This window comes from Hyaloscypha bicolor, assembly GCF_002865645.1.
Source record: "Hyaloscypha bicolor E unplaced genomic scaffold K444scaffold_182, whole genome shotgun sequence".
In the NCBI taxonomy this organism is placed as follows: Eukaryota; Fungi; Ascomycota; class Leotiomycetes; order Helotiales; family Hyaloscyphaceae; genus Hyaloscypha; species Hyaloscypha bicolor.
The window spans coordinates 3,105,186-3,246,024 of record NW_020194684.1 but is presented as its reverse complement, the minus strand read 5'-3'; the positions used below and the strand labels follow the sequence as shown (position 1 = coordinate 3,246,024).

General features: G+C 28.0%; 13 protein-coding genes across 13 annotated transcripts; 7 read left to right on the top strand and 6 right to left on the bottom strand.

Annotated features, from left to right (window-relative positions):
- Nucleotides 1-8,415: 8,415 nt before the first annotated feature.
- On the top strand, nt 8,416-9,788 carry K444DRAFT_233202 (uncharacterized protein). Its single transcript, XM_024871245.1, has one exon. It carries the CDS (start codon nt 8,673-8,675, stop codon nt 9,339-9,341), a length of 669 nt encoding a protein of 222 aa, XP_024728391.1. The 5' UTR covers nt 8,416-8,672; the 3' UTR covers nt 9,342-9,788.
- Nucleotides 9,540-11,723, bottom strand: K444DRAFT_233191 (FAD/NAD(P)-binding domain-containing protein). The gene is made up of 7 exons (XM_024871244.1): nt 11,514-11,723; nt 11,434-11,464; nt 10,917-11,389; nt 10,792-10,872; nt 9,960-10,743; nt 9,826-9,909; nt 9,540-9,780 (listed from the first exon to the last, which is right to left on the bottom strand). Exons 1-7 carry the CDS (start codon nt 11,629-11,631, stop codon nt 9,738-9,740), a joined length of 1,614 nt encoding a protein of 537 aa, XP_024728390.1. The 5' UTR covers nt 11,632-11,723; the 3' UTR covers nt 9,540-9,737.
- Nucleotides 11,724-19,919: 8,196 nt separating this feature from the next.
- On the top strand, nt 19,920-20,189 carry K444DRAFT_544705 (uncharacterized protein; the record flags this gene model as incomplete). The annotated part of the gene is made up of 1 exon (XM_024876076.1): nt 19,920-20,189. A coding segment is annotated over one exon (270 nt), but the record flags the coding sequence as incomplete, so codon positions are not given.
- A 21,012-nt stretch (nt 20,190-41,201) lies between these two features.
- On the top strand, nt 41,202-41,450 carry K444DRAFT_544092 (uncharacterized protein; the record flags this gene model as incomplete). Its single annotated transcript, XM_024876025.1, has 2 exons — nt 41,202-41,300; nt 41,346-41,450. Coding segments are annotated over 2 exons (204 nt in total), but the record flags the coding sequence as incomplete, so codon positions are not given.
- A 5,719-nt stretch (nt 41,451-47,169) lies between these two features.
- K444DRAFT_620586 (uncharacterized protein) lies at nt 47,170-49,540 on the top strand. Its single transcript, XM_024881739.1, has one exon. It carries the CDS (start codon nt 47,455-47,457, stop codon nt 49,372-49,374), a length of 1,920 nt encoding a protein of 639 aa, XP_024728387.1. The 5' UTR covers nt 47,170-47,454; the 3' UTR covers nt 49,375-49,540.
- Nucleotides 49,541-49,859: 319 nt separating this feature from the next.
- Nucleotides 49,860-51,029, bottom strand: K444DRAFT_543963 (uncharacterized protein; the record flags this gene model as incomplete). The annotated part of the gene is made up of 2 exons (XM_024876009.1): nt 49,860-50,812; nt 50,858-51,029. The coding sequence occupies 2 exons, from the start codon at nt 51,027-51,029 to the stop codon at nt 49,860-49,862; spliced, it is 1,125 nt and encodes a 374-aa protein (XP_024728386.1).
- A 1,960-nt stretch (nt 51,030-52,989) lies between these two features.
- K444DRAFT_486377 (uncharacterized protein) lies at nt 52,990-53,358 on the bottom strand (the record flags this gene model as incomplete). Its single annotated transcript, XM_024873119.1, has 1 exon — nt 52,990-53,358. A coding segment is annotated over one exon (369 nt), but the record flags the coding sequence as incomplete, so codon positions are not given.
- Nucleotides 53,359-53,489: 131 nt separating this feature from the next.
- K444DRAFT_544517 (uncharacterized protein) lies at nt 53,490-53,711 on the top strand (the record flags this gene model as incomplete). Its single annotated transcript, XM_024876056.1, has 1 exon — nt 53,490-53,711. A coding segment is annotated over one exon (222 nt), but the record flags the coding sequence as incomplete, so codon positions are not given.
- A 16,001-nt stretch (nt 53,712-69,712) lies between these two features.
- K444DRAFT_620585 (uncharacterized protein) lies at nt 69,713-71,724 on the bottom strand. The gene is made up of 3 exons (XM_024881738.1): nt 71,142-71,724; nt 70,953-71,091; nt 69,713-70,872 (listed from the first exon to the last, which is right to left on the bottom strand). Exons 1-3 carry the CDS (start codon nt 71,287-71,289, stop codon nt 69,783-69,785), a joined length of 1,377 nt encoding a protein of 458 aa, XP_024728383.1. The 5' UTR covers nt 71,290-71,724; the 3' UTR covers nt 69,713-69,782.
- Nucleotides 71,725-76,148: 4,424 nt separating this feature from the next.
- Nucleotides 76,149-76,828, top strand: K444DRAFT_233109 (uncharacterized protein). The gene has a single exon (XM_024871243.1). It carries the CDS (start codon nt 76,260-76,262, stop codon nt 76,650-76,652), a length of 393 nt encoding a protein of 130 aa, XP_024728382.1. The 5' UTR covers nt 76,149-76,259; the 3' UTR covers nt 76,653-76,828.
- An 889-nt stretch (nt 76,829-77,717) lies between these two features.
- K444DRAFT_669270 (uncharacterized protein) lies at nt 77,718-78,720 on the bottom strand (the record flags this gene model as incomplete). The annotated part of the gene is made up of 3 exons (XM_024887505.1): nt 77,718-77,945; nt 78,248-78,523; nt 78,668-78,720. The coding sequence occupies 3 exons, from the start codon at nt 78,718-78,720 to the stop codon at nt 77,807-77,809; spliced, it is 468 nt and encodes a 155-aa protein (XP_024728381.1). The 3' UTR covers nt 77,718-77,806.
- Nucleotides 78,721-79,127: 407 nt separating this feature from the next.
- K444DRAFT_233101 (uncharacterized protein) lies at nt 79,128-79,969 on the top strand. Its single transcript, XM_024871242.1, has one exon. It carries the CDS (start codon nt 79,411-79,413, stop codon nt 79,855-79,857), a length of 447 nt encoding a protein of 148 aa, XP_024728380.1. The 5' UTR covers nt 79,128-79,410; the 3' UTR covers nt 79,858-79,969.
- A 2,517-nt stretch (nt 79,970-82,486) lies between these two features.
- Nucleotides 82,487-83,358, bottom strand: K444DRAFT_636765 (uncharacterized protein; the record flags this gene model as incomplete). The annotated part of the gene is made up of 2 exons (XM_024884043.1): nt 82,487-83,079; nt 83,124-83,358. 2 exons carry the CDS (start codon nt 83,356-83,358, stop codon nt 82,487-82,489), a joined length of 828 nt encoding a protein of 275 aa, XP_024728379.1.
- Between the last annotated feature and the right edge of the window lie 57,481 nt (nt 83,359-140,839).

The following is a 140,839-nucleotide window of genomic DNA, read 5'->3' as shown; positions in this document are numbered from 1 at the left end:
ATTTTTTTATAAAAAGCTATTTTTTAAGATTTTTTTTTTAAAGAATTCTTTATATATTATAATAAATTACTTTTTTTTAAAAAAAATAGAAAAGAAAAATATTTTAAGAAAATATATATAAGTCTTTATTATTATTTAAAGTATTTTAATTTTTATTTACTAAACTATTTTCTAAAAAGCTATTTAAAAGCTCTTTTTATTAAAAAATCTTTTTAAAAATAGCTTATTATAATATATAAAAAGTTTTCTAAAAAAGAAAAAAAAACTTTTAAATATCTTTTTAAAAAATAGTTTCTAGTAATAATAATAATAATAATAATAATTTTACTTTAATATATTATTTAGTTTTAGTTTATTTTTAATATAATTATATATTTAATTTTAAGTAATTTTAATAATTTAATAACTTAGTTTTCTAATATTTTATTAGTAATAAACTACTTTATAGCTAGTATAATTCGGGAAATCTAAAAAGACTATTAGCTATATATACTATTATTATATAATTAGTAAAATAAATCAAGATATTAAATTTTTTTTATATTATTTATAGTAAATTCTTTAATTTAAATATTATAATATAATTAGAAAATTCTCTAATTTAAGTATTATAATTAATTAATTAAATTAATAAATAATAATTTTATAATATTAAAGCTTTATATATATTATTTTAAAAAAGAGAATTATCTAAATAAAATAAGTAATTATAAAATAGCTTTAGCCTTTAGTTTAATTTAATAATAATAATTTAATAAAATTAAAATTTTACTTTTATTTATTTAAATAAATTAATAAATTTTTTATTATTATAATATAATTTATAATTATTTTAAAATACTTCTTATAATAAAGCTTAAATAAATAAAGTATACTAATTATATTATTTCTAATTAAGTCCTAAAAGTAATTAGTTAGAATAAAATTTTAAATAATAAAGAAATAAAATACTCGAGTATTTAAATATTAAAATATTAAAAAACTCAAATTATTTAAAATTAAACTAAGGCCTATAACTATTATAACTATTATAAAACCGGGTTTCTGGGTTTGGAAAGCAGATAGAATAGCTCTTAATTCGAAGATTCTAAACTAAGGAAAGAAGCTTATAAATATAGGAGCTTTAGTATTCTAAATACTAGCTAGCTATATATATTTATTAATTTACTAGTAATATATAATATTATTATATAGTTATAAAATACTATTTATATAAGTTAGTAAAGTTATTATTCAGAAATAAGAATTATAGTATTATAGTATTAATATATAATCCCTAAATCTATTAAGCCTAAAGGAATCTAGTTTACTAGTCGAGTTATTAATAGGATATAAGGCCATATAACCATATCTCGTATTTCATATCCTATTACTCATATTCTATTACTTATATCCTATATCTCGTATCTCGTAACTCTATATATAATTCCTAAAGAAATAGCTATATTAATATTAGAAACTTTCTAAAAACGCGAAAAATAATATTTTTCTCTAATTTTAATAAATTCCCTAATTCGGCCTAGTACCAGATTTCCCAAATACTTTATATATTTATATTGCTTCTAAGGTTTTAGTTATATACTAAAGGCTATAGCCTTTTATATATAACTTCCCCTTTTATAATATTTTCTTATCTTATATATTTATTTCCTGTTTTATCTATACTTAATCTATTCTTTTATATCTAATTATATAATATTTATATTAATTAGATACTTGAGGGTATTTATTAGCTTTAATTTTGTTATGGAATTAGTAGGATTTAATTTTCTTTTAATTTATTTGACTTCTATAATTTCTTATTATTTATATATCTAGTAAAGATATATTATATTAATTATTAGATGCTTTTCTCGAGTAGTTCCTAATTTAATAAAGCATTTATATAATAACTTCGAATTCGTATAGATTACTAGTAATAGTTCTATTTCTAGTATTTTATTAATTATAGATTTAACTAAAGTACTTATATTAAAACTATAAGCCATATTATAAAGTTCTAAAGCTAGAATACTTTTAGTAATTCTCTTATATTTAGTAAAGAACTAGTAAATAATATTAGTATATCTAGTTCTATTTACTAAAACTAGAATATATCTAATTTAAGAGAAAAGATCTCTATTATTTATAAATAAAGTATTCGTAAAAATAATTAAATATAAGAACTTTTTTACTAGCTTTATAAATCTTAGTTTTCTAGTAGTATTCTCAATTTACTATTAAATGCACTTATTAAATACTTTTATATTAGTTTCCGAGGATTTAATAGCTTAAATAGTAATTAATAAGTTATATAAAGCTTCTAGTTAATAGACTAATATAATATATACTTCTCTAGTATATTAGGTAATATATTAGTCCTTAATAAAGAAATCTTAACAAATAGTACTTTTACTACTTATAATAATAGTATTTTTTATAAAATAATTCGGAGGTTTTTATATTAGTATTCTTATATAAGAGTAATTCTAGTAATATTTATATAAATAATACCTTTATTAAACTTGAAATTATAGTCAGAAATAAGGCATTTATATTCTTTAGCTAAGAACTTAGCCTTATAAAGCTTTAGTTACTCTGCTTTTATAAAATTATTAGTTCTAATAAATAGGATATTATTAGTTTAAAGGCTAATAATTCTAAAGAATTACTTATTATAAAAGAGATAAGAATTATAAGTTAATTATTCTATAGAAAGCTTATTAATATAATAGGAATAATAAGTTTTAAACTAGTAATTCCTAGCTTCTAGTATATTATATAGTAGTTTTATAATTTTTAGAACCGAATTATTATTTAGATTTAGCTCTCTAGTAAGTTTATAAGATAAATTAATATAAAAATTATAATTAAATATAAGCTTATAAGATATTATATAAATATAAGCTTATAAGATATTATATAAATATAGCTTTATAGTATTTATTATTATAATAGTAATACTAAGAATAATTCTCTAGCTAATATATTAAATAATAGGTAATTATATTAATACTATATATTTCTTACTATTATTATAAGCTTAGATAACTAGTCTTGACTTTTTAAATTCTCTTTCTATATTAAATAAACCGGGAATTAAAAATATATACTTCCTTTAATACCTGAGATCTGAAAATAATCTTAAATATATTCTTTTTTAAAAGGCTAATAACTTTAATTTAATAGAAGTTCTTATATAAATTATTATTTTTATAGAAATACTATAATATCCGGATTCTTATAAAGGTATTCTTTACTATACTTTAGTGAAATAGCAGGAATAATAAGAGAAATTATATTTATATTATTTTTAGCCTTATTATAAAGTTCGGGAATAGATTTAGGTTCGGGGCTATTAGTAATAACCTTAATATTCCCTATATAAAAGAACTTTATAGAAGTTAAATAAAAGGTAATATTACTATATAATAGAGCTAGTATATAGTTCTTCCTATTAATAGCTACTAGCTTATATGGCCTATTCTAATTACTAGATTAACTAGTATTTCCTTTATATTATATAAGAATATTCGAATTTAAAAGAAATTTATAGATATTAGTAATACTAGAACTATTTCTGGTATTTAGGGCATTTGTAATCTGGTATCTAGCTTAAAGCTTCTAAATTTCTACTATTACCTTTTTAAGTACTACTAATTACTATAATATAATTAGTAATAGGGTATTATATTTAGTTATTTAAAGTAAAGTATTATAAACTAAGAAAGTTAGGATAATACTATTAGGTCTAATAGAATTATTAATGGCCTTAAAGGCTATTTAAAATATAATATTCTTATTAATTCTATTAATTTTAGCTATAATAATAAGATAAGTATATTAAATCGGGCTATAATAGTATTTTATAATTCTAATAGAATTATAAGCTTTTATAGAAACGATTTTAATCTTAGTTCTTATAGTATTTATAAGCTAAGTAAACTTCTTACTAGTAAACTACTTTCTAGTATCTATTATAATCTAATTAGAAAAGCCTAAATAGATATTAATCTAATACTACTTTAGAGTATTTTAAGTATATAATATACTAATATTTTAAAGCTATTAGCCGGCTTAATATTAAATGCCTTTATTAATAATATAAAGTATAGGCTTACCGGAAATATAGAAAATATTAATAATAATAAAGTAATTAAAGCTAATATTATTTCTTAGATTAAACTTAAATTATTTTAGTAATTATTCGAATTTCTAATATTACTTATAGTACTTTATAAGACATTTAAGGGCTTCTATATTAATATTATAGCCTGTTTATTCTAGTATATTTCGGAGCTTATTAATAGATAAATAACTAAAATAATAATATAAATATTATAATTCGATTTTTATAAGAAAGCAGGAATTATAAATAAAGAATTCAGAAATAAAGCTTTATAAAGTAATATTCTAAAATAAGAAAAAGTATTTAAAATATTATATTATAGATATAAAGCATTTATTAGAAGTAATAAAATAATTAGTAAGATTATTAAAATAGATTTCTAGCTTATTTATATTAGCTAAGCTAAGTAGAAATAAAGTATTTATAAGTATAATATAGAATTATATTTATCTAATTAGTATTCTTACTATTATAGATCTAATACTAAACTAGATATTAACTTAATCTTTAGTAATTTCATTAAGTTAGATATTACTATTAGTCTACTATAAAGCTTGGAATTAGTTAGAACTAGTAATTAAAAATCTAGAGGCTCCGGTATTAATTATAACTTTATAAAAGTAATAAGTATTATATCTTAATATATTATTAATTATAAATATCTAGGTATTTTCTATTTATTTAATAGGCTCTAAGATATGGTTTTTGCCTATTATTTAGTATATAAGAGAAAGAGATATAAGGTTATTTATAAGGGTATTAGTTATAGAAATAGTAAAAACAAGGGCTATAAAAATAGCTAGAAAGCTTTTAATAAAAATAAAATAGGAATTAAAGTAATATTTCTTTCCTTTATTTATTTTTACTAATAAGGCTTTAAAAGTATTACTTACTAGTTTATTCTTATTGCTTTTATTATTCTTTTTTTTTTAAATTTAGTAATATATTATATATAAGTATTACTAAAGTATTTATTAAAGTTACGGGTATTTCGGGATCTAAATTAGTAAATATTTCTATTCTTAAATCGAGCCTTTTTAGTCTTTTATTTCTCTAGTATATATTTCTATAAATAGTATTCGGGTTTCTTATATATAAAATATAACTTCGGGATATAATTATTATAATTATAGGGCTTAGAATAATTATTACGAGTTCTGAAATTATAGCTGGATTTATATTAATAATTTCTAGACAGGTAATAATTTAGAGGGTTTTAGGAATAATATTATTAATTAATAAAGAAAATCTCGGTATTAATTTATTATTTCTTCTTATAAGTAATAATAAATAATTAAAGCTTATTAATAAGTTAGCCGAGATTAAGAAAAGAATCCGAGACTATATATTAGTATACTAGTATACCTTAATAAGAAGTAATAATCTTATTATATAGAAATTTAGTATTTTATAAAACAAGTACTAGTTTATATTATAATTTATATAAGTTATTAATTAGTAACTAGACAAGCTTAAATATTTTTTTTTAGGGTATTAAACTATTATAATTACTATTATAATAGTATTTTATTTATCTAAGTTTTAATATTAGAAACTAGGGCCTTTAAAAAAGCTATAAATATTTATATAGACCTCTTTATATATATATTAAGAGAGCTAGTTATTATAAAAGTAATCTTATACTAGTTCCTTTAATATAATAGAAAAAGCTCTTACTAATACCTCTTATAAAAGCTTTATATATTAGTAGATATTAAGGAAAATAGCGAGTTTTTAATTAAAACTACTATTAGTTCTATTATATTTCTATATCTTAATATATATCTTTATTACTTCTTTAATTAGCTTTATAATAAAAGGGCTAGCTAAAGGGCTATTTAGAGATAATAGAGGTAATAAAAGTAATAGAAATCCGTTACTATTAGCTTTCTATAATCCGGTATTAGTAGAAGTAATTATAGGTAATAAAGAGATCTAAATAATAATTAGTTTAGTTTATTAATTTCTTATAATACTATTATTAAGAAATATATATAATAAGATAATAGGGCCCGTATTAAGGTCTAGTCTAATAGCAATAATATTAGTTATAGTTTAAATATATTACTTTTTTTCCTAAATAGTATTAACTAAGAACTATATAATAGCAAGTTTCTTATTATTTTATTTAATATAAATACTACTATATTATAAAGTAGCTTGTAATTTATATAGTATATATTAATCTAGATAATTAAGTACTTTAAAGTCGAAATTACTAAAATCTTCCTTAAATAATTTCCAGAGATTATTATTAGTTAACTTCTTTACCTTATACTAGAATAGTCTAGTATTAAGGTAATCCAGAACTTCCTTATTACTATAGGTAATTAGATTAATACCGCTTTTTTACTTCTTTACTTATATATATCTATTTTATAATTCTGCTATACTAAATTTCTAGGGCCAAGCCCTTCTTGATATATATATAATTTATAGTAAGAAAGGTTTAAAGATAAGGTAGTTTATAGTAAGTTCGTAGAAAGGGTTTAGTAATAAAGGTATCCGGATACCTGGTTTAGATACCAGATGCCTGGTTCAGATACCTAGTTGAGATACCAGATGCCTGGTTATTAAGATACCAGATGCCTAGTTCAGATACTAGGTTAAGATACCAGATACCTGGTTATTAAGATACCAGATGCCTGGTTTAGATACCAGATGCCAGATACCTGGTTAAGATACCAGATGCCTCAGATATCTAGGGGTATTAAAGATATTAAAGTAAATATTTCGCCCTTAAATATTTCGTCCGTAATAAGAAATTTAGGAAGTGAAATATTATGATTCCAGAAGGATCTAAAGCTTAAAGAACTCGATTTAATAGTAAAATTGAAGTAGTAGTTAAAGAGCTTTAAGGGCATATATAGAGTATATATTCCGGAGAGAGAATCCTATAGATACGGGTATTATATAAGTAGAAAAAAATAGTTTCCAAGAAAGTAGTCTTGGGACTAAAAGAAGTTAGTTTTAAAGAATAATAGATAGTTAAATAAATAGATAGTCAAATAGCTAATTACTTATTAATTAGTAAGAACTAGAGTCTTTTTCCTTAGGCTACCGGATACTTTATAGAGTTAACGAGTAATTTCCTCCTTTAATAAAGTAGTTATTAGTTCTTAGTAAGAGCTAGCTATTTTCTTCCTTAGGCTATTAGATACTTTATAGAGTTAATAGGTAATTTCCCTCTTTAATATAAACTAGTTTAATTTTACTATAGGCTACTAGATACTTCTTTAGCTTAAAAGATTCTATTCTCTAATCTATATATATAAACTAATTAGTATTAGTTTACTAGTATTATATAGTACTATTATATAATTATAAAATACTATTTATATAAATTAGTAAAGTTATTATTTAGAAGTAAGAATTATAGTATTATAGTATTAATATATAATTCCTAAATCTGCTAAGCCTAAAAAAGTGTTACGTGGCACCAGTCACGTGGTGCCACTGCACGTGACTTAGCGTGTAGCTAGTGCTTTTAGCCCGGCACACAGCCTTTAGCTCAATTCAAGCTCTTTACTACTACTGCAATATTACCTTATTATAACAAAAAGTCTAGTTTACTAGTCGAGTTACTAATAGGATACAAGGCTATATAACTATATCTCGTATCTTATATTCTATTACCTATATCCTATTACCTATATCCCGTATTTCGTATCCCGTAACTATATATATAACTCCCAAAGAAATAGCTATATTAATAATATTATTATAGTTATATAATACTAAATTTACTAGTAAAATAATAGAATATAATAATAACTAATATATAAAAAGTTTTTTTTAATAAAAAAAGCCAAGAAAATAGCTTTTTATAAAATAGTTTATTTAATAATAATTAGAATACCTTAAATAATTTTAGGGCCAAAAGACTTATAATATATATATATATATATTACTAAATTTATATTATTATTTTCTTATATTTTTATTTATTAAAAAGCAGTTTATTATAATATATAAAAAGATTTTTTTTAAAAAAAAAAGAGAAAATAGCTTCTAAAAAGCAATTTATTATAATATATAAAGAGCTTTCTATAAATAGTAGATATAAGTCTAAGTATAAATTAAATGCAATTCTATCCCTAATTTTAAGTAATATATAATTTGTGATTTTAGTGGTTTGGTGGTTTGGTGCTCGAGTATTTTGGTTTTTTGGTTTTTTGGTTTTTGGCCTTTTACCGCCTAAAATCCTGCCCTAATTGGTACCTGTTCTACGATTGGCTCCTACCACTCAACCGCTGCGCTCCAGGGCCATGCCTATCGATAAGGCGAGCTGTAACCGCTGGCCCCTGGGCTATGCTTACGAAAGTACCAATGAGGGTGGCCCGATAGTGCTCATGAGACTGTCCAAAGGTCTCAATGTAACTGAGCTTGCATACGCATTATCAAGTTAATCCATGCTAGTGTTCTCTACATGATCAAAACGATGTTCCCCAGACCAAGTCTTCCCGCACTCACGCTAGATCTAATCACATATACACCTCCTGCTTCCAATAATGTTCTCACTCTGACACCCTGATACCATCCAAAAGGAAAACACCTCTTTATCATGACTACTACCTCCGGCACCCTCAATACCTTTGGCGACGCCCTCAATAACATGGGTTTCTGGGGCGCATCTAACATAAACCCAAACAACATGCAAAACAACTGCGTCTCCGTCTCAGTAGCACACATGGAGTACTACAGCACCGTCGAAGACTTCTGGCGCGACATCTATAACGCCCCACTACCAGACCAGCCTCTCAATCTCTGGCAGATAGAAGACATGATCCGCCGCACGCAATACCAGTTCCGCTGGGTCGAGTTCAAATCCAGGACGATCGACAGCCAGCACGTGACAGCGTACGACCTCCTCCGCTTCAATTTCCCCGCACGAGGTGATGGCGGCAGTACGGGGCCCCGCGGCCGACCGCTTGCGCTTTACAAACGCAGAGATGGGAGCGGACATTGTGTTACTGCAGCGTACGAGTTACCGGAAGCTGTCGGTGCTCCGGGACATCCCCGCGTGGTAGAGGGCGAGCCGACAGAGTTTACGTTTCAGGATTGGCAGCATGGTGAGGGTGTGGATTGTGCTTGGGATGTCATGGCGGCGGATAGTATTATAATTGGGTACCAGGCTGAGTTTCTGGGATCAGTACAGGAGTATAATAGTGCTATTGATGGCCGTATTGCGAGGATGCAAGCTGGTCGTGGTACCGGGTCATATGACTATTAGGGCTTGCAAAGAGGGTTGGAATATTCTAGAGCGTACGAGGTACCAATGAGAGTAGCTACTCTATTTCTTGCATTACAGATCATCTGTTTCCGAATAGAGTTTCAGAGGTTCAGTTCGCCTTAGGCATGTGCTGATTTGACTCGTTTTATTATCTCTGCGAAGGGGTGAATTCTGTAAAGGAAATATAGATGTTGGGGATGATGACATGGGGAAAAGCGATGGATAAAAGGATGGTTGGGATGAAATGTGTCGGGAGGACTCTTGGCAGAATGGTTTGTGATTGTGCTACAAGGATTCAGTTGAGTCAAGTACTGAGAAGAATCGTTCAATTAGACACATAGAGCAAACCACCAAGGTCTTATCATTTTGTATAAACTTCATGCTTCAACTCCCGCTCTAAAACCTTGAGATGTCCCGTCCAAAAATCCAGTTGATCGACCTGCATCATTAGTCACCATCTCTTCTTGACTTGAGGAGCACTCACCAATAAATTGGAATCAACAATTTGTTCCTCCAGCTAACTGTTTGCGTGAGGTAGGCTCCTCTCCAAATCAACCACGCCATTCTCCTGTTTTCTGTCAGCCTTCCTAACGTACTCCCGAGAATATTTTGACGTACCCCTTGACCTCCGTTCCACCTTCCGCCTGCATGATAGCCTTCATATTCCCCAGATAGGTCATCACACCCAGATTCTTGAAGTTAAATCCCTCACCCTGGCCTTGAATATCCCCCTTGTTGAGTTTCTTACCAAGCCACTTGGCTTCCTGGTTGGCTACCTGAGCCGTTGCTGGTAGTTGTGCTTTCTCCAAGACTGCGACGTCGCCCAAGGCGAACACGTCCTGCATTGTTGCTTCTGGTGAACTCGAGTCGAGGGGAGCGGTGAGTTGAGAACCGTTTCGTGGGACAAGCTTTACGCGGAAATGGTCATCTACCATCAGGCCTCCGGATTTGGGGTGGCGTTTGAGAGACCATTTCTGTGCTGAGGGGTCTTCGAGTTGATTCGAGAGGTGAGCTGAGGCTGTAGGGTACGTATGAACGTCATCAAGAGCATTTTGGATGAAGGGATTCATCATCAGGCCGGTTGACCAGACACACATCCCCACTCCTACTTCTCCATCTTCCTTGGTCTTTAAAGTAAAGCACCCGCCGTCAGTGTTTGGATTTGAGGAGTCAGGGAGCCCTGGACGTAACTCTTCTATGTGGTGTTCGGTCTTGATTTGGATGCCATCACGGCGGAAAAGGTTGAGTGCGTATTCGGCGAGCGAACTGTCGAACATGGGCAGGATCTTGGGAGCTACGTCGTAGATTGTTATTTTTATATGGGGAATTAGGGTGGGGTAGAGCTTTCGGAGGTCCTCATGACAGAGGTCAAACAGCTCGGCGGCGAATTCAACGCCGGTGGCTGGAAGGGTTAGTGATGGTGATGAGAGGAACGAGGAACGAGACTTACGGCCTCCTCCAACGACGGCGAAGTTCAAGAGCTGGTCTCGCAGCTTGTCTGAAGTTGTGGGTAAAGCAGCGGTTTCGAAGCCTACACAAGTCAACAATCGCCTCCAGTTTGAAGAGAGGTCCCACATTCGAGAATCCGCTTCCGAATCTTCCTCGCATCAACGACATCCTTCAGAAAGAAAGCATTTTCCTTGACGCCAGGAGTTCCAAATGTCTGACTATAGCATCCTACAGCGATGACAAGCTTGTCATACGTCAAACCAAACACTTGACCTTTCTTCTTGGACCGTTGAGATTGATCTGCTTCGGCGAGGCTCGCAGCATGAAATGCTTTCCCGGAAAGCTGCAGCGGCCTCCTCACAGTAGCGTCTTCAATAAGGACCCTCTTTTCGTTGAAATTAACGTCGTCCGCCCAGCCCTGGAAGAACTCTACACCGGCAGAACGAGCTCTAACAGACTCAAGAGTCGTCCGGAACTCGAGGGTGCCAACGGCTGTTGACGCAAGCAAGGGAGTGAAGACGAAGTACGTTCTGGGAGAGACCACAACGGGTTGAAACTTCTTCTTGTCTAGTTGCCGTGATAGAACAAAACCAGCCCAGCTGAATCAGTCAGAAGAGTGCAAGAATGTGTGGGAAGAGCTGACCCTGAGCCTAGAATAACTACACGCTCTCGATCTGAAACCGTTAGTACATAGAAAAGCCGAGAGCAAGATGATAAACTCGCCTCCTTTCATAACATCCAACTCCTTCGTTGAGACACCCCTCCCAAGGAGGCCCCTCCCGACCAGGCTTCTCGGGAAAGCACGTGTATTCCTTACAGATGAAAATGTCATGGATTTCATGTCTGGGAACAAAAGAGGATACAAGAGCCACTCGAGTCTTTTCTAAAAGCTGAAAAATCGTGACTCTTCAAAATTAAGTGTCTTGTTCACGAAGGGCTGGGCATCCGACTTTCTCCGGCATGCGGGGATGAGGTCATAGCTCTTCGAATCAACAATCTGCTGTGGCGAGAAAAGGGAGAGAATTTTATGTGATTGGGGGATGAAAAGAGATTTGAAGCACATGCGAAGGAGATGATAGTTGAGCGTGATTTTCATTTGCATGTGCGGAGAGGGGGTGTGAGGAGGAATTCGGATGGATTTGGCTTTGAGCCAAGAGTTCAGAAATACGCCCTCCGCTCCCTCCCCACCCCGGCGCCCGCCCGTGGCGCAAACGGGTGACCGGGGATGAGCGGCCTGGCGGGATGCGGGAAAGTGGCGTGTAACCGAGATCCAAGGTCAACGCACGCACCAAGCCAACGCACGCTTCTCCTAAAATTACACCACCAACTTCAAAAATCGATAAAATGGTCAACGAACAAGATATAGAGAAAGCGCTTAATGTATTAGATAGGCAATTAATCCCTAATTATGCTGAGATCAGTAAATTTTTTGGAATTGAACAGATAATGCTTATATAAAGGCATAAAGGTATTTTTACTTGAAAGTAAAAGCCTGTCTTTATATACTATAAACTTTTTACTAATATATAAAAAGAGGCTTTAGTTAATTAAATTAATAAGCTTATAATTCGGAACCTTTCTTCTATTACTTATATTATTAAAAACTTTATAAATAAGAATTAGATAGCTAGTTTTATCTAATAATATTTATTCTAGTTTAAAAGTTTTTATTTATATAATATTAATAATCTATAAATAAAATCGGAATATAGGTTTTATATTTAATTCTTCTTTAATTTAGTAGTATTTATTTTAGTATTATTTTTATTTCTTATAAATTTTTTAAATAAAATAACTAATATTTATATTCTTTTATTTAATTAATTATAGTAATTAATAATATATTAAATAATTAGATTAGATTAGATTAATAGCTATTAATCTAATCTAATTACGAAATATATTTATTAATTATATTCTATTTATATATTAATTAAATTAATTATAATTAATATATATATAATCTTATACGTGACCGTACTAGCCTAATCTGGTAATACTCCTACCTGCTCTAGCTCTAGTATTATACTAATTAGAGGCAGTAATACTTAGTAAATAATTTGAAGCTAAATTAAAAAAGAGAAAATATAAGAAAATAACTAGTTTATTATTATTAAAAGCTAGTATATAGCTACTATTATATAAGCCCTAGCTTAGTTTAATTAGGGCAACCTAATAGGTGCCTTAGTTATTTAATACTTATTAAGTAAATAGTAATTTACTATAATTATATAATAGATTAATTAGATTAATTATAATTAATCTAATTATATTAATTAATATAATTAATTCTTTAATATACTAATAATTGAGAATTATAATATTATAATAGAAAATATATATAATTAAAATAAAAAGAGTTTTTTAATTAGAATTATTTATATTTTAAAATATATAATAATAATAAAGCTATATAATAATAGAAAAAGTAAAATAAAGTAAAATAAAATAGCTTATAAGAATTTATTAGCTTATTTATTACTATTTATATAAATAATATAAAGAAATCTCTGGAAATCTTTAAGATTTCTAATTAGAGAATTTAAAAAAAAGTATTTTTTTTTTATATTATTAATAAATAAATAATTCTCTAATATTATTAAATTAGCTTATTTTATTCAGGTTTTTAATTCTATTACTTATATAAAAGCAAGATATAAAAAAAGACTTTTAATTATAAATTAATATAAAGTTTATTAAAATATATAATTAATTTAAGTTTTTATTTCTAATTTTACTTTTATATTTTATATATTATTTTTAGTTTTTTAATATTAGTTATTTCTTTCTATTAGCTATATATTATATTATTAAGATTAATAAGATTATTATTAGTTTACTAGTAATATATAGTACTATTATATATTTATAGAATACTATTTATATAAGGTTAATAAAGTTATTATTATCTAAAAATAAGAATTATAATATTATAATATTAATATATATTTCCTAAATCTGCTAAGCCTAAAGAAATCTAGTCTACTAGTCAAGTTACTAATAAAATACGAGGTTATATAACTATATCTCGTATCTTATATTCTATTACTTATATTCTATTACCTATATTCTATTACCTATATCTCATATCCCGTATCCCGTAACTATATATATAATTCCCAAAGAAATAACTATATTAATACTAGAAACCCTCTAAAAAATACGAAAAATAGTTCTTTTTTCTAATTATATACAAATTCCCTAATCCGGCCTAGTACTAGATTTCTAAACGCTTTATATATCTATATTACTTTTAAGGTTTTAATTATATACTAAAGGCTATAGTCTTTTATATATAACTTCTCTTCTTATAATATTCTTTTATCTCATATATCTATTTTCTGCCCTATTTATACTTAATTTATTTCTTTATATCTAATTATATAGTATTTATATTAATTAGGTACTTAAGGGTATTTATTAGCTTTAATTTTATTATAGAATTAGTAGAATTCGATTCTCTCTTAATCTATTTAATTTTTATAATCTCTCGTTATTTATATATATAGTAAAAATATATTATATTAATTATTAGATGCTTTTCTCGAGTAATTCCTAATTTAATAAGGCATTTATATAAAGACTTCGAATTCATATAAACTACTAGTAATAATTCTATTTCTAGTATTCTATTAATTATAGATTTAACTAAAGCGACTATATTAAAGCTATAAGTTATATTATAAAGTTCTAAAGCTAGAATACTTCTAGTAATTCTCTTATACTTAGTAAAGAACTAGTAAATAATATTAGTATATCTAGTTTTATTTATTAGAACTAGAATATATCTGATTTAAAAAAAGAGATCTCTATTATTTATAAATAAAGCATTTATAAAAATAATTAAATATAATAATTTTTTTACTAGCTTTATAAATCTTAGTTCTTTAGTAATATTTTTAACTTGCTATTAAATATACTTATTAAGTATCTTTATATTAGTTTCTAAGGGTTTAATAGCTTAAATAATAATTAATAAGTTATATAAAGCTTCTAATTAATAAACTAATATAATATATCTTTCTCTAGTATATTAGTTCTTAATAAAAAGATTTTAATAAATAGTACCCCTATTACTTATAATAGTAATATTTTTTATAGAAACGATTTAGAGGTTTTTATACTAGTATTCCTATATAAAGGTAATTCTAGTAGTATTTATATAAATAATACCTTTATTAAACTTGAAATTATAATTAATAATAAGGTATTTATACTTTTTAGTCAAGAACTTAGCCTCTTAAAGCTTTAGTTACTTTACTTTTATAAAATTATTAGTTCTAATAAATAGGGTATTATTAGTTTAAAGGCTAATAATTTCAAAGAATTACTTGCTATAAAAAAGACAAGAATTATAAGTTAACTATTCTATAGAAAGCTCATTAATATAATAGGAATAATAAGTTTTAAACTAGTAGTTTCTAGCTTCTAGTATATTATATAATGGTTTTATAACCTTTATAACCAAATTATTATTTAGATTTAGCTTTCTAATAAACTTATAAGATAAGTTAATATAAAAATTATAATTAAGTAAGGCTATTAATTAGATATAAGCTTATAAGATATTATATAAATATAATTTTATAATATCTATTATTATAGTAATAATACTAAGAATAATTCTCTAATTAATATATTAAATAGTAAGTAATTATATTAATATTATATATTTCTTACTATTATTATAAGCCTAGATAACTAGTCTCGATTTTTAAACTTTCTTTCTATATCCTTATTTTTAAACTTATTAATAAACCGAGAATTAAAAATATATATCTTTTATAGTACTTGAAATCTAGAAGTAATCTTAAATATATTCTTTTCTAGAAAGCTAGTAACTTTAATTTAATAGAAGTTCTTATATAAGTCATTATCCTATAGAAATACCATAATATCCGGGTTCTTATAAGAGTATTCTCTATTATACTTTAGTAAAATAGCAGGAATAATAAAAGAAATTATATTTATATTACTTTTAGCCTTATTATAGAATTCGGAAATAAATTCAAGTTCGGGGCTATTAGTAATAACCTTAATATCTCTTATATAAAAAGGCTTTATAAAAGTTAAACGAAATATAATATTATTATATAATAAAGCTAGTATATAGCTCTCTCTATTAATAGCTACTAGCTTATATGGCCTATCCTAATTACTAGATTAACTAGTATTTCCTTTATATTATATAAGAATATTCGAATTTAAGAGAAGTTTATAAATATTAGTAATACTAGAACTATTTCGGGTATTTAGGGTATTTATAATCTGGTATCTAGCTTAAAGCTTCTAAATTTCAACTATTACTTTCTTAAGTATTACTAATTACTATAATATAGTTAGTAATAAGGTATTATATTCGATTATTTAAGATAAAATACTATAAATTAAAAGAGTTAGAATAATACTATTAGGTCTAGCAGAATTATTAATGGCCTTAAAAGCTATTTAAAGTATAGTATTCTTATTAATTTTATTAATTTCGGCTATAATAATAAGATAAATATATTAAATTAGGCTATAATAGTATTCTATAATTCTAATAGAATTATAAGCTTTTATAGGAATAATTTTAATATTAGTTCCTATAGTATTTATAAGCTAAGTAAATTCTTTACTAATAAACTACTTTCTAATATTTATTATAATCTAATTAGGAGAGCCTAAATAAGTATTAATCTAATATTACTTTAAGATATTTCAAGTATATAATATACTAATATTTTAAAGCTATTAGCCGGCTTAATATTAAGTGCCTTTATTAATAATATAAAATATAGGCTTACCGGAAATATAGAAAATAATAATAATAAAGTAATTAAAGCTAATATTATCTTTTAGGTTAAACTTAAATTATTCTAGTAATTATCTGAATTTCTAATATTACTTATAGTATTTTATAAAATACTTAAGGGCTTTTATATTAATATTATAGCCTGCTTATTCTAGTATATTCCGGAGCTTACTAATAAATAAATAACTAAAATAGTAATATAGATATTATAATTCGATCTCTATAAGAAAGCAGGAGTTATAAATAAAGAATTCAGAAATAAAGCTTTATAAAATAGTATTTTAAAGTAAGAAAAAGCATCTAAAACATTATATTATAAATATAAAGTATCTAGTAAAAATAATAAAATAATTAGTAAGATTATTAAAATAAATCTCTAGCTTATCTATATTAGCTAAGTTAAGTAAAAATAGAGTTTTTATAAATATAATATAGAATTATACTTATCTAATTAGTATTCTTACTATTATAGATCTAATAAAAAATATAAATCTAATACTAAACTAGATATTAACTTAATCTTTAGTAGTTTTATTAAGTTAGATACTATTATTAGTTTGCTATAAAGCTTGGAATTAGTTAGAACTAGTAATTAAGAATCTAGAGGCTCTAGTATTAATTATAATTCTATAAAAGTAATAAATATTATATTTTAATATATTATTAATTATAAATATCTGGGTGTCTTTTATTTATTTAATAGGCTCTAAGATATAATTTTCGCCTATTATTTAGTATATAAAAAAAAGAGATATAAGGTTATTTATAAGAGTATTAGTTATAGAAATAATAAGAGCAGAAGTAGTAGAAATAGTTAGAAAGCTTTTAATAGAAATAAAATAGAAATCTGAGTAATATTTCTTTTCTTTATTTATTTCCGCTAGTAAAGCTTTAAAAGCATTATTTTCTAGTTTATTTTTACTATTCTTATTATTCTTTTCCCTTTTAATTTCGGTAATATACTATATATAAATATTACTAAAGTATTTATTAAAGTTATAAGAGTTTCGGGATCTAAATTAATAAACGTTTCTATTTTTAAATTATACTTTCTTAGCTTCTTATTTCTCTAGTATATATTTCTATAAGTAGTATTCGGGTCTCTTATATATAAAATACGATTTTGGAATATAATTATTATAATTCCGGGACTCAGAATAATTATTACGGGTTCCGAAATTATAGCTAGGTCTGTATTAATAGTTTCTAAACAAATAATAGCTTAAAGGATTTTAAAAATAGTATTATTAATTAGTAAAAAGAATCTCGGTATTAATCTATTATTTCTTCTTATAAATAGTAATAAATAATTAGAGCTTATTAATAAATTAGCCAAGATTAGAAGAAAGATCTGAGACTATATATTAGTATACTAGTATACCTTAATAAGAGATAATAATCTTATTATATAGGAATTTGATATTTTATAAGGCAAATACTAGTTTATATTACAATTTATATAGGTTATTAATTAGTAGCTAGATGAGTTCAAATATTGTCTTTTTAGGGTATTAAGCTATTATAGTTATTATTATAGTAGTATTTCACTTGTTTAAATATTAATATTAGAAACCAGGGCCCTTAAAGAAGCTATAAATATTTATATAGGCCTCTTTATATATATATTAAGAGAGCTAGTTATTATAAAAGTAATCTTATACTAGTTTCTTTAATATAGTAAAGAAAGCTCTTACTAATACCTTTTATAAAAGCTTTATATATTAGTAAATATTAAAAAAAATAGCGAGTTTTTAGTTAAAACTACTATTAGTTCTATTATACTTTTATATTTCGGTATATATCTTTATTACTTCTCTAATTAGCTTTATAATAAAAGGGCTAGCTAAAGAGCTATTTAGAGGTAATAGAAGTAATAAAAGATTATTAGTTTTGGCTCTTTATAGTCGGGTACTAGTAAGAGTAGTTATAGGTAATAAAGAAATAATAGATAATAAAGAAATATAAGTAATAATTAGTTTAGTATATTAATTTCTTATAATACTATTATTTAGAAATATATATAATAAGGTAATAGGGCCTGTTTTAAGATTTTATTTAGTAATAATAATATTATTAGTAGTCCAGATATATTATTTCTCTCTCTAAATAGTATTAACTAAAAACTATATAATAGTAAAGTAATTATAATTATATTTAATATAAATACTATTATATTATAAAATAGCTCGTAATTAATATAATATATATTAATCTAATTAATTAAATATCTCGAGATTAAAATTACTAAAATCCTCTTTAAATAATTCCCAGAGGTCCTTATTAGTTAACTTTTCTATCTTATACTAGAATAATCTAGTATTAAGGTAATCCAGGATTTCTTTATAGTTAGAACTAGCCAGGTTAATACTATCTTTCTATTTCTTTATTTACTTATATTTATCTCAAAGGTTTACTATCCCGAACCCTTAGGGCTAACCCCTTTCCGGTATATATATATAGTTTATAGTAAGAGAGGTTTAAGGGTAAGGTAGTTTATAGTAGGTTTATAGAAAGGGTTTAGTAATAAAGATATCCAGATACCTGGTTCAGATTAGGGTAGGGAATAGTGTGACCTTAGTCCAGTGCCACCGCAGTAGTGCGGTATAATATAGCCATAGTCTAGTTTAGTACAGATATACTATACTGCGGTATAACCGTAGTTTAAGGGGCAGTCTCGCTTAAAATTACCCAAGGATGTCAAGTGACTTATAGTAAATAGAAAATAGCCAAACCTTAACGTAATTAAATAATTCTTTTATTATTAGAAAGGATTAATCTGGGGCTTTAAAATGCATTAAAGAAATTAATTTTAGGTATAGTAGTTATGGAAATATATCTAAATGCTTAATCGGAAATTCTTGAAGCTATTTACCGAGTTCTTGCTCCGGTACCGGGAGAGAATTTTTCTCTAACTCAAGCCTCTCTTGAATTTCTCTTAATTAAAATGCTTTCTATTAATTAACCACTATATAACCATGCCTCCAAAGGCCTAATTAATACTTCCTTTTGGGAAAACCACTTAGTCAAGCTCTTTTAATAAGAGAAATTCCTCTGTAATTAACCTAGAAGCTTCCGAAATTAATAGTCAAGCCTCTATAAATTCGACTCTAGCCCCTCCCGAAACCTCGAATATCCCTTCCGAAACCTTCGAACCCCTCCAAAAGCCTCCGAATAAGAAGACTCTACGTACCTCCTGGATATTTAAGTAGATAAGAGGTATAGATAATATATAATACGTATTCTATAATATAGCTAGTAAGGAGAAGTAGTATTATCGATTTTACTTGTAAAATTACTAAATTCGTAGTGGAACTAGTACTATTAGGGCCTATTTAGATACGTATAATATCGGAAAGAAGTCCTCTGCGAATACTAAGGCAAAGAATATACAAATTACAATCGAAGAAACTATTGAATTAGTAGCTCAGAACCCTCAGAAGTATAGAAAACTCAATGATTCGGATAGTAGTGAAATACCCCTTAATAGAGACATTCTTAAGGTTCTATATATCAAGTTTATAGTAGCTTGTAATATACTATTACACTTAGTAAAGTACCCGGAATTCAGAGCCCTGCTTTTATACCTTAATTCTAATATTAATTAATAGCTCCCAATAGCTTATAAGACCATACGAACCTGGGTTATATACTAATTTGAGATTAAGAAAAGAAAGATTAAAATATACTTTTAGAACTCTAAGACTAAGATTTACTTATCCTTTAATATTTAAACTTTACTAAGTAATAAGCTAATCTTTAGTATTATTACTTACTATATATCTAATACCGGGATACTAGAATAAGTTATACTTGCTATAAAGGAGATAGAGAGTAATTATAGCGGCTTAAACCTTATACTAGTTCTTATAAATATAATTAGGGACTAGGAAATTATATTAAAGCTAGGATATATAGTAATAGATAATACAAGTAATAATAATATAATAATACTAGTATTCTTAATAGGTATTATAAGAGAGAAACTATAATAAGACAAAAACCTATATAAAGTATACTAGAGTATAAAATATAACTTAATAGTAAAATAATAAATTAAAAGTATAAATAGTAAAGTATAAATAATATATAGTATATAAAAGCTTAATTAATTAAATACTTATAAAGAATTATTCTTTAGAACTATAAAAAACCAGTTTTCTTATATAATTTCTGCAAGTCACGTGCAAAAGACTATAGCCTTTACCATATAACCTAAATCTCAAAACTACTAAAATAATATAATTTTTAATAAGTATAGCCTGCTATATTATATCCGATCTCCTATTTATTCGTACTTATTTCCTAAATACTAAAAATAATAGAAAAATCCTATTTAGAGTCTAAAATAATGAAATATTCAGGATCTTTCTTTATTAATTAATCTAATTTCTCCTTTATATACCTAAAATAAAACTTATTACTCTCAAATAGTTTTATTTTATACTCTCGAACTTGTTTAAAGGTAATCCGAATCCGCTTAATTATATTCTTATACTAAATCTAATATAGTTCCTTATATTAATTAGTATCTGCCTTTAACTATTACTTAATTTCCGCCTTTATTATAGTAAATTATATTATAAATTATACTAATATATTCTAAATAAATAGCTTCTTTAAATTTTATATTATTTGTAGTATTTTTGAATTAATCTTTAATAAGAGAAGAAAGCTCTAGATAAGAGACTTTAATAATCTTATAAAAGACTTTATTTTCGTATATTCTATTCTTAATAATAACTAGACTTATTAAAATTATAATAAAAGGCCTATTAAGTAGTAAATTATTATTAAGCTATTCTTTAACTTATATATTATCCGAGAATTAATACTTCTCTATAATTCCAGACTTATAAATTACCTAGCTAAAGGCATTTATTTATCTAGTTAAATAGACTATATTCGAAGTCTTTTTTCTTATTACTTTTAGTAAATACTTATCTAATTTCTTAGCTATTTCCGGCTTAAATTTATTAGAAATAGAGAAGTAATTAATATCTTTAAAGAACTTCTTACTAAAAATAGTAGTTTTTTTATAGTCTATAAAGAAAATATAGCTAATATTTCGATACTTTTTATTAAGGTAGAATTTATTACTTAAAGCTTTAATAGTAGCCAGATTTTTAGTATTGCCTTTATACTAATTATAATTAATATTTCTAGAAGTAAAATATTAGGCTAGCTAAAGGTAAGTAACTAGATAAATAGAATACTTATTTAATATCTTATAAAATCCGAGCTATATTAATAAATCTACTATTAAGAATTAAGAGGCTAAAATAAAGTAACTATTACTAAGATTTCTATATATTAATAATTTTTTTTTTTAAAAGTAGAACTATAATATCTTTATTTCCTTTATTAAAAGTTCTTAAATACTAAGCTTCTTAATTTACTTTAGGTAATTCTTCTTATAAATATAGCTATTTATATCTAGATTAGTAATATTAGACTTAGGAACAGGAACTATAGTATTAAATTAGAGCTATAAATTAGGGCGGAATTAATTAGAAATATAGTATTTATATTTATATTATTTAATTTCCTAGATTTTAAAGAAGAAATCCTATATTTCCTTATTTACCTAAATAATAGAAATATATTTCTTGCTTTTAGTAATTTTATAAATCTTAGTAACTAGCTTTAAAGTATCCTTAATATCTTATATATTAATAGAAAAAGTATTAGTAAATTATTAAATATATCCTATATAAAGAGCTTTAAGGAATCTATTATTAATCCTATAATATTCTTACTTATAAATAGGTTCTAAAATATTATTATATATTTCTTTAAAGATATACTTATCTTACTAAGTAAGTATTAGCTTCTATTTAGCTAGTATCTTATAAGTATACTAAATGCCTTTATTAAGTTCTCTAAACTTAATATTCTTAGTTTTCTATTTCTTGGTTCTAGATATAGTTACGGGAGTCTTTCTAGATAATATCTTTTTTTTTAAAATAAAGAATTTCTTTTTACTTTCCTCTATTTTACTAATATTATATTTAGTCTAGTATTTAGATCTCTAATATTTATTAGAAATCTTAGGCTTAGCTTACTTTCTATTCTTGCTAGGTTCTTCTTATCTAGTTATACTAGTTTTATTAGTCTTACTAGTAGTTTTCTTACTAGGCTTTATTAAATTAGCTTTATTTTTCTTAGCTAGATCCGGTTAAGTTAAAGCTAAAATTATAATAGGAGCTTATTTTTTAGGCTTATTTCGGAAAGTAGGAAAAGGCTTATTATTATAAATTCTTTTAATTAGAATTCCGGAAATATTAAAAATATATTATCTAGCCTTGAAATTATTAGCTAATAATAGCTTAAACTCTAATTCTCTAGATTTCAAAATAGCTTTAGTATACTTAAATACCTTAGTAATATCTAATTTAGTAAATATACTAGTATTCTAATATTTCTTGTTTTTAATATACTCTAAAGTAGCTTTATTAATTAACTAAATAGCTTTATATACTAAAGCTTTTATTTTAAAGAAAAAGTATAACTTCTTATAAATATTCTTATTAAGGTTATTATAGATATTATTAATATATTAGTAAAAAGCTTTATTATATAATATAATTCTATTTTAATTCTTGGTTTTTAGATTATTTATTATAGTTTTAATCTTATTAAGCTTTTCTTATCTATTTTTAGAAATACTTTTAATAATATTCTCGAATTCTCTATTATTAGCTTAGTAGTTCTTTAGCTTCTTTTTAGTTAATTCTAGCCTAGTTCTATTTCTAATAAAGGTTTTCTACTTTAAAAGCTTATTATATATATTATTTAGCTCATCTAGAATATTCGTATTAAATTCGGTAATTATAGTTATTTTTTCTGGTATTAGTAGGCTTTTTATAACTACCTAAGCTTCTTTAATATTCTAAACTTTAATACTATTAATTTATAGGCTTTTAATAATACTATGGCTTATAAGAACTAGCTATTATATTTTACTAGCTTAAGGAATCTATACTTTAACTATTTTATTATTTTTAATAGATTATAAAGATATTATTAGTATAATAGTTATAGGTTATAGAATTAAAAGTTCTTAAGATTATAAGAATTTCTTTTAAGTATATTCTAAAATAAAGAATAAATTAGAATAGGCTTAAATTATATAAAGGTATTATATATATTCGAGTTTTTTTTTCTCTTTCTAGTAAGAAAATAAAGCTAAAATAATAATATATATAATAAGAAAAGTAAATATATTAATTAGATATATTTAAGGTAATATAATTATAAATTAGAAATAATTATAAAAAGTAAAATATAGAATTAGGCTTCTATTATAAAAAAAATATAAATATAATTAAGGAAATAATTAAGGTAAGTTAAACTAAATAGTAATAATAGGGAAATAAGAAAGTAATATAATAGAAATATAGATATAGTAATAGTATCTAAAGTATTAGAATATAAAAGAAAATAATATAAATATATCCCGATTTTTTATTTATTTAGAGATATTTCTATTAACTTAAAAAATAGTATAAAAAAAAGGAAATAATATAGGAAATATATAAAAAGTAAGATATATAAATATATTAAAGATATTAGAAAAATAAGAAATAAGTATTAATAAAAAAGAAGTTAGAATAATAGAATTAAGAAATAACTTAAAATAAGATATTATTTCTTTTGAAACTAATTTATATTTCTTTTAAAAGCTAATTATATTTATTTAGTATTTATTAAAGTCGATTTTATATAATATAAAACTATTTAGTTAGTTAGAACTTTAAAGTAATATTTATATTTATAAAAATAATATTAAAAATATTAGAATATATAGAAATAAGAATTATAAAATAATATAAATAAGGTTTATAGTATTATTATTAAGTTTGGAATAATTAATATTAATATTAATATAGAATATAGAAAGATTAAATATTCTGAATTAGTATTAAAGATATAGGAATTATTTAGATAATATTTAATAGTAAGAAATAAATTAATAATAAGAATTAATAAATTATACTAGCTTTTTAAAAAAAGTAATTAGTTCCTAATAATAAAATAATATTATAATTAGAGAAATGATTTTATATAAGAAAAGTTCTTTATAAAAATAAGAATATATAATATACTAACTAAGCTTTAATATAAGTTTTAAGAATAGTTATAGTATATATCTTAAGTATAGCTATAAATATATAAGAGAGAAAATAAGTTCCTTAATAAGAGATAAGCTAGATATAAAATAGGCTTTAAATAAGTAAATCTAGTTTATTTAATATCTAAAAGATTTCCAGAATTATATATTATTAAGTATTTTTAGAAATAACTATTAGGTTTAATAATATTTCCTTTTTCTTTTATAAGGCTTCTAGTTTAGCTATTCTATTTATATATAACTTCTAATTAGGAAGTTTATTTAGATATTATAAGGAAACTTATAATAATAGTTTAAATTAAAATCGAAATTTATAAATATTATAGTTAAGCTTTAGACTAGTATAAGTATTAGGAATAGCTAGTTAAAAAGGCAAATAGAGCTTCTAAAAGATTTCTAGTTTAGAAAGATATATATAAAAGGCCTTTTTTCATTTTCATTTTTTTTTCTATTTCTAAATATAATTATTATTTATTTCTATAATTTGAAATTAAGAGTTTATAAAATAATCTCTTAATTTCCTATTTATTTTTATATTAAAAGAAATACTTTATATTTAATTTCCGAGATCTAATAATAGAATTTTATATATTAAGAATATTATCTAATAATAGTAATTAGATAATAATAAGAAATAAGTAATAGTAAAGTTTATCTGACTTCCAGAATAATAATCTAATAATAATATTCTTTAAAAGTTATAAATAATAATTAAAAATAAAAAATAAAAGATATATAAAGAATTAAAAATAATAAACTTTATTTCAGATTAAGAAAAGCCTCTATTATTAGATATTTTCTTCTAATTCTCTATAAAGGAAATATATTTTATTTTTTCTAATTCTAGTAACTTTAGAATATATATAATAATACTAGTAGCTTTCTTAATTTTCTAAATACTATTTTACTTATAATATTCTATAATTACTTTTTTTTCTAGTTTTATATCTATTTTAAAATATTTATTTATAGATATATATTTATTATTAACTTTGTTTTTAGAGAAGTACTAGAATTTATTTCTTTTAATAAATTATTTAAGTTAATTCCTAGTATATATTCTTTAAAATATAATACTATTAAGTTTTTCTAGTATATAATATTCTTTTAGTTAATTTATATATCTTATTCTATATAGGCTAAACTAATAATATAATAGCTTTAAATAAATCTAATAAATAATATTAAATTACTTCTTTTTCTTTTAGTATTTTCTATCTTTCTTTATTTTAGCTTTTTTAATATCTTTATTTCTTATTTATATTTGTTTTATATATATCTCTAAAAATATTTCTTTATTATAAACTTTATTTTATCTAAGTATTTTCTAGATTAGAAAATATATTTCTATAGATAATATAGCTTTCCTATTATAGATTATATAAAAGAAAATAAATTCAGTCGGTCTATATATAATAACTTAGTTAATAAATAGAATATATAGTAGTAAATCTATTTAAGACTTCTTTTTATCTATTATAAATATAATAAGTACTTAAATAATTAGTTAATATCTTCTTTTAATTATACTATTTCCTTTAGAATTATAGGCCAAAATAATAATTCTATTACTTTCTAGCTTATTAAGTTCCTAAATTACTATTTCTTTGAATTCTAATCTGCTATCTATTTTAAGCTAGCTAAATAAATTATATTTATAAATAATTTCTTCCTAAATAAACTTAGTAATCTTTTTACTAGTTAGGTTCTTTAAAAGTCTAGCTTTAACTTATTCTAAGAAGTTATTTCTAGTAATAACTAGTAAGTTATATTTTTTATAATCTAATAATTTAATTATATTAATTCTAAGATAATAGAAAAAGAATATAGCTTTTATAAAATATAAAGCTTTTTCTTATTTTCTTTTATTCTTATATTAATAGACTTTATAAATACTAATATATTTCTATATATAGTTATAGTAATTTTTCTAGTAATAATAACTAGTTACTAAGTAAAAAGTATTCTTTTTTCTAATATATTTAATCTTATTATATAGCTTTTTAATAATAATTTCCCTTTATTCTTAATTATTAATAATAAATCGAGATAAATATACTTTAGATATAATTCTCTATAGTAATTAATCTCTTATACTATAATTTAAAGCTTCTCTATTTAATTTTTAAAACTTGATTCTAGATATTTCTTTTTATCTAGAAAGTATTATAAGATATTATATAATATTCTAGTATTATTTGAAATAGCTATTATTTAAGAAATCTAGTAAAATAATTAGATTATTAAGTAAAATATAGGAATTAGTATTATTATTTACTATTTTACTAAAGGTTATATATAAAAAACTATAGCCTTTATTATATAACTTCCGAATATTATTATTTTTTAATATTACTAATTTATTTTTAGATATAATAAGGCTTTAATTATTAATTTCTAGTAACTAAATACTATTATTTAAATATCTAGTAAAGGTTTTAGAAATCTAATTTCTTAAAATAATATTATATAACTAAACCGGAACTATTTTCTTTAATTAAACTTTCTATCTAATAAGTACTATTCTAATAATATTAAGCTTTATTACTAATTATTTATTAATATCTTTATTATTCTCGGTATTACTTTCTTATTATAGATATCTCAATAATCTATTAGTAATAGTATATTTAGTTTCTTTAATATACTTGACTTTAAAATCAAATAATTAAATTTATACTAGCTAGTAAGTAACTAGAGCTCTAGGAAAATCTATAGCTACTTTACTAAGCTATATAATAAGTATATTAGTATCTAGTTTAAGAATAAAATAAACTTTATATAATTAGAATTATACTTTCTATAAATACTTTACTAGCCCTTAGTATTTTCTTTTAATAATATTATATTTCCGTTTAGTATTATTTCAGATTTCAGACTTATACTCTATAACTTTCTTTTTCTCTTTATTATTATATTAACTAAGAGTTCTACTCTAGCTATTTAGGCTAGTATTTACTACTAATATAATTATTTCCTAATTTTCTAATAGATTATAATATAACTTATAAAATATTAGAGTAATAATAAGCTTTTCTTAAAGAATTTATATAGCTAGTATTTATTTATTACTCTAGTTCTATATTATATCTTTCCTTATTAAGTAGTAAATAAGTTTAGTAATAATTATAAAGCCTTTAATCCAAATATAGTAATAAATAATAATTCTAATAAATGCTTTATTTTTAGTTATATTATTATAATATTTCTATTTTAAGATTTTAGTAATTCCTGAACTTAAAAGGCTCTTTTTAAATACTCTATAAATAAAGCTAATAATAACTATATTATTATAATAGAACTATAATTTTTTTCTAATACTAGCTCTAGCTTATTTAATTTTATCTAAGGTTATATTTAGATTTTAAAAATATTTAAATATAAAATACTAAATACTAGGTAAAATAAGCTATTTATTATAGTTTATATAAGGCCCCTTAATTCTAATATAGTAATTTTAGGAAATAAATTCTCTAGAATAGTTATAATAACTCATATAAACTATATAATGGAATTAGTAGCTCCCTAAAATAATATAGTTATTCTTAATAGTTCTAGAGATATTATAAATATAATTAAATCTCTATTATAAGTATCTAGTATAAATTAATTATATTTAGAAAAGAAATTAATTAAAAAAATATAAATATACTTAATAAATTTCTCTGAAATCTTATTAATAAATAGAAATAGATTAATATTTTATAAGATTACTAAATTTATTTTTATAATAGTATTAATTAGTTTATAAGTTCTAATAACCTTTTTTATAATCAAGAATTATAAATTCTAATAAGATCTATTATATTTCTCAAGAACTTTATAATCTAGATATTCTAATAATATTTTTATTATTACTAGTACTAGAGCTTTAGAATATAAGAAATTCTTCTTTTACTAGGCCTTATATTTAATAATCTTAATTAGAATAAATAAGCTAATATTCTTATAAACTTTTCTTACTTCTTTCTAATTAAATATAATTATATTTTCTTAATTAATTATTAATTCTCGGAATATAGCTAGCTTCTTTTCCTAGAGCCAATTACTAATATCTAATTATTTAAGATATTTTAAAATAAGTTATAAATCTCTTAAAATAGCTAATATTCTTAATAAAAAATAGTTTTTATATTTTCTAATATATTTCTATAAGTATTTTCTAGTTTTGGATCTTTTAAACTAGTCTAAATATTTACTAAAGCCTTTTCTAGTTCTATTATTAGTATTTACTAGTTAAATTTTCTTATTTTTTATTTTATATATTCCCGTAACTAGAAATAAACTATAATTATTATCTTTTTCTTTAAAAGCTATAGTTATTTTCTTTAGTACTTTTTTTATTTAATTTCCGAAATTTATAATCTTCTTATTTAGCTCTTTCCTAATTAGATATAAAGAGTATCTTTTCATTTAATATTTAAATATATCTTTCTTAAGCTTTTATATATTCCAGAATTCTTTCTAGTTTTAAATTCTATATTTCTTAGTTTTAGAAATATATTTCTTTATTATTAAAAGATATTATTTTATTTCTTTTTTAGAAATATTTTTATTTAATATTCTTTTTATTTTTTTTCCTATTAAATCCGGAACTATTTTTAATAATATTCTAATTAAAGCCTTTTCTACTTTAGTTTTCCTAAAAATATTATTAATTTCCTAAATTCCTAAACCTAAAATAAAAAAATCTATAACAAATCCCGGTATTTTCCTATTTTCTCTAATATTATTACTAGTTATAATACTAGGCTCTATTTTTGCTTTTTCTTTTTAGTTTCTTATTTTATATTACTTAATTTCTTAACTCTAGAAGCTTAGTATTCTTAAACTATTATTTTCTTCTATTTCCTAGTATTTTTTAAAAATAAAATAATTATAATAATATAAATATTTTAGTTATTTTTAGAATTAGTAAATCTTTTATTCTATAAATTATTACTTCTATATATAATTTTTATTTTTATTTTTATTAAAAATAATTAACTAAATAAGATTTTTAAAACTTCTTTAATTAGAAAAAATATATTTTTATATTCTATTTTATCTATAACCTTAGCTCTAAGCTTTATTATTCTTATAAATTCAAATTCTACTCTAGTAATAGTAAATATTTAATAATTTATAATATTATATATTACTTTACTAATATTTCTAGAAATCTTTTCGGAAAAAATATTAATTTTAGCTCTAGTATTAATTATTTCTTTATATTTAATACTTTCTTAAGGTTCTTAAAATATAAATTAGAGATATAAAAATTAAATAATTTTATTAGTATTAGATATCTAAACTAGTATTTCTAATTTCTTAAATATTCTATTTATTATATAAGCTATAGCTACTAGCTTTATAAATCTTCTAATATATCTAATTATACTTAATATAATAGTATTTCCTATTTATAAGATAATAAAATAGGAAGTATTATTCTTAATTTATTAGTTCTAAAATATAATAACTAAATCTAGTATTTTTAAGATATTAATAAATATTCTCGTTTTTTTCTAAGTCTTTAAAAGTAAAATAATTACTTTCTTTAATAGTCTTATTAAAATATTATTAACTTCAGAAATCTTATACTTATTATAATTAAAAATATACTAGGTTCCTAATTTACCTTATTTATTTCCGGAAGTATTAATATTTATATTCTTAGTTAGGCTATTTCCTTATCTATTATTTCTTAAAATAATATTCTTTTGGCTTTTTATATAGAATAGCTTTTCTTTTATTTTAGCTTATTTTTAGAAAACCTTTTTAGCTATTTCTATCTTTTTTTCCTTTTTCCTTAATAAGAAACCCGTTATAATATTAATAAAAATACTATTTATAACTAAATCTTAGTACTATTTATTAATTTCAGAACTTAAAATATTAGTAATTCTAATATAATTTCCTTTAAGATAAAGTAGCTATTTAGATTTTCTAGATATAACTTATTTACTTTTATATATAAATCCTAGTTAGCTAGTTTTCTTTTCTCTTTCTTGCCTAGTAAACTAGATATTCTCTATTAATCTCTAGATATTTTTAGATTAAATATTTAAATTATAATTAAATTCTCTTTTTTAAACTTAGGAAATAATTTAATTAAACTAATAGTACTTATTAATAAGGAAAAAGGAAATACTTTCTTATTTAGGCTTAAATAGTTCTTTATACTAATTTTTATTAAATTAGTAAATATATTTATAATTTATAAGCTTTTCTATTAGTAAGTAATAGAACTAAGAAATATAAATATATTCTAGATTAATATTATTATTCTTATTTCTATTATAATACTTATAGCAAATTCGTTCTCTTAGTTTTAGATTTATACTATAAGCTATATTAATTTAAGTAATATTTTCTAATTATACTTGAGACTAATTTTCCCTAGAATATAGTTATCTAGATTCTTTATTTATTTTAGCTTAATTACTATAGCTACTATAGCATTTTCTATATCCTTTACTATAACTTCTAGTATATTTTTTCCGAAGCCCCGAATTATATTTACTAGGCTATTAATACTATTATACTAGCTATATTTACTATAATTAACTAGATTATATAAATAGTCTATAAATATCTTCCCGAATTATAATAGTAGCTATATTAAGTTATTTCTATAAGTTCTTTTAAGTTATAATAGTAATAAATAGTTTTTCTAGACTTCTTACTAGCTAGTTAATATTATTTCTCTTTTTACTATTTTTAGTAAGTTTTATATAATTAGTTATAGGCTAGATTCTCTTTTTACTTATACCTATAATAGCTTTAAAAAAATATAATAGAAGAAATTAGTAAAGAATAATTATTTTCTAATTTAGAAACTATATTATAAACTATTATATTTAAGTATTCTTATCTAAGTCTAGATATATCTGAATTATTAGTAATATTAAAATAGTATTTCTTTTCTTTATACTAATAAAATATTATTATCTTCTTATATATCTTACTATATTTATAAATAGAAATATTTATAAACTCGAAATTCATATTCTTAAAAATATAATTTCTTACTAGAATAAATAATTCCCTTATAAATTCTTAATACTAAGTAATTTTATTTATTTTTTTCCTTTTTAGTAATTTCTTTAATATTTTATTAAATATATTAATATAAGACTTAGAAGAAATTCCTCTATTTTAGGCTTATATAATAATCTAATTAAGAAAATTATAGCTAATTTTAAATATTTCCTAGTTATATTCTCGGAATTCCTTTAATAAAGCCTTAAAGAACTTGATTTTCTAATAATTTCCTAAATTATTAATATAGTATTTTAATATAACCTTAATCTAATTCTTATAAATAAAAGAAATATAATAAATAATTTTCTTTTTTTTAGTATTATTAAAAATATAATAGTTCTTATATATATTTATATACTATTTCAAAAATATAAAGATATTACTTTCCTAAAACTATAATATTTTAGAAATTCTTATAAATAATAAATTTAAATCCGGTATTAATATATACTTATTTTTAGTTATATTAATCTTAATAATTTCTTTTATAATTAATTATAAAGTTTCTATACCTAAGACTTTTACTAATAAGATTTCTAAAAAGCTAACTTCTTATTTAAATATATCTTTTAATTTAGAAACCGGAATTAGAAAGAAACTAGTTAATAATAATAAATATAATTAAGGTTCGAGTTTTAGTATTAATAATAATAAAATAATAGCTTTTCTAGTTTTATTTCTATTATTTATATTTTCTTTCCTATTTCTTTAGTTTAATATTTATAGTATTTTTCCTTAATTTTACTAAACTAGATATATTTAATAATATTATTAAAAGTAATAATAAAAATAATAAAAATAATTTTACTAATTTTTCTAACTTTTCTAAATTTTCTTTTATTTCTTTATTTAGTATTCTTTTCTTTCTCTAAAAGCTTTTCTAGTTTATTTATATAATTTCTTATTTCTAATTTCTTTTCGATTTTTATTTCTAATTTCTATTTACTATTTTACTTAAAATTAAAAGCATTTCCTTTTTTAGATATCTTTTCCGGACTTAGAAATAAACTTTTTTACTAAAACTAATACTATCTTTATTCCGGTCTTTATTATAACTAAAAATAATATATAAATTAATAATATAACTTTATTTCTAAATACTAAAGTCTATTTCTAACTAAGATCTAACTTATATTATTTTAGTATAATATTTTTTATTTTATTTTCTTTACTTCTTTTTTTTCTATAGTTAGCCTCTATTTTTATTACTTCTATATACTATACTAGTAATTACATCTTATAGCTAACCCGTATTCAAGTTACTAGATATATTAGAAATTAATATGAAATACTAAGATTAATACTTATATATCCTTAATATTTTGGCCTTAGGCTTAAGGTATTATAATAGCCCTTTTCTTCTCTAACTTACTAAGCTAATAATCCGCCTTATAAATATCTTTTAGAACTTTATAAGAGTATTATCTTAATTATAAATCAAGAGATTACAGGTTTAATTCCTGTATTACTTACTATAAAATATATAAGAGGGAAACTATAATAAGACAAAAACTCATATAAAGTATACTAGAGTATAAAACGTAACTTAATAGTAAAATAATAAATTAAAAGTATAAATAGTAAAGTATAAACGGTATATAGTATATAAAAGCTTAATTAATTAAATACTTATAAGGGATTATTCTCTAGAACTATAGAAAAACCAGTTTTCTTATATAATTTCTGCAAGTCACGTGCAAAAGACTATAGCCTTTGCCATATAACCTAAACCTCAAAACCGCCAAAATAATATAATTTTTAAAGAATATGGCCTGCTATATTATATTATCTAAACTCTTATCTAAAACTTCCTAACTAAATATATAAAGCTTACTTTTATTACTAGATAATATAAGTATTATAAGCTATATTCTAATCTCTCGAATTAATAGTTCGGAATATTATTATATAAAAACAAAAGCATATTATATACTAGCTACTATATAGTATTATAAGTTACTTATAATATAAAATTATAATTCTTTCTATTAATTCTCTTTAATTTTCATACTTTATATTCTATTTATACTATATCTTTAAGTCCAGATTAATTACTTTTTATTTATAATAAAGTTATTTAATAGTTCTTATTTAAATATTATATTTATAGTTTAGTATTAATATTATATAAAAGTAGATTAGTTAGAAATAGATATATTTATTATTATAATAAGATTAACTTAATCTTTTTAGTATTATTTAGGATACTACTTATTATTTCTTCTATTAATAATAGCTAATTTCTTTTATTAATGAAATAATATATAATATATTATTTATTATAATAAATAAATAATATAATATATATACTAAAGAGCTTTCTATATTTATATACTTTTATAATAATAGTTTATTTCTTTCTCTAAATAGTCTCGCTTTAATTTCTTTAACTTTTATTATATATAATTATATATAGTAATCTAAGCTTTCTAAGATTAAAGAAGATTAATATAATTTATAAAAGAGAAATACTTATACTATACTATTAGACTTATAATAGCTTTATTAAAGTAATTATAAATAAATAAGAGACTATTTCTCTCTTATTCTTAAGGGTTACTATCTTAGTAATTCTATCCTATATCCCTATATAAAAGCGAGTATTACTTGAGATAGTATAGAACTTAGATAATATAAAACTACCTAGATAGTAAAGGCCCTTGAGTAGTCTATATACCCAGATAATAAGGGCCTTCTAGTTATTACCTTAAGTAAGTAATATTTATATTCCTTATACTACTAACTTATTTATACTAATTACTTCCTAGTACTACTAGGTTTATAGTACTAATAAATTGTTTATACTAACAGTTTTATAGTACCAGTAGTTTCTTAGTACTAATAAAATTTTTGCACTAATTGTCACGGGATCACGCGCTTTGATATCATGTGATCTAATTTTAAATTCTTTAAAAGCGCGAGGAATCTTTAATCTTCTTGATTCCTCGCGCTACGTCTTGTATTTAGAATCAATGCATACCTTGACTCCAACCCTCACATGGTGTGCACAAATCAAGTGATCTGCCTGAGATCCGTCAGGCTGGACAGGTCAAGGCTTAAGCGAGTCCAGGTCGTGATGTGATGTAAGGCTATCGTTGATAGCACCAGTTAGGGTTCCCAAAGAGTTCTTAATATAGTAAAGCCGAAACTATTTTTAGATTCCGAGCACTACAACTGCGAGTAGAACAACTGCGAGTAGATCAAATGCGAGTAGATCAGGTTGAAATACTACACCCTAGAGTAATCGCGTCTGAAGTTGCTTTTACCGCGTTTCTAAAATGAGGGATCACGTGGAAAATATTCACTTGAAAGGTGTCGATCCGGAGGCGAAATTTTCCTGTTACCACCCCGTGTGCAAGTCTCAGGGGCTGGTCCTCGAACACTTGCAGCATTTTAAAAATCACGTACAGAGGGTCCACGAGGTCAGCCTTCGAGAATAGCGGGTGCTCCTCTCGAATGACCGGTGCAAGGCACACTGCAATAATATACAAACTTGAATTTTTCATATATTCAATGATGTCTAGATATTTGATATTTCTAAGTTGAATTCGTTTGGTTTTGTGTTCAGCAGGCACTTTCACAATAGATACGGCAAGAAGCTGCCAGCGAAGCAGCAAATTGACTGCGGTGTTTGCGATATTAGGGCTTTTGCATCGGATGTACATAGAGAGATTTCATGGAACAGTCTCACGGTGTACGGCTTGACACGAGCACCGCGCGACACACAATTTGGTGTCATTGATCTGGTTTAGTAGACGAGCACGTGATAACGGGGTTAATGTATTTTCTAAAGGCCTCTAGGCGTTATAGGCTGTTATCTTCGACGGTATTCTCACGGCGTCTTGCATTTATATGACATCCGAGACAGATAGAACATGTATTTTTAATTTTTAATTTTTTAGTCTTTTGAATTAGTTATCAATTTATCTCGGCCTTCAACTATCCCAACTCCGCTCTTTTGACCTCTATCCGGGCTCTTCCCGGCAGCAGCTAGTCCGTCGTAATATACTCACTATATATACTCCTCATAATAGCTGTGGCAGAGAGCACCATGGATCTGGCAAGTCTAGTATAGCTAAATATTGCAAGTGCTCGGAATTTCAAAATTTGCTGCACTAACTTACCCGAGCCAAACCTCTCACCAAACTCCTCAACCCTTTGCTCAAAGCACTCGCACCCAAATAACCAATCATCCCGATCCCTCCTGTCGATGCTGAGTCCGAGGCATCGACACGCAATTGAGGATGACGGCATCCTATTTAGATGAAAACGGAAACTAAGTAACCCTAACTCACATTCCAGGACATATGCTCGAAATTCTGGAACAAAATTGGGGTGATCGCGCTCGAGACCGAAGGTACCAAGTCCATATTATTGACTTGGGAAAGCTGAAGCTGCTCAATCCACATACTATAACAACCCAGAATCTTGCTACCGGAATTGCGGTTAAAGAATATCACCACTACAAAAAGAATCTAGAAGGGCTCAAGGGAATTTCAAACCATTATTGGCTTGCTCAGCAATGGATCCCGGCGTGTTGTATACTAGGCCCTATGACTATTGGAGTTTTCCGAGAAATCCTTTCCGATAATGATATCAGATGCAGTAAGTCCATCAACTTAACGAGATATGAAAATGCTGATTATATTTAAAGTGCCCAATCATAAACGCAAATTTGGTGAGAACTGGGTGAACACTGAAACGATGAGTATAAATATGTGGAAGATACATTTTGCAAGAATCACGGCAGCGAGAGTAGGCACGCAATAATTGACAGTATTGTATGATGGCATGGACTGCTCATGGTCAAGGCGCTGGAACATTTAATCCCCAAGATCTCTTCCAAGCATCTGTTTAGCATTTAGCACAAAACAAATAATTATTGTCAAAACTTTGGGCTCAAGAACATTACACAATGAAGCAGTGATATTGTAACTGCAGCAGCGAACATGGCATCAGCAAAGCCGTGTGCAATTTGCTTTGATTTGGGGCCCTCGAGAGCTGGAAGCAGTTGCCCGGGAACAGGAGCCAGCTTGCTCAGGGTGCAAAGACAGGGTGCAGAGACAGGGGGCAGAGGATAGTGCAAAAAATCGGGTACCCGATCCAGCTCCCTGGCATCATTCTAATTATAGCCTAGATATCGTGAGGCATTTCCAGGCAGGGGGGAGGGAGAGGAGGGGAAGTTTAGGAGTTCACACTTATCCAGCACAGGATCTGACCGATACAGGTACTAGAGTCGCACCAAGCCATTTCATCGAGCTTCTCGACCATGAAATCTTCAAACGAATCCCGAATGGGACCGAGGAGTTCAACATGTGAATGAATGGAGCGAATGGACCAGAATGGGGTTCGCGCCCATACCTGATTATTCGGTGGGGTTCGGGACGGTCTGTTGTGTCTCGGCGGGATATAGAAGTGTTCACTGGCCAACCGCCCAAACTACTCAACCGCCCAAAATCACTACCTTCAAAAAATCATAATTTAATACCCACATAATATTTTGCTACTAAATCAATTATTTTCTGAAGCTTTTTTAGCCCCTCAATATGCCTGTAAAGAAAAATCACTATGCCGAATTTCCTGACGATCCCAATAAGCTCTCTGAGAGCGTATAATTACAGATAGCCCATAACGATTATCTCGAGTATAATACTAGCAAGAAAACTAAATCTATTCGAAAATATACGAGAGAGTATAGAATTATATATAAAATCCTTCGAGATCAAATTAATAGAGCGAAACCAAAGAAATAAGATATAGTGGCAAGATAGTAGTTATTAGGGAAGTAAGTGTCACGATTCCCAGATGCCTCCTAGGCGCACGTGACGCGGCCGCCTCGCTAGGGAAATATGCTTGGAATGCACTGGAGATATTTAGAAGGCTAGCCCCTTCAGGACTAGCGCACTGTGGGGTGCATATACTCCCTCGCAGCCTCCTATATTCTAGTTTTCCCTTCCTTAGCTTTGAATCGTCTTCGTAAGGGACCTTCTACCTTGCTTTCCAAGCCCTGAATACCGTACCCGTAACAGTATTCAAAGCTCACTCCCTTTAATCCTGTGGAGGATTTCAAATAAACCAATTCAGAACCATTAGTAACATAGGCGCCGCCAAGACGACGGAACCTCAGAAACACGAGCAATAGACTTCAGAATAACAAAAGCGAAAAGCTTCAGAACCCTCAGAGGAATTAGGTATTTATACCTTTATAAATATACGCCAGTAGCATGTCAGAAACCCTCCCGAAAACCCGAAAAATCGAAGAACCTCGAATAAAGGCTACTCTTTAACCAAGTCCTAGAGTAATAGGCACTCACAGGCCAGTAACCTGACTACTACCCCCAAGCCCTACCCTATAACCTCGTAGGCCCTATATATATGCCGGTAACGAGACTGCCAGGGAGGATATAGTAGAGGAAAAGTATAATAGGTCGATTTCCTAGGATATTATATAACCAGGAACCATATTGACTTCCGCCAAGGCTTCCGGTAAAGCTCCTGCTAGTTTAGGTCGTCCCGTTAGCGGCCCTTCCCGAACCGAATATCCCGTTAGTATTCCTGGAGAATTTATAAACGAGTCTATAGAAATAGAACCCTCTGCTTTTATTATAAAGCTTCTAGAGACCAAAGACTATATTATTACTAGAGAGTTATATAAATAGGCCAAGGAACCTAATATCTTGCTCTCAGATATTAATATTATTATAAAGAGCTACCAGGAGAATATCCAAAGAGCTATTTTATATAAGAATGCCTATAGCTATAATAAAGCTATTCTCGAGAATACTAAGCTCTATAATACTAAGCTCGAGAATAATATTAAGTACTATATAGCCATAGTAGATTGGCTTATAATAGCTCTAACTACTTCTACTTTACCTGCTTTAGCTATTTTAAACCCCTCTTAAAAGAATTCCGAATTATCTCCCGCTTATTCCTATCTAGGATTTCCTATATCTTATATTCTTTTTAGAGATACTAGAGTTACTAAGCTCCCAGATCTAACTCTCTTTACTAGAGATTATATTACCTTTAATAACTAGCTAGTTCAGGTTAAGAATAAGCTATAAGGAAATATTAATTTATATTTCTTAGAGAATCTCAAGATTATTTATATTTCTAGTAGACTTACTAGTAATACTCTTGCCCTAACTAATTCTTATATAAATAAAGATAGTCCGAATTAGTATTATTAGCTTTTAGAGCTCTACTTTTACCTAAAGAAGCTATACTCTAACCCTAATAAGATATAGAATACTTATTATAACTTTAGTAAGCTTTAAATATACTCTAGTTAAGTATTTTAGGAGTTCTATATTCTTTTCTTATAACTATCTATAGAAAGTAGTATTAGTTTTTAAGATATTAAGTATAAATTAAATAAGAAACTCTTACTAAAGCTTTAGGAATTAGTATATATATATTATAATAATTTATCTATTAATATTACTTACTTTACTTAATACTATATTACTAATAATTAGTAGATTAAGGCTATATATGAGAAGACTAAGAAATATAAAAAAGCAGGAGCTATCCTAGCCAAGTTTACTTCTAGTACTATATTCCTATATATTCCTAAGAAATATACTTCTAAAAAGAAGCCCAAGAAGCCTATATTAACTACTCTTATTAAGTATATATTTCCTTATAAGTATAAGTAATATCCTATAAAAACCGAGGATCTCTTAATTATTAAGTATTATAACTATAATAAGTTCGGCTACTATACTAGATACTATCCGCTTCTATATAGTAAGGAAACTAAGGTAGCTTTCTCTAGAATTAAGCTAGGCTTAGTTCCTATTCTACTGGAATATATTATTTAAATAAAGTATTTAGAGAATTCGAGCTCTAATTCTGGTATAAAACCGGGAAATAAGTATTCCTAAAGAAAGTCTCTATTTTAGGGACTTATAATATGGATTTAGTAAAGATTAACTTAACTTGTCTAATAGAAGGAAATATTCTTATAATACCCTATATTATTAGTATAAATAGATTAGGAATTAAGTCTTTTTCCCTTATTAATACTAGAGCTAATAATTATGCTTTTATTAATATAAAGCTTACTTAGCTTATAAAGTAATTCTTAGAAATAGAACTATAACTTCTTCTTTTACCCTATACTATATACGGTTTTAATAGAAAGCTAGCTAAGTTTACTAAGAAATATATAGAAGTCTTATTTCTAATTAATAAATAAAGTATTAATATACCTATAATTATCCTAAATCTTAGAGATTATAATATTATTCTTAGTAGGAAATAGGTAATACATATTAATATTCTAGTTAATTATAGAAAATATAGGCTTATATAGCTAAAGAATAAGCCTAAATCTGTATAATTCAGTTATATTATTAGTATTTTATAGTAATAGCTAGAGAAATAATCTAATAAGAAGTATTAAAAAAATACTAATTAATGAGATTCTATTATAAGCTATTCCTGGAAACCTTTTATTCTGGAATAGTTTTTCTCTTTCCGGACTAATTAAAGAGAATTATATAAGACTATAGAAAAGAAGCTTTTATAGCCTAATTAAGATATAATACTTAAGTAAAAGCCAAAGAAGCGGGAAAAGGTCCTTAATAAAGAGTAAATATTAGATCTAGCTATTCTTATTTCTATAATATTTAACTATATAGCTAAGAGAGAAAATAATATTATTAGTTAAATCTCTATCTACGAGATTAATAAGGAGCTTAAAGCTCGGAAAAAAGAAACTATTCCTGGCCTAGAGAATTAATAACCGGGAGAAATAAAGCTTTAGTAGCTATAGAGGATATTATTCCCGGAACTTAAGAAATATACCTCTATTTTCTCTAAAAAGAAATCTAATACCCTTTTTCCCTATAAATTATATAATTATAAGATTTAGATTAAAGGCCTAAAGGAAACCGAGAGTATTAGATATTAATTCCTCTAGTAATAGTCTACTCAAGAGCTTCTAGAAATTAAGTATTTCTTATAAGATAATTTGGCTAAGGGCTTTATTAAAGCTAGTTAGGCTTCTTTTACTTTATTAGTTCTTTTTATAAAGAAAGCAAATAAAGGTTTATACTTCTATATTAATTTCCGCTACCTAAATAATATTACCCGGAAAGATTAATATTCCCTTTCCTTTATTAATAAGACTTTAAGTTAATTATCTAAGGCTAAGATCTATACTAAATTAGATATCTACTAAGCTTTCTATTATATAGCTATAAACCCGGACTCTCAGGAACTAATAATATTTCATACCTGCTATAGAGTATATAAATATAATATTCTCTAGAAAGGCCTTATAAATAGCCTGGCTATATATTAATATTATATAAATAATATACTTTTTAAGTATCTAGATAACTTTTATATAATATACCTTAATAATATTCTTATTTACTTAGAGAACCTAGTAAAGTACGAATAATATATATAAAAAGTACTAGATTACTTATGCCTTACTAGCCTTTAAATAAATATTAAGAAATCAGAATTTAAAATTATATATATAAAGTACTTGGGCTTTATTATCTCTATATCTAGTATTAAAGTAGATCCTAATAAAGTTAAAGTAATATATAACTAGTAATTCCCAAAAATAATTAAGGGCATATAGTTTTTTCTTAGCTTCTATAACTTTTATAAATACTTTATTAGAGAGTACGGACGGATTACTAGACCTCTTATCTTACTTATAAAAAAGAGTATTTCCTTTAAGTAATCCGAGTAATACCAAGAGGCTTTTACTTATTTAAAGAAAGCTATAATTTCTATTCTAGTTTTATAATACTATAATTCAGATCTACCTATAATAGTAGAAATAAATATATCTAAAGAAGTAGTTACTAGCCTACTTTCTTAATAAGACCCAGAAATAGGCCTTTAGTATCCTATAGCTTATTTTTTCAAAACCATACTTCTAGTAAAGCTTAATTATAATATATATAATAAGGAAATACTTGCTATAGTTCGAGTACTAGAGAAATAGAGAGCTAAGCTAGAAGGCCTTTAGGACGCTTCCTTTAAGGTCTATTCTAATTACCATACCTTAAAGTACTTTATAATTACTAAGAAGCTCTCTTCTTAATAAGCTAGATAGGCTAAGCTCTTATTCCGCTATTATTTTAAGCTTATATATTATTCTGGAAAATTAAATAAGCAAGTAAATACTTTATTATAAAAATAAGATAAAGTAGATATTTAGGGCTAGATTAAGGAGAAGCTATAAACTCAAGTACTTCTTCCCAAAAATAAGATTAATTCGGAGATTATCTATAACTTATAGCTTATAGTAATACTTTATAAGATTAGCTTACTTAATCCGGAATTCGGCCCTAAAAACCAAGTATATACTAAAGATTTTCCGGAGAAAAATATCCCTATTAGAGATATAATTTCCCTAGAAAAAGGTATTTTCTTAGAAGCTTTACTAATAAACTTTACTATAGTAGCTCCTATAGAAGTATTATTAGAGGCTCTTACTAAGTATAGTAGTTTATAACTTATAAATAAGATCCTATAGGATAATTATATATTACCGGATCTAGAGAAGCTATATATAATAGCCTAAGCTAAAAGTAATATCTAAATACTATAAGATAGCCTTTTTTTATATTATAGAAAACTCTATATTACGGAGAATGAAATAATTCCCGGATTACTTTTATAAACTACTCTAATTTATAAAGTATATAATAAACCCCTTTCTAGATATCCTAGACATATAAAGCTCTAATAGCTATTAAAGAAGTAATATTACTAGCTATTTATAGGCAAGGATATTAATTAATACTATAGTAATTATTATATTTATAGGAAATTACATATACCTAGAAATAAGAAGCCTGGTTTACTTTATCTCCTTCTAGTTCCTAATTACCCCTAATAGCATATTACTATAAATTTTAAGAGCTATCTAGAAAGCAAATTAGGCTATAATATAGTTACTATATTCGTGAATTACTTATCCAAGTGCCTAATTACAATTCCCGTATAAGATATAATTATAGCCAAGTAGCTAGTGCCTCTATTTTTACTTTATATAATATACCAAGTAAGTATTCCAGAAATAATTATATTAGATCGGGAACCCTAATTTATATCCGATTTTTAGAGTGAATTCTATATGAGAATTAGTATAAAGCTTAAGCTCTCTATAGCTAATTACCTCTAAACGGACAGATAAACGGAGATTATTAATTAGTACTTTAATTAGAGATTATGCCCGTATATTAATTACTACTAGAATAACTAGGATAAATAGGTTACTATAATTAATTATTAATAAGCCTCTCTTTAGTACGAAATTATTAGCTAGTCCCTATTTATAACTAAAAAGGGCTACGAGCCTTATATTTCTCTAGACTAGAATTCCCTTATTAAAGCTAACTCACCTAAAGAAAAGCTAAATAGGAATAAAGCTAAAGTATTAGTAAATCGATTACATGAATTATAGTAACTTGCCCAAGGCTATATAAAGCAAGTATAGAAATAATATGTAGTATAAGCTAATAAATACTACTATTTAATTAATTTCAAAGTAGGGAATAAAGTATAAGTTACTATAAAGTACTAGAAATCCGATTATCCGAGCCGGAAGCTAGGGAACCAAATAGAAAGCCTATTTGAGATTCTAGAATAGTATAACTACTCATTTTTCCTAAAACTACCGGAAGCCATAAAGATATATCTAGTTTTTTATATAAAGAAGCTATAAAAAGACTCCCAGAATTCTCTGCTAGGTTAAGCGAACCCGGAACTGCCTCTATTAATACTAGAGGATAGTAAATAAGAGTATGGCATTAAACGGGTTATTATAATTAAGCTAGTAAGAAATAGGCTAAAATATAGAATTTAGTGAGTTAGTTAGGATAAAGATCTAGTATAGTATCTAGCTTTAGTACTAAGTAATAGCCCCCTGGTTTTATAGAGTTTCCATAATAATAATATTAATATACCAGGACCTCTATAAAACCTGTAATACTAGCTAGACTATGCAAAAAATAATACTAGTCCAGAATTATATAGAAATAATAATAAACCCTCCTAGGTCACATAGCAAAGGCGCCGGCCTTTTATACGTAATGTCTATATCCGAGATACTAGTTTCACTTTGGGAAGGAGCATAGTACGAAATTGGATGGATTAATGGCTTATATAAAGCTCGGGGACGAGCTTATTACGAAGGGGGGGGATAATATCACGATTCCCAGATACCCGGTATCTGAGATACCTCGCCAGATACCAGATACCTCCTAGGCGCACGTGACGCGGCCGCCTCGCTAGGGAAATATGCTTGGAATATACTAGAAATATTTAGAAAGCTAGCCCCTTTAGGACTAGTGCACTATGGGGTGCATATACTCCCTCGCAGCCTCCTATATTCTAGTTTTCTCTTCCTTAGCTTTGAATCGTCTTTATAAGGGACCTTCTACCTTGCTTTCCAAGCCCTAAATGCCGTACCCGTAATAGTAAGAGGCAGTTATTTAGTATTATATTCGAAAATTAGAAGTATAGGGCTAGCCCCTAATAGTTTATTAGGTTCAAAAAATAGTAATTAAGTTACTAAAGATATAAGAAAAAGATCTAGAAGAGAACTTTCTTAGAATAAATTAGTATTAAGGTTTCCTAAACTACTATTCTAATCTCAAATCTCGAATTATACTATTCCTTAATAAAAATCGAATTATTATAGAGAATCTAGAGCAAATTATAAGGTATTTTGAGCTCTTTTATATAAAGAAAGTATAATATAATATATATAATAATAATATTTATAATATAAATAAGAAAGAGATAATAATAGGGATACTAGCTAAAGTATGGGTTATTTACTTCAGGAAAACCAAAGCTTCCAAGATTATATAATAAGGCAGTCAAGAATAGGTTTCATTAATTAAATATATATCTTTAAATAAATAAGTTCTTAGTCTATATATTATTTTTAAAGCCAAGGTTCTTTTTAAGAATTAGATTAAGGTATTACTTACCGGGTATATTTATATCTCTAAGAAGAATTAGATAAATAATAAGCTTTATATCAAGTAATTTAAAGAGGTATTTGAACTAGAGATATTAAAATTAAAAAGAAAAAGTATAGAATACTTCTTTTTAATAGCTATAGTTCTTATATAATACCAGAAATAGTAAGGTTTTATAAAGAAAAGAAGATAATTCTCCTTTATTTCCTAGCCTATTTAACCTATATTCTTTAACTATATAATATAGGAGTCTTTGGGCCCCTAGTATACTCATATTATATATATCTTACGGAAAAGACTTATTAGGATATAAAATATTCTATTAATAAGCTCAAATTCCTAGAAATATTATAATTAGTATAAGTAAATACTCTTAACTACTATAATATTACTTCCTCTTAGAGAAAGTATAGCCTTTTTCTATTTAATTCCGAAATTATTATTAGTATACTACCTATAGTAATTTTATAAAAAGAAGAAAATATATAAAAGGCTCTTATATTTCTTTCTCTTCCTATTTCTTATTCTCTTACTTTATCTAGTCGACTAACTATATCTAGTAATCTAGCTTCTTTAATTATTATAACTCTAGAGAATATTACTAATATTAAAGCTATTTTCAAAGTTAATAAAGAAATTAATAATAAGCTTAATAGAGTTCTTGCCTATTAATTAATAATTTAAGTCTCCCAAATTAATATATAAAGGCATTTCCAAGATCTTTAGCTTATAGTCTAAAAGCTTATAAATTTAGCTACTATAGTAATTACTGAGACTACTCTCTCTTAAGTAATTAATAAAGAGCTAATTAATATAGCTAATAAGTATAAGAACCGAAAAAAGATATTAAAAAAGAATAAAGATAAAATTATAAATATAAGAGTAATAAATATTAAATTAATAGAAAAGATACTTGAAGTAAAGGTAATTAAGAAAAAGAAGATAGAGAAGAAGCTTATAAAGAAAAAGAAACTAAAGGCTTTATATAAATTATAGAAGGCATTTTATAATTATATCTTTAATAATTTTCGAAAATAGGGCCCTAATTTACTTTAAGAAATTAATAATTTTAATACTCTTATAATTCGATTATTAAAGCTACTAAAACCATTAAAAGCTTTAAGAATACTAAAAGCTAGTAAGATAAAAGCTTCTCCTAAAAGCCCTCCGATTATATATATATTTCCAGAAATCGATTTTCCCAATATTCCTTAATTATTAATAAAGCCTTAATTAACTATACTTCTCCCTTTTACTCAATTAACTATTCCCTTACCTTTAAAATAATAATTTCCTAAGAAGACTATAAGACAGAGAACAAAAAGAATAAAGGAGCTAGTTAATAAGGTAATTGAGCCTCTAGAAATTATTACTACTAAAGAAAGAAGAAGTAAAAGAAGGCTATTTTATAATAAAGTTCTTATAAAGGCTCTGGCTAATTAGAAGAAGGTATAAGATTTACTATATAATAGCGAATTCAATTAATATTTGAGCTTTTATAATCGAAAAATCGAATAGTACCTAAATTATAATTAAATATTTAAGTAATATAAGCGATTCTTTATTCCAAGAATTAGGTACTTAAATTTAGGCTTATTACCCTACTAAACGCAAGTTACTAATTCTTATCCCAAAAAAAATTTAATAAGAAATATTATTATAATAATACAAAAAACCTTCTAATGTACTCTCTTATATTAAGCTATATATTACTAAAGAATTTAGAATATTATATAAGATATTTAATTAATTATATAGAAATTAGTAAGGGATAGAGATAGTAGGGTAAAAATTAGTAGAAAATGCCAAAAATGCTACTAAATTAATAATTTTAGTAATACTATATAATTTTAAAGTAATATATAGCCATTAGGGGGTCGAGAATACTATAAAGTATTAGTATTTAATAGGAATTAAAATTTTATTAAGGCGTTAATTAAATATTAAGATTTTAATTTTTGGGCGGTTGAGTAGTTTGGGCGGTTGGCCAGTGAAACCTTCTACCGAAGGGACGTCACGTAGGGCTATAAAGAGATCAGGCTACCAGGATACGGAGGGGTGGTGATAAGGGAGACAAATAATTCAAAATGTTCAGCTGCCCAGCCCCCAGGCGAAGCCATTGATTTTGCAGGGGACTCTCTTGTGAACAAATCCCAACCTCAAAAATTGATCGGGAGATTTAGCCCGAGAGGTTCATCTACTGTATCCTTCTGAGCCAATCCTCACTCCACTAGCCTCCACACCATAGAATTGCTTTTGCTCGACTGGATACATTATTGTTTGTTTTTATGCTCTAAAACAAGCGGTGCCGCTGTGGGTGTTGAGGCGCTGCTACGTGGCAGCTATTTTGCCAGCTGGGCACCGCCATCTGGCCTCCTCTCCCATTCATTCCGTTACTTCATTCCCCCAACTGCTTTCCACAGCCGCGGGCCACGGATGTACATGTGTGTCTTTTACTTCGCCTCTCGCATATCGCTATCGCCCACCACTTCATTGGCCACAAACTCTACGACAAATCACCAACTCGACGCTTTTCCCTGGCGAGCTCGGATCACCTTTTGAGAATGCGACCTGGCATCGTGCAGCGCCACAATAGCATTTTTCTAATGAGCAGCACGGTACTCCCCAGCCCTTCAGCTTTTTCATTATACAAACCTCCACAACTTGTACGTCAACGGATGCCGACGTACCATTACCGTCCTGGATTGTGACTTTTCACTACCTTTCCAATTCCTGCTGAATACCATGAATTCTTCAAGGACCTGGGTATTCGCATTCCCAATCATAATATATCTCTGCACCATCGTTGAAGGACTCCCCACAGCCTCACCCAACATCAATGTTACCATATCAGTTCCGGCTGGGACATCCGATCATGGTGATCCAAATCTATTGTGTACGCCTACGAAATGGTTCGATATCTTCACCTTCTATCTTGCGAATTACTTCGCCCATGCAGCAACTGTGAAGGCACTTCCTGGGGAGAGCACGACCGACCTTGCGTTTGCTGTGTTTCTGGCAATTGCTTTCCCTTTTTCAGGAATTGCTAGAGGTCTCCAGGCCATCGCTCGACATGCATCATTCTCTTGGGGACAGAAATCCGTCTGTGGTGACCTACAAACAGCTGCCCGAGCTGGAGCTCTCTGTATCGTTGTTCGGAACGAGTACTGGGATGGCCGTGGCCTATCGATCGAAAGAGTGAAGCAAACTATCGATCAGTCCAAACACCACCTAGAATATATCAGTCCTACTGCTCGGAAGATTCACGGACTATCCAAGCTCTCTGAGGGTTATAGCTTAGCAATATTACCCTCCAATGCAGAAGTAGTTCCCAGCAAACCGCACAAAGAAGGCTATCAGCAAGAGATTACCCTCTCCTCGTCAGCCAGCATCCCACAATCGATGGTTGCCATTTTCCAGGTGCTCTATGCATCGTACACATTATACAAAACTCGAGGCGATCAACTGAATCGATACGGCTATGCGGCATTCGGTCTAACCGTTATTCCGTACATCATCATGTCCTTTCTCAACTTGTTGGGAAATGTGTCGACGCCAGACTACCCCGCTTTGTACTTGGTAGGTTCAGCCGAACTGGAGGAAGCTCGGCTTAAGCAAGATACGGTAATCGATGGAGTTATCGGGAAAGTTGTCCCAGTGGGTTGGGGCGAAGATTCTAAGGACTATTTTATGGGTCTTGATCGCTGGTCCCTTTCACATAAGGATGGGCACGCGAAGACATACCTCGCCGAGTGCTCTCCCTTCAAGACCATGGACGGCGAGCAGCCATATCGCGGCCCAAAACCATTACGCCGGGCATCATTTCTTTGGTGGGGTTTCATGATCTTATTAGGCACGATACCTTATGCGGTTATTGGTAGCTTGACACAGTTCCATGCTGCTGAGAGCACGGAAGCTGAGCGTGTGCTCACTATGTTTTGGCTTGCATCTGGTGTTCTCATTGGAGCGACTATTCCATTTATCGGCTTCACTTTCCACGAGATGGTGGAGATTATCAAGGGGTCTTTTAGTCAGAAGGCGTGGAACGAGGCTCGCAGAGCAAGGCAAACTGCCGAGGCCGCAAAGAAGGACGCCGATGAGGCCATGGAAGCAGCTCAAGCGACCGTGGGGATAGCCAACGAGACTAAAAGGGTGGCTGACAAAGTTGCAGAAGATGCTAAGGAGGCTCGAGAAGTACTCGAGGAGCGCAAGGAAGACCTCGAAAAGGCACAACACGAGTTCGATAGTCAACGTTCTGCGGCGGTGACCAAAACTGACTCACAATTACAAATGTTGTATGATGCGCGCGACTCTCTGGATAAGAAATGGATAATCACACTTCAGCAAAATATCAAAGCGGCGAAGGAGCCGTCGAGTGCTCTTCAAACTATTCAAACTCTTCAAACTAAGTCGGATGCCCTATATCACGAGTATAAGGACTACCAGATCGAAGCGGAAATTGCGAAGGACAGAGCGACTGAGAAGTTTAAATTCAGCAGAAGAGCTATGCTTCGAGCAGAGGATCTGGCAAAGGCTGAAGAAGACAGGGCTAAAGCTGCAGTGGTATTTCTAATTTCATTGATGTTCTGCGCTGGCGCCATAGGAGGGTTTGTCGTCGTTGGACAGATGCTGAAGGATTACGGCTCTTGTCTATTGCTTTCCTGATCTCACTTGTCAAAATCAAAGGGGATAGGGCATTCATCGGAGAACACTCGAATTTTTGAATGGCTTCTCGCCACGTTGGAGAATCTTCGCAGGCAAGAGTTGATGTAGTAGATAGAGAAGTCCCTACTGGGAGTGAGCAAATAAATTAGTACTAACTTCGTACCGGAACCACCCCACATCGCCTGTAATATGGCAGGTGATCTGGCCTAGTGGGATTGCTTCCTCCTGCACTTTTATAGACGCTATTCTACTAGCCCGTCTCGAAAGAGTAGTTCAAATTCTCCTTATATATAGGCATATTCGTTCGCTATTAAAGCTGCCCGCTCGGTATTATAAGTTATATTTGAGGTAGCCAATTTAGCTCCCTTCCCCATTTTCTTTCCATGCAGCGAGAATGTCCCTCTTCGTCTGCTCTTCGAGGTCTTTTAGCTCCTGAATCCTTTCAAGCCTCTCCTTCTCCTCTCGAATACTGCTCATTCTATTTGTCAAGAGCTTAACTTTACGCTCTCGTTCGTCGTTGACAGGTTGTTGTACATCTTTGCTTTGACTTGCTGTTTCTGGCAGAGCGGATAGCTGCGATGACCCGTCAAGTGGGGAAGGTTGAGGCAATGCTTGCGTTTTCGAAGTTTCCAACTCATGGGGAGACATGAGATAATCCCCGGCGCATAGTCTTTCTCCCACCTCTCCTTCCGCGGATGCTTGATGACGGTCCCAGGCGGATGGTCCTCCTTTCCAAACTTGCATCCAAACGCATTACAAACCGGTTCCCTTCCATTTGTGCCTAATGTAACACTCGGACAATGATGTCCATAAATACAAAACTCTAACTCGCAATCCTGGCCATTCAGGCAAGGGTTCAATCTCGTCAGATACGCAATGGCCTTCAAATCCTCTTTAGTGGCTCTATACTGGTGTTCGAAACAGCATCCATCCCTTTTTGCACAAGGACCACGCAGATAATGGTTATTGCAGAGCTTGTTGAATGTGCGCCGCTTGATTTTGTCAAGGACGGTGGCGTTTATAGTGATGGGGGGGTCAAGACTACGGAGGCCAGGGACCCAGGCTGGTTTTGCTGAAGCGGGAGTTGGAGTTGGTTTCTTGTTGATCGTGGTTATTGTTCCATTTTTGACTGATACAGAAGAGGCGGTTGGAGGCGGAGGAGTAATAGATGTCACCCCTGCCCAGGTGGAAGGTGGCGTGGGAGAGGGAACTAAACGATCGACGAGTTTTTCGGTACGGAATATGTTGTTGAAATTCAAGATTTGGAGACCGGTGGCGGTGAGCTCGCGGATAGTGCGCGGGCCTTCGACTATGGTGATTCGGTAGTGGTCGTCTTGGGTCACTACTTCGTCGAGAAAGGGTGCGTAGCCTGCATCGTGAGATATACCCAGGAGAATCTGTTTACAGTTGTGGTTTCGAAGGTGCCAGCACATGCATTCTGGAGAAATTAGTCCGGATCTTCCAGCAGGAGTATCAGGTATACCTTTGATCTTTGAATCAGCCCTTTCCTTTCCGTGTCCGACATCGATGAAATCGAATGATGCATTCCCTTGCGTAAATCCCAATACAAAATCCCTCAAATCATCTGGGTTTTCGAGAGATCCAAGTGTAGTAGATCGGACACTTAGAAAGGAGTCGATCCACCTCACGAGCATTTGATCTACTCTGCGCTTCCTTAAGTTGTGTAGCAGCCGTGGTCGAGAGACGTTATCAAAGGCTCCTGAGACGTCGAGTAAGAGTAATGAAGCCACCTTCCCATCAGCTCAGGCTTCGTGTATTCGTTGGAGAAGAAGGGGTAAAGCATGATCTGTTGATGCAAGCTTTCGACCTCCTGTATGTCGGCTTGGGAGGAGGTGGTGGATGCCAGTAAGGTAAGTGAGTCGGTTGGCGATTACCGCTTCTAGTGCTTTCCCTAGCGTATTGAGGAGGGCAATCGGCCTGTATGACTTGGATTGTGTATAGTCATCTTTTCCTGGCTTCCGGAGAACTACTGTGATAGCCTCCCTGAAGTGTTTAGGACAGTATCCATACTGGAGGCATGCGTTGAAGAGCTTGTGGAGGTGTGGGAGGAGGGTGTCCAGGGTCTGATGCAGAATGCCGTTTGTGATGTTGTCTGTACCTGGTGCCTTGTTTGGGGCAGCTCGGCGCACTGCTTTCTCGATCTCTGGCATCGTAATCTCTGGGCATTCAATGGGTTGAGGGTATTCATATATGGGTTCCTAGAATCATCAAGGAGCCGTTTGTGGAGAACGTTGTTTCTGGGTGTGGTTAAAGGTTTGGGTTTAGTTAATGTATCTGTTATCATTGGTCTACTTCGAAGCGCGGATGAATCTCCATTCTTCTTTTGCTCTACCCCATCACGATTCTTTTCCAACACCTACCCTCAATTTCTTTCCAACCGCGATATGCAATTGTTTCCAACCCAAAAGGTTCTCTATACGCAATGCCGCAATCCCACCTGATCGCAACAGTAGCCACAGCTGGCGTGCCATCGATCTGAATGTAAGACTGGTCGCCTAGCACGACCAACTCGAGCTTCTTTACTTCTCCAGACGGCACGAAAACCCGGAATCCGAGACTGACAGTCTTCCCTGTCCTTGTCTTGAAACAATTTTCCCTCTCTATAGCTTGGAGTTCGATGGTCGCAGTGCTTGTCCAGAAGCAAAGGAGTGGTGTTTTAGGGACTAAAGAAGACAGATCTTCCAGCTTCACCTCAGTGCGCTCAAAGTCCCAGAACTCCTTTGGTAAAACAGCTTGTGGCGGCCCCGTATCCCCTGAGAATGATCCCCAGGCTTCTGTCTGTGCATGCTTAAGCTCGGGAGTCTCCAGTTCTATAAGCCCTCCATCAGGAATAAACCCATAGAATCTTAGTCGCCCATTCGCCGGCACATCATCAAAATCCTTCGCAAAACGGATCTCCCCCATCCATCCAGCCCACGACCAGCTTGGCAAACCTGGAACCCGGAGCTCCCTCTCTTCCTGACAGCTTCTCTCATCTATAATTTGCGGGAATCCGGACCAAAAAAAATCTCTGTCCCATAGAAGGGCATTGCTGAAACTGGAAAGTGGGATCCCTTGGAAAAATGGCCCACCAATCTTCGACACTTCCTCAAGGATTCCCGAAATTCCATTCAGCCTGTCTTTTCTTTGTGTTAGTTGTCTCTTTGTGTTAGTTGTCTCTTTGTGTTAGTTGTCTCTTTGTGTTAGTTGTCTCTTTGTGTTAGTTGTCTCTTTGTGTTAGTTGTCTCTTTGTGTTAGTTGTCTCTTCGTGTACTCAGTAAGGATATTCTGGAAGTGTGTCTGTAGACTGCCGCTGTAGGGTCGGATCAAAGCATCGAGTTGTAGCATTACAAATGTGTCCATGAAGGGTGAGAAGTCAGGGCCGACAACATCCTCGCATAGGATGGATTGGCCACAGATGAAATAGGCTTGTTCTCTCCCAAAAATGAGTCGACGACGGGAAAGTAACGTCTCCTGATGCGTCCACGCTCAGGTCGTCCATCTAGTTTCTCCGAGTTTGTATGCATCGGCCCAGCCTGTTGGTATCATTACGGGGAGCATTGAGATCCCTTTAATTTCAATCTCTTGTTGACGGATCCGTGGTCTATCTTCTCGGACTCCTGGTAGACCAGCATAGGCATCTTCGCCGCAGAGCGCTATAATTGTCATATCCGCCGCCCGGTAGATGGTTCTCATGCGGTTGATGAAGCGCTTTTGATCGGCGTCATCGTCTTGGAGAATGCACAGGCTGTCCACCCAAAGATAATGCTCATCCATATTGTCCACGAGCTCCATCGCGTCAGCGATGGTATCTGGAAGCAACCTTTGAGAGAGCGAGCCTTCTTTCCTCAAGTCTGATTCGTTTGCCTTATTCAATGTCAGGAAAGGACGAGTTCCCCAAACGTAACTTAAAGCGTAATATGGTCCCATCCAATCCCAATCGTAGTTAATTATGCACTTCTTTTGCACATCAATGACTCTCATTCCCAAAACTCGTTCAGCATCATTGGCTTCCAACCCCAAAGCCCTGTCCACGAAACTCGTCTCTTTCTTCCAACAAGGGCTACTCCGGTGTGCCTCATGCTTCTTCTCACGGGAACCCTTCCTGGCCTTCGTTCTTGATCGACCTCGACCTTGGGATCAAAGAAACACGGAGGGAGGCTTCCGGTGCCAGAGGCAAAACTGGCACGAGGGCTCTCATGGCCATCGGGGCCCTCCTTGGCGAGCAGCATTCATTTATGCATGACCTCGAGTCAATATTATGGGTGCTTTTCAGGACCTGTATTCACTATAATGGACTAAATCAGAAAAGGGTTATTCCACAATTCGATAAGTAGAACTACGTAGATATGGAAGAGTTGGCCAAACTGAAATTAGGCACTGTGGTAAAGGAGGCAATTTTTATGAAGATAATCACCGATAATTTCACTTCTTATTTCTGTTCACGCCCGTTCATCAATACGAGCGGTTTACCAATCAGGCGCTACGATTAGTCAATCGGCCTTCCGATTAATCAATCGTAGCTCCCATTGATTAATAGGAAATGGAATACGATTCGCAAGCCATAGTAGATCCCGATTAATTAATAAGGGGGCCGATTAATTAATCGAATGGCCGATTAATTAATCACATAATATTAGGGTTTCGGGACTAAGGAGGCTGAAACCCTTTAGTTCTCAGTATATAATAATATATCCTCAAGACTAATGACTGAAACCCTTTAGTTCTCAGTATGTAATAATATATCCTCAAGACTAATAACTGAAACCCTTTAGTTCTCAGTATGTAATAATATATCCTCAAGACTAATGGCACTGAAACCCTTTAGTTCTCAGTATGTAATAATATATCCTCAAGACTAATAGCTGAAACCCTTTAGTTCTCAGTATATAATAGGGGTAAAGACACTTCTCTAGAGCTTCTAGATATATATAGGACCTCTACTCCCTTTTTACTACCTAGACACAGTTCATAGTATATAGTTCACAGTATAAGCACCTACTTTCCAAGTATAATTACTAATTCTATATACCTCCTAATTAATTACCTTATTTCTAATATATCTCTTTTAACCCTTTATTTATCTCCAGCCCTACGTATACCTCGTTAACATATCTATGGCCGAATAAAGTAATATTTTGATATTACTATACCAGGAATACATTCCTCTAGTACTCAGTTTTTGCCCTCCCCTATTACTAAAGACCCTATTAATAATTAGTCCGCTAAAAACGAAGCTATATGGGATTAAAGGCTTGCTAAGGGCGGTAGTAGGAAAATTCTTATTACTAGGAAACATATAGATATTAGATAGTAATTACAAAATCCTAATACTTTACTCCCTAGTAAAATAAAAGCAAAAAAGCGCTACTAGGCTAATATTAAGTACGAATCCTAATTATACGAGCTTTAGGATAATTAGATATATTATAAAAAATACTATAATACCCGCTATAATGAGATTATTCCAGCCCGGTATACCCTTTACTATAATAATGCCTTTGAGGTTTTAACTACTATTTATAAGAAATTAATACATATAGGTAAGTACCCTTTAAATTTACTAATTTTTATACTAATAACCTATATAATAGCCTTTAATACTATATTTGAGTATACAAGACGTATTTGGTATGGCCTATTCCGTAACGACCACGCTTGGATAAGTGCCCGCTATACTTACTATAATAAGGAAAAGGCTCAGAAGAATCCTAAGGGGATTATACCTATCTAATCTCATTATCCTGGCGAGCGTATGGTTCTGGATTTAATGGATTTTCGTATAAGTATCCCTTAAGTTATATAATTTACCCCTATATTCCTATATTTCCTGTATTTCCTGCATTTCCTGCATTTCCTGTATTTCTTGTATTTCCTGCATTTCGTGTATTTCGTACGTTTCGTACGTTTTTAAGCTTTTCCTGCGATTTTTGCGATTCCTGCAATTTTCGCGATTCCTGCAATTTTCGTAAATTTCGAACCTTTTTATCTATACTTCATTAATACTATAGTATTACTATTACTAATACTATTATAGCATGATCGGGACGGAGAATATATGTGGATCTGGCAATTGAAATGCCACTTTTCCAAGTTCGTATAGATCCGTAGGCTTAAGGCTAAGACTGCGGACGAAGCTACGGACGAGCTTATTAAATGGCTAAATAATAATGGATATATTTCTATTTTAGCCTGTAATAATAGGGGTAAGTTTAAGGGAAAAGTAATTAAGATTTATAAGAAGAGAGAGATAAAGATTATTTGCGAACGAGCTTATTATCCTCAATCTCAGGGCTCTATTAAAGTAGCTAATTAAATCTTCAAAAAACGACTACGGGCCGTACGAGCGGATACTGGTATCTAATCGTAGATATAGTTACTTCCTTTAATTATATAGGTAATTAATACCATAGCTATACCAGCTTTTCCTAAGGGAAATATACTATACGAGGTCTGGTTTAGACAAAAGCCACCTACTAATTTCCTAGACCATAAGGAGAGTACTCGCCGTATACGTACGGCCCTAGGGGCCATAGGGCCTATGGAAGGTACTACTGAGAGTAGCGCTTCTGGAGAGGATAGAGAGGATAGAGAGAATAGAGAGAATGGAGAGGATAGAGAAGATAGAGAGAATAGCTTTTTCGTGGATAAGGAAGCAGAACAGGAGAAAGTAGCTGAGGAGATGATTTTATCTGAGCTAACTAGGAGGATTACGGAGCATATAAGAAAATAGAAGGAGAATATAGTAAAGAGAGCGAATTCCAAAGCTCTTAAATATAATATTCAAGAGATTACAACCCTCCAGATCCCAAAGTAATACAGATTTAGTACGGAAATAGCTAGAATTCTAGTAAGAGTTCTGGAAAAGACTCCAAAGGTATATGGTTTATAAGCCTTACTTTTAATAAAAGCTAATTAAAATAGGGCTACCGCTTAGCTACTAAGTATGGCGAGCTTACTACTCTCTGGCCATATAGTGCCCTCAATAAAATCACCTCCTAATCAACTTATCCTGATTTACCTACTACTAGTGCAATCTACAAGAGGGATAAAATCACCCTCCCTAAAGCGGTAGCAAAGGAGAATAATCGTAGTTTAATTACATTAGTTCAGAAGGCTGGAAGAGTATCTGAGAGAGCAAAGAAGAGAGTAGCTAAGGAGCAAGCACGTGAGAATGGAGCTAGAGAAGGAGGAGAATCAGGTAATTAAGTAGAGGGGAGGGCACCAAAAAGGGCTAGGGTAGCTATAGGAGCGCCTAGACATAGTAGGAGGCATATATAGTAAAGCTTTTGCTATTCCCGAGACCTCAATATTACCCGATTAATTAATCGGCCATTCGATTAATCAATCGGGACCCACTGTGGCTTGCAAATCGTATTCCATTTCCTATTAATTAATGGGAGCTATAATTAATTAATCGGAAGGCCGATTGACCAATCGTAGCGCCCGATTAGTAAACCGCTCGTATTAACGAACGGGCGTGAACATTTCGAGCCGCTTATTCTATAAGTAAATAAGCTACGGAAGATTATCTTCCCGAGAGACAGGCCGTACGAATAGGCAGATAAAAGGCTCTACCCTCGAATAAAAGGGATTCTCCGGGAGATATGCGAGGACTTGACTTAATAGATAAGCATAATGGAAGGTATACTGAGTCCGCATATCAGGAGCTCGCTATTATAACTCGGTAGGAGATTAAAGGCACGGGTACTCTAGGCTCAGAATAGGCTTAAGGCGGTATATAGGATTAAAGCTCGATAAGAGGGTTATAATATTAAATTTAGAGATATTACCGTATTAATTCTTAACGGATTCGGTATTACGAGACAGATTTGTCCCGTTAAGGAGAAGAGAAAAAAGAGTGCTATAGAGTCTATAGGGCTTAGTAAGAGAGACCTGGGTATAGATAGTATAATAGTTTAGAGGCTTTATCTATAGTATAATTATATACTAAGGGCATTCCAAATCCGGCCTAATTATTGGTTTTACTAGGCGCTCTAGTATTAAAGATTAAATAGAGGCAGTTAGAGTTGGGATCGACCTTTTTATAACGAAGCCAGTGGCGCTTAAAGAGGTGGGAAAGATTATTAATAACTGGGCTGCGAATTATGAGAGTGAAGAGACAGGTATTAATGGGAATAGTAGAAGTAGTTAAGTATAACAGATCCCTTAACTCATATTATAATACCGGGAAAGTTAAAACAGTATACTATATTCCAATATCTGGTATCTTATAATATTTTTTTTTAAAGGGATATTACTGCTATATATAGAGCTCCCGGCTAATAGTAATTCTACTATTCCGTTTAATGGCCAATTTCGTAATATTACTAATAGTAAGTCGCCCTCTTTTAAGGCTACTATAGCTGGGATATCTCAAATATATCTACGAATCCCGATCCCCCGCTACTACTAACAGTTTTCGCTCTAACTACCCTTCCCTAATATATTGCAAAATTTTTATTATATATTATAGAAGAGCCTAATATGGGAAAAGCGCAGTCTATTAGATAGGAATCCAAGCTTGGGTATTAAGCAGGTAGCCTTATTAGGATTTGACTAATCGCAGCTATACTATAGCCTCTCCTTTACAGGGAAATTCCCGGGTTTAATTGGCCTGAGTATTACAGCCATAAATAAATTACTCCTGTCTATATATATATAAATATAGATAAAAGCCAGAATATAGGCAGGAAGAAGATCTCTGGTTATACTAAGGCAAGAAATAATCTATTTCTTAAAAGAATAAGACCTGTTTGAATCTTACTAACTAGAGTATTAAAGCCTAAGCCGGAGTAATTTATTAGTCGATTAATTTTCAAAGAAAGATAGAGAATATAACTATATATATATAAAATAGAATAAAAGAGTACTAGAATAACCAAAGAATACTTTTAAGTAATCTTATATATAATATAACTTTAATCTGAGCTCTTTCCTGCTATATAAGCCTTAATAAGATCCTTATATATATTAGCCTTATTAATCCAGCTATTATTATCTTCTGAATATCCTTTCTACTTAACCTAATATTAGGTAATTATTTTCTTGTATTTCCCTCAACTAACTAGAATAACTTAATTATTTATAACTCGCTTAACTTCAAACTAGTTATTCTCGGGATCTATAGTAAATGGCTTAGTTTCTTGAATAGCTTATTTACTAAGCTACTAATATTCTGAGTCTTAATAAGAAATAGATATGCCTTTTATAGAACTATTACTAGAACTACTATAGGCTTTACTAATATATAAATCGGGTAGCTCTTTATAATCCGGAATACTTTATAGATCTAGTTTATAATAAGCAAATAATATAAAAATTAAATAAGTAATCTCGAGTTATCTAGGTCTAATAAGTTACTAATAAATATAAAATCTTTATTAAAGTATTTGTACCCTTCTTTCTTATTAGCTATATTTTTATAGATTAGAATATTAGTTAATTCTACTAATAGCTTCTCTTTAAATAAAGTATTTCTAATAATTAAAAGATCTAGCTAGTTAATATTATTTACTAGAATAATAAAAGCTCCTATATTTTAATTAAATTCAAGCCTCTAAAATATCGGTATTATTAATATATATTCGAAGCTATAATAATATATATAAGAGACTTACTAGCCTCTAAAGCTTGAAATTCTTTATTAAGATCTATAAGGTCTTCTATTTTAATTATATTATATTTCTATATTATATTATATATTTTAGAAAACTTTATTATAAGGTTTGATTTATAAGAAGTAATAATAAAGCTTTAATATAATAATAAATAAATAGTATTATTTCTAATAAGTATAGTAGTATCTAATATAGAGAAAAGAAGTAAATTAATATTACTATTAGTATTATTAGGAATTTATAGTACTAGTATATGAGTTATACTTCTATATATATCTATTATTAGAGTTAAAGCCCTCGAATTAAGTAAAGGCAGTATTAATAAAGCTATTAAAGAAATAGTTAATAGTATATTTAAAGAAAAAGAATAAATAGCTACTAGATTTGAAGTATTAGAGCTCCTTTAATACTATTATTCCGCTATCTAATATATAAATTTATATACTAGTTTAGAGAATTCTCTAATATCTATATCTGGTTTATACTTAATAATACTTTTAATTCTTTTAGTTTTAGAATATCCGTATTTACTTTTTAATAAATTTAGTACTATAATTATTCTAAAAATAAAATTTCACCTATTATATTAATATAAAAATATCGGGATAATATAACCTTAAAACTAGATATTTAGGTAATATACTCTTATATAAACTTCTAATATATTTTTCGAAGATTTTAAAGTAATTAAAAATATAATTTCTTTATTTAACTTTATTATAAAACTAATATATTTATTTAATAACTAAAAGTATTATATTATCTAAATAGAAGAAATATATATTAGGTAAAGCTAGAGTTCTATTATAGAAAAGTAAATTATACTAAGCTAATAGGGATTTATAGCTATCTAAATAAACTTAGTAATAGTTCTTTTACTAGTCTTTTTTTATAACCTATTAACTATAAAAGAAATATAATTCTATAAATCTATAAATAGCTTTAAGGCTCTTTCTATAATAGCTATAGATATATTTCTATTTCTAGATAGCCGGTTTATTATTTAAAAATATAATATTAGTATTTTATATTATATAAACTTTAAAAAGGTTTTAAGAAATATATAAATCTATTTATTTTTTTCTTAGATTCTATTAATAAATAAAGGTACTTCTCTAGTTCCAAATTAGAATAAACTATTATTTTAGTTTTTTACTAATAAAGCGAGATTATATTATAAAAGACTATTTAGTCTTTTTTATTATAAATAGAAATAATAGTAAATAAGCTAGATACTAGGCAATTATATTCTAGTATTAAGATATAAATATAGGAAAATATAATCTAGTAATACCTAATTAAATTATTTTTGCTTTTATTAAAAAGAATTCTATTTAATTAGAATTTCTAATATTTATAAAGCTTTTTAATAATAAGCTTTCTTTTTTCTATATATAACTTCTTTTATTAATCTATAATAGCCGAGTTATCTCTAGGATTTAGAGATAGAGCTTCTAGCTTCTATTTAATAGTAATAAACTCTGGGCTATTTTTAAGCTTATACTATTTTTCTACTAAAAGAAATTATTAAAGTTCAGAATTATAATATAAGATTATAAACTAAAATCTGTTATTAATAATACTATATAGCTTATTACCGAAATAGCTGCCTTAGCTATTAGTTCTAGTATTATTAGATATATAATAATTATAATAAGTATTTTTATTAGTATAATTACTATACTTTATTCTCTAAGCTATTAAATAAAGCTTATTTAAGAATTTATTAGTTTTAAAAATAGATTTATCTAATAATTACTAGTAAAATATACTAATAAGAAATAGATCTTCTATTCTAAAATTATAGATTATAGATAAGAGCTTATATCTAGAATAAAAGCCTAGGTTTCTTATATATTTACTAAATATATTTATTATATTAATTTCTCTATTTTCTTTTTAGAAAAAGAATAGATTAAGAACTTCTAAATTCTAATAGAGTTGAAATATCTTATTCTTAAGTAAATTAAAACTAAAAAGCTTATTTATAGTCTTATAATCTCTAAAAACTTTTTTTATAATAAATTTAGTAAGATATATAAGAATTAGATTATAAAAGACTAGTCGAGATTATAAGCCTTTATATAATAAGTATTCCGGCCTATTTTATAATTAGTCTTTAAATAATAGCTTTAAAATATAAAATAATAGAATCTTATTTTTTATTTGGCTTAAATATTATATTTTTAATATCTTATATAATTTGTATTATAAATTCTATTCTTTTATTCTTATTTTAAAATATTCTAAAAATAATATCCTAATAAAATAGCTATTAATTATTTACTAAACCTCGAAATAATTTAAGAATATAGAGGATTTATATAATAATAAAGGCTTTAATCTAATCTAGAATAGTAATTTAGTTATATAAACTTACTAACTCTTATTAATATATATATTTATATTTATAGCTAGCTTTATATTTCTAATCTAGTTCTTAGCTTTTTATAAGAATATTAATTATTTAATTAGAGTTATATATTAAAATAAATAAAGTAAATATTAGTTTACTAGTAATATATAGTACTATTATATAGGTATAAAAGTACTAGTTATATTAGTTAGTAAAGTTATTATTCTCTAGAAGTAAGGATTATAGTATTATAGTATTAATATATAATTCCTAAATCTGCTAAGCCTAAAGGAATCTAGTTTACTAGTCAAGTTACTAATAGGATATAAGGTTATATAACCAAGTCTCGTATCTCATATCTCGTTACTTATATCCTATTACTTATATCCCGTATCTCGTATCCCGTAACTATATATGTAACTCCTAAAGAAATAGCTATACTAATACTAGAAACTCTCTAAAAAACGCAAAAAATAGTATTTCTCTCTAATTATATATAAATTCCCTAATCCGGCCTAGTACTAGATTCCCAAATACTTTATATATCTATATTACTTCTGAGGATTTTAGTTATATACTAAAGGCCATAGCCTTTTATATATAACTTCTACTTCTATAATATTCTCTTATTTCATATATTTATTTTCTGCTCTATCTATACTCGACCTATTTTTCTATATCTAATTATATAGTATTCGTATTAATTAGGTACTTAAGGGCATTTATTAGCTTTGATTTTATTATAGAATTAGTAGAATTCGATTTTCCCTTAATCTATTTAACTTCTATAATCTCTTATTATTTATATATCTAGTAGAGATATATTATATTAATTATTAGATGCTTTTTATAAGTAGTTCCTAATTTAATAAGGCATTTATATAATGACTTTGAATCTATATAGACTACTAGTAATAGTTCTATTTCTAGTACTCTATTAATTATAGATTTAACTAAAGCACCTATATTAAAACCATAAGCTATATTATAGAGTTCCGAAGCTAGAATACTTCTAGTAACTCTCTTGTATTTAGTAGAGAACTAGTAAATAATATTAGTATATTTAATTTCATTTACTAGAACTAGAACATATCTAATTTAAGAGAAGAGATCTCTATTATTTATAAATAAAGTATTCGTAAAAATAATTAAGTATAAGAATTCCTTTATTAGCTTTACGAATCTTAGTTCTCTAGTAATATTCTTAATTTGCTATTAAATGCACTTATTAAATGCCTTTATATTAGTTTTCAAGAGTTTAATAGCTTAAGTAGTAATTAATAGGTTATATAAAGCTTCTAGTTAATAGACTAATATAATATATACTTCTCTAGTATATTAGGTAATATATTAGTCCTTAATAGAGAGATCTTAATAAATAGTACTCTTATTACTTATAGTAGTAGTATTCTTTATAGAAACGGTTCGGAGGTTTTTATACTAGTATTTCTATATAAAGGTAATTCTAGTAGTATTTGTATGAATAATATTTCTATTAAACTTGAGATTATAGTTAATAGTAAGGCATTTATACTCCTTAGCCAAGAACTTAGCCTTATAGAGCTTTAGTTACTTTGCCTTTACAAAATTATTAGTTCTAATAAATAGAGTATTATTAGTTTAAAGGCTAATAATTCCAAAAAATTACTTGCTATAGAGAAAGCAAGAGTTATAAGTTAATTATTTTATAGAAAGCTCATTAATATAATAGAAATAGTAAGTCTTAAACTAGTAGTTCCCGGTTTCCGGTATATTATATAATAGTTTTATAATCTTTAGAATCGAATTATTATTTAGATTTAGCTTTCTAGTAAGCTCTCGAGATAGATTAATATAAAAATTATAATTAAGTAAAGTTATTAATTAGATATAAGCTTGCGAGATATTATATAAATATAGTTCTATAGTATTTATTATTATAGTAATAATACTAAGAATAATTCTCTGGCTAATATATTAAATAGTAGATAATTATATTAATACTATATATTTCTTACTATTATTATAAGCTTAAATAACTAGTCTCGATTTCTTAAACTCTTTCTTTATATCCTTATTCTTAATCTTATTAATAAACCGGGAGTTAAAGATATATATCTCTTTTAGTACCTAAAATCTGAGAGTAATTTTAAATATGTCCTTTTCTAGAAGGCTAGTAACTTTAACTTAATAAGAGTTCTCATATAAGTTATTATTTTATAGGAATACCATAATATCCGGGTTCTTATAAAAGTATCCTCTATTATATTTTAGTAAAATAGCAGGAATAATAGGAGGAATTATACCTGTATTATTTTTAGTATTACTATAGAGTTCGGAAACAGGTTTAAATTCAGGGCTATTAGTAATAACCTTAATATCCCCTATATAAAAGGGCTTTATAGAGATTAAGCGGAAGATAGTATTACTATATAGTAGAGCTAGTATATAATTCTCTCTATTAATGGCTACTAGCTTATATAGTCTATTCCAATTACTAGATTAACCGGTATTTCCTTTATATTATATAAGAATATCTAAATTTAAAGAAAGTTTATAGATATTAGTAGTACTAGAACTATTTCGGGTATTTAGGGTATTCATAATCTGGTATCTAGCTTAAAGCTTCTGAATTTCTACTATTACCTTCTTAAGTACTACTAATTACTATAATATAGTTAATAATAGGGTATTATATTTAGTTATTCGAGATAAAGTACTATAAACCAAGAGGGTTAGGATAATACTATTAGGTCTAGCAAAATCATTAATGGCCTTAAAAGCTATTTAGAATATAGTATTCTTATTAATTCTATTAATTTCGGCTATAATAATAAGGTAAGTATATTAAATCGGGCTATAGTAGTATTCTATAATCCCGACGAAATTATAAGCTTTTATAGGAATAATTTTAATCTTAGTTCCTATAGTATTTGTAAGCTAAGTAAACTCCTTATTAGTAAACTGCTTTCCGGTATTTACTATAATCTAATTAGGAGGGCCTAAATAGGTATTAATCTAATATTATTTTAGGGTATCCCAAGTATATAATATACTAATATTTTAAAGCTATTAGCCGGCTTAATATCGAGTACCTTTATTAATAATATAAAGTATAAGCTTACCGGAAATATAGAAAATATTAATAATAATAGAGTAATTAAAACTAATATTATTTTTTAGATTAAACTTGAATTATCCCGGTAATTATCCGAATTTCTGGTATTACTTATAGTACTTTATAAGGTACTTAAGGGCTTCTATATTAATATTATAGCCTGCTTATTCTAGTACGTTTCGGAGCTTACTAATAGATAAATAACTAAAATAGTAGTATAGATATTATAATTTGATCTCTATAAGAAAGCAGGAGTTATAAGTAAAGGATTCGGAAATAAAGCTTTATAGAATAGTATTCTAAAGCAGGAAAGAGTATCTAAAACATTATATTATAGATATAAAGCATTTATTAGAAGTAATAGGATAATTAGTAAGATTATTAAAGTAAACCCCTAGCTTGTCTATATTAGCTAAGCTAAGTAGAAATAAAGTCTTTATAGGTATAATATGGAATTATACTTGCCTAATTAGTATTCTTACTATTATAGATCTAATAAAGGATATAGATTTAATACTAAACTAGATATTAACTTGACTTTTAGTAGTTTTATTAAGTTTAATACTATTATTAGTCTATTATAAAGCTTGGAATTAGTTAGAACTAGTAATTAAGAATCTAGAGGCTCTAGTATTAATTATAATTCTATAAAAGTAGTAAGTATTATATCTTAATATATTATTAATTATAAATATCTGGGTATTTTCTATTTATTTAATAGGCTCTAAGATATGGTTTTTGCCTATTATCTAGTATATAAGGGAAAGGGATATAAGGTTATCTATAAGGGTATTAGTTATAGGAATAGCAGGAGCAGGGGCTATAAGAGTAGCTAGAAAGCTCTTAATAGAAATAAAATAGGAATTAAAGTAATATTTCTCTCTTTTATTCATTTCTGCTAGTAAGGCTTTAAAAGTATTACTTACTAGTTCGTTCTTACTACTCTCGTTATTCTTTTCTTCTTCAAATTCGGTAATATACTATATATAAGTATTACTAAAGTATTTATTAAAATTATAGGTATTTCGGGATCTAAATTAGTAAAGGTTTCTATTCTTAAATTAAGCTTTCTTAGCTTCTTATTTCTCTAGTATATATTTCTATAAGCGGTATTTAGGTCTCTTATATATAAAACATGACTTTGGAGTATAATTATTATAATTATAGGGCTTAAAGTAGTTATTACGGGTTCCGAAGTTATGGCTGGGTCTGTATTAATGATTTCCGGATAGATAGTAATTTGGAGGGTTTTAAGAATAGTATTTTTAATTAATAAAGAGGATCTGGGTATTAATTTATTATTTTTTCTTATAAGTAATAATAGATAATTAGAGCTTATTAATAAGCTAGCCGAGATTATTAGGAGAATCCGAGACTATATATTAGTATACCGGTAAGCCTTAATAGGAAGTAATAATCTTATTATATAGAAATTTGGTGGTTTATAAGGCAGGAATAAGGCCATATTATAATTTGTATAGGTTATTAATTAGTATTTGGATAAGCTCGAATATTATCTTTTTAGGGTCTTTTACTATTATAGTTACTAAGGTAATAATATTCTATTTGTCTAAATTTCGATAATAGTAACCGGGGCCTTTAAAGAAACTATAAATATTCGTATAGGCTTCTTTATATATATGTTAAGAAAGCTAGTTATTATAGAAGTAGTCTTATACTAGTCCCTTTAATATAGTAGGAAAAGCTCTTACTAATACCTTTTCTGGGAGCTCTATATATTAGTAAATATCCAGGAAAATAGTAAGCTTTTGGTTAAAACTATTATTAGTTCTATTATATTTCTATACCTTAGTATATATCTTTACTATTTCCCTAATAAGCTTTCTAGTAGTAATAATAGGAATTAACTAGGTATCTTTCGGATGTAGTAGATCTAGTAGTAGTAGTAAAGGTAGAAGCAGTAAATAGCCTTAATTCGGAGGAGGTAAATAGATATCTTAATTTGACTGGCTAGTTAACCGAGAATACTTGGTTTCTTTCTGTCTAGTTTCTTCTAGAGTAAGATAAATTAATATAATAAATTCTTTTAGAAGATCTATTCTAATTAGGCTATCTTTAATAATATTGGCTTTATACTAAATATATATTATTTTTTCCTAAATAATATTAAGTAGGGACTATACTATAGTAAGGTATATATGGTTCTGTTTAATATAAATATTATTATACTAAAGGTATTTTCGGAGGGTTTATAGTTTAGTATGGCTATATTAATTAAAGGTCATATTACTAAAGTCCTTGAAGTTATTCTTAAATAGATCCTATAGGTTCTTATTAGAAGTTCTATATAAGATATACTAATATAGCTTGGTATTTAGATATTCCCGAAAATCTGCCTTTATAGTATTATTAGTATTAATCCTATCCTCCCATTTCTTAATTAACTTCTTCTCCTTTTCATTATCTATACTAAACCAAGTTCAGTCTCTCCCTAGTATATATATATGATTCGTAGTAAGAGGTATTTGAAGGTAAGGTAGTTCGTAGTAGGTTTATAGAAAGGGTTTGGTAGTAAAGGTATCCAGATGCCTGGTTCAGATGCCTGGTTCAGATACCAGATATCCAGTTCAGATACCTAGTTAAGATGCCAGATGCCTGGTTCAGATACCAGATACCTGGTAGGGTATTAAAGTAAATATTTCGCCCTTAAATATTTCGTCTATAACGAGAAATTTAGGAAGTGAAATATTACGATTCCGGGAGGGTCTAAAGCTCGAAGGACTCGATTTGATGGTAAAATCGAAGTAGTAGTTAAAGAGCTTTAAGGGCATATATAGGGCATATGTTCCGGAGAGAGGGTCCCGTAGATACGGGTATTATATAAGTGGAAAAGATGGTTTCCAAGAAGGTAGTTTTGGGGCCGAAAGAAGTTGGTTTTAAAGGATAGTAAAAGTTGAATGGATAAATGAATAGTTAAATGGCTAACCGCTTATTAATTGGCAAGAGCTAGTATCTTCTCCTTAGGCTATTAAATGCTTTTCCGGAGTTAATAGTGGTTTCCCTTTTCGACTAGAAGTAAACTACTCGTCTTAGGCTACCGAATGCTTTTCCGACTAGCTAGGTCTTTCTCTAATCTGTAAGTACTAACTAATTAGTATTGGTTTACTAGTAATATATGGCACCGTTATATAGGCATAGAAGTACTGGTTGCGTTAGTTAGTGAAGTTATTGTTCTCCAGAAGTAAGGATTATAGTATCGTGGTATTAATATGCGATCCCTAAATCTGCTAAGCCTAAAGGGGTCTAGTCTACTAGTCGAGTCACTAATAGAACGCGAGGTCATATGACCATGTCCCGTATCCTATATCCCGTTGCCCATGTCCTATTGCCTATATCCCGTGTCCCGTATCCCGTAACTACGCACGTGACTCCCAAAGGAACAGTTATACTAATAGTAAATTATTATACTATATTTCTTCTTTTATTTCCTATAGTATAAACCGATTTTCTTTTATAAAGAGCCTTTTATAAACTATATTCTATTAGTAATTATATATAATAACTCAAAAATATAAAAATACTACTTCTAAAACTTATATTTGAAATAGTAATAACTATTTTAGAATCTATTTTTAATTTCTATTTAGTTTATTATTAGTCTATTATAAAATCCTTTTATAAGTAAATAATAAAGCCTAGCCCAGAAATGTTATTACTATAGATATCTATAATACTATATATAATATATCTGGCCTAATATTTTAATATTTCTATATTATCTAAAATAGCTCTAGGGTATTTGAGTTTAAATCTATTTAGTAAAGAGATAAGTATTAGAAGAAATATTTATTAGAGATTAGGAAATAGCCCTTACTAGTTCTATTATACTAGAGTATAAATATAGTTTTTCTTTATTTCTAACTAGAGATTTTTTTTATATCTTTTTTCTATTAATAATTTCTGACTTAATACTAGAGCCTTTATTATAGGATTATATAAAGAACTCCTCTATTAACTCTTTTTTAGGTATTAAAGATATTAAAATAGTAACTTATATAGGATAGTAAATAGAAGGTAATTAATAAAATAAATTTTATAAAGAGATTTAGGAAATTAATTAAATAATGAGATTAAAGAAAAAAGGTATTTAGATTAAGATAAGTATAGAGTAGGAAGGAATTTATAGAGGGAAAAGAAGTACTTTTCTTAGGGATATCTATATTAATCTAACTTATATTATAGGTAAAGTACTAAGTATATTTTTGAAATATATTTACTTTAGGTTCCTTGAGTTTCTTGGGAACTTATTTGGGCTTCTTAAGTATTATTATTAAAACTTGATAAAAGTAATATAAGAGAACAGAGGTTGGATCAAGTATAATTAGTTAAAAAGCGAGAAGTCAAAATACGTAATGATATAGTAAATCTTGCTCAGGATGCTCAGGGCTCAGGGTGCTCAGGTTGCTCGGGTGAGTTTGCTCAGGTTGCTCAGGCGAGTTGACTGAGCCGAGGGTGATTAGCGCCTGAGCAAGAGCGGCAAGCTCACTAACCGAAAGCGAAGTCAGAGAGAGAGAAAATTAATCGACAATACCCTTGTATTTTCTATAGTAATAATCAGCTTCTTGTGCATGCTCGACCTTTAAGATATAGTAAATACCTATTTTACTAAATGAATACAACCCCTCTCTTCTATCGTCCTCCTTCCTCCCCGACCTCCACCCAACAGCCCGCCGGGCATGCTCCTAGCATATGCTCGACCTTTACTAAGAAGCACATAAGTAAGTTAGACACACCTTGCTATTACCGTCGCCGTCGCTTCTGGCATATGCTCGGCATATACTAACCCTAACCCACAGGACCTTCACGCTCTAATATATCCCAATGCGGGGGGCTCTCGCCGACCCCTAATATCCCGGGACCAACCCGAAGCCTAGCCACTAACTCTAAGCCCCCTCGCAAGCTCGGGATTAAACCTAACTTTCCTAGCCCGCGTATATGCAGAGTACAAGGAGAGCATATACTGAACTATTGTAGGGGACAGCTTAAGCGATAGTAGGTATTAGCTAAAACTCCCTAAGTGAGATCGAGATGGGTGGATTTGGATGTGCTTGGGAACTTGGAATATTGATCTGACATGGCCAAACGATCTTGAGAATCTCCACTTGGAGGCCCAAGGTAGCTTGATGGAACCCATGCCTTCGAAGAGCTGAATGCGAATGGGTGTCCATTTTGACCACATCGATGGACACTCACCTCCAATTCGTCGACTCTCAATTGATCAGGGCTCGTGATATACCTAGTGGACTGGAATACTAGAAATTGGTTTTTGCGCTGAGGAGAGTTTGAGTGGGGTTTGCATTTGCTTTGTTTATCCTCATAAGGGTTTCCTCTCAACCTCAACGTCAACATCAACCTCTGCCACCGGCGCCCCATGCGTCTCATTCATCTCCTCCATAACCCTCTGCCTCCTGACCTGCTCATCCATCTGACTAGCATAAAATCCCAACGCCGCGCCGGCCTCCCCGAGTGCCCCCAGTCCACCACCCATTTCCTTCTCCCTCGTCTCTTCTCCCTCTCCAAAACTTATCAGCCCCTGATGGAACATATATCCCGCCACCGCCCCCAGCCCAGCAACGAGACCCGCAATAAGTGTAAGGTATTGGAAACTCGAACTCTCGACCCCGTCTTCCGTAGTCAAGCCCCCATGCTGCCTCATCCTCGTATTCCTCCTTAACTGCCCAACAACAGGAATTCCATCCGCAACACCACCCAGAAAGACACTCCCGATCCCCACCGCACCACCGTCATCCGGTGCTTTCCACGGCAGATGACCTCTCCCTCTTAGTCTCTTCAATCTTAAATCTAATTCCGAGTCTCCGAGTTTCGTCAGGAAGGCATCATGCACGGTGACTTCCGGTCCGAAAACCGTCTTTCGCAACTCTTCAGTCCATGTGCACAGGCTTGGGAATTTCTTCTTCAGACATTGTGCAAGCCATGGTTGTGGGAGGTCAGGGACAAGCATTAATGACAGGTATCCCAGGACCAGACAATCGAGACTCGTGAACTGGCTCTCAGAAACGAAGAGCTGTTTCTTGGCTCTCAACTTCTCTAATGGTTCGAGAAAGGCCGTAGCTAAGGCATCGAGTCTTATCTGTGCGCTTGCTTCAGGGCTTGCGGCGAGAAGTGAGGAGACTGTGTTTCGTGGTCTGCGGAGGGATTTGGGGATTATGGATTGTGAGGGAGGTGGAGAGGAGTCGTCGGAGTCGATGTCGAGGGATGAGAGGCCTAGGTGGGCGGTTCGCTGTTTGGCGGTTGCGCGGATGGATGGCGGGGTTAGGTAGGGGAGGGGGAAGGGTAGGAGGGCGCTATAGAGTGGCCGCGTGGTTGTGGTGTAGTTTTGGGAGGAGACGTAGAGGGAGAGGTCGATGAGGGGCTGGCCGTGGGATTCGACGAAGGAGGAAAAGCTGGTGAAAGAGGGAAGTGTCAGCCTTGTGATTAAGAGAGTAATGAATGTGGAAAGCGGTGAGGGGGAGAGGGTGCATACGCAATGCAATCAGCGCCCTCCTGCTCTGGCAGACCTGCATCCAGCACCCATTCCCCGGCGGAGCATTGCGCGAGGTAGTGGAATATATTCCTGAAGCCACCGATCCAGATATCGCCGTTGCGAAGTGCGGGGAGCTCATCTGTCTGCATTAGAGAGGGAGGAGGGGAATGGGCTGGACTGGACGCGTACTGGTTGGACTTAACGCCGGATTGCAGCTTGCTATCAGCTGCCACTTCCCCCGCGGGACTGCTTGTTGCAGGTATGCAATTGCTGCTAAGCAATGGGGGTCGAGAGAGGGGAGCCCGAATGCTGGGCCCCAAACGTGGAGCTCAAGCATGTCTGTTGTGGATTTGGAATTGGCGTGTGATGATCAAGTCAGGCTGTCATTGGAATGAACACAAGATTGCGATTGCGCGAGGTGCAGAGTGGTGTTGCACAAAGTTCGGAGCAATATGTAGAGTTTGTTTCATGAAGCTGTACAAGTGACATATTTCACGGCTCTCGTTGACGTCCTGCATGAATTTCCCGCTGCCAAGGCTCGTCCCGCGAAAGGGAGCGTGTTCACGTGATGTCTCCTTTCCCGCCTCTTCTTTCCTTTTTCCTACCAACAAGCACAAATGCACGTCAGCTTACCCCCTATCCAGCACGTGGAGAGTATCGTGAGGGTTGCAAACGACAAACGCTGCTTCCGTCCGTGCCGTCGCCATCCATTCCACCCACCACACTCTCGGATCCGCACTCGACTTTACCCCTCTCCAGCCAAGCCACACCACCCATCTAAAGACAGCAAGCACACCATCACGATTGTGAATCAGCACGCCCGTGTCCTGGTTACAGCGTACACTACTACGGTAGTAGTATCAAGGTTCTTGGAAGCCCGGATTCAGGCACAATCCCGGACGGGATGCAACCTTCCCTTACCAACACCACCCACCACGAGCTTGTCCAACTCGAGATAGGTATCCATTCCCGCCATCCCCGCCATTCCCACCATCTAAAATCCCGAGTCGAATCCTACGGAGTAGAGTTTCCTATCTGTCTGTCCTCACATCCGATCTCCTTGAATTCGTCCGGTCTGACACGCACACATCAATCACATCATGATCGCCGACATTTACATCATCGGCTCAGAGGTCAAACCAAAGATTTCCAAGAAATAGAAAATTTCAGGACCTCGCTCTCCTGACAATCAAGACGATCTAACGCGAGCACTTAGTAAAATATGCACTAATCTCCAATGGTTCCAAGCGGCGCTCCATACTGTACTGTATCTCAGAGCGAAAAGGGGAGTGATCGGCCAGGGGTGCAGCGCTTCCCTTCCCGCTCGCTTGGCCTCTCCGCCAGGCCCATCGCCATTTTCAACAGCTACCCGTCCCCGCAGTCGATCTCGATCCCTTTGCGGCGTGAAAAGGTGCCACCTCGCTTGGAACTCCCGCTGATAAGTGGATGTAAGACAGGTTTCAATCTTCCTTTTTGCGGGTTGCCCGACGCTTTGGAATCCGTGTGATGGGGTGGTCTAGCTAGTGATGGTGGTTCAGCTGACCTTGTTCTTCTGATCTACCCCTCTTTCCCCCCTCTCCCAAGAATCCATTCCTCATTCCCCTATCGAACCACCTCAGAATAAGCAAATAAGAAAAACTGGAATGGGAATTTGGGGTTTGAGATAATGGAGGGGGAACGGGTGCCTTGGCAGGCACGATTCGGTTACCTGATCATGATCGTCAAGAGTGTCAGCCCATCTTTACGAGCCCACCCTCAAAAGTCCGTATTTTTAGGGCATTTCGCTAAACGAATGCCAAACCCAATTTTGTGCCTTTTATCTTATTCTCTAAATAGCTTTAAAAGAGTTTTAAAACTCACTCTAGCTTCTTTAATCATATACATATAAATTATAATAGGTCACAATTAATAGTTGTTGTATATTTGTCAAGTGAAGTGGGGGATTTTGGTTTTGCGATGCCTGAAAATATCGCTAAAAACACGGACTTTTGAGGCCGGGCTCGTTACCATACTTTCTTTTCTTTCTCGGGGAGTGTAAGACTTGCATACAAATTCGTCTTTTTGGCAGAACCAAATATATGTGCATCAACAAAACAATGCAAAGTATGTGCAAGGGTCATTGAAAACCAGCAAGCAACCTGCACCAACCCCAATCCATCCTTTCTTCCCTCATCCCCAAAAACGGAAATGCTATTCTAATCATGGCATTTGTTATTTCCGGATGGGGCTTTGCCCCCGTCGCCCCCAGCCCTGTTTTGATAAGAGCTCTGTTATCACCCCCCTCCCCCCAAGACCCGGCGGTTGATGATGTGATTGTGATGGCCGCTTGAAAAAGGGTCGGGCGTCCGTGATCAGCTGAGCGCTTCCAGAAACCAAAAATACCACCTTACAGTACACCCACCCGGGTGACATCCGTGGCTGGAGGGAGGGCGGGCGTCTCGGGCGGATCATGCCGCGGAAAATCACGATCAAAAACACAGCAGCGGACACTAGAAACACCCATGACGTCGATATCACAATAATCCTTTTTTCTTTCCGGATAGGGAGATCTGGGCGATGTGGAGATATTTGGCGCTTACGGGAGATATCGCTTGGGATGCGGGAGCGGGTGAGGGAGGGAGCGAGTGCGCGCAAGTGTGAGCTATTATTATGTATCATGGTTATTGAGTTCAGTTTTGGATGTGACGCTGGCGCTGACTGGGAATGTTCTGCTCTGCTCAGCTCAGCAGCCGGAGTAGGAAAACAGTGGGTTTGAGGAGAAAGAGAGTTTACCCTCCGTTTTCCCGAAGCTTGCGGGACGATCGTTTTTGAGAGCCAATTAAGTGGATTGTTGGAATGGAACAGTTCGGGGAGTGAGTAAGTACACTTCGTAACCGAGCTTGTGGGGGAGGGAGATGTGAATTGGATGAAAGCGGGGGGGGATCATCAATCCGCACGAGTTACAAGCTCAGGATTTGTCACTGGGAAGTTGGGTTGGGATTGGAACTTGCGTTTGCGTTTGTTTGTATTATATTAAAAAGATCCTGATAATTTCCGGTGCGCTCAGCCTCCTTCATCTGTCATGAGACTGCAATTCCAAGACAAATGTGTATTAGAATCTGCCATTCTAGGGTATATGATATCTGGCCATAGGACAAAGAAATGCCAATGAAGGGAATGAGCCCATTCCACCTTCCCAAGAAACCATGCAAATTATGTGCCATGCACATTCTAACCCAATAGTGCCCCGCTTCCGAGAAGGAAGCTCAAGTTGCAAGATATACGAAAGCCCACATTGAAAAGATCTCCCAAACCGGGCCCCCCGCAAGAACGCCTAGCCCGCGCCCAAATATATTGTACATGAACAAGGTGGATGAGGGAGGGTATGGGTATGATGAAACGTAACGATACGCGCCGGCCCCCAAGAATAGAAAAGCGTTTTGTACATGGAAACTCGAGTCGAGAAATTAGCGATTAGATAGAGTAGCGGACGTTGTCTGTATGCAAGGCGTTGCAAAGTCGAGGTCGAGCCTGCTCGGACGCACGCTTCGGTTCGTTGCCGCCAGCGCAGCCAAACGCTCGCGCCAAAGTCCGTGAATGGATAGATCGGCATGTCATGGCAAGTACCGGGGAGATCAGGAGGAGATCAAACAAACGGCGAATGCCTGTGCCGCAGGCTGCCAAGTTAAAATTGCAAGCGAACGTAAACGAGGACGCCATCCCGAAGGGAAGAGGAGACAGGAATTGTGTGTCAGGCGAGGTAGAATCGAGGAATTGGGATACGGGCGGAGAAGACGTGTGGGCTGGTTGTTGTTTAGGCACTTTCCGCTGGAGATAGGCAGCATGTCGGATCGTTTTGGAATATGCACCTCAGCGCGTCAGACTTCGGATGACATAAACTGTGCAGGACGGGATTGGGGGCCAGGATGGTAGTTGATTTCGAGATGCGATGCGCTTCGTATCCGTCCAGGTACTTTGTATGTGTATGCGTGAGACTGGATCGAGCGAGATGTGTTGTTTGCAACTGCCCTGAGAGGTTGCCGAACTGAGACGATTGGAAAGAGTCCAAATCGCAAATGAGATGTACCGTGTGTTGAAGATGCTTCGAATACGATGAGGCGAGTGGTGGTGAGTGAGGAGGTTCTACTTTGGTAGAGGAGGGAGCGGACGGCTGGGTGGTGGGCCGGGGCAAGGAGGTAATTGTGAAGGGCGGTGGGCAGGCATGTTGATTGAGTGTGTGAGATTGAACTCGAGGATGATCTTGGCTTGTGATATTCGAGGAGTTCGAGGTTGATGAGGCTGCTCTGAAGCCAGGCCAGCGGCGAGGTTATATAGGTGACGAGTCCGGGAAGAATGATATTGCAGAGACTTCGCTTGTTTCCGAGTACGGGGTTTGTTTGTTCGTACGTACTGAATGTAGGGGCTCGAAGTTTGAAACTATGTCGATGTACGGCGGTGATAGTTTGTGATACTTTTTCACTTTTCTTGCCTCTGGTGGCTCGGGGGCTAGCTCCCTTATGTAGGACGGGAGGCTGTCCGGGGAAATTTGGTTCTTACTCACCAAGGTCACCACACCTTGTTGCAGACACCTTGTTCGGATCGGCGTCAGTGTGCTCGCTCCAAGGTTTGAGCTGGATGACCAGTCTACGCAAGAACGCCGACAGTGAAACATGATAGCGTGGTGGCCCTGCTAGCGTTTGGCGCCGAAAAAAAGGGACGGCCATGGCCTGGAGGCTGGTCAGCGCCAGCCAAGCAGGGCACAGGCCTGCCGCGGAGCCAAGGGGCAAGGGGGGCATCAGGGCATCGAGGACTGCGCATGGAACACGCAGGGCAACGCAGGGCAACCCGATTGCAGCGAAGACAGGGCAAGTCGTTCCGTAGTACTCGGTGACAGGGGCCGCGTTAGGGTTGTGCTAAAGACACTGGCCACAGTTGGCGGGCGTCAGCCTGCGATCCCAGCACGGAGGGGGCATCAGCTGGGCAAGTCTGGCCGCTGCATGCGGCTTAGAACTGGCAGAAAACGTCAGGCTGAATAATTTCCTGCCCACCGCGCCTGCTGATGCCCATGCCCATGCCCTGCAAATTGGTGAACAGCTTGGTATTGTCTTGATTTGCTCCAGGATGGCATCTTCCTTTTCGTATGTATTGCCGTGATTTGTTTCATGGCATTTGGAAACCCGCTGACTGCAATGACTGGCTATTATTAGCCCCTAAACAGCAGCCTTGCTGAGATTCTACCTATCCCTCTCGGCGTGGGGATTCAACCTCTCAGGCTTACGGCCGTCTAGCGTGTGGTGCTTAACTGGCGTTGATATCAGCTTGCATTATATGATCTATCGTCCTGGGTTCTCTCCGGCGTGCTTGGAGAATGCCTCTTCACATCATCATCGGGTCCTGTTGTGGGGGTATGGAGTTAAGTGCTTCTTGAGTGCCTTGAGCGAGTTTCCAAATGCAGGAAGAGACGAGGCCAAGCCGAACCGCCTGCAGTTCCCAAGAGCAATCCGTGTACGTACGGAGCTGCGGACTTCACGAGATCACGCCAGTATTCTGCCAATTATTTGGTGGTATTATTGTTTTCTATGGCTTGAGCCCTCTTGGGTATTCCTGTGCGCCTCTCGATCGATCTTTCACGCTCCCGTTCTCCCAGGAAACTCTCTGTGCATAAACGGTAACAGAAACAGCTACCGTCCGCAGCCTCGGGAGCAGAGACGCACGAAATAAACGTGGCCTCGCGTTTGTGTGCCTGCTCGTGGCATGACTGTGCATTCACGAGGCTTCCTCGGGCTTCGTTGGTGACCATGCATCAGCCATCTCGCCGAGAGTATGGTAACATTGTAAAACAGATCTCAGGTCAGCCACGCGTGAAACTCGGCGAATGAGTCCGAGGTGACAGCAGCCCAACAGACGGCGGGTGCAGACCTTCGGGACTTTGGGCCGCACCGCAGGAGCAGGGGATGAGCTGAACGAAAGTCGAGGAGAGTCTCCGGAAGAAGCACATTTGAAGATTACCATGGTATCACCAGATCGACCATCTTGACTTTCCCAGCCGTCCGTGGCCACCACTGGGGAAGCAATGCCGGAGGCTCTCCGCAAGATCTATGTCAAGTCCAAGGAGAAATCCCTTTGCGTTGCGAGTGCGACGTTACTGGTGCACGGGTTGAGATTTGTCGAGGCGTGGAAGAGGAAACAAGTGTGCCGAGTGTGGCTTCTAGAAGGCGAGGTGCAGGCCTCGGTTCTCTGGTCATAGCCCCTGAGTGTTACAAGGCTGAGGCTCATCTGCAACAGTGCAGCAGTGCAGCACCCACAGCACGCACGGGGCCTCTGCAGGCGGGCATTTGTTCATCAATCCCCTTGCTTCACATCACCTTTGCTTCATCCTCATCCCATCTCATCCCATCTCATCTCATCTCATCATCTCATCCCTCATCTCCCACCAAATGCAAGCGGCCTCATGACCAGCATGCCCTCCGAATTTGTTTTTCAATGCCGTTCTCCTGACGATCGTTCGCTCAACCACTGAGGTTGCAGCGGGGTATTGATTATTCGGAAACTCTCAACGCCGCCTATCCTTCCTGGCGGGTCGCAAAAAGCAACTCGGCATGTTCGGCAAAGAGACACCATTGCTTTTCTTCAACTCGGTCCGGGAGACGACCCGTCACTCGAGATGCATGCCTGCCACCGCCCCGCCTGGATCTCGCCCAGATCGGAAGATGCGCGTGGGAAGCTCGTAAAGGCATTGCTTTTGGATGCTCGACCTCGGGAAGCAGTTCGGCGATGCAGACGGGATGGCATTCAAAGTCACCATATGGCCAATCGACATGTCCTTCGCTGCCCCCCTCTCTGATGCCCAACTCTCGCAGACCAAGCCCATCGCTTCATGGCATCATAATCGGACGAGGATCAGGATCAGGATCAGGATCAAGGACCGGGTCCGGCACTACCAGGTTTGGTAACTCGGAGATGGTCACGACGGTTGGGATTGAGCGGTGACGGTTCGTTTGAGCGGTGACAGGACTGTACGTGATTTCATCATTTCCAGAACAACTGTTGCGTCACCATTCACACAGTCCACCTCGTCCCGGCGCTGCACTGCGCTTCGTCAAAGAATCGTCGGGTCAGGCCTTGCGCAGGGGTAACCAATAGCCCGGGATCGCATCAGCATCAGCTGCCCTAAAGGCGGTGAACAACGTGCTCGCAGCTCGTCGATGCTTCAACGGCCAACTGCTGCGTCAGCGAGGTGGATCGTCCCTCGTCCCTAACCTCGTCCGTCGATCAGCTGAGAAATCCTAGCCACTCGACCAAGAACCCCCACTAACCGACCCTGCTGAAATGTAACTATCGATGCGCTCAGTTCCCAGTTCCCAGTTCCCGAATTGTTATTTATTGGAAGCTCCAGATTCTGGACCGCATGATTGTCCGGAATAGGATGCCACATCCTCAATATTAACGGCAGGGCACCACAGCTTGGCTGGGGCTCGTTTCCCGCCCGGCGAGGCCGACTTCGCGCGCCGCCACGCCCGTGAGCAGCGCCTGGACTCAATCGCACGGCCAAATGGCAACAGGCGCCATCTTGGGAACAGATATGGTTCAGCCTGTTGCACTTCGCATGTACTGTACACGTTGCAAAGGACTGATTTCATCGCCGTTTCGAAGTCCGCGCCTGTTTGTGTTTGTGCCCTTCGCAGCGGCTGCGAGTACGAACAGACCGTGGCATCAGAGATGGTCATCCAACGTACCACAAATCTTCCAGCATCCACAAGAGAAGAATCAGAAACGGAACAAGCTCCATTCTTTACCCACTCCGGACGCACGCATCTCTCAGAATAAACCCACATTATTGAACCGCGGAGGAAGGGGCTTGCACCGCCCCAAAACTTCAGCCTTGAATGATTGAATCTGCAGGGGCCACACATCCCTGCCTTCTAGAAGCGTTTTCGAAGCTCCCCAAGCTCCCCCTCCCCTGAAATCTCGCTTGCTGCGATGCAGCCACTTCTGCAGCCAAAGGTAAAGGAGACGCACAACCCCCTTTCTCGAAATTGGAATCGCAATGAGGAAATAAACGATCGTCCGAAGGGTGAAGTTTCATCTCCCCCCTTTCCTCCCTTTGGCTTTGCGGCAATGTTTATTGAGTCCAGACCTCCTGACTCCTGAATACTTGTGATAATGCTCCGTCAACCCCTTTTAATCCCAGAACGCAGAAATCTGTCCTCTCATCAAACAACAACGCATATTCAAGGTTTGACCTCCACGTCGCACACACCTCTCTTTGCCACCCGGAATCCACTGCAATGATCAAACACGCGCCTCACCGCAGAATAACAGATGAGCGCATCTGAAACGCGTCTCAAGATCCGTGACCCCTATGCGTGGCGAGCATACAATCTGATGTCCCGAGTGCGAGTATGGAGGTACCACCGCAAGCCACGCATTGCTGAGCACTGATGGTATTGTGTTACCTTCATTTCATTGTGGGGCTCTCATGATTCTCGTGAGAGTGGGAGAAAGGGGGTGGACGGAACTCGTCATGTTGTCTGTCCGATCCGCAGCCACGTCTCGGGGGACTTCAATCAACCCAGCATCTAATTTCCTCCTTTCTCAACTACCGTTAAACGTTTCTCTTCTCCCGCGCGGCTTTTTGCCTCCTTTCTTCTCTATTACCCCTACAGCAAGAATTTTCTCCAGGATTGCCTTCCACCCCCTTCCCTGTCGGCCTCTTCCGAGTTCCCGGAACACAAATTTTCTTCTTCTACAAGCCTCATTCCTCCTCACTTTACTAAGGGGGGAAGGGACAACCCTAACCCAAATTTCTATTCCGTGCCACAAACCCGGAAATAAAAAAATGTTTCTCGGATATGGAGTCGCACTCGGAGAACAACCCTTTTTTTTTTTCTCCAGATCGAACAATGCACAGAGCGAAGGAAAATAAACGAAACCCGATTCAGGACCAGGAGGTAGAATTCACAGACCTCCAGAAACCTAATCTCGTCGTCGCAGGAATCTCACGGTACCGCGCGGGATGAAGCGAATTCAAGCGGTCGACCGCTCTTATATAGAGTTTCTGGGGAGCGAGGGCATGTGAGTGGTGGATCGCACTCTGGGGAGTGGTCAGCGCAGGTTTGTGCCCGTGCTTGAACTCAAAGTCTTCCGATCATGAGAGGTCTCGGACTCTCTCTGGGCCGCCTCCAAGTCCCTCTACTCAAGACTTTGGACTCTTATTCCTCCACGCCGAGGTCCTGCAGTATTTCTCGTTGTTTCTCCCCGAGAGGGAGTTCGTCCACGGAGAATGCGGGTCCAACCTCACTCAATTCGGCAAATGCATTTGTGCGTTGCCCCATCGCTCCGCTCCGCTCCGTGGCGCTCCGCCGAATCCTCCTCCCCACCATCAAATTTTCCACGTGGCGAGAGACAAGGATGCCCCTGAAGCTGGACCCAAACTCCACTCTTCCCTCCATCGCTGACTGTCCCCCGAAAACCAGGCAACCCCCTGTCACCGCCTTTCGCTCTCCCTCGAAATTACATCATCTTTTACGGTGTCCCCATACTTGAAAAAAAAAAAAGAATTAAAGTGAAGCCTGAAATGAGGCATGGGTACATAACTGACCTAAGTCAAATTTCGGGATTCCATTTTGAGAAGTGCCGGAAATTTGATCCAGTTGGCCAGTCAACCTATTTTTGGAATTTTCCACGCGCACGCGCATGCTTGTCGCATTTCCACCTTTTGCCAAAAATCTCCTTTTCCGAGATTATTTGCTTGCAAGTGTTCTCGTAGATAGGATAAAATATCTCCGGAGTTAAATTTACTCTTCGCACAAAGTAATTTACAAATCTATCTAGTGACCTTGTCCCCCCCCTTCTGCGCACCAGGAAATGAAAATCCCTAATAAATAAATAAAAAGTCAAATAAAAACAAAACAATTTAAAAACTTGCGAAACTCTCCCCCCACGCCCTCATTATTCCCTACTATCGGCTTTCAGTTCTGATACCTAAACTTCCTTTCACTACTCTTAGGTTGCGTGGGATATATTTTAGAGTATGATCATCCAGACCTCATTCTTGAACCTCGGTACAAACCCCTCCGCACTCCCCACTCCCCACTCCCTCAACAACTTACAAGTCGAGGACGGACGAACAATAATGCAGTCAGTCCCCATCCAATTAGCAATCTCGGAGCCTTTCTCATCAAAGGCCAAGCCCCCATCCAATTTTTCCATCTTCGAATCAAAAAGAGGGGGATGGGGTTCAAAACAGATCCATCGAATATCATCGTCATTACTGTAATAAGTCCCAATTATTCTAGTGTACTGACTGTACTTTATACGAGACCCGATATCCATGGTCCCTGCCTCCCCCCGTTTCGCGTTGGGGCATTGGAGATCTTCTCTCCACAGCTTTCCAGGGGATGGGAAGGCGGTGAAAGAATCGAGTTGGGAGGAGTCATCACTGATGTATAATATTCCGTTGTAATCATGGTAGTGAGGTAGTGTTCTGGAAATAGGCAAAGGAGGGGCGATAAGGCACTGGCTCCACAGGGCATCGGAGCGAGCACATCTCAAAACACTGCGGCAATGCACGACAGGGAACGCTGGCACTGACGCCGAGGCTGCGCGGTAATGCACGAGAGGCGTCGAGGCTGTGATGTGGCATGTAAATTATGTATGATGTGGTAAAGTTAGACCTGAAGGATTTTGGGGCTATCCGGCTGAACTTCGTTGCGTGTTTCGGGACGCGCTGCGGCTGCGATGCATTTGGGATGATGAAGATCTCGGAATAGAGACAGGTAAGGGACAGGAATTAAGGAGGGTAATTGAGATTCAGGTCTGAGAGTGTTGAATACTAGGTATCCTTGGGAAAGAAACTCTTTTTGAGGAAGTTGGGGATGGGATCCCCCGGATATTAAAGGTTAGAGGCGGTATGGATAAACATTTCTTGAGAAGCAAGAAGTCAAAACATCCGCCCCAGCCTTGCTCGGCCTCCCTGTACCAATGAGAAAGGCCGCAAGACATGGGTGGCAAAATGTTTCGTAGCCGTGCAGCCGTCACGTCTTCCTTACGCCTGTGATTGATGCCGCTCAGACCCTGCCGTTTCACGAACCGCCTTCCCCTCACCTTGTCCTTCATCTTCCTCCCCTCTAACTGGCCCCCCACTTATCCGTCTTCTCGAACTTCTGCAGATCGTATCATGATATGTTATGATCGTAGCCTTATGCCGCAATCCTTGCGTCGGCGAACCGAAATAGCAGGTTGCTTCGGCACGTAGTGTGGGGGAGGAATTGTTTGACCCGCTGCGGGCGAGGTTGAAACAGCTCTCATGAAGATGATCTAAGGCTTGGCAGAAGACTGTGGCAAAAGTACGCGTGCCAGCTGGAGGTATATGATGTGATCGACGGGTTTCAAACGCGGTATTTCGGCCGAGAAAGACTGAGATGTGACTTGGTGGGGTGGTGGGATGTTGGACATTGACCATTCCACGCGTGCAACCCGCCTTTCATCGCGGTATGTATCAGCTCAGATGTAGACTCCGGGCTCAGTCTATCTTTAGGGATTGACGATTGAGTTCAGTCTTCTTCTGGCATGGCAGGCATTTGTGTAGATGTAATCCAATCCTCCATCATGGCTTGGCCTCCTGCCAACCCCGCGGGTCCCTTCCCTTTCTTGTCTCTGCGTTTGACCACCAGACACAATACGCGTCCATAGATTGAGAATCCGTCGTATGACGTATCCATTGCCATTTTCTTCTTGTCATCGCTTTCCTCAGCAGGAACCGCATCTTTGTCCCTCCGTCGTTTCGGCAGAGGCTCTGCCAAGGGCGCGAAACCCGCGGAGGACTCGGGTGGTGATGACGCTTGTGTTGGAGCTCGAGGACGTTTGGATCTGCGAGGTCCAGTGTCTTCTTCTTCTACGAATAGAGAGTCTTCGATGTCGTCGTCTGCTTCAGGCAGTTCGTTGAGATTCAAGCCCTCTTCGTCACTCTCCTCCCGCAGGATCACAGGCCCATCCTCAACCTCGATCGGTGTGTCATTCGTATCTCCAGTAAGCTTATGAGAATTCGACTGGAGTTTTTTCCTCGGTTCTCGGAAATGCTTCTGCTTCGTGAGAAGGGAATGTCGCGTGCTAGTCTCGGTCAAGAAGATGGAGACCTCGAAGTCCTCTGCTAACATCAGAACCATGGCCACTGAATGCCAGGAGTCATACCTTCGATCACAACATCCTTCACGCCTTTCTTCTTGCCGCCTTTACTTTTACTGCGCTCATTCTCTTCTCGGAGCTTTGGCAGAACAAGAGGACGCACGCTCTCGATGACGCGAGGTAGAACCGGACTTCGAGAGTTTAGCAGCCAGCTTTCAGCCAGAGCTGGGTTATCAAGGTAGATCCGACATTCTAAGACCGAATATTTGGTGATTCGCAGGTATCTGCGGATGGGTGCCATGGCAGATACATTTGGTTGTTGGGAAGAGAGACGTGAGGTTGACGCGCAGCTAAAAATCGCAGCCTTGCGGGCAAGGTTGAACAATTTTCCCCACTGACAGACGGGTTCGCCATCAATAGGATTTCGGCTTGGGACATCTGTAGAGGCGCCTCCTTATTTCTCATTTTCCATATCAACTTCTCAATTCGTGAATGATTGGTACTGGCATTCCGTAAGTGACGGTGTACAAAGCGCAAGCTCAACGTCAGACGTGCGTTGGCATCTCAGTATCTCAAAATGTGCGTAAGTATCTCGCGAGGTTCACCCGAACACGCTGCTTTTACCGAGCCGATAGGTGATGCCTTTCGAGCCTGCCAAGATCACCCTGTGCGCTTCGGGCTACTTTTTAGGGATTAGGAAATCAAAGTCACTAGCTTTACTTAAAAGTCCCAAATAACCACAAAGCATTACTACTTACTATTTAATATTATTAGTAAGAAGAAGCTAAAGTATATTATCCGATAATAAATTAGGGCATTTGTTATAAATTTAAAAAGTCCAACGTTTCTTACAAGGCTCGTTAGGTGAGCGACCACTCGCAGGCCTGAGCAACACCCATTTACCAAGTCTATATTCCCACATTCGAGAAACGGTAGACAAAGCTTTTCCCTATGCACAAGATGTGTGCACCATTTAAACCTAGGATGGCTCTCCTTCCTCCCAGTTTTACTTTTCTCAACAAATCATCAACCATGCCGACCGCGGCCGAGATTTGGGCTCGCACGAAAGCGAACGGCTACCAACCCGGATCGTTCAAAGCTAAGGACAGTTTCAAGGGCCTCAACAAGCATGTTGACAAGGTCGAGCGGGAGCAAGACCAGATACTCAAACTTTATATCACGTAAGTCAGATTCCTCTTCACGCCTTTGTGTATACGTCCCTTACGCGAAGTGTGGTAGCCCTTTAGTACGGGATCTTTGCAGCTTTGAAGCAGTGAGAAGTCTGCTTCTCCCACTCTGATTCTTAGCGCCGGTGCGGCCACGGGGTTTTCTACTACCTAAACGAAGACGCCTTGAATATGAAAGTAGAGTTGAAAAAATATCACAAAGGCTACTGTAATACAAGACAATTAACTCGCTTGAAAAAACACTCGCCCCTTTACTTCGATTGGCCAATGGCCAACATCATTTCCACATGCTCCACAGTCAAAGAGTGGTTTTTGTTTGTGGTGAGCAGTCCGGCCATTTTCACAGTATTCTTAATTTGACGCCCATTCATGTCAATGGCAGCAAACTTGTCCAAAAGTGCACCCGTAATTTGGGACGTATCGACTTTCAGAGTCCGAACAATAGTATTTTTCTTTAAATTTATAAAGAGGTTAAAAAGATATATAATATTTTAAAGTCTTATTAAATAAATAGCTATATTTATATCTATTATTCTTTATATATTTAAATATATTCTAAAGAATATTAATCTAAATTAAACTTTTAAGCTTTATTCTATTACTTATTCTAGTACTAAAAAAATATAATGAACTAATAATAAATAATATTCTATATAAATAAAGAAAGTTAGTAAAAAGTAAAGTCTTTTATTATAGGTATAAGGCACGTAATAGCAGGGTAATATACAAGTAGTTAAGGTAAGTAAGCTATAGAGTAATACTTGCAAGTATAACTAATTCCAAGAATTAATTCCAATAAAAAACTAATTAATACTCCTTTCCAAAGCTAGAAGTATTTCCCTATATATTCCCTAGTACTTAGCCAAGTATATAAAGCCCTTTACTTAACTAGGAAATGCAATCTCATATAATTTATATAATTCCGATTACTTGTATAATTCTAATTATAAGCTTTACTCAAAATAAGAAACTAGATTTATAATATCTAATACCTGTCTATATATTATTATATATACCTATTATATTAATTCCCCCTCTGGGCCCTTATTCTCAAGAGGCCTAAGAAAACTGCAAATAGCTTTATAAATAGTTTTCTAAAACTTTTCTGGCTACTAGCTCTTTCTAAAGACTTCCTATAATTACTCTATTATTATACCAGGTAATAAAGTTAAGAATATAGTTTACTAACCCTATCTAGTTAACTTGCAAATCGCTTCTAATAATTCCTTCTTATAAAAGTAATACAGGTATAATATATACTATTAGATATAAAGCTCTTTTAGTTTTCTAATTAGTTTATAAATTCCAACTTAGCCTCTATTCGCAAATAAATTATTACTTTATAAGCCTAAGAACTTAGAAAAGTTAATCCGATTTTCTGGTTTATTTATAAATCTTTTCTTTAGAAGTTTCTAGGTATTTCTAGTATAGAGCTAATTTCGAATTTATAATTACTATTTAGGAAAAGAATATTATAAAAAGGCCTCTCTTTTTCTATTAATTAACCTTTTTTTCTCTTAACTATAATACTATATCTAGCTTCTCTTTATCTCTTGCCTTTCTTTTCCAAATCTTTTTAAGCCTTTTTTAAGTTCCTTTAAGCTTCTTTCTAATCTTCTCTTTTACTTTTTTATCTATTAAAATAAATTCTTTTTTTAATATTTATTAGCCTATTATTATTTATTTAGCTAATATTCCTATAGCCTTAATTTACTCTTATTATTTTCAATATTTCAAGAATATTATTAAGTTTCCCGACTTTATTTATATTAAGAATAATAACTACTCGATATATGATTATTACTATTTCAAGAATAAGAAATATAATTCTATAAATTATAAATTACTTTTTTTATTCTCTATTCTAATACTATTTAAGATTTCTCAAATATATATAATATAATTAAACTGCCTTTTCCAAGCCATTAATATATATAAATATCTTATTTAATCTTTACCTAAAAAAAAGAAAGCTATTATTATTCTTTTTCTATATTAAACTATATATATTTCTTATATTAAAGCTATTATTTGAAACTAATAAATTCCTTTAATAATTCAAGAAATAAATTAAATAATTCTTATTAGTTTAATATAAATATAAAATAAGCTTATTTTCTCTTTATTTTTTATTAATAGCTAATAACTTTCTAGACTAATTTATTATTTATTTCTCGAAAGAATTCTAATAAGAATAAGAATAAGAATAATAGAAAGTAGTTATAAAAATAAAATATTTATAGAATATAGAAATTAGAGTTTTTAGAGTTTTTAATAATTTTTTAATAATAGTATTTATTTTTTATATTTCTGTTTAATTAATAATATTATAATATTTTTTCTTCTAAGTATTTTTATAATTCTTGAACTATATTTTTGTAACGTATAAGAATTAGGCTCGTACTATAGTTTACTGGACCAAAAGACTATAGTATTTACCGTATAGTGAATACGCCTAATTACGGTTAAATGGCTGGATCGTAGTCACGTGACAGCCACACGTGACAATTTTCTAGATTATTTAGTAATTTCTATATATTATTTATTAGTAAATAGTTTTTTTAATAAATAAAATATTTCTTTTCTTTTCTATTTTTTCTATAAACTATAATAAATTCTATCTCGAATTTTTCTTTATCCTTAATCTTAACTAGTTCTGGTTCTATTATAGTACTAGTTTATAGGTATTATAGTTTCGAGAAAGAAATATAAAAAATATTATAAATCTAATATAATAATAGTAATTTCAAATAATATATTTATTTATATATTTCTATAATTTCCAGAACCTTAAAAGAATTAAAATATTTATTTATTAGCTTTATACTAAATTATGACTATTAAATATTCTTTATATAAAATATAACTTTATTATATATCTTAAACTTTTTATTAATATATTTTTTATTATAGTACTTTTTTCTATATATTTATTACTTTTTATTATTACTTCTCTAATATCTTTTATTTTATTTAAATCTTTTATTTTTTTATTTATATTACTAGTACTTTTTTTTCTAAAATATTATTTTTAATATATAGTTTAATATTAGAATAAAATTCATATAATATATAAAATAAAAAAATTCCTATTATTAAATATATAAAGTTATTATATATAAATTCTATAAAAATAAGCTTTATTATTTAGTTATTTTACTAATAACTAGTATAATACCTTAAGTATTATTCTAGAGTTTAGTTTAGATTCTCTATTTATTTATTAGTTTATAAATAGAATACTATATTTAGCTATTATTAAATCTTTAAATAAAAGTATAAACTTAATTAAAACTTATTTATAAAAGTAGATTCTTTATTAGAAATTATATTTATAAATATACTAAAGTCTTTAATAATATAATATATAAATAGTTCTATTAATTCAGAAGCCGAAATCTCTTTAATAATCGGAATATATTATACTATTTTTATATATTTATTAATAATAATTAATATAGAATTATATATTTTATTATAAAACCTAAAAGGAAATAGCCTTATAATAAAGTCTATAATAATTTCTTATTATAGCTTAAAAGAAAGAAAAAACGAACTAAATATATTATATAATAGATATTTCTTTATTTTAATTTATTAATATATAAAACAAGTTCTAATATAGTTTTTTATATTCTTTTTTATATTTTACTAGAAATACTTTTTTTAGAAAATCTGTAATATTTTATTAATACTAAAATACTTATTTATAGAATTATTATAATTAGTTTATAGTAATTTTTCTTTAAGAGCCGGTTTATTTAATATATAAATAATATTTCGATATTTTAATAATTTAGATATATTAAATTCTTAAGTTTTAATAATTCTAGTAAAGATTCTTTTTAAAAACTATTTATATTACTAGTATTATACTAATTATTACGAATACGGTATTTAGGGCTTGAAAAGCAAGGTAGAAGGTCCCTTATAAAGACGATTCAAAGCTAAGAAAAGGAAAACTAGAATATAGGAGGCTACAAGGGAGTATATATACCCTATAGTATACTAGTCCCGAAGGGGCTTAGCCTTCTAAATATCTCTAGTATATTTCAAGCATACTTCCCTAGTAAGGCGGCCGCATTACGTATATCTAGGAGGTATCTGGCATCTGGCAAGGCATCTGGGAATCGTAATATTACCTTCCTCTTTAGAATAAGCTCGTCCCCGAGCTTCGTAAAAGCTATTAATCTATCTAATTTTATATTATTTTTCTTCTTAAAGTAAACTAGTATCTTAGATATAGATATTATATACAAAAGGCTAGGGCCTTTGCCATATGACTTAGGAGAGTTTATTATTATTTCCGTATAGTTCTAGACAAGTATTATTTTTTATATAGTCTAGCTAATATTATAGGTTTTATAAAGATCCTAATATATTAATATTATTATTATAGAAACTCTATAAAACCAGGGAACTATTATTTAGTACCAAAGCTAGTATTACGGTTATTACGATATACGGTACTAGTAGGGGTTAGACTAGAGCTAGAGAGGCATCTGGTATCTAAGTGAGGCATCTGTAGTTACCTGATTATTATACGTAATCCCGAGCTTAAGCTAGTATATAGGCCTGTATATAGCTTGTAATTATTTAGATCCGAGGCTCCTTCGGGATTCTTTTCTCTCTTTAGCTTTGAATTATTGAAATAGAGATAGTCTAACTATATCTTCTAGGCCCTAGATCTTATACTCGTAATATAATTTAAAGCTTGCCTATTTCTTAATCCTATAGAGGATTTAAATAATATCTACCCGATTAGTTTTTAATAAGTATAGATATAATATACTATAGCTATTCCCGAACTGGTTAACTAATATTAGAATAAAAGAAAGCCCTAGAATAACTAGGCAAGAAAGCCCTAGACCGGCCAGGCAAGCGGATAGGCTAGTAACCTTACTACTAAATAAAGATCTATAAGAAAGCAAGTCCCGGAATAACTAGGCAAGTTAGAAGAAGCTATAATACGAGATACTACTAGTATATTACTAGAAGATAGACCAGAGCCTCTTATTAAGTCTTCTAAGAAGTCCGAGTATCCTATTAATATTTATAGTAAAAGAGATATTCTTTTCCAGAAAGCAAAAAAAGAAAAGGGACCTGCCTTATTAAAGGCAAAGTTCCAAGAGTTACTTCGGAACCCAGAGGCTTTATATAAAGAGATTATTGAGCTAATTCTAAAGATATATAATATTCTTATCTATAGCGAGAATTATTATAATTAGCTAAGAGAAACCAAGTAAGTCCTATAAAAGAATAAAGCCATTATTAAGAAGCTTATTATATAGTCTACCGGGATAACCGGTTCCCCTGCTCTAGAAAGTAGATATTTAGTTAAACTCCCTAACTCTCCTATTTTCGAAGATATAATTAAGGATAGTATTACCTTTAATAATTAGTTAGTTTAGATTAAGAATAAGCTTTATAGTAACTCTAATACCTATTAGATAAAGAACCTTAAGATTATTTATATATCCGGCTATATAGGTAATTATATTCTTATACTAATCTCTTCTTACCTAAACTAGAATAGTTAATATATATACGAGACTATTAGAAAACTATATACCTATCTAGAAAAGCTATATAGTAACCCGAATAAGAAGTATAATACTTGGTAAGTATTTAAGGAGCTATTTATAAAGAAGAATTAGACCTTTTAGGAGTTCTATACTCTATTCCTGAGGTATATAGCAGACAGAAATATTAATCTATAGGACCTTAAGAATAACCTAAATAATAAGCTTACCTGAAAGCTCTAAGAGGCCATAGCTATATATTATAATAACCCGGCTATTTGTACTATAGAGTTTATATAATATTATATTATAAATAACTAGTAGATCCGAGCTTATTATAAAAAGAAAGAATAGGTATTTAAGAAAGCTAATAAAGATATAAATAAGCCAAGCCCAGGAAATATCCTTTATATAAAGCCCGCTTCCAAGACTCTAGTAATAGATAAGCCTATTATCCCGAAGCCCGGATCCTTAGATTTCAAGTACTATAACTATAATAGATTTGGTTATATATCTAGGAACTATCTAGAGCCCAAGACAGAATATATAAAGCAAGTTTTAGTAGCTAAGCTAGTAGTACTTACTATAAGTAAGCTATCTAAGGATATAGAATAGGGAAATAAGGACCTCTAAAAGAAGTCTCCTTTTTAGGGCCATATTATATAGATATAGTAGAAGTTAATTTGAGCTAGCTATTAGGAGATAAAGTATTTATACTTCCTTATATAGTTAGTAATAATAAATTAGGTATTAAGACTTCTTCTCTTATTAATACTAGAATAAATAAATATACTTTTATTAATTCCAAGTTTATAAGAATAATTAAATAATTTCTAGATATTAAGCTTATTTAATTAGTATTACCCTATAATATAAGGGGATTTAATAATAAATAGGCTATATCTATTACTTACTATATTAAGCTTATACTCTTAATTAATAGACAGAGGGTCCTAGTACCTATACTAGTTATAGGGCTAGATAAGTATAATATAATTTTAGAATAATAATAGTTTATAAGTATTAGTATCCTAATTAATTATAAGAATAGAAAATTAATCTAGCTAGATAATTAGCCTAGAAAAAAGAATTAGAATAAGGTTCTAACTATTATATATAAGAACTTGGAACCTGGGAAAAGTAATTAGTATTAAGAAAATATAAATAGAAGAAATAAAGCTATAGCTATAAATAAGTCCTAGAGATCTTAGCTTATAAAAAGGAAACCCTCTTATTCTCTTCCTAAGCCGGGCTCAGAAAGCCATATATAGTAAAAGAATTAAGCTTAATATTATAGAGAAATATAAATAGCCTTAGGGAATATAGAAGTTTTTCCTAAACTAGAGATAGGAATATTAAAACTATACTATCTAAAGGAAAGCTATAAGATCTAGTCAAGGCCCTTAATTAATATTATAGGTATCTCGCTAGCCGCTTTCTAGATAAATCTATAAAAGAAAAAGAACCTTTTCTTTATAATATTATTTTTCGAGATTAATAAAGAGCTAGAATTATAGTAAGAGAATAAGTTTGTCTCGGGCAAGTAATAGCTAGGAAAGACAGAGCTATAATAGCTAGTAAAAGTCTTACTAGAGGAGTTTAAGGATTTTATAAATATCTTTTTAAAGGAAATATTAAATGTCTTATTCCTATATTAGTTATATAACTACAAGATTTAGATTAATAATTCCAAAGGCCCAGAGAGCCTAGAATATTCCCTGCTCTATTAATAGTTAACCTATAAGCTATAGGAAGTCAAGTGCTTTCTTAAAAAGAACCTCTAATAGGGCTTTATTAAGCCAAGCTAGTTCTCTTTTATATCCCCGATTCTCTTTATAAAAAAGGCTAATAGAGCTCTCTGATTCTATATTAACTATTATAAGCTAAATAACTTAATATAGAAGAACTATTATTCTCTTTTTCTTATTTACAAGATCCTTATATAGCTAGCTTAAGCCAAGGTCTATATAAAGCTAGATATTTGGTAAGTATTCTATTAGATCCAAATAAACCCAGAATTAGAAGAACTTATAATATTCTATATGAGATATAGGGCCTATAAGTATAAGGTCCTTTGGAAAGGCCTAACTAATAGCCCTATTATATATTAGAGATATATAAATAATATTCTTTTTAATTACCTTAATATCTTTTATATAACTTACTTAGATAATATCCTAATTTATTCGGATAATTCCCTAAAGTATAAAGACTATATATAAAAGGTCTTTTAGTAATTACGGGATACCGGCCTCTAAGTAAATATTAAGAAATTAGAGTTTAAGGTTACTTATATAAAGTACCTAGGCTTTATTATCTTTACTAGAGGTATTAAAATAGACTTAGATAAGATAGTAGTTATTAAGAACTAGTAATTACTAAAGATAATTAAAGAAATATAAGGCTTTCTGGGTTTTTATAACTTTTATTAGTATTTTATTACGGAATATAGCTATATAATAAAGCCCCTAATAGCTCTAATATATAAGGGAGTTCCGTTTAAATAAATAAATTAGTATTAAGAAGGTTTTACTAAGCTAAAGTAAGCTATACTCTCGGTACTAATTCTATATTACTATAATCCGAATCTCCTTACTATAATTAAGATAAATATATTAAATAGAGTTATAGCCGGTATTCTCTTATAGTAAAACCCCTAGATAGGACTCTAGTACCCGGTAGTATTCTTTTCCAAGACTATATAGTTAGTAGAACTAAACTATAATATCTATAATAAAGAGATATTTACTATTATTCTCTCTTTAATTAAATAGTAAGCGGAGCTAGAAGGCCTATAGGAAGTACCCTTTATAATTTACTCAGACTACCGAGCCCTCAAGTACTTTATAACTATAAAGAAGCTCTTAGTAAGACAAGCTTACTAGGCAGAATATCTTTCCTACTACTATTTTAAGCTTATATATTAGGTAGGCAAGTTAAATAAACGAGCAAATATCCTAAATAGGAAATATAAGAATATAATTATCCAGAATAAGGTAATAATAGCCTACCGAACCCAAATTCTCCTCCTATAATAAAAGATTAATAATAATATTATATAGAATCTCTAGTTAGCCCTAATTAAGGCCTTTATAAGCCCGGCTTAGGAAGAAACCCAGTATAATAGTATTTAGCTAGTAAATAAGCTATTAAGTAAGAACCGAGAGTTACCGGAGCTAGAAAAGCTATGGGATAAGGCAAGAAACGAAAAGGAAGGCACTTAAATATTATAAGACGGCCTTCTCTTATAATATAGTAAACTATTTATACCTAATAGTATAATAATACCCGAGATATTCTTATATACTGCCCTTATTTAGGAAATATATATATAGTCCCTAATAAGATACCTAGAATAAGCCAAGCTTTAATAGCTTCTTTAGATCTGCTATTACTAGCCAGGCCAAGATATAGATATTAATTAGTATAGAAATAACTATTATACTTACTAATAATCCTATATCCCCAGAAATAAAAAGCCAGGACTCTTATATCCGTTACTAGTTCCTGACTGCCCCTAGTAGTATATATTAGTAGATTTCAAGAAGTGCCCAGAGAGTAAGAACAAATATAATATAGTAGTAATCTTTATTAACTGCCTGGGCAAGTACCCTATTATAATTCCTGTCCGAGATATAGTAATAGCTAAAGAGTTAGTACCCCTATTTCTTACTTATATAGTTTACCAAGTTAGTATCCCGGAAACTATAGTATTTAATTAAGGCCCCTAGTTTGTATTAGATTTCTAAAGCGAGTTCTATAAATATATTAGTATAAAGCTCAAGTTATTAATTACTAACTATCCCCAAACTAATAGCTAGATAGAGATTATTAACTAGTATTTTAACTAATAGCTATATCCCTATATAAATTACTACTAGGATAATTAGAATAAATAGGTAGTAATAATCGACTACTAGTAGGCAGCTCTAGTCTATAAGACTATAGGCTAATTCCCGTTTCTTATAGAGAAGGGCTATAAACTACAAATATTATTTAACTAGAAAACCTAAATATAATCGGGTATTCCAAAGGAAAAGCTAAATAGATAAAAAGTAAAGGCCCTGGTAATATAGCTCTATAAATTATAGTAAAAGATATAGGAGAATATAATATAAGTATAAGAATATTATACTACTTAAGCTAATAAATATTACTAACTAGTAGACTTCGGAATAGGAGATAAGATATGAATTATTACTAAGTACTAGAAGAATAATTATCCGAGCTACAAGCTAGCTTACTAAATAGAAGGATTATATGAAATCCTGAAATAAGTAGGATATTCCTTTAGGCTCAAGCTTCCGGAATTAATAAGAATATATCCGGTATTCTATATAGAGAAGCTATATAAAGACCTAGATAATCCCCTTTCCGGATAAGCAAATCCGGAGCCTCTACTATTAGAACTATAAGACGGGGAAACGGAGTATGAAATTCAAGAGGTATAAGCGGTAAAACTGCTTTATAGGAAGCTAAAGTACCGAGTCTAGTAGAAAGGATAGGACCCAGATCCGGAATAGTATCCTGCTTCCTTATTAAGTAATAGTACCCTAGCTTTTTAGAGCTTCTATAATAAGAACCCCAAATAGCCAGGACCGCTCCAGAATCTCCCCTATTAGTTAGACTATACTAAGAATAATATATTACTAGAACTATATAATACGGACAGAAATCCTTTAAAGTCATATATAAAAGGCTCTGGCCTTTAATATATAACCTGCGACTTGGAAATTCAATAGGAACTTTCGAAGCTCGGGGATAAGCTTATTTCGAGAGAGGGAGTAATATTACGGTTATTATGATATATAGTACTAGTAGGGGTTAGACTAGAGCTAGAGAGGCATCTAGTATCTGAATAAGGCATCTATAGTTACCTGATTATTATACATAACCCCGAGCTTAAGCTAGTACGTAGGCCCGTATATAGCTTACGATTATTTAGATCCGAGGCTCCTTCGGGATCCTCTTCTCTCTTTAGCTTTAAATCGTCGAAATAGAGACAGTCTAATTATGCCTTCTAGGCCCTAGATCTTATACTCGTAATAGCTAGATACTATACTAGATTCTTATCCTAACTAACCTAATAAATTCTATACTTTAGCTTATTTCTTACTAGCTTAACTATAATAACCCGCTTAATGCCATACTTTTATTTACTATCTTCTAGTATTAATAGGAGCGGTTCCGGATTTGCTTAATCTAGTAAAGAATTCTAGAGGTCTTTTTATAGCTTTTCTATATAAAAAACTAGATATATCTTTATAGTTTCCGGTAGTTTTAGGAGAAACAAGTAGCTATACTATTCTAAAATCTCAAACAGGCCTTCTATTTAGTTCCCTAGCTTCTGGCTCGGATAATTGGATTTCTAGTACTTTATAGTAACTTATATTTTATTTCCGACTTTAAAATTAATCTAATAGCGGTATTTATTAGCTTATATTATATATTATTCCTATACTTGCTTTATATAGCCTTGAATAAATTACTATAATTCATATAATTAATTTACTAATATTTTAGCTTTATTTCTATTTAGCTTCTCTTTAGATAAGTTAGCTTTAATAGAAGAGTTCTAATCTAATAAAATACGAGGTTTATAGCCTTTTTTAGTTATAAATAAAAACTAGCTAATAGTTTCGTACTAAAGAAAGGCTTATTAATAATTAATTATAGTAATCTATTTATTCTAGTTATTCTAATAATAGTTAATATATGAGTATAATCTCTAATTAAAGTACTAATTAATAATCTTCGTTTATCTATCTATTTAGGAGTAATTAGCTATAAAGAGCTTGAGCTTTATACTAATTCTTATATAGAATTCGCTCCAAAAATTAAATATAAATTAGAGTCCCTAATCTAATATAATTATTTCTAAAATACCTACTTAATATATTATATAAAATAAAAACAGAAATACTAGCTATTTGGCTATAATTATATCTTATACGGGAATTATAATTAGATACTTAAATAAGTAATCTATAAATATAGTAATTATATTATAGCCCGATTTACTTTCTAAATAACTCTTAAAATCTATAGTAATATATTACTAGGGGTAATTAGGAACTAGAAAAGAATAAAGTAAACCAGGCTTCTTATTTCTAGATATATATAATCTCTTATAAATATAGTAATTATTATAGTATTAATTAATATCCTTACCTATAAATAGCTAGTAATATTATTTCTTTAATAGCTAATAGAGCTTTATATATCCAGAATATCTAGAAAGGAATTTATTATATACTTTATAAATTAGGGTAATCTATAAAAATAGTCCGGGAATTATTTCATTCTCCGTAATATAGAATCTCTTATAATATAAAAGGAAGCCGTCTTATAATATTCAAATATTACTTTTGGCTTAGGCTATTATATATAGCTTCTCTAGATCCGGTATAATATAATTATCCTATAGGATCTTATTTATAAGTTATAAACTACTATACTTAGCAGGAGCTTCTAATAGTATTTCTATAGGAGCTACTATAGTAAAGTCTACTAGTAAAGCTTCTAATATAATATCTTTTTCTAGGGAAATTATATCTCTAATAAAAGTATTCTTCTCCGGAAAATCTTTAGTATATACTTGGTTTTTAGGGCCAAATTCCGGATTAAGTAAGCCGACTTTATAAAGTATAACTATAAGCTATAAGTTATAAATAATCTCCGAATTAATTTTATTTTTGGAAAGAAGTACTTGAGTTTATAGCTTTTCCTTAATCTGGCCCTAAGTATTTACTTTATCTTATTTTTATAGTAAAGTATTTACTTACTTATTCGATTTTCTAGAATAATATATAAGCTTAAAGTAATAATAGAATAAGAGCTTAGCCTATCTAGCTTATTAAGAAAAAAGCTTCTTTATAGTTATAAAGTACTCTAAGATATAGTAATTAGAATAGACTTTAAAGAAAGTATCCTAAAGGCTCTTTAGCTTAGCTTTTCATTTCTCTAGTACTTGTATTATAATAAGTATTTCCTTATTATATATATTATAATTAAGCTTTACTAGAAGTATGGTTTTAGAAAAATAGGCTATAGGATACCAAAGGCCTATTTCTAGGTCTTATTAAGAGAATAGGCTAGTAACTACTTCTTTAAATATATTTATTTCTATTATTATAAGCAGATCTGAATTATAGTATTATAGAACTAGAATAGAAATTATAGCTTTTTTTAAATAGATAAAAGCCTTTTAATATTACTCGGATTATTTAAAGGAAATATTCTTTTTTATAAATAAGATAAGAGATCTAGTAATCCGTCTATACTTTCTAATAAAGTATTTATAAAAGTTATAGAAGCTAAGAAAGAACTATATGTCCTTAATTATCTTTAGGAATTATTAGTTATATATTACTTTAACTTTATTAGGATCTATTTTAATACTAGATATAGAAATAATAAAGCCTAAATACTTTATATATATAACTTTAAATTCCGATTTCTTAATATTTACTTAAAGGCTAGTAAGATATAAATAGTCTAGTACTTTTCATATATATTATTTATTCTTTACTAAATCTTCTAAATAAATAAGAATATTATTAAGATATATTATATAAAAGTTATTTAGATATTTAAAGAATATATTATTTATATAGTATTAATATATAGCCGGGCTATTTATAAGGCCTTTCTAGAAGATATTATATTTATATACTTTATAATAAATACGGAATATTATTAGCTCCTAAGAGTCCGGATTTATAATTATATAATAGAAAGCTTAGTAAATATCTAATTTAGTATAGATCTTAGCTTTAGATAATTAACTTAAAGTTTTATTAATAAGTAAAAAGAGATATTAATCTTTCTGGATAATTCTCTATTTGCTTTCTTTATAAAAAGAACTAGTAAAGCAAAGAGAGCTTAACTAGCTTTAATAAAGCCCTTAGCCAGATTATTTTCCAAGAAATACTTGATTTCTAGAAGCTCTTAAGTAGATTATTACTAGAGGAATTAATATCTAATATTCTTAGTTTTCTTTAGGCCTTTAATCTAAATCTTATAATTATATAATTTATAGGAAGAAAGAATATTAGATTTCTTTTTAGAGAAAATAGAGGTATATTTCTTAAGTTCCAGAAATAATATTCTTTATAGCTATTAAAGTTCTATTTCTTCCGGTTATTAATTCTCTGGGCTAGAAATAGCTTCTTTTTTTTCGAGCTTTAAGCTTTTTATTAATCTTATAAATAGAGATTTAACTAATAATATTATTTTTTCTTTTAGCTATATAATTAAATACTATAAAAGTAAAAATAGCTAGGTCTAATATTTGCTCTTTATTAAGGATCTCTTCTTATTTCTTTGGCTTTTACTTACGTATTATATTTTAATTAGGCTATAAAAACTTCTTTTTTATAATCTTATATAATTTCCTTTAATTAGTCTAAAAAGAGGAAAACTACTTGAAAATAGAAAGTTTCCAGGAATAGCTTATAATAAAATCTCATTAATTAGCGTTTTTTAATACTTCTTATTAGGTTACTTCTCTAGTTATTATTAAGAAATACTAATAATATAACCGAATTATATAAATTTAGGTTTATTCTTTAGTTATATAAGCCTATATCTTCTATAATTAACTAGAATATTAATATATACTATCTATTTTCTACTAAGAATAATATTATAATCTCTAAGATTTAGGATAATTATAGGTATATTAATACTTTATTTATTAATTAGAAATAAGACTTCTATATATTTTTTAGTAAATTTAGCTAGCTTTTTATTAAAACCACATATAATATAGGATAAGAGAAAGAGTTATAATTCTATTTCTAAGAATTATTTTATAAGCTAAATAAGCTTTATATTAATAAAAGTATAACTATTAGCTTTAGTATTAATAAGAGAAGAAAACTTAATTCCTAATTTATTTATACTAATAATATAGGGTATTATAAAAGTATTTCTTCTTATTAGACAAATCAAGTTAATTTTTACTAAATTCATATTATAAGTCCCTAAAATAGAGACTTTCTTTAGAAATACTTGTTTTCCGGTTTTATATTAGAATTAGAGCTTAAATTTTCTAAATACTTTACTAGAATAGTATATTCTAGTGAAATAGGAATTAAGCCCGGCTTAATTCTAGAAAAAGCTACTTTGGTTTCCTTATTATATAAGAGCAAATAATATCTGGTATAATAGCCGAACTCGTTATAATTAAAGTATTTAATAATCGAGAGATTTTTGGTCTTTATAAGATATTACTTATACTTATAAGGAGATATATACTTAATAAAAGTAATTAATATAGGCTTCTTAGACTCTTTCTTAGAAATATATAAGAATATAATACTAGAAATAAACTTGGCTAAAATAGCTCTTACCTTTTTATATTTCTTAGTCTTCTTATATATAGCCTTAATCTACTAATTATTAGTAATATAGTACTAAGTAAAGCGAGTAGTATTAATAAAAGAATTATTATAGTATATATATACTAATTTCTGAAGCTTTAGTAAGAGCTTCTTATTTAGTTTATATTTAATATTTTAAAGACTAATACTACCTTCTATAAATAGTTATAAGAAGAAAGTATAGAACTCCTAAAATACTTAACTAAAGTATATTTAAAGCTTATTAAAGTTATAGTAAGTATTCTATATCTTATTAGGATTAAAATATAGCTTTTTTAGGTAGGAATGGAACTCTGAGAACTAATAGTACTAATTCGGACTATCTTTATTTATATAAGAATTAGTTAGAATAAGAGTATTACTAGTAAGTTTATTAGAAATATAGATAATCTTAAGATTCTTTAAAAGATATAAATTAGTATTTTCTTATAGCTTATTCTTAATCTAAACTAGTTAGTTATTAAAGATAATATAATCTTTAGTAAAGAGAGTTAGATCTAGAAGCTTAGTAATTCTAGTATTTCTAAAGAAAGTATAAAATATAGGAAATCCTAAACGGGAATAAGCGGGAAATAGTTCGGAATTCTTTTAAGAAAGGTTTAGAATAGCCGAAATAGCTGGAATAAAGTAATTAGAGCTATTATAAGCCGATTTACTATAGCTATATAATATTTAATATTATTCTTAAGCTTAGTATTATAGAGCTTAGTATTCTTAAGAATAGCTTTATTATAATTATAGGTATTCTTATATAAAATAGCTCTTTAGATATTTTCCCGGTAGTTCTTTATAATAATATTAATATCTGAAAGTAAAATATCGGGTTTCTTAGTTTATTTATATAACTTTCTAGTAATAATATAGTCTTTGGTTTCTAGAAGCTTTATAATAAAAGCAAAGAGTTCTATTTCTATAAACTTATTTATAAATTCTCTAGAAATACTAATGGGATGTTTAGTTCAGGAAGGGCTACTAATAAGATAACCTGAACTAGTAGGAGCTTTACCAGAAGCCTTAGTAGAAGTTAATATAATTTCTGGTTATATAATATTCTAGGAAATTAACCTATTATACTTTTCCTCTATTATATTCTTTCTAGTAGTCTTATTACTAGTATATATATAGGGCCTATAAGATTATAGGATAGGGCTTGAGGATAGTAGTCAGGTTACTAGCCTATAAGTGCCTATTATTCTAGAACTTAATTAAAAAGTAGCCTTTATTCGAGATTCTTTAATTTTCGGGTTTTCGGGAAAGAGTTTCTAATATACTACTAGTATATATTTATAAAGATATAAATACCTGATTTCTCTAAGGATTTTAAAGCTTTTTGCTTTTATTATTCTAGAATCTATTACTTGTATTTCTGAAGTTCTATTATCTTAGTAATACCTATATTCCTAATAGTTCTAAATTAGTTTATTTAAAATTCTTTATAGGATTAAAAGAAGAAAGCTTTAAATACTATTATAAATATAGTATTTAGGGCTTGAAAAGCAAAATAGAAGGTCTTTTATAAAGATAATTTAAAGCTAAGAAAGAGAAAACTAGAGTATAGGAGGCTATAAGGAAATATATATATCTAATAGTATACTAGTCCTAAAGAGGCTTAGCTTTCTAAATATCTCTAGTATATTCTAAATATACTTCCCTAGTAAGGCGGCTATATTATATATATCTAGAAAGTATCTGGTATCTAGTAAGATATCTGGGAATTATAATACTAATAAATTAAGCTTTTAATATTATAATAATAATTCAAGTAATATTTTTCTATTTTCCTTATATATTATTTCGGATCTAATTACTTATATAATTAGAATCTATAATATATATTATTTATAACTAGCTATACTAATAATAAACTTAAATAATAGTATTTCTAGTACTATTCTATTACTAAAATAGATTTCCTTTTCGGAATTCCTTAATATTTTACTAATTAAGAAATATTTATTTTTTCTTTTCTAAACCTTATATTATAATATTATAGAAATAGTATAATATTCTATTACTATTATTTATAGGGCTTTCTATTCTATATTTTATAACTTATTATAAAATATAAATAATAAAACGTTTTTATTTATATTTATTATAAAGTCTAGTCTTTTTAATAACCTATTAATAAAATTACTATTACAAGTCGCTTAGACTAATAGATATATATATAGGGAAAATAGCTTTACTATATAAGCAAATAGACCAAAAGATATAATAATAAGATTAGAAGCCTTATTAGCTATTCTATTATATAAAAGTATAATACGTATTATATAACTAGCCGTATACGTAATATATACTATAATATTACTCTCTCCTTCTAGCTAGGCTCGTCCCTGAGCCTCTAGATATGGGCTTAGGCGCTTTACTTTTAGGAGAGCTCTTTAGTACTTATATAATTAACTATAACCTTACTTGGACTTAGAGTCGACTTACTAACTAAATACCCTTATTATATATCTAGCTAAGGGAAGTCTATTCCTAGCTAATAACATAATCTCAGAGCACTAATTGGTTTCAGCTATATGGCCTTACTAAGTAATAGTATATTACTTAATCTCAGATATATAAAAACTGGGAACCTTATTATTCTATTACGAGTCGCTTAAACTAATAGATGCATATATAGGGAAAATAGCTTTACTATATAAGTAAATAGACCAAAAGATATAATAATAAGGTTAGAAGCCTTATTAGCTATTCTATTATATGAGAGTATAGTATATATTATATAACTAGCCGCATACATAATATATACTATAATAATTACTATATTTTGGCTAATATTCTAAAATAAAATTAAAGATAGCTAGCTTTTTTATTTATCTTATTTATTAATTATTTAGTTTTCTTTTAGTTATAAAGTATTTTAAGCTATTATAATTTATTTTAATAATAATAGTATATTAAATATATATTAGATAATATTACTAAATATAAAATATTAAAATAATAACTAAAAGCTTAAAATTATATATTTTATATCTACTTTTAATTATAGTTATTTTCTTTAAATAAAAAGTAATAGAATTTTATCTGGCTTCTATTTTTTTATTAAAAAGCTAGAAAATTATATCTATAATTATAAATTCTAAAATATTTGTTTTTATATAAATTTTTAAAACTAGATTAAAATAATAAAGAATTAATACTATTATAAATATAATATATAATTACCTAAAAGCCTTATTTGCTTTATTTATTTAGCTAAAATAATATTATAAATTTCTATTAGTTTTTAATAAATTAGTTAATTCTTTTATTATCTTAAAATATCTATAAATAAACTTCTAATAGAAATTAATAAAACCCAGAAATACTTAAACTTTTTAAATATTATTCTTTAAAACCAGCTATTTTCTAATAGCTATAACCCGGTTAGCTTCTATTTTTATATTATCTGAGCTAATTATAAATTCTAGAAACTTTATTTTTTCTATATTAAATTTATATTTTATTAAGTTTATAAAAAGCTAGTATTATTATAATTATTCGAGTATATATTAGACTATTATTATATTTTATTCTAGATTCTCTAAATAAATTAAAATATTATCTAAATAAACTATATAAATAATATTTATAAGGCTTACTAATATATAATTAATATATATCTGAAATATTACTAAAATATTAGAGAATTTAAAATATTTATAATATATTCGAAATACTATTTTTTACTTATTATTCTTTTATATTTATAACTAATAATAAATATTTTTTAAGTCTAGTTTTATATATATCTTTATTTTATAAAGATTATTTATTATTTTACTAATAAATAATAATAGTATTTGGTTTTTAATAGTAATTCTATTTAAATTTCAATAATTAATATATAAATATAAGCTATTTTTTTTCTTTAGAATAAATATAATTAGAATATTTATTAGACTAATAAAATAACTAATTTATTTCTTTTCTAAACTAGTATTAAAATATTTCTAAAGAATTTCAAGCTCTCTTTTTAATAAAAAATATATAAGACTATATAATAATTAGAATTCTAATTTCAAATCTATTTAATATTCTATTATATAATAATCGGGTAATATATTTATAGCCTTTATAAAAAATATTCGGAAAAGATTCTAATACTTTTTAGGAAATATAACTATTTCGTTTATAGTAATAATAATAATTCTTTAGCTATTTATTATAGAATAAATAATTAATAGAAAAATATATATCTTATATTTTATTATTTTAGTAAATTTTCTAGTATTTAGAACTTTAATTTTCTATAATTAAATCTAGTATTTCTATATTACCTTTTTAAAGGAAATTAGAGAATTAATCTAGCAAAACTATAAGAATTCAAATATTATATTAATATAGTTTAAATTAAAATTATATAATATAAAATATATATTAATTTCTTTTTAGTTTCTTAGTATATTTTTAGTAATAATTCCGAAAATATAATCTTTATATAAATAAATCTTATTATAAGTACAAGATCTAAAGCCTAAAAGACATAATTAGATTATTTCTATTTTAATAATTTAAAGCTAAAGAGAGAAGAGAATCTCAAAAGAGCCTCGGATCTAAATAATTACAAGCTATATATAGGCCCATATACTAGCTTAAGCTCGGAGTCACATATAACTATTAGGTAACTATAGATACTAGATGCCTTACTAGTTCTAGTCTAATTTCTACTAGTACTATATATTATAATAACTGTAATATTACTTTCTCTTTCTCGAAATAAGCTTATTCCCGAGCTTTAAAAGTCTCTATTTAATTTTTACATTATAGGTTATATATTAAAAACCAGGGCCTTTTATATATAATTTTAAAAAATTTCTATCTATATTATATAATTCCGGTAATATATTATTCTTAGTATAATCTAACTAATAGGAGAGATTCTGGGACGGTCCTAGCTATTCGGGGTTCTTATTATAGAAGCTCTAAAGAACTAGGGTACTATTATTTAATAAGAATATAAGATACTACTTCGGATCTGGATTCTATTCTTTCTACTAGACTTAATATTTTAGCTTCTTATAAAGCAGCTTTATTACTAGTATTTCTTGAACTTCGTATTTCGTTTCCCTATCTTATAGTTCTAATAGTAAAGGCTCCGGATTTGCCTATTGTAGTACGGCAGGCCGTACTCTCTAAAAATCATTTTTTTTAGCGGTTTTGAGGTTTTGGTTACATGGCAAAGGCTGCGGCCTTTTGCACGTGACTTGCGGAAATCACATAAGAAAGCTGGTTTTTCTATAGTCTTAGAGAATAATCCCTTATAAGTATTTAATTAATTGAGCTTTTGCATACTATATACTATTTATACTTTACTATTTACGCTTTCAATTTATTATTTTGCTATTAAGTTACGTTTTGTATTCTGGTATACTTTATATGGGTTTTTGTTTTATTATAGTTTCCCTTCTATACTATTCGAAAAAGGAGTTATCTGGGTTTTTATATAGCTTTTTTTATATGAAATACCGGATATATTTTTATTAATTCCGGTAGCTTGAACCTAAAAGAATATCTTATTTATTCCAGAATTTTATATAGTTTTTCTATTTAATAAATTAGCTTATAGCTCGAATAATTATTCTTCTATTATTTAATAGTAATTCATATCTTATTTCTTATTTTAAAATCTACTAGTTAGTAGTATTTATTAGTTTAAATAATATAATATTCTTATATTTATATTATATTTTCCTATATCTTTTACTATAATTTATAAAGCCATATTATTAGGGCCTTTATCTCTTATTTATTTAGCTTTACCTTTAGAATATCCGATTATATTTGGGTTTTATAATTAAATAATATCTATAGTTTATAGCCCTTTTTTATAAGAAATAGGAACTAGCCTATAGTCTTATAAACTAGAGCTATTTACTAGTAATTAATTATTACTATTTATTTATTCTAATTATTCTAGTAGTAATTTATATAAAAATATAGCTATTAGTTAAAATACTAGTTAATAATCTTTATCTAGCTATTAGTTTAAGGATAATTAGTAGTTAATAACTTGAGCTTTATACTAATATACTCATAGAACTCACTTTAGAAATCTAATATAAACTAGATCCCTTAATTAAATATTATAGTTTCTAGAATACTAACTTAATAAACTATATAAATAAAGAAAAGAAATACTAATTCTTTAGTTATAATTATATCTTAAACAGGAATTATAATAGGGTATTTGCCTAGATAATTAATAAAGATTACTACTATATTATACTTATTTTTATTTTCTAGATATTTCTTGAAATTTACTAATATATATTACTAGAAGTAGTTAGGAACTAGTAATAGATATAAGAGACCTGACTTTTTATTCCTGGAAATATAAGATTATTAATAGGTATAATAGTTATTTCTATACTAATTAATATTCGTTTTTTGGCTTAGCTAGTAATAATAGGTATAAAGAAATTATTAAAGCTTAGCTCTTCCTAGATATCTTATTAAAGGCTATATATATATCTTCTAAATAAGAGTAATATATAAAGATATCTCGAATATTATTATATTATTAGATATAAATAGTTTATTATATTATAAAAGAAAACTGCCTTATAATATTCAAGTATTTTTCTTCTTATTTCTTATCTTATTTTATAGTTCTTTAAGCTCTAGTAATTCTCGGTTTTCGCTTAATAGCTTATCTATAAGCTATATATTATTATACTAGATTTCTTTTTAAGCCGGATTTACTAAGGCCTTAATTAGGACTAACTAGAGGTTCTATATAATATTATTATTAATCTTTTATTATAGGAAGAGAATTTGAATTTAATAAGCTATTATTATTTTATTCTAAATAGTTATATTCTTATATTTCTTATTTAGAATATTTACTTATTTATTTAATTTATCTATTTAATATATAAGCTTAAAATAATAATAGGAAAAATACTTTATCTAATAAACTTATTTTACTAAAAGCTTTTTTATAGTTATAAAATACTCGAAAGCTTAGTAATCTAAATAAATTATAAAGAGTACTTTTTATAGGCCTTCTAGCTTTACTTATTATTTAATTAAGGAAAAAATAATAGCAAGTATTTCTTTATTATAAATATTATAGTTTAGCTTTACTAATTATATAGTTTTAGAGAAAAATATTACCAGATACTAGAATTCTATTTAAAGATCTTATTATAAAAGAATACCGGCTATAACTCTATTTAATATATCTATTTTAACTATAATAAAAAAGTTCGAATTATAATAATATAAAATTAGTACCGAAAATATAGCTTATTTTAGTTTAGTAAAACCTTCTTAATACTAATTTATTTATTTAAACGGAATTCTCTTATATATTAGAACTATTAGAGGCTTTATTATATAGTTATATTCTATAATAAAATACTAATAAAAGTTATAAAAGCCCAGAAAGCCTTATATTTCCTTAACTATTATTAGTAATTACTAGTTCTTAATAATTATTATCTTATCTAGTTTTATTTTAATATCTTTAATAAAGATACTAAAGCCTAAGTATTTTATATAAATAACCTTAAATTCTAATTTCTTAATATTTACTTAAAGGCTAATATCTTATAATTACTAAAGAATCTTTTATATATAGTTTTTATATTCTAGGAAATTATCTAAATAAGCTATATAAAAGATATTAAGGTAATTAAAAAATATATTATTTATATATTTCTAATATATAATAGAGCTATTAGTTAGGCCTTTTTAAAGAACTTTATATTTATAAGCCCTATATCTTATATAGAATATTATAAGTTCTTCTAATTCTGGGTTTATTCGAATTTAATAAAATATTTACTAAATATCTAGCTTTATATAGATTTTGGCTTAAGCTAGCTATATAAGAATTTTATAAATAAGGGAAAGAAAATAATAATTCTTATATATTAAGTTATTTAGCTTATAATAATTAATATAGAATTAGAAGACTTTATTAGCCTCTTTTATAAAAAGAATCGGGAATATAAAAGAAAACTAGCTTGACTTAATAAAGCCCTATTAGAGGTTTTTTTTAAGAAAATACTTAATTTCCTATAGCTTATAGATTAATTATTAATAAAGCGGGAAATACCCTAGGCTTTCCGGGCCTTTAGAATTATTAATCTAAATCTTATAGTTATATAATTAATATAGAAATAAAATATTTAATACTTTCTTTAAGAAAATATCTATAAAATCCTTAAACTTCTCTAGTAAAACTCTTACTAGTTACTATAGCTCTATTTCTTCTGGCTATTACTTACCCGAAATAGACTTATTCTCTTACTATAATTCTAGCTCTTTATTAATCTCGAAAAATAATATTATAAAAAAAAGATTCTCTTTCTTTTATAAATTTATTTAAAAAGTAGCTAGTAAGATATTTATAATATTAATTATAGGCCTTAACTAGATTTTATAGCTTTTCTTTAGATAATATAGTTTTAATATTTCTATTTCCGGCTTAAAAGAAACCTTTATATTTCCTAAGGCTATTTATATTTCTTTATAATATTAAGCTTAATTCTTTTATTATATACGGCTTCTTAAGCCCGGTTCGAGAAAATAATAAGGAAGTTTTCTTTTTATAATCTAAAGTTTTTAGAACTTATCTATAGCTATAGCTTAATTTTTTCTATTTATATTTTCTTAATACTAGTTACTTTTCTCAAATTCCAAGTTCTTATATATAATAATTAGAATCTTATTCTAATTATCTAGTCAGATTAATCTTTTATTCTTATAATTAATTAGGATATTATAGGAGGGAAACTATAATAAAACAAAAACCCATATAACGTATATTAGAGTATAAAACATAACTTAATAATAAAATAATAAATTAAAAATATAAATAATAAAATATAAATAATATATAGTATATAAAAACTTAATTAATTAAATACTTATAAGGGATTATTTTCTAGAACTATAAAAAAAACTAGCTTTCTTATATAATTTCCGCAAATTATATATAAAAGATTATAGTCTTTACTATATAACCTAAACCTCAAAACTACTAAAATAATATAATTTTTAATAAATACGGCCTGCTATATTATATCCGATCTCCTATTTATTTATACTTATTTCCTAAATACCAAAAATAATAGAAAATTCTTATTTAGAATCTAAAATAATAAAATATTTAGGATCTTCTTTTATTAATTAATTTAATTTCTCTTTTATATATCTAAAATAAGACTTATTACTCTTAAATAGCCTTATTTCGTATTTCCGAACTTACTTAAAAGTAATCCGAATCCGTTTAGCTATATTCTTATACTAAATCTAATATAGTTCTCTATATTAATTAGTATTTGCTTTTAATTATTACTTAATTTCTGCCTTTATTACTAGATATTAAGGAGGCTTATTATAGTAAATTATATTATAAATTATACTAATATACTTTAAATAAATAGCTTCTTCGAATTTCGTATTATTTATTATATTCTTAAATTAACCTTTAATAGGAAGGAAAAGCTTTAGATAAGAGGCTTTAATAATCTTATAAGAGACTTTATTTTTATATATTCTATTTTTAATAATAATTAGATTTATTAGAATTATAATAAAAGGCCTATTAAATAATAAATTATTATTAAGCTATTCTTTAACTTATATATTATCCGAGAATTAATACTTTCCTATAATTCCAGACTTATAGATTACCTAGCTAAAGATATTTATTTATCTAATTAAATAGACTATATTCGGAATCTTTCTTTCTATTACTTTTAGTAAATATTTATTTAATTTCTTAGTTATTTCCGGCTCAAATTTATTAGAAATGAAATAGTAATTAATATTTTTAAAGAATTTCTTACTAAAAGTAGTAGCTTTCTTATAATCTATAAGGAAAATATAGCTAATATTTCAATATTCTTTACTAAGATAAAATTCGCTATTTAAAACTTTAGTAATAGCCAGATCTTTAGTATTACCTTTATACTAATTATAATTAATATTTCCAGAAATAAAGTATTAGACTAGCTAAGAATAAGTAACTAGGTAAATAGGATATTTATTTAATACCTTATAAAATCCGAGCCATATTAATAGATCTGCTATTAAGAATTAAGAGGCTAAGATAAAATAGCTATTATTAAGATCTCTATATATTAATATATTATCTTTTCGGAAATAGAACTATAATATCTCTATTTTCTCTATTAAGAATTCTTAAATACTAAGCTTCTCAATTTACTTTAGATAATTCTTCTTATAAATATAGCTATTTATATTTAGATTAATAATACTAGACTCAGGAACAGGAACTATAGTATTAAATTAGAGCTATAAATTTAGGCAGAATTAATTGAAAATATAGTATTTATATCTATATTATTTAATTTCCTAGATCTTAAAAAAGAAATCCCGTATTTCCTTATTTACTTAAATAATAAAAATATATTTCTTATCTTTAGTAATTTTATAAATCTTAATAACTAGCTTTAGAGTATCCTTAATCTCTCGTATATTAATAAAGAAAGTATTAGTAAATTACTAAGTATATATTATATAGAAAGCTTTAAGAAATCTATTATTAATCCTATAGTATTCTCGCTTATAAATAGGTCCCAAAATACTACTATATACTTCCTTAAAGATATATTTATTCTACTAAACAAATATTAGCTTTTATTTAGCTAGTATCTTATAAATATATTAAATACCTTTATTAAGTTCTCCGAACTCAATATTCTTAGTCTTCTGCTTCTTAGTTCTGGATATAGTTACGGGAATCTTTCTAAATAATATTTTTCTTTTTAAAATAAAGGATTTTCTCTTATTTTCCTTTATTTCACTAATCTTATACTTGGTCTAATATTTAGATCTCTATTATCTATTAGAAGTCTTAGGCTTAGCTTACTCTCTATTCTTATTAGGTTCTTTTTATCTAATTATACTAGTTCTACTAGTCTTACTAGCAGATTTATTACTAGACTATATCGAATTAGCTCTATTCTTATTAGCTGAATCTAATTAAATTAAAGCAGAAATTATAATAAGGGCCTATTCTTTCGACTTATTTCAGAAAGCAGGAAAAGGCTTATTACTATAAACTCCCTTAATTAGAATTCCGGAAATATTAAAAGTATATTATCTAGCTTTAAAATTATTAGCTAATAGTAGCTTAAAAACTAATTCTTTAGGTTCCAAAATAGCTTTAGTATACTTAAATACCTTAGTAATATCTAATTTAGTAAATATACTAGTATTCTAATACTTTTTATTCTTAATATACTTTAAAGTAGCTTTATTAATTAACTAAATAGCTTTATATACTAAAGCTTTTATTTTAAAAAGAGAATATAACTTCTTATAAATGTTTTTACTAAGATTATTATAAATATTATTAATATATTAGCCAAAGCTTTATTATATAATATAATTCTATTCTGACTTTTAGTATTAAAACTATTTATTATAGTCTTAATCTTATTAAGCTTTTTTTATTTATCTTTAGAAATACCTTTAATAATATTCTCGAATTCCCTATTATTAGCTTAGTAGTTCTTTAGTTCCTTCTTAGTTAATTCTAGTCTAGTTTTGTCTCTAATAAAGGTTTTCTATTTCAAGAGCTTATTATATATATTACTTAGCTTATCTAAAATATTTATATTAAATTCAGTAATTATAGCTATCTTTTCTGGTATTAGTAAGCCTTCTATAATTACTCAAGCTCCTTTAATATTCTAAACTTTAATACTATTAATCTATAGGCTTTTAATAATATTACGGCTTATAAGAACTAGTTACTATACTTTACTAGCTTAAGAAATCTATATTTTAACTATTTTATTATTCTTAATAGATTATAAAGGTATTATTAGTATAATAGTTATAGGTTATAGAATTAAAAGTTTTTAAGAATATAAGAATTTCTTTTAAATATATTCTAAAATAAAGAATAAATTAAATTAAACTTGAATTATATAAAAGTATTATATATATTCGAGTTTTTCTTTCTTTCTAATAAGAAAATAAAGCTAAAATAATAGTATATATAATAGGGAAAATATATATAATAATTAGGTATATTTAAGATAATATAGTTATAAATTAGAAATAATTATAAAAAAGAATATAAATATATATATCTAAAGAAATATAATTAAGGAAATAATTAAAATAAATTAAACTAAATAGTAATAATAGAAAAATAAAAAGATAATATAATAGAAATATAAATATAATAATAGTATCTAAAATATTAGAATATAAAAGAAAATAACGAAAATTTTATAATATAAATATATTCTAATTTCTTATTTATTTAGAAATGTCTCTATTAATTCGAAAAATAGTATTAAAAAAAGGAAATAATATAGGAAATATATAAAAGATAAGATATATAAATATACTAAAACTATTATAAAAGCAAGAAATAAATATTAATAAAAAGGAAATTAGAATAATAGGATTAAAAAATAACTTAAAATAAGGTATTACTTCTTCTAAAACTAATTTATATCTCTTTTAAAAGCTAATTATATTTGTTTAGTATTTATTAAAATCGACTTTATATAATATAAAACTATTTAGTTAATTAGAACTTTAAAGTAATATCTATATCTATAAAGATAATATTAAATACTTCGGAGGTTATAGAAAAAAGAACTATAAGATAATATAAATAGGGTTTATAATACTATTATTAAGTTTAAAATAGTTAATATTAAAGTTAATATAGAATATAAAAAGATTAGGTATTCTGAATTAGTATTAAAAATATAGGAATTATTTAGATAATATTTAATAATAAGAAACAGATTAATAATAAGAATTAGTAAATTATACTAGTCTTTTAAAGAAATAATTAGTTTCCGGTAATAAAATAGTATTATAATTAAAGAAAGAGTTCTATATAGAAGAAGTTCTTTTTATATAAAAATAGAAATATATAATATACTAATTAAGTCTTAATATATATTTTTAAAGTAGCTATAATATATATTTTAAGTATAGCTATAAATATATAAAAGAAAAAATAAGTTCCTTAATAAAACATAGGCTTTAAATAGATAGATCTAGTTTATCTAATATCTAAAAGATTCCCAGAATTATATATTATTAAATACCTTCGGAAATAATTATTAGATTTAATAAGGTTTCTTTTTCCTCTTATAGGACTTCTAGTTCGGCTATTCTATTTATATATAACTTCTAATTAGGAAGTTTATTTAAAAATTATAAGGAAACTTATAATAGTAGTTTAAGTTAAAATCGAGATCTATAGATATTATAATTAAGCTTTAGACTAGTATAAGCCATAAGAATAGCTAGTTAAAAAGGCAAGTAAAGTTTCTATAAGATTTCTAGTTTAGTAAAATATATATAAAAAGCCCTCTTTTTTCTTTTTTTCTCTTCTTATCTCTAAATATAATTATTATTTATTACTATAATTCGGAATTAAGAGTCCGTAAAATAATCTCTTAATTCTCTATTTATTTTTATACTAAAAAGAATACTTTATATTTAATTTCCAAAATCTAGTAATAAAATCTTATATTAAGAATATTATCTAATAGTAATAATTAGATAATAGTAAGAAATAAGTAATAATAAAGCTTATCTAATTTCCAGAATAATAATTTAATAATAATATTCTTTAAAAGTTATAAATAATAATCGGAAGAAAAAAACAAAAGATATATAAAGAATTAAAGATAACTAGCTTTATTTTAGGTTAGGAAAAGCTTCTATTATTAGATACTTTCTTTTAGTTCTCTATAAAAAAGATATATTTTACTTTTTCTAATTCTAGTAATTCTAGAATATATATAATAATACTAGTAACTTTCTTAATTTCCTAAATACTATTTTGCTTATAGTATTCTATAATAGCTTTTTTTTCTAGTTCTATATCTGTTTTAAAGTATTTATTTATAAATATATACTTATTATTAACTTTATTTTTAGGGAAATACTAGAATCTATTTCTTTTAATAAATTATTTAAATTAATTTCTAATATATATTTTTTGGAATATAATACTATTAAGCTCTTTTAGTATATAGTATCTTTTTAGTTAATCTATATATCTTATTTTATATAGGCCAAGCCAGTAATATAATAGCTTTATATTTCTTAACTTATCTTAATTTATTAATTTAATATTATATATAAAAACTAGATTCTTTTTAGAAATAGGCTTTAAATAAATCTAGTAAATAGTATTAAATTATTTCTTTTTCTTTTAGTATCTTTTATTTTTCTTTATTCTAGCTTCTTTAATATCTTTATTTCTTATTTATATTTCTAGAAATATTTCTTTATTATAAACTTTATTCTATTTAAGTATTCTCTAAATTAGAAAATATATTTCTATAAGTAATATAGTTTCTCTATTATAGATTATATAAAAGAAAATAAATCTAATTAGTCTATATATAGTAATTTAGTTAGTAAATAAAATTTATAGTAGTAAATCTATCTAAGGCTTCTTTTTATTTATTATAAGTATAATAAGTATTTAAATAATTAGTTAATATTCTCTTTTAATTATACTATTTCTCTTAGAATTATAGGCTAAAATAATAATTCTATTAATTTCTAGCTTATTAAATTCTTGAATTATTATTTCTTTAAATTCCGATTTACTATTTATCTTAAGCTATCTAAATAAACTATATTTATAAATAATTTCTTCCTAAATAAACTTAGTAATCTTCTTACTAGTTAGGTTTTTTAAAAGTCTAGCTTTAACTTATTCTAAAAAGTTATTTTTAGTAATAACTAATAAGTTATATTCTTTATAATCTAGTAATTTAATTATATTAATCTCAAGATAATAGAAAAGAGATATAGCTTTTATTAGATATAAAGCTTTCTCTTATTTTTTTTTATTCTTATACTAATAGACTTTATAAGTATTAATATACTTTTATATATAGTTATAATAATCTTTCTAGTAATAGTAGCTAGCTACTAAATAAAAAGTATTTTCTTTTCTAGTATATCTAATCCTATTATATAGCTTTTTAATAATAATTTCCCTTTATTTTTAATTATTAATAATAAGCTAAGGCAAATATATTTTAGATATAACTTTCTATAATAATTAATCTCTTATATTATAGTTTAAAGCTTCTTTATTTAACTTTTGAAACTCGGTTCTAAATATTTCTTCTAGTCTAGAAAGTATTATAAAATATTATATAATATTTTAGTATTATTTGGAATAGCTATTATCTAAAAGATCTAATAAAATAGTTAGGTTATTAAATAAAATATAAGAGTTAATATTATTATTTACTATTTTACTAGTAATTATATATAAAAGACTATAGCCTTTACTATATAATTTCCGGATATTATTATTTTTTAATATTACTAATTCGCTTCCAGATATAATAAGGCTTTAATTATTAATCTCTAGTAACTAGATACTATTATCCAAATATCTAGTAAAGGTCTTAGAAATCTAATTCCTCAAAATAATATTATATAACTAAACCGGAACTATTTCCTTTAACTAAACTTCCTGTCTAATAAATACTATTCTAATAATATTAAGCTTTATTACTAATTATTTATTAATATCTTTATTATCTTTAGTATTGTTTTCTTACTATAGGTATCTTAATAATTTATTAGTAATAGTATATTTGGTTTCTTTAATATACTTGATTTTAAAGTCAAATAATTAAATCTATACTAGCTAGTAAATAATTAGAGTTCTAGGAAGATCTATAGCCGCTTTACTTAGCTATATAAAAAATATATTAGTATCTAGTTTAAGAATAAAGTAAATTCTATATAGCTAGAATTATACTTTTTATAAATACTTTACTAGTTCTTAGTATTTTCTTTTAATAATATTATATTTCCGTTTAGTATTATTTTAGATTCCAGACTTATATTATATAACTTTCTTTTTCTCTTTATTATTATATTAACTAAGAGTTCTATTCTATTTATTTAGGCTAGTATTTATTACTAATATAATTATTTCCTAACTTTCTAATAAATTATAATATAACTTATAAAATATTAAAATAATAATAAGCTTTTCTTAAAGAATCTATATAGCTAGTATTTATTTATTACCCTAGTTCTATATTATATCTTTCTATTAGTATAGCTATTTCTTTAGGAGTTATATATATAGTTATAAGATATGAGATATAAAATATAAGTAATAGAATATAAGATACGGGATATAGTTATATAATCTTATATTTTATTAGTAATTCAATTAGTAAACTAGACTCTTTTAGGCTTAGTAGATTTAGGGATTATATATTAATATTATAATATTATAATTCCTATTTCTAAATAATAATAACTTTACTAATCTTATATAAATAGTATTTTATAATTCTATAATAGTACTATATATTACTAGTAAACTAATACTAATTAGTTTATATATATAGATTACAGAATAGAATCTTTTGAGCTAAAGAAATATCCGGTAGTTTATATTAAAAGAGGAAATTACCTATTAATTTTATAAAGTATTTAATAGCCTAAAGAAGAAAATAGCTAGCTCTTATTAAGAACTAATAACTACTTTATTAAAGAGAGAAATTATTTATTAATTCTATAAAGTATCTAATAACCTAAGGAAGAAAACTCTACTTCTTACTAATTAATAAGTAGTTAGTTATTTAATTATCTATTTATTTAACTTCTATTATTTTTTAAAACTAATTTCTTTTAGTCCTAAAACTACTTTCTTAGAAATCATCTTTTCTATTTATATAATACTCGTATTTATAGAACTCTCTTTCCGGAATATATATCTTATATATATTCTTAAAGCTTTTTAATTACTATTTCGATTTTATTATTAAATCGAGTCTTTTGAGCTTTAGACCTTCTCGGAATTATAATATTTTACTTCCTAAATTTCTTATTATAGACGGAATATTTAAAAGTAAAAATATTTACTTTAATACCTATAATATCCCTAGATATCTGGGATATCTAGTATCTGAACTAGATATCTGGTATTTAAACTAGGTATCTGGTATTTTAATAACTAGTAAACCAGGTATCTAAATTAGATATCTAGTATCTGAACTAGATATCTAGTATCTAAACCAGGTATCTAAATACCTTTATTACTAAACTCTTTTTATAAACTTATTATAAATTATCTTATTTTTAAATCTTTCTTATTATAAACTATATATATATTAAAAAGAGCTTAACTCTAGAGATTTAATATAGTAGAACTATAAGATAAATATATATAAATAAAGAAATAAAAAAGTAGTATTAATCTAATTATTTATAATAATAAAGAAATCCTGAATTACTTTAATATTAGACTATTCTAGTATAAGATAAAGAAATTAACTAATAATAATCTCTGGGAATTATTTAAGGAAAATTTTAGTAATTATAAGATATATAATAGTAGAATAATATATAAGTAGTTAAGATAAGTAAGCTATAAAGTAATACTTGCAAATATAACTAATTTTAAGAATTAATTCTAATAAAAGACTAATTAATATTTCTTTCTAAAGCTAGAAGTATTTCCCTATATATTCCCTAGTATTTAGCCAAGCCTATAAAGTACTTTACTTAACTAGGAAATATAATTCTATATAATTCATATAATTCTGATTACCTATATAATTCTAATTATAAGCTTTATCTAAAATAGGAAACTAGATCTATAATATCTAATACCTATTTATATATTATTATATATATCTATTATATTAATTTCTTCTTTAGGCCCTTATTCCTAAGAGGCCTGAGAGAACTGCAAATAGCTTTATAAATAATTCCCTAAAACCTTTCTGGCTATTAGTTCTTTTTAAAGACTTCCTATAATTACTCTATTATTATACTAGATAATAGACTTAAGAATATAGTTTACTAACCTTACCTAGCTAATCCGCAAATTACCTCTAGTAATTTCCCTTTATAAAAGTAGTATAGATATAGTATATATTATTAGATAGAAAGCTTTTCCGATTTTCTAATTAGTTTATAAATCCTAATTTAGCCTTTATTTATAAATAAATTATTATTTTATAGGCCTAAGAGCTTGGAAAAATTAATCCGATCTTCTGGTTTATTTATAAATTCCTTCTTTAGAATTTTCTGGGTATTTCTAGTATAAAGCTAGTTCCGAATTTATAATTACTATTTAGAAAGAAAGTATTATAAAAAGGTCTCTCTTTTCCTACTAACTAATCTTCTCTTTCCTTAACTATAATACTATATTTAGCTTCTCCTTATTCCTTGCCTTTTTTCTTTAAGCCTTCTTTAAACTTCTTTAAGCTTTATTTAAGCTTTATTTAAGTTCTCTTCTAATTTCCTTTTCTACTTCTTTATTTATTAAGATAAATACTTCTTTTAATACTTATTAGCCTATTATTACCTATTTGGCTAATACTTTTATATTCTTAATTCGCTTTTATTATCTTTAATATTCCAAGAATATTACTAAGTTTCCTAATCTTACTTATATTAAAAGTAATAATTACTTAATATATAATTATTACTATTCTAAAAACAAGAAATATAATCCTATAAGTTATAATTTCCTTTATTTATTCCCTATTTTAATACTATCTAAGGTTCCTTAAATATATATAATATAGTTAAACTATCTTTTTTAAGTTATTAATATATCTAAGTATTTTCTCTATTTTTTACTTAAAAGAAAAAAGGCTATTACTATTCTTCTTCTATACTAAATAGTATATATTTCTTATATTAAAGCCATTATTTAAAGCTAATAGATTTCTCTAATAATTTAAGAAATAGATTAAGTAATTCTTACTAGCTTAGTATAAGTATAAAGTACTTTTAATAATATAATTAATATTCTTTAGTATTAAATAAGCTTATTTCTTTCTCGTTTCTTACTAATAGCTAATAGTTTTATAGGCTAATTTATTATCTATTTCTCGAAAGAATTCTAATAAGAATAATAATAAAGATAATAAAGAATAATTATAAAAGTAAAGTATTTATAGGATATAGAAATTAGAGTTTTTAGAGTTCTTAATAATTTTTATATAGTTTTTCCAAGAATAAATATATGGTTTTTAATAATTTCCTAATAAAAGCATTTATCTTTTATATTTCTATTTAGCTAATAGTATTATAATATTACTTTTTTCTAAGTATTCTTATAATTCTTGAACTATATTCTCTAGATTACTTAGTAGTTCTTATATATTATTTACTAGTAAATAGCCTTTCTAATAAATAAGATATTTTCTTTCTTTTTTACTTTTTTTATAGATTATAATAAATTCTATCTCGAATTCTTCTTTATCCTTAATCTTGACTAGTTCTGGTTCTATTATAGTACTAGCTTGCAGGTACTATGGTTCTAAAAGAAAAATATAGAAAATATTATAAATCTAATATAATAATAATAATTTCAAGTAATATATCTATTTATATATTTCTATAATTTCTAGAACTTTAAAGGAACCGAGATATCTATTTACTAGCTTTATACTAGATTATAGCTATTAAATATTCTTTATATAAAATATAACTTTATTATATATATTAAATTTCTTATTAATATATTTCTTATTATAATACTTTTTTTTATATATTTACTACTTTTTATTATTACTTCTCTAGTATTTTCCGTTTTATTTAAATTCTCTATATTCTTTCCTATATTACTAGTACTTCTCTTTCTGAAATATTATTCTTAATATATAGTTTAATACTAGAATAGAATCCGTATAATATATAAAATAAAGAAATTCCTATTATTAAATATATAAAGTTATTATATACAAATTTTATAAAAGTAAGTTTTATTATCTAGTTATCTTACTAGTAGCTAGTATAGTACCTTAAGTACTATTCTAGAGTTTGATTCAGATTCTCCGTTTATTTATTAGTTTATAAATAAAATATTATACTTAGCTATTATTAAACCTTTAAATAGAAATATAAACTTAATTAGAACTTGCTTATAAAAACAGATTCTTTATTAGAAATTATATTTATAGATATACTAAAGTCTTTAATAATATAATATATAAATAGCTTTATTAACTCAAGAGCCGAAATCTCTTTAGTAATCGGAATATATTATATAATTTTTATATATTTATTAATAATAATAAGTATAGAATTATATATCTTATTATAAAATCTAGAAAGAAGTAGCCCTATAATAAAGTCTATAGTAATTTCTTACTATAGCTTAGAAAAGAGGAAAAATAAACTAAATATACTATATAGTAGATATTTCTTTACCTTAGTCTATTAATATATAAGATAAGTTTTAATATAATTTTTTATATTCTTTTTTATATTTTACTAGAAGTACTTTCTCTAGAAAATCTCTAGTATCTTACTAGTACTAAAATGCCTATCTATAGGATTATTATAGTTAGCTTATAGTAATTCCTTTTTAAGAGCTAGCTTATTTAGTATATAAATAATATCCCGATATCTTAATAACCCAGATATATTAAGTTCCCAAATCTTAATAGCTTTAATAAAGATTTCCTTTAAGAACTATTTATACTACTAGTATTATACTAATAGATTAAGCCTTTAGTACTATAATAGTAGTTTAAATAATATCTCTCTGCTTTCCTTATATATTATTTCGGACCTAGCTATCTATATAGCTAGAATCCGTAGTATATACTATTTATAACTAGCTATACTAGTAATAGGCTTAAATAGTAGTATTTCTGGTACTATTCTATTACTAAAATAGACTTCTTTTTCGAAATTCCTTAGTATCTTACTAATTAAGAAATACTTATCTTCTCTTTCCTGGGCCTTAAATTATAGTATTATAGAAATAGTATAATATTCTATTACTACTATTTATAGGGCTCTCTATTCTATATTCTATAGCTTATTATAAAGTATAAATAATAAAGTATCTTTATCTATACTTATTATAAAGTCTGGCCTTTTTAATAGCCTATTAGTAGGGTTACTATATCCTGGCTAGTACTTTAAGACAATATTAAAAACAGCTAGCTTCTTTACCTATCTTATCTATTAACTATTTAGTTTTCTTTTAGTTATAAAGTATTTTAAGTTATTATAATTTATTTTAATAATAATAATATACCGGATATATACTAGGTAATATTACTAGATATAAAATACTAGAATAATAGCTAAGAGTTTAGAATTATATATCTTATACCTGCTCTTAATTATAGTTATTTTCTTTAAATAGAAGGTAATAGAGTATTACCTGGCTTCTGCCTCTTTATTAAAGAGCTAGGAAATTATACTTATAACTACAAATTCTAAAGTATTCGTTTTTATATAAATCTTTAAAGTTAGGTTAAAATAATAAAGAATTAGTACTATTATAAATATAATTTATAGTTCCTTAAAGCCTTATCTGCCTTATTTATCTAGCTAAAATAATATTATAGGTTTCTACTAGTTTTTAATAAATTAGTTAACTTTTTTATTACCCTAAAGTATTTATAAATAAACCTCTAATAAAAGTTAGTAAAACCCAGAAATACTTAAACTTCTCGAATATTATTTTTTAGGGCCGGCTATTCCCTAATAACTATAATTCTACTAGCTTCTATTTCTATATTATCTAAGCTAATTATAAATCCCAGAAATTCTATTCTTTCTATATTAAACTTGTATTTTGCCAAGTTTATAAAAAGCTAGTATTATTATAACTATTCGAATATATATTAAACTACTACTATATACTATTCTGAGTTCTCTAAATAAATTAAAATATTATCTAGATAGACTATATAGATAATATTTATAAGGCCTACTAGTATATAATTAATATATATCTGAAATATTACCGGAATATTAGATAGTCTAAAAGATATAATATAGTATTTAAAATATCTATAATATATTTGAAATACTATCTTCTATTTATTATTTTCCTATATTTGTAACTAATAGTAAGTATTTTTTAAATCTAGCTTTATATATATTTTTATTCTATAAAGCCTATTTATAGTCTTACTAATAAATAGTAATAATATTTGGTTCTTAATAGTAATCCTATTTAGACTCTAGTAATTAATATATAAATATAGGCTACTTTCTTTTTTTAGAATAAATATAATTAAAATACTAGCTAAACTAGTAAAATAATAAATCTATTTCTTCTCTAGGCTAGTATTAAAATATTCTCGAAGAACTTCAAGTTTCCTTTCTAATAAAGTATATATAGAACTATATAGTAATTAGAACTCTAGTTTCAGATTTATATAATATTCTATTATATAATAATTAGATAATATATCTATAGCCTCTATAGAGAATACTTAAAAAAGATTCTAATATTTCTTAGAAAATATAACTATTCTATTAGTAATAATAGTAGTAATTCTTTAGCTATTTATTATAGGATAAATAATTAATAGAAAAATATATATCTTATATTTTATTACTTTAGTAAACTTCCTAATATTTAGAACTTTAATCTTCTATAATTAAATCTAGTATCTATATATTATTTTCCTGAAGGAAATCAGGGAATTAATCTAATAAAGCTATAAGAATCCAAGTATTATATTAATATAATTTAGATCGAAATTATATAATATAAAATATATATTAGTTTTTCTTTAGTTCTCTAATATATTCTTAGTAATAATTCCAAGAATATAATCTTTATATAAATGAATTCTCTTTTCCTTTAATAAGAATAAGAGAGTTGCCCTTAATATTAATAAAATATTTATATCTAAAGCTAATTTCCTTTTTATATAATTAGCTTCTATATTCGAGTTTACTAATACTTTAATCTTTTATTTATCTTTTATTATCTTAATAGTAACCTTAATTACTATCCTTGTTTTAGGAACCTTACTCTCTATAATATAAATAAGTATAATTACTATAGGATATATTTATTTCCCGGCTTCTTTAGTTCTAGGTACTTATATATTTTATAGCCAGACTTATTATAGTTATAGTAAATCAGTTTCCCTTAATTAGGGCAAATAATAATATAATAACCCTTTTTCTGGCAAGTAAAGCAAATTATATCTGGTTATATAGATCCTAATATAAGTACTATATTAGACTTTATTACTATACCTTTATTATTCCGGTTTTATAAACCTTATAATAGGAATATACTTCTTTTCTATTTCCCTTTATTATCCCCTTTCTCTTTTCTCCTATTTCCTTTCTTTTACTATTCTATTAGCTTATTATTATATTTCTATTAAGTAAATAGATTTAAATTATTTTTAATTCTTATAGTAATAGAGATAGGCTTTTTCTTTTCTTATAAAGTATTTCCTTAATAATTAATCTCGTTTTGGATCTCCTGCTTTAAGCTACTAAATAAGTCATTTCGTTTTTATAGTAAATCCGTATATTCTAAATTATCTAATAGGCTATCTAAATAAAATATAAAGCTTTAGATACTCTGGCCTAACTATTATTTAGTATTTTTAAACTTAGTAAGAGTATTATTATTATAGTTTTCCGGATCTAAGATAAAATCCTTTATAAATTTAATAAAGGTTTCCTAATTTATAGTATTAATACCTACTAATTACTTCCTATATTTCCAGATATCTCTAGCTATATTCTCAAAACAGGAAGTATAATATATAACCTTTATTATATTAGTAGCCCAGGTAATTCTACTATTTTTATACTATTTTAATTCTATCTAATAGAAGAAGTTTTAGGCTTCTTTAATACTCTTTCTCTAGTAAATAGGCAGTTCTCGGGTTTTTAGAGCCTTCTAAATTAAAAGTATTACCAGAAATATAATGAGTTCTATACTAGATATCCAAATATCTTTAAAATAATAAATCTAAGCTTCTAGCTCTTTTAGATCTTCTTTCTATTATATTTCTATTTCTAACTTAGTAATATAATAGCAAGCTACTACTAATTTCTCTATTATTATTATCCTATTTACTAGTTCTAGAAATATCTAAGTTCTATTTTCTTCTCCTAATTAGGTAATATAAAAAGTACTTAACTAGGTACTTTCCTGGGTATTTAATTAGATTACCCTAGTAATAGTAAAGGCACTTCTCCTAGTTAATATTCTAGCTATTAATATTTTATTTATTAATAGCTTAATTATCTTATAATAAACTATTTCCCGAAAGTTAGATTAATTAGAATATAAGATATATAATAGTAGAGTAATATATAAGTAATTAAGGTAAGTAAGCTATAAAGTAATATTTATAAATATAACTAATTTTAAGAGTTAATTCTAATAAAAGACTAATTAATACTTCTTTCTAAAGCTAGAAGTATTTCCTTATATATTTCCTAGTATTTAGCCAAGCCTATAAAGCACTTTATTTAACTAGGAAATATAATTCTATATAATTTATATAATTCCGATTATTTATATAATTCCGATTATTTATATAATTCCGATTATTTATATAATTCTGATTATAAGCTTTATCTAAAATAGGAAACTAGATCTATAATATCTAATACCTATTTATATACTATTATATATACCTATTATAGTAATTTTGACCTTAAAGTATTTAATTATCTAGATTAATATATACTATATAAATTATAAGCTATTTTATAATATAATAGTATTTATATTAAATAAAATAATAAGGAACTTATTATTATATAATTCTTAATTAATACTATTTAGGAAAAAAAGTAATATACCTAAATTATAGCTAATATTATTATTACTAAACTAGATCTTAATACGAGTCCTATTACCTTATTATATATATTTCTTAATAGTAGTATTATAAAAAATTAATAAACTAAACTAATTATTACTTATATTTCTTTATTATTTATAATTATTTCTACTAGTACCGGATTATAGAAAACTAGTAATAACAGAATTCTACTATTTCTATTATCTTTATTATCTCTAAATAGCCCTTTAGCTAGCCCTTTTATTATAAAGCTAATTAGAGAAATAATAAAGATATATACTAAGATATAAAAATATAATAGAACTAATAATAGTTTTAATTAAAAACTTATTATTTTCCTTAATATCTACTAATATATAAAGCTTTTATAAAAGATATTAGTAAGAGCTTTTCCTATTATATTAAAGAAACTAGTATAAGATTACTTTTATAATAACTAGCTCTCTTCATATATATATAAAAAGGCCTATATAAATATTTATAGCTTTTTTAAAAGCTCTAATTTCTAATATTAAAACTTAAATAAGTAAAATACTATTATAATAATAATTATAATAGCTTAATATTCTAAAAAAAATAAAAAAATTTGAACTTATCTAATTACTAATTAATAACCTATATAAATTATAATATAAACTAGTACTTATTATAAATATAAGATCTAGAGCCTAGAAAATATAATTAGACTATTTCTATTTTAATAATTTAAAGCTAAAGAGAGAAGAGGATTTCAAAGAAGCCTCGGATCTAAATAATTATAAGCTATATATGGGCCTATATATACTAGCTTAAGCTCGGGGTTATATATAATAATTAGATAACTATAAATATCTCATTTAGATACCAGATATCTTTTTTAGATACTAGATATTTTTCTAGTTCTAGTTTAACTCCTACTAGTATTATATATTATAATAACTATAATATTATTTCCTTTTCTTAAAATAAGCTTATTCCCGAGCTTTAAAAGTCTTTATTAAATTTCCAAGTTATAGGTTATATATTAAAGGCCAGGGCCTTTTATATATAACTTTAAAGAATTTCCGTCTATATTATATAATTCTAGTAATATATTATTCTTGGTATAGTCTAACTAATAAAAGAAATTCTAGAGCAGTTCTAGCTATTCGGGGTTCTTATTATAGAAGCTCTAAAAAGCTAGGATATTATTACTTAATAAGAAAGCAGGATATTACTCCGGATCTGGGTTTTATCTTTTTTACTAAACTCGGTATTTTAGCTTCCTATAAAGTAGTTTTACTACTTATATCTCTTGAACTTTATATTCCGTTTCCCTATCTTATAGTTCTAATAATAGAGGCTCCGGATTTATTTATCCGGGAAAGGAATTACCTGGATCTTTATATAGCTTTTTTATATAGAATACTAAATATATTCTTATTAATTCCGGAAGCTTAAGCCTAAAGAAATATCCTACTTATTTCAGAATTTTATATAATTCTTTTATTTAGTAAACTAGCTTATAGCTCAGATAATTATTCTTCTAGTATTTAGTAATAATTCATATCTTATTTCCTATTCTAAAGTTTACTAGTTAGTAATACTTATTAGCTTAAATAATATAATATTCTTATATTTATATTATATTTTCCTATATCTTTTATTATAATTTATAAAGCCATATTACTAGGGCTTTTGCTTTTTATTTATTTATTTAATTTTTTTTTTAGGATACCTAATTATACTTAGGTTTCCTAGTTAAATAATATTTGTAATTTATAGCCTTTCTCTATAAGAAACGGGGATTAGCCTATAGTCTTATAGACTAGAGCTACTTATTAGTAGTTAATTATTACTATTTATTTATTCTAATTATTTTAGTAATAATTTATATAGGAATATAGCTATTAGTTAAAATACTAGTTAATAATCTTTATCTAGCTATTAGTTTGGGGATAATTAGTAGTTAATAACTTGAGCTTTATACTAATATATTTATAGAACTTGCTCTAGAAATCCGATATAAATTAGGGGCCTTAATTAGATACTATAGTCTCCGGAATACTAACTTAGTAAACTATATAAATAAGAAATAGAAGTACTAACTCTTTAGCTATTATTATATCTCGAATAGGAATTATAATAGGGTACTTGTCTAGATAATTAATAAAGATTACTATTATATTATATTTATTTCTATTTTCTAGGCATTTCTTGAAATTTACTAATATATATTACTAGAGGTAATTAGGAACTAGTAATAAATACAAGAGCCCTGGCTTCTTATTTCTAGGGATATAGGATTATTAGTAAGTATAGTAGTTATCTCTATACTAATTAATATTTGTATCTTGGCCTAGCTAGTAATAACGGGCCTAAAAAAGCTATTAAAGCTTGGTTTATTCTGGGTATTCTATTAGAGGCTATATATATATTTCCTAAATAAGAGTAATATATAAGAATATTTCGGATATTATTATACTATTAGATATAAATAGTTTATTATATTATAAGAAAAGACTATTTTATAGTATTTAAGTACCTTTTTTCTTATTTCTTGCCTTATCTTATAGCTTTTCTAGTTCTAATAACTTTTGGTTCTTACTTAATAGCTTATTTACTAGCTAGATACTATTATACTAGGTTTTTTCCTGAGCCAGGTTTACTAAGGCCTTAATTAGAGCTAACTAGAGATCCCGTATAATATTATTATTAATCTTTTATTATAAGAGGAGAATTTAGGTCCGGTAGGCTATTATTACCTTATTCTAGGTAATTATATTCTTATACTTTTTACTTAGGGTATCTACTCATTTATTTAACTTACTTACCTAATATATAAGCTTAAAATAGTAGCAGGAAAGGTATTCTACTTAGTAAGCTTATTTTACTAAGAGTTTCTTTATAGTTATAAAGTACTTAAGAGCTTAGTAGTCTAAGTAAATTATAAAGAATACCTCCTATAGGCCTTTTAGTTCTGCTTACTATTTAGTTAAGAAAAGAATAATAGTAAGTATTTCTTTATTACAAATATTATAATTTAGCTCTACTAATTATATAGTCTTAGAGAAGAATACTACCGGATACTAGAGTTCTATCTAGGGGTCTTATTATAAGAGAATACCGGCTATAACTCTATTTAATATATTTATCTTAATTATAATAAGAAGATTTAGGTTATAGTAATATAGAATTAGTACCGAGAATATAGCTTGCTTTAGCTTAGTAAAACCTTCTTAATACTAATTTATTTATTTAAACGGAACTTTCTTATATATTAGAGCTATTAGGGGCTTTATTATATAACTGTATTTCGTAATAAAGTATTAATAAAAGTTATAAAAACCCAGAAAGTCTTATATTTCTTTAATTATCTTTAGTAATTACTAGTTCTTAATAACTATTATCTTATCTAAATCTATTTTAATATTTCTAGTAGAAATAATAAAGCCTAGATACTTTATATAAGTAATTTTAAACTCTAATTTCTTAATATTTACTTAGAAGCCAGTATTCTATAATTACTAAAGAATCTTTTATATATAGTTTTTATATTTTAGGGAATTATTCGAATAAATTAGAATATTATTTAAATAAGCTATATAAAAGATATTAAGGTAATTAAAGAAAATATTATTTATATATTTCTAATATATAGTAGGACTATTAGTTAGGCCTTCTTAAAGAACTTTATATTTATAGGCCCTATATCTTATATGAAATATTATAAATTCTTTTAATTCTGGATTTATTTAAATCTAATAAAATACTTATTAAATATCTAGCTTTATATAAACCTTAGCTTAAGCTAGTTATATAAGAGTCTTATAAATAAGGAAAAGAAGATAATAATTCTTTTATATTAAATTATTTAGCTTATAATAATTAATATAGAATTAGAGAGCTCTATTAGCCTTTTTTATAAAAAGAATTAGAGATATAAAAAGGAACTAGCTTGGCTTAATAAAGCCCTATTAGAGATTCTTTTTAAGGAAATACTTAATCTCCTATAGCTTATAGGTTAATTATTAATAAAGTAGGAAATACTCTAGGCTTTCTGGGCCTTTAGGATTATTAATCTAAATCTTATAGTTATATAATTAATATAAGAATAAGATATTTAATACTTTTTTTAAGAAAATATTTATAAAATCCTTAAATTTCTCTAGTAAAATTCTTACTAGCTACTATAGCTCTATTTCTTCTAGTTATTATTTGCCTGGAATAAACTTATTCTCTTATTATAATTCTAGTTCTTTATTAATTTCGAAAAATAATATTATAAAGAAAAGGTTTTTCTTTTTCTATAAGTTTATCTAGAAAGTAGCTAGTAAGATACCTATAATATTAATTATAGGCCTTAACTAGCTCTTATAGCTTTCCTTTAGATAATATGGTTTTAATATCCCTATTTTTAGCTTAGAAGAAACTTTTATATTTCCTAAGACTATTTGTATTTCTCTATAATATTAAGCTTAATTCTTTTACTATATATAGCTTTCTGAGTCCGGATTAGAAAAAGAATAAAAGGGTTTCCTCTTTATAAGCTAAGGTCTTTAGAACTTATTTATAGCTATAGCTTTATTTCTTTTATTTATATTTTCTTAGTACTAATTACTTTTTCTAGGTTTCAAGTTCTTATATATAATAATTAGAACCTTATTTTAATTCTTTTTTCTAGGCTAATTATCTAGCCAGATTAATCTTTTATTTTTATAATTAATTAAGATACTAGTATTTATAAACTATTATTATCCCAAAATTATATTATATTTTCCTAGTCCTATAACTAGTAGAGGTACTAGGATCTTTTATTTATTAATTAAGAATATAAGCTTAATATAATAAGTAATAAATACGGCCTATTTATTATTAAATTCTTTTATATTATAAGGTAATACTAATTAAATAGGCTTAATATTTAGAAATTATTTAATTATTTTTATAAACTTGAAATTAATAAAAGTATATTTATTTATTCTAGTATTAATAAGAAAAGAAGTCTTAATACCTAATCTATTATTACTAACTATATAAGGAAATATAAATACTTTATTTCCTAATAGCTAGCTTAAATTAACTTCTATTATATTTATATAATATAGTTCTAAAGAAAAGACTTTCTTTAGGAGTTCTTATTTCTCTATTCTATATTCTTAAATAGCTTATTTATAATAAATACTACTAGTATAATATAATAGGCCATACTTATTAAAAATTATATTATTTTAGCGGTTTTGAGATTTAGGTTATATAATAAAGGCTATAGTCTTTTATATATAACTTGCGGAAATCATATAAGAAAGCTAGTTTTTCTATAGATTTAGAGAATAATTCTTTATAAGTATTTAATTAATTTAAGCTTTTATATACTATATATTATTTATACTTTACTATTTATACTTTTAATTTATTATTTTATTATTAAGTTATATTTTATACTCTAGTATACTTTATATAGGTTTTTGTCTTATTATAATTTCCCTTTTATATATTTTATAATAAGTAATATAAAGAGAATAGAAACTTTATAATTAAGGTAATACTTTTATAAAGTTCTAAGAAATATCTATAAGGCGAATTATTAGCTTAGTAAATTAGGAGAGAAAAGGATTATTATAATATCTTGAGCCTAAGGCCAAAATATTAAGGATATATAAGTATTAATCTTAGTATCTTATATTAATTTCTAATATATCTAGTAATTTGGATATAGGTTAGCTATAAGATATAATTACTAGTATAGTATATAGGAATAATAGAAATAGAGGCTAATTATAGAAGGAAAAGAAGTAAAGGAAATAAAATAAGAAATATTATACTAAAATAGTATAAGTTAGACCTTAGTTAGAATTAGACTTTAGTATTCGGAAATAAAGTTATATTATTAATTTATATATTATTTTTAGTTATAATAAAAGCCAGAATTAAAGTAGCTTTAATCTTAGTAATAAAGCTTATTTCTAAGTTCGAAAAAGATACCTAAAAGAGAAAATATTCTTAAATTTAAATAAAATAATAAACTAGAATCGGAAATAAGAATTAAAAAGAAATCGGAAATAAGAAATTATATAAATAAACTAGAAAAGCTTCTAGAAAAAGAAATAGATACTAAATAGAAAAAGAAAAAAGAATTTAGAAAAGTCAGAAAAATTAGTAAAATTATATTTATTATTTTTATTATTATTTTTAATAATATTAATAAATATATTTAGTTTAGTAAAATTAAGAGAAAATACTATAGGTATTAAGCCAAAAAAATAAGAAAGAAAATATAAATAATAAAAATAAGACTAGAAAAGCTATTATTTTATTATTACTAATACTAAAACTTAAATTTTAATTATATTTATTATTATTAACCGGTTTCTTTCTAATTCCGGGTTTTAAACCAAAAAATATATTTAAACGGGAAATTAGTTCTTTAGGAACCTTATTAATAGAAGTCTTAAATACGGAAACTTTATAATTAATTATAGAAGAAATTATTAAGATTAATATAACTAAGAATAAATATATACTAGTACCGGATTTAAACTTACTATTTATAAGAGCTTCTAAAATACTATAGTTTTAGAGAAGTAATATCTCTATATTCTTAAAATAATATATAGATATATATAAGAACTATTATATTTCTAATAATACTAAAAGAAAGAGAATTATTTATTATATCTTTTTTATTTATAAGAATTAGATTAAGGCTATACTAGAGTACTATATTAATAATCCAGGAGATTACTAGAAAACTAAGTTTTTTAAGGCCTTATTAAAGGAATTCCGAGAATATAACTAGGAAATACTTAAAATTAGCTATAATTTTCTTAATTAGATTATTATATAAGCCTAGAATAGAGAAATCTTATCTAAGTCTTATATTAATATATTTAATAAAGTATTAAAGAAATTACTAAAGAGAAAAGAGATAAATAAAATTATTTAGTATCGAGAATTTATAAGAGAATTATTTATTTTAGTAAAAGATTATATTCTTAAAAATATAAACTTTAAGTCTATAGATATTTCTACCTATAAATATAATAAGATATATAAGAAAGTAGTAATATTTTATTAGTATAAAGAAAAGAAATATTATTTTAATATTACTAATAACCTAGATATATTTAGACTTAAATAAGAATATTTAGATATAGTAATCTATAATATAATTCCCAAACCAGAAAATAATTATTTCTTACTAGTTCTTTCTATTATATTTCCTAAAGCTACTATAAATATAAGTAAGAAAAAAATCTAGCCTATAGCTAATTATATGAAATTTACTAAAAGTAATAAATTCAAGGGAAATAATATTAACTAGCTAGTAAGAAGTCTAGAAAAACTATTTATTACTACTATAACTTAAGAGAACTTATAGAAATAACTTAATATAGCTACTATTATAATTCGGGAGAATATTTATAGCTTGCTTATATAGCCTAGCTAACTATAGTAAATATAATAGTATTAATAGCCTAGTAGATATAATTCGAGTTTTCGGGAAAAATATACTAGAAGTTATAATAGAAGTTATAGAGAATACTATAATAGCTATAGTAATTGAACTAGAATAAATAAAGAATTTAGATAACTATATTCTAGAGGAAATTAGTTTTAAATATAGTTAGAAAATACTATTTAAGTTAATATAGCCTATAATATAGATCTAGAACCGAGAAAACGAATTTACTATAGGTATTATAATAGGAATAAAAATAATAATATTAATCCAGAATATATTTATATCTCTTAGTTCTATTATTTACTAATAAAAGAACTTATAAACCGTAAATATACTTACTAATTTAATAAAAGATAGTATAAAGGGCTATTTAAGCCTAGATAAAAAAGCATTTCCTTTTTCCTTACTAGTAAATACTAGTAGTTTAACTAAATTATTTCCTAAGTCCGAGAAAGAAAATTCGATTATAACTTAAATACTTAACCTAAAAATATCTAGAGATTAATAGGAAATATCTAGTTTACTAGATAAGAAAGAGAAAAGGGAACTAGCTAACCGGAATTTATATATAAAAGTAAGTAAGTTATATCTAGGGAATCTAAATAGCTACTTTGCCTTAAAGGAAATTATATTAGAATTACTAATACTTTAGATTCTGGAATTAATAAATAGTATTTCTATTAATATTATAATAGGTTTCTTATTAAGGAAAAAGAGAAAAGAAATAAAAATAGCTAAAAAAGTTTTCTAAAAACAAGCTAGAATAGAAAAGAAGTTATCCTATATAAGAGGCTAGAAGAATACTATTTTAAGAAATAATAGATAAAAGAATAGCCTAGCTAAAAATATAAATATTAATACTTCCGGTAATAAATAGAATAAATTAGGGACCTAATATACTTTTAATTATAATAAATATAGAATTCCTAAAGTTAATAATATTTTAATAAAACTACTAAAGAAAGTAATTATTCTATTTCCGAAACTTAAAAGGAAATAAGAATATTTATTAATATCTTAAAAATACTAGATCTAGCTATTATATTTTAGAACTAATAGATTAAAAATAATATTTCCTATTTTATTATCTTATAAATACGAAATACTATTATATTAAGTATAGCTAAATATACTAGGAGATCTATAGAACTAATAGTTATAGCTTATATAATAGATAAAATATTTAAGGAATTAGAAATATTAGTTCAGATACCTAATACTAATAGAATTATTTAATTTAAAAATAATAGTATTAATATTCGAATATTACTAGCTTATAAATATATTATATAAGCTCTATATTTCTAGTTCGTATTTCGAGAACCTTAAGAAAGTATTAAATATAAAGAAATAATTAATACTAGAGCTAAAATTAATATTTTCCTTAAAAAGATCTCTAAAAGTATTAGTAAAATAATATATAATACTATAAATTATTAAATATCTATTATTACTAGGGCAGAATTTGGATTTATAGAAATAATAAAGCTTAGAACTAAGGTTATAAATAAAATAGAATATAAAAATATATTCTTCCTAATTAAAGAGGCTCTAAAGATCCTATTTAGTTAACTATTTTTAGTAAAAATAAAAATAAAAATTATATATAAAAGTAATAGTTTATAGGATAAAAGATTTACTAATCCTAAAGATAACTAGAATACTTATACTATTATAATTATTCTATTTTTAAAAAATACCAGAAAGCAGAAAAAAGTAATAGTTTAAGAATACTAAGCTTCTAGAGTTAAGGAATTAAGTAATATAGAGTAGGAAACTAAAGATAAAGAGAAAAAATAGAGCCTAGTATTATAACTAGTAGTAATATTAGAGAAAACAGGAAAATACCAGAATTTCTTATAAATTCTTTTATTTTGGATTTAGGAATTTAGGAAATTAATAATATTTTTAGAGAAATTAAAATAAAAAAGACTCTAATTAAAGTATTATTAAGAGTAGTTCCGGAATTAATAGAAAAAGAAATAAAAAGGATATTAAATAAAGATATTTCTAAAGAAAAAGTAAAGTAGTATCTCCTAATAATAAAGAAATATATTCCTGAAGCTAAGAAATATTAAACTTAAAACTAGAAAGAATTCTGGAATATATAACCGAGATCCAAGGTCAACGCACGCCCAAGGTCAATGCACGCTCAAGTTTAGCCGAATACTCGATATTAAATACTTAATTATTAAATAATTACTAATTAGAAAAATAAATTTCTTTAAGTTCTACAAAGAGAAGAAGCCAGAGATTTAATATATAATTTTTCTTAATTAATCTTCAATTTTTAATAACCTTAAACTTAGCTTTTATTAAAATATTAAAAAACTTAATAATTTTTATTTAATATTTAATAATTATATCTGTATAAGTTCTTTAAAGTTAATATTAGTAAGAATGCTTTATTATATATAGAAGTATAAGTATATAATATAAAAGGTTTATATTATTATATATTACTTATAAAATTTTACTTTTAACTTTAATTTTTAAATAAAATATTAAAAATTCTTAAAAGAAGCTTAAATTAAGAAATAACTAAAAAATTATATAATAAAAGCTTTCTTATATAAAACTTACTCAAAATGGTTATATTTCTTATACTAAATACTTATATAATTTGTAATTTATTATAATATAATTTAATAATATAAATAATTAATTTCTGCTTTTAAATATTATTATATATTAATTTGTATTTAATATATTCTTTATTTTATATTCTTTACCTTCTATAGTATTATAATATTATAAGAAAAAATAATTAAAAATACTTTTATTTATCTTTAATTTAATTATTTTTAATAAAAAAGATTATGTTTTTAAATAAAATATAAAATATATTTTATTTATTTATTAAAGTAAATATTTCTTTTATATAATTTAAAAGTATAATATATTTAAATGTTTTTATTAAAACTTTTAATAAATAATACTATTCTTTTATTAATAATAATATTTTTAAAAAAACTTAAAACTTTAAATAAATTATATTATTATATTAATATTTTACTTAAAATTTTAATTGGAACTATTCTTTATAATATATTACTAATATATAATTAATTATATTTATTACTTTCTTTTCTTTTATATAATTATTTTATAAATATTATATATTATTAATTTTCTATTTTTGGCTTTAATATAAAAGAAGCCTTTTATATAAAATTTAATTTTTTTATATTATAATTATTATCGAAAAATAGTATACTAGTATTATAGAAATTTTAAAGTTAATTAGGTTATTAGTTCCTTATTTATTAAAGTTCAAAATTCGGGAGTTTTGGTGTAAAATGACCGTGCGTTGACTCTGGTCGTGCGTTGACCTTGGATCTCGGTTAAGAACTTAAAAAAAATATATTAAAATACCAGATAAAAAGGTACTTTTTATATCTAACTAGGAAGAAGCTAAATAAAAAGGTTATAAATTCCGGAAATTAGATAAAAAAAGTACTAGAGAAAATAGCTATAGCTCTTAAAGAAAAGAATAATAATTATAGTCTATTTCTAGTTACGGGAATATATAAAATAAAGAATAAGAAGGTTTAACTAGTAGATACTAATAATAGAACTAGAGAAGGCCCTAGTAAATATTTGAACTAGTTTAAGAAATCTAAAGCTAGAGAATACCTATAGAAATATACTAGGAAATATAAGAACTATCTTTTACCGAGAATATTAGCTATTTTAAAATATTTATAACTTATTTCGGAATATTTTAAATAATTAGATATTAGTAATTAGCTCTAAGAAAAGAAACTAGCTATATTCTAAAAATTAATAATTAATTAAGAAAATATAATTATATTTAATTAGAAAGAAATAGGAAAAGTTTATAAAAATATTAGCTTATTTATTCTAATTAAGGCTATTAAGTATAAAGCCTAATAAAAGAAGAATTTCCCATATCCTAAAACTCTAGTACTAGTAATAATAAAAATACTATTAGAATACCTAGATTATAAAATTCTTAAAAAATATAATAGACTTTATTAAAATCTATAATTCTTAATTATAAAGAAGATTACTAGAACTTATAGACTAATTAATACTATTATAAAAATGAATTTAGTAACTTTATAAAATACTAACCTATTCCTATTTACTAATAAGATCTCAGAGAAATTTACTAGATATACTTATATTTCTCTAATTAATTTCTTTTCTGGATATAATTAACTTATACTAGATACTTATAATAGAGATTTAACTATATTTATAATACCTCTAGGGCTATTAAGAATAACTATATTATCTCAGGAAGCTACTAATTCTATTATATAGTTTATATAAGTTATTATAATTATTCTAGAGAATCTATTTCCTAAAATTGCTATATTATTTATTAATAATATTAGAGTTAAGGAACTTTATATAAACTATAATAAGTAGCTTATTTTATCTGGAATTCGGTATTTTATATTTAAATATCTTTAAAACCTAAATATAACCCTAAATAAAGTTAAATAAGCCAGAGCTAATATTAGAGAAAAATTATAGTTCTATTATAATAATATAGTTATTATTAGCTTTATTTATAAAGTATTTAAAAAAAGCTTTTTAAGCTTAGGAATTACCAAGATCTTAAAATAGAAATATTATAATAATATAACTAAAAGCAAGGCATTTATCGGAATTATTATTTACTATTATATTTAAATTAAAGGCTTTATAATTATTACTAAACCTATTTACTACTTAATAAGGAAGAATATAATATAAAACTGGGATAATAAATAAAAGCAAGCTATATAAATCCTTTAGAAAAAGCTTATTACTATTCTAATACTTTATAAGTTATATTATAATCTATTAGAAAATTAGGGAATAATTATATTAGTAATAGATATTAGCCTAGATAAATAGGGCAGAACTTTTAGTTAATATAATAATAAAGGGAAAAAGAAAGTTATATAATATAAGTCTAGACTCTAGAATAATACTAAATAAAGATATAATATTATTAAGAAAGAATACCGAGAACTAGTAAAGTATTTATAGAAAGTATAATTCTGGCTATATAAAGTTTACTTTATCTTTAAACTAGATACTAATATACTTATTATATAGCTAAGCAAAGCGGCTATAGATCTTCTTAGGGCTCTGGTTATTTGCTAGCTAGTATGAATTTAACTATTTGACTTTGAAATTAAGTATATTAAAGAAACCAAGTATACTATTACTAATGGATTATTAAGATACCTATAATAAGAAAGTAATACCGAAAATAATAAGGATATTAATAAATAGTTAGTAATAGAGCTTAATACTATTAGAATAGTACTTATTAGATAGAAAATTCGGATAAAGAAAGTAGTTCCGGTTTAGTTATATAATATTATTTTAAGGAATCCGATTCCTAAAACCTTTACTAGATATTTAAATAATAGTATCTAGTTACTAGAGATTAATAATTAAAGCCTTATTATATCTGGAAGCGAATTAGTATTACGATTCCCAGATGCCCGGCATCTGAGATGCCTCGCCAGATGCCAGATGCCTCGTAGGCGCACGTGATGCGGCCGCCTCGCTAGGGAAATATGCTTGGAATGCACTGGAGATATTTAGAAGGCTAGCCCCTTCAGGACTAGTGTACTGTGGGGTGCATATACTCCCTCGCAGCCTCCTGTATTCTAGTTTTCCCTTCCTTAGCTTTGAATCGTCTTCATAAGGGACCTTCTACCTTGCTTTCCAAGCCCTGAATACCGTACCCATAATAATTAGTAATATTAAAAAATAATAAAATCTGGAAGTTATATAATAAAGGCTATAGTCTTTTATATATAACCTCTAGTAAAATAGTAAATAATAATACTAACTCCTATACTTTACTTAATAACCTGACTATTTTACTAGATTCCTTAGATAATAGCTATTTCGAATAATACTAGAATATTATATAATATCTTATAATACTCTCTAGACTAGAAGAAATATCTAGGGCCGAGTTTCGAAAGTTAAGCAGAGAAGCTTTAAATTATAGTATAAGAGATTAATTATTATAGAAAGTTATATCTAAAATATACCTACCTTGATTTATTATTAATAATTAAGAATAAAGAGAAATTATTATTAAAGAGCTATATAATAAGATTAGATATATTAAAAAAGAAAGTACTTTTTACTTAGTAACTAGTTACTATTACTAGAAAGGTTACTATAACTATATATAAAAGTATATTAATACTTATAAAGTCTATTAGTATAAAAATAAAAGAAGATAAGAAAAAGCTCTATATCTAATAAAAGCTATACTTCTTTTCTATTACTTTGGGATTAATATAGTTAAACTATTAGATTATAAAAGATATAACTTATTAGTTATTATTAGAGATAACTTCTTAGGATAGGTTAAAGCTAGATCTTTAAAGAACCTAACTAGTAAGAAGGTTACTAAGTTTATTTGGAAAGAAATTATTTATAGATATAGTTTATTTAGGTAGCTTAAAATAAATAGTAAATCGGAATTTAAAGAAATAATAATTTAGGAACTTAATAAGCTAGGAATTAATAGAATTATTATTTTGGCCATAATTCTAAGGAAAATAGTATAATTAAAAGAGGATATTAACTAATTATTTAAGTACTTATTATATTTATAATAGATAGAAAGAAGCCTTAAATAGATTTATTATTATATATTCTATTTACTAACCGAGTTATTATATATAAACTAACTGGATTTACCCCCTTTTATATAGTCTATAGTAGGGAAGTAGTACTATCTATAGAAATATACTTTCTAACCTAAAGAATATTTGGATAGAATAAAGTCTATAATAGAGAAATATTTCTAAAGATATATATAAAGCAAATATAAATAAAAGATAAAGATATTAAAAAAGCCAGAATAAAGAAAAATAGAAAATACCGAAAGAGAAAGAAGTAATTTAATACTATCTATTAGATTTATTTAAAGCCTATTTCCAAAAAGGATCTAGTTCTTATATATAATATTAAATTAATAAATTAAGATAAATTAAGGAATATAAAGCTATTATATTACTAGCTTAGCCCGTATAAAGTAAGATATATAAATTAACTAAAAGAATATTATATACTAGAAGAACTTAATAATATTATACTTTCAAGGATATATATTAAAAATTAACTTAAGTAATTTATTAAAAGAAATAAATTCTGGTATTTCCCTAAAAACAAAGTTAATAATAAGTATATATTTATAAATAAACGTTTTAAAATAGATATAGAATTAGAAAGGGAAGTAGTTATAGAATACTATAAGCAAAATAATACTTAGAAAATTAAAAAAGCTACTAGTATTATTATATATATTCCAGAGTTACCGGAATTAGAAAAAGTAAAATATATCTTTTTTATAAAGAATTAGAAAGAAATATCTAATAATAGAAGCTTTTCTTAACCTAAAATAAAGCTTATTACTTTTAATTCTTTATATATCTTTTATTTTTTCCTTCTAACTAATATTTATAACTTTTAGAGAATATTATTATTAGACTATTATTCTAGAAATTAGACAAGCTTTACTATTACTTATTTCTTACTATTATCTAATTACTATTACTAGATAATATTCTTAATATATAAAATTCTATTACTAGATCTTGGGAATCAAATATAAAGGATTTCTTTTAGTATAAAAATAAATAGGGAATTAAGAGGTTATCTTATAGACTCTTAACTCCGAACTATAGTAATAGATAGTAACTATATTTGGAATTAGGAAAAGAAGAAAAGAAGAAAGGGGGTCTTTTATATATATTTTACTAAACTAGAAACCTTTTAAAGGCTTTTACTTACCTTTTTAATTAGCTATTCTTGCGGCTTATACCGGTTTAAAGCTCGACTATAATAATTATAGATCTCGACTTTAACTTAAACTACTATTATAAGTTTCCTTATAATATCTAAATAAACTTCCTAATTAGGAGTTATATATAGACGGAATAGCTAAACTAGAAGCCCTATAAGAGGAAAGAGAAACCTTATTAAATCTAATAGTTATTTCCGAAAATACTTAATAATATATAATTCTAGAAATCTATTAGATATTAGATAAACTAGATCTGCCTATTTAAAGCCTATTTTATATTAGAAAACCCACTTCTTCTTTAATATAACTATAACTACTCTCAAAACTTATACTAAGGCTTAGTTAGTATATTATATATTTCTATTTCTATATAAAGAGAACTTCTTCTATATAGAACCCATTTCCTAATTAAGATACTATTTTATTACTAGGAACTAAATTTTTTTTTAAAAAGCTAGTATAATTTACTAATTCTTGCTATTAATCTATTTCTTACTATTAAATATTATCTAAATAATTCCTATATCCTTAATACTAATTCGGAATACCTAATTTTTCTATATTCTATATTAACTTTAATATTAACTATTCCAAACTTAATAATAATACTATAAACCCTATTTATACTATCTTATAGTTCTCTTTTCTATATATTCTAATATTTTCGGTATTACTTTTATTAATATAAATATTACTTTAAAGTCCTAAATAATTAAATAGTTTTATATTATTTAAAGTCGATTCTAATAAGTACTAAATAAATATAATTAGCTTTTAGAAGAGATATAGATTAGTTTTAGAAAAAGTAATATCTTATTCTAAATTATTTCTTAATTCTATTATTCTAACTTCTTTTCTATTAATACTTATTTTATATTTTCCCTAATATTTTTAGTATACTTATATATTTTATTTTTTATATATTTCCTATATTATTTCTTTTCTTTTATATTATTTTTTGAGTTAATAAGAATATTTCTAAATAAATAGAGAGTTAGGGCATATCTATATTATAAAATTTTCGTTATTTCCTTCTATATTCTAATACTTTAGATACTATTATTATATTTATATTTCTATTATATTATCTTTTTATTTCCCTATTATTACTATTTAGTTTAACCTGCCTTAATTATTTCCTTAAATATATATATTTATATTCTTTTCTATAATAGAAGCCTAATTCTATATTTTATTTTCTATAATTATTTCTAATTTATAATTATATTATCTTAAATATATCTAATTATTATACCTATTTTCCCTATTATATATATTATTATTTTAGCTTTATTTTCTTATTAGGAAGAAAGAAAAACTCAAATATATATAATATATTTATATAATTTAAGACTATTTCAATTTACTCTTTATTTTAAAATATACTTAAAAGAAATCCTTATAATCTTGAGAACTTTTAATTCTATAACCTATAACTATTATACTAATAATACTTTTATAACCTATTAAGAATAATAAAATAACTAAAGAATAAATTCCTTAAATTAGTAAAGTATAATAGCTAGTTCTTATAAGCTATAATATTATTAAAAGCCTATAGATTAATAGTATTAAAGTTCAGAGTATTAAAGGAGCTTGGGTAGTTATAGAAGGCCTACTAATACTAGAAAAGATAGCTATAATTACTAAATTTAATACGAATATCCTAGATAAGCTAAGTAATATATATAATAAGCTCTTAAAATAGAAAACCTTTATTAGAAACGGAACTAGACTAGGATTAACTAAGGAGAAGCTAAAGAACTACTAAGCTAATAATAGGAAATTCGAGAATATTATTAAAGGCATTTCTAAAGGTAGATAAGAGAAGCTTAATAAGATTAAGACTATAATAAACGGTCTTAATACTAAGGATTAGAATAAAATCATACTATATAAT

What these genes read in the sequence shown, in the direction of transcription:
- K444DRAFT_620586 (XM_024881739.1), top strand. Translation starts at nt 47,455, where the DNA reads ATGAATTCTTCAAGGACCTGGGTATTCGCATTCCCAATCATAATATAT.
- K444DRAFT_233202 (XM_024871245.1), top strand. Translation starts at nt 8,673, where the DNA reads ATGACTACTACCTCCGGCACCCTCAATACCTTTGGCGACGCCCTCAAT.
- K444DRAFT_233101 (XM_024871242.1), top strand. Translation starts at nt 79,411, where the DNA reads ATGATTCTCGTGAGAGTGGGAGAAAGGGGGTGGACGGAACTCGTCATG.
- K444DRAFT_233109 (XM_024871243.1), top strand. Translation starts at nt 76,260, where the DNA reads ATGATCTATCGTCCTGGGTTCTCTCCGGCGTGCTTGGAGAATGCCTCT.
- K444DRAFT_620585 (XM_024881738.1), bottom strand. Translation starts at nt 71,289, where the DNA reads ATGCTTGAGCTCCACGTTTGGGGCCCAGCATTCGGGCTCCCCTCTCTC. An exon ending in TCCGGCGTTAAGTCCAACCA is followed by an intron (nt 71,092 to 71,141) that starts GTACGCGTCCAG and finishes TAATGCAGACAG; the next exon opens with ATGAGCTCCCCGCACTTCGC. An exon ending in GAGGGCGCTGATTGCATTGC is followed by an intron (nt 70,873 to 70,952) that starts GTATGCACCCTC and finishes CTCTTTCACCAG; the next exon opens with CTTTTCCTCCTTCGTCGAAT.
- K444DRAFT_233191 (XM_024871244.1), bottom strand. Translation starts at nt 11,631, where the DNA reads ATGAAATCCATGACATTTTCATCTGTAAGGAATACACGTGCTTTCCCG. An exon ending in GTTGGATGTTATGAAAGGAG is followed by an intron (nt 11,465 to 11,513) that starts GCGAGTTTATCA and finishes TAACGGTTTCAG; the next exon opens with ATCGAGAGCGTGTAGTTATT. An exon ending in GTAGTTATTCTAGGCTCAGG is followed by an intron (nt 11,390 to 11,433) that starts GTCAGCTCTTCC and finishes TGACTGATTCAG; the next exon opens with CTGGGCTGGTTTTGTTCTAT.